The sequence below is a fragment of the Scyliorhinus canicula genome, chromosome 4 (assembly GCF_902713615.1).
Source record: "Scyliorhinus canicula chromosome 4, sScyCan1.1, whole genome shotgun sequence".
Lineage (NCBI taxonomy): Eukaryota > Metazoa > Chordata > Chondrichthyes > Carcharhiniformes > Scyliorhinidae > Scyliorhinus > Scyliorhinus canicula.
This window is the reverse complement of record NC_052149.1, coordinates 155,469,276-155,591,171: the sequence shown is the minus strand read 5'-3', so window position 1 is coordinate 155,591,171 and position 121,896 is coordinate 155,469,276. Positions and strand designations below refer to the sequence as shown.

Sequence of the window (121,896 nt, the reverse complement as noted above, 5' to 3'; positions counted from 1 at the left end):
TATCTTTTAAATTCAGAAACATAGCATTAATGATGCATGCACATATACTTGGTCACATGTAGCTATATACAGAAAAAGTTCCTGTGCTTCTAGCATCTGGCAGTTTATAGCATATTTACATGCAAAAAGCAAACTGTCTCGGTTTTCTTTACAAAAGTGTCACAAGTGAAGAATGGATTGGAAAGGTATGATTATCACACAGGCGGTAAGGTGGACAACTCTTTCTCATCCTATAGACCATTTCTGTACAAACTGTAACACGTGTCTGTCTCCCTTATACTATAAACTCAATGGTTCTATCCATTGCTATGCTTCCTTTATTACGACAATTTTGCAAACCACTAAGAAAAACTGCAGGGAGTATGTATTTAACTGCAGCACAAAATAAGAATCAAAGCTAATCCATGTGGACTCTCTCATTAAGGTGCTCAAGCAACAGCTACCTATAGTTCTTGAGTTAACACCAGCCTGGACAAGTGCCGCTGTTAGGCAGGGACTTGTCCTTTCCATCTGCAACGTGGCATTGGAGATTATGAAAACTAAAAAAAAAGGGGGGGAAAAAATCAATTTCATTTGGGAAATGGACAGCATTCAAGAGATTAGCTTTGAAGCCATTCTCAGATTCCTCGCCTGATTACAAAAGGACATTTCTATTCTTACGAACCACTCTGAGTTCAGTTTGACGCAGGAAGTTCAAATGACACAAGGTGCTGACTTTCACAGGTTCCATTCTCTTTTGCTAATTCTCGACCTACATCTGCTCCTGAAAGTACTAAGATAATGCCTTTTCCAATTCAAAGAAACCCCAAAACATTAGGGGATCTTGGTTAAATAATTGGGAATGAGAAGATTTGCTCGGGAAATGGTTAAAACTTTGAAGCATCAAACCTACCAGTCAGCCTGTTCAACTTGTTCAGTGGTGTTGGCAAGATTTAAAGTGGAGCTTTCATATTCTACCCAATAGTGCTTTTTAGTCAAAACAATTCACCTTATTAATCTGGATTATAGTGCTGAGCCCTTTATTCAGTAAAGAGCTCTAACTTTCTGGATCTCCTTTATGTTGCTTCCACCCTTAAATGGGCTGAAAGAAGAGAGGACAAGAGGGTTGGGGAGGGGGGTGGAGGAGGAGGTGGTTGGATCACAGGAATGACTATGACAAATAAAAACTCGATAGTTTTCAAACTTTAAAAAGAAACTAACGTTCAACCTAAAAGCAAAATCAGTAACTATCCAACAGAAATGATTCCTAAATCAGGTAAGAAAAACTTAACCACTCAACAAAGGATACAGTTTATTTTTTAAAAATAACTCTGAAACAGTTATTGTAAAATAAATATGAAAATGTTAGTGACCATTTCAAAGTGGCTTTCTTTTTCAAAATCTCAGCTCAAGTCCGTAACTGGATAATACACCTAATGAACTCTTAAAGTGTTCATAATTATATACACATGAAACCTTTCATTGAGTGTACAACAGAAATTCTGGGAAAAGAAAGCTGGAGGATTAACGTGATCTCTGACCGCTAACATTTTAGTGAGGAGATTCTAGTGTCATTTGTATATACGAGCATTAAAGTTTATAGTTTAAATTATTAGCTTTGATCCCTCAAGTCTTGAAGCAAGACAAGGTTAATCAAATAAGATCCACACAGTATAGCTGGCTATTTTCAGCTAAACATACAGTACTTGTAACTGGAGATATCTAGGTAGGACAACGGAGGTGTAAATGAGTAGTTTCTTATATCCATAGATGCCTCTTTAGTTTTTTCTTTCCAAGACCTCCAGAGTGCATCCATTTTGCTGGTCTGAAAAAGCTGGACATAACTTCCAGCACATTTACACAGCTTCTTAATCAGCTGTTCCTTACCCAAGAAGCTGAAGGTAAATTAAAATATATTTAGCCAAAGAAGACAACTGTGTTTCAAAATTCTGCTGCTATCTTCTTTTAGGTCACCATAACCATTTGGAAGTACAGTTCTCGAGGCAACTGCCTCAGATACCCCATAGTGCCAGGTAAGCAGGACTTCAGACAATGGAGACGATGATGAACTGCTTTGTTGTATTAATTTCAATAGGTGCAATGAGCTGTAAGTACCTGAGGGAATTATTAATACCTCCATTGCCAGAGTTTACAGGGATTAATTTACACAAAAGTCAGTACTAGAAATAATACAAGCATTTAGAGACTTTAGTTTAAAGTCAGTTATTAAAAGCGACTGCATTGGCTTAAGAAGGAAAATCAATGTGTCAAAACAGTAATTGCACTGGGCCAATTCAGAATGAGGGAGGCAAGTGTCTTATTTCTAATTCTTTGAAGCCATGTTCATAACAATTATAGCTTTAAATAGTCTCAACAGGTGCTATCTGATCACCTTTGTGTAAAAGTATTACTGCTGCCGAAGTAACAAGACTCTGTACTGCGGCTTTGTTCTCATCATCCAAACCGACCCAGTGCACTTTCTGTCTTGCAAGTTAAGTCCTGAGTCTCTTCACAAACAGAAGCAGTATTTCTTTAAAAAATGCTATGGACCTGTCTCATGTTTTATGTCATCAATACATTACAGAACATTCAATATCATATGCGCACAATCTAAAGATATATTCTGGGAAACAAGAGTATTATTTTCAAAAGGACAAGCACATTTAAAAAAACAACTTTTCAACATAGCTCAAAACAAGTCAAAAGAAAGAAACATGTTTTCATTCAGAAACATCCCTACGCTGTTCACTTGTACAATCAATATGTAAAGGAAACTAGACGAGGCAAAGGATGTACAGAATTGGAGGAGTATCCCTGATAAGATCAGTTTCTGGTTAAGGTCAAGTTTTCTTCTTTGGCAAATTGGAGTTAACCTCATCAGAGTTCCACAGTATTTAGTAGTCAAATGTGTGCAATTACAGGCATTCCAACTAAACAGAAAACCCACGTCCTGAATTTCAGTTTAAATTGGACAGAAACAAGGGCAAGAGAAAGGGTAGGAGACTGGCCCATTCTCTCTTGCTGAGTTTTAAGGGGTCCCTCCTATGCTCACAAATCCTCAAGTAGCACCTTGGACTAGAACATCATTACTTCACAGTATCTTTCTGAAGATTTGTCCATTGTTCAGATATGGGTAAGTCCTCCATGGGAGTAGTGACAAATGTGAGCATTTTGCACTCTCCTTTAATGTTTAAGACCATGACAGGTAGAAGTCCAATATCAAAGTTAAGCTACCGTTTCTGATTCCATTGGGATCAGTCTGAATCAGCAGTTTATTCTACAAAATGCCCCCTGAGCACAAATCCCATTATTCGGTGAGAGAGATTCTGAATCTGTATTACAGAGTAGCATCATTCAAGTTCCGAGTGCTTTACTTTCTGTTTTAGATGAAGCACTTCCCTGCTCAAAGAAAATATCGATCAGAATGATAAATGGTAGCCAGAGTAGTCGTTCCTGGAATGGCCACCTGCCCTCCACCTACGACAAGCTTCAATGTAGCTAGGCTTGACTTACATCACCCTGCCACTCTTGGCCATGTTACTGCAGGAGCTGTGAGGACGACAAGTGATCTACCCCTCCCTCCGTCCCTCTTCATACAATGAGAGGAGACAAAAACAAATCAGGACACATCATTGTCCACCAGGTTAGTCTCATGGAGATCATCGCTAATTGCTTGGAGAAGCAAGACAAGGAAATGGAGATAGTTTGAATTCCTCCCTCTTGGCCACAGCTGACGCTATGAAAGTAACTTTAACAGCACATAGTCTCAGAGACACAAAAGGCAAAAAAAAGTGAGTGCAGGTGCAACCTTGCATTTTGTCGAGCTGAACTTCAGCAACAGTAAATCCATGAGAGATAACTTGTTCCACCTTTAACTTAACTGGTAAAGCAATTCACATTCGCTTTTCAGGGTAAACCGTGGCAAGGTGAGAGGGAGAGAATGTTGATGGGCTGGAAGACAGTCTACGCATTACTACCTCATCGTAAGGCAAGTTAGGCAGCATTGAAGTTCGCAGGAGGTGATTATACATTTGCTGGGAATGGGAAGCAAGAAGCTGTCGATGTTGCACAGAGCCAGGAACCATAACAGGTGAAACAGGAAGGCCAGGGGTTAATACTGGCACCATAACTGCATCAGACTTGCCTGTCTTTGCAGAATTTTTATTCAAATCAACCAACTGAAAATGTGCCCCAAATTTTTCTGCCATATTATGAAGTTCTGGATGATAGCCTCCGAGGAGATAGGGGCTAGTCTGTGTTCCTTTCTTATTGTCCACTTGACTCGCTGAGGTTAAGGCCTGATGATTGGATAGGTTCAATTCTTGGTCTCGTTCAGGTTTTTCTTCTTGGCTGACTTTATCCAAGCGAGAGATAAGTGACTTCTTTCCAGATTGCTCTTCTACCTCTTTTCGCGACTCATCTAATCGGTGAGCTGGAAGGCTTTGCTTGCCCGATACCATGCTACTTGATGGAAACGCTCTGTTTACAGAGCTTTTTTGGAACTCCACTTGACAGTTCTTTGTTCCGTCCAAAATTAAGGCTGTTCCAGTAGGTCCAGGAGGCCCACTTTGCACTGGGGACCTTTGGTTTTTGTCTGTTGTAGTAATTGTTTCAGAGGCTGCAGGTAAGGAAGACAACTGTGACAAGTCTGTTGGCTGCTTGTCTGTTGTCTCAGAGCTCAATTTTGTTTTCATGTTTTGAGTGCTCTCGGAACTGGACGAAGTATAGTCAGGCTTTTGGATTTTAGGATATTTTGGTAGGCTTAAGTCCGTGGGTAGATCATCGGACACAACTCCAGAGCTGAAGCTCAGGGGTGATGAACTAAGTGATTCAACACCAGAGCTATGGTCGGAATGAATAGGTTCTCTTCTCCGGTCATTCACCTCTGTGCCGCAACAGGAGTCCAGTCTCAGTTTCTTGGTCGGCTGTTCATTTTTGTGATGGCTTTCCCTGTTCTCACAAATATTTTGCAAAGATTCAGGGAGCAGATGAAGAGGGGCACTCTTTTGTGACAAGCAGACTGGCTCATCCACAAAATCCGCAGTTCTCTTTCCTGGAGAACTCCTACTTGACTTGCTGAGGTTTAATGGAGAGGACTGTTCCTTGTATTTCATTGAAGGCTCAATCTGTAGTGGTGATTGTTTATTGGATAAATTCTGAGGTAAAATTTCACACAGCTGTCCTTTATGATCATACATATAGGCGCTGTCCATTGACTTACTTAAATTCAATCCTTCCTCTGCCAAACCCCTCTTCATCAGGCGACTTAATGAGTCTCCATGGCGACTGTTCACAATTAGTCCCTCAAATGCTATTGGCCTTGGGTTAGCTTTCTGTTCCTCCCTTGAATCTGCAACATGTTTGGCAGAACCCAAGTGACTTAACAGGGGTAGAGGAGACCTGTTCCCTTTCACCAGTCGAATTCCATTCATTTGTCCAAAACCAAGGTTCTTTGCTGTTTGAGGATCACATTCTTCTTGACCAAGTCCAGCAACATTTTGTGTTTCATTCTCGCCCAGAGTTTTGCCATACACATTGCTATCCAGTTTAATGCTCTGTGATTGTTCCATCTTGAATGTCCCATGCAAAGCAGGTCCAGATACATCTTTGGATGTGGTTAAACCCAACCTGCTTTTAAGGATATCAAGAGGTGAGATGCCTTCAGGTAACTGGAAGTTCAGTCTACCAGAGTGAAGGTGCTGGAACATTGCAGACTGAAAGATGGACTTACTACCCCCAGTGCCAATGTGCAGACTTTGTTTAACACTGGGGCCACCGGACAAGTCCTGAGGCTGCAGGGGTGACTTCTGGCTTTTTCCTGCATTGGAGCACTCTCTATTTTTATGGTTTTTTACTTTTTGCTCAGATGATCTCTGTGTTTCAATCTCAGACGTCACAGCCTTTCCTGGTCCTGTAAAAGGGAGAGTCTTGCTTCTGGGATATTCCCTTGTAATTTCCGCACCATCATCATGGGTTTTACAGTTTACAGTATGTGTCCGTTTGTCTTGGGGGTTGCCCTGAGTAGCTGCATATGGAGCAGTGATAGTCCTTTGGCTTTTTTCTTGGCATCTTTCACTTGCCAGATGACCCTGAAAAAGGAGGAGAAAATTTTAACCAATTGAACTCATCACAGTGCAAATTAATCCTGATCTGATCAATTTTCACAACTGTGTATTCTCCAACTGAGGTTAACTCGATAGCCATCCAACGCAGAAATCCACAACTATGGAGGCCAATTCTAGTGCCAGCATCACTGGTGACCAGTTAACATTAATTAACACAGCATAGATGTGCAAATAAACCTGAGACCAATGTTCTGTCAAAGTTGTATGGATGCACAATGATGCAGGGGACAAACAGGCTTGCACAAAAAGCAGTCACTTTAAGACATGCATCTGTGTGGCAATCCTAAAGGGACCGTGCAGTGCAACAAACAGACCATGCACAATGAAGAGAAATTAGAGGGAACTTTACCTTGGCCACTCCTGTTAGATATGGCTCACTGATAGGAATTTGCCTATTGACTTGGTACAACCTTTTTAATGTACGAGGGGAGGGGCTATGATTCTGTAACATTTAAAAAGATAGTTATAAATTTAAATTTAGTTTCCCAAATTTTTAGTATGCGTAACAAACATCTATTTCCTCTGCTGCTTTGTGTATTAGCTCCCTACATGTGCACGTAACTAAAAAGCAGTATGACTTACATTGGGAGCCACAAACCCAATTCCTACTCGATGCTTTCCTTGCAAATTTTGGAAGGATCAAAAAGACTTATTTTTTGCTTTGAAATCAGCTTCACTGCAGGGCAGTTTCTCATACTATGAGTTTTCCTACAAGAATCAGCAATCTGTCAAAGTTCCATTCACATTGTGGAGGAAATCGCTGTATCAGTGCACCGACTGGATCAGTCCAATCACTAATGATGCTTTGACAAGTACCGCTCTTTCTCCCAGCTTGCGAAGGTAGCAAGCAAATACAACAGGTGGCAGTGTGTACTTCAGATTCAAGTCTTAGCAACAAATACTGGTAGAATAGTCATTTATGCCCAATTTTCGTCACAGCGAATTTACAATCTCAGCCATGCCATCATATGGAAAACTAAAGGGAGGCACTACCCTGCAAAGAAGGAAAATGGATAGGGCAATCAGCAGCTTCCTTACCTGGGATTGACGCAGAGACATCAAGAATGTTTAACAGGTTAGACTGGTGGTTGAAGGAAAGGGAACTAAATGGAAGACAGGAACTGGGGGGGGGGGGGGGGGGTTAGGGCTACTGATCGCGTGGAGGATAAGAACCAACAAGCAGTGGTTTCTATACTGTAATTTCTGTCCACCCCTAGTGGTAAATGATACAGCTGCACTTATATGGAACTGGGAGCTTGCTAATTTAGGAGAGTCCAGAAAAGAAATAAAAGGAAACTTACAGTAAATAAACTAGAAATATGACATTGTACAACAGGGGTCGCTCGATGCCAGCTTGAAGGCTGAATACACTTATGATACTGCCTGCACTTCATTGCACCAAGAAGATGGCACACTAAAATGCCTTCAAGTTCACCTGCTGATTTTAAATAACTGGACTGCAATATATCATCTGCATCAATTACAACCCAGCACAATAGTTGCCGGACAACGTTCAATTGTAATACGGAGGCCTCTGTGGGTAGCTCTGGGAAAAATGACTCATAAGCTGCGTAATATTGGAACACGTCAAGCAGAGGCCACAAAAGAGTTTTCCACATTGAGTGAGGGAGGCTTCTCGATCTTGAAGAAGAGCAAGCATTGTCTACCATGACCCCGACTGTAAATTGGTATCCAGTGGAGTCTCACCTCTTTCTGTAATATTGGAGTCGATTCTTGAAGTTTTTTCACGTTCAAGTTCAGCTCCTCATTTTTAGCTTTGACATCTTTCTCAGAGTCCTCAGACGTGCTTGTAGTGTGCTTGCGCGGTTTGACTGGTGGCAGTGGTTTGTGCTCCTCCCCTTTGAGGTAACGTTCATATGGAAGAATCAGCCTGCAAAGAAACAGCATCAGGTGTCACCTCAAACTGTGCTGGATGAGGATAGCTTCAATCATCATTCTCACAGCTTTCCCCAAATCAAACTGCGAAAGTAATTACACAGGTGGCAGGAGTCAAACAATATTGTCAATTCACCCGTGGGTTCTCTATAGAGATACAGGATTCAGGTGAATGGACAAATGTTGATGCTGTCAAATTTATATCCAGGATAACAGGGTCCTTCATGACACTTTGCTCAGTCTCAAAATTCTATTTTATAATTGTGTGGATTCGAACCATAAGTGTTAACATATACCCCTCCACTATCTCTTCTTATCACCTAACACTGAAGCCTGAATGCATTGATAAATCAGTAAATATTCCTGTGAACTATTAGATAGGGAGGGGCTGCCCAGGTTGAGCCCTGTTACTCTGGTCCTCAGTATACAGGCAACGTGATCCTACTTGCAAAGTTGCCTTGTTTCAATTATATAAACCTGGTGACTTGGAAAAGCCTGGGTTTATTGCAGTAACCTCAGCAGCTAATTCAGAATCCTCAAGGACTGCATTCTCCGAGCATTCGTGCCAAAATCGCGTTTGGCGCAGGAACGGAGAATGGGCGTTTACCCGGTGCCGCTGAAGCAATTCTCCAGTCATCCTACCCGTGCGGGTAAGGGGCCATTGACAGAGGCCGCCACCCGCACCAAACAGGCCGAGTTCCTGACGGCGTGGTTCTAACCACTTATTGGCCGTCGAGAACCTTAGGTGGCGGCTGCAAACTCAGTGCGCGGCTGTCCTGGTGGGGGGCGGGGGGATCGATCACCGGGGGGTTCGCATGGACAACCAGGGGAGCGATCGGGAGGCACCGATCCACAGGCATGCGCAATCTCGGGGGGGGGGGGGGGGGGGGGGGGGGGCCTGCATTCTGCATGGTGGCCCGGGTCCGCCATGTCGCACAGCATGGCCGCCGCAGGACGCCAACTTGCGCATGCACGGACTCTCGACCGGAAGTGCAGGGCGCCGTTTCCGCAGCCAGAGCTGCGAGAAGCATTCTGGGGCCCTGCCAGCCCCCTGCAGATAGGAGAATTGCTCAGGACTTTCTTAAGGAAAGTCCAGAGTGAAACGCCAGTGTTTTGACGCTAGCGTGGGGACATAGCCTCATTATTGCCTCATTATTGGAGAATCCCGCCCAAGATCTTTCAGTATCAATGTGTAATATATTTTTTTTAAATGTGAATAGTGGAATTATATCCAGTTTCTGGGTTACATGGATACAACTAAATGGCCAATAGGCAAAAGGGTTGAATATCCCTTAACTAGGTGGTATATTCTGAACTGTTCGCACCTGTGGGGTGTTTGGCAGAAAATAACTATTGTGCAAACCACAACTCCACATCACTGTGGTGTTTGAGCATTTCACAGGCATTCTTAGCAGTCAATAATGAATATATGGAAAGCACCTCCAATTCCTGTCATGTAGCCCTTAATGGCTGCCACACAATTTCGCAATAATGACTCAAAAGCAGATGAAATTCATTGAAGAATAAATTATGGTTCCGAATTTTCTTTAAATCATACAAATCAGGCTGCAACAAAGTTGATTTCTAGTAAACGTCCGACTAACATGCTGAGGGGGAGTTTGAACTTTGGACCAGTATTTGTGCTTTATTGAGCTGGACAAGGTTATCTTTAAAGTAAATCTTTTTACACTTTCACCTGGCCTGCATAAGGCAGGCACTTGCCCATGGTGTGCACAACAGACTCCGCTATCCCCTCATTCACAGGCCAAATACAACACACTCCTCACAGCTTCCCCTCTTCCCTCACAGCCCACAAACAGCTCTCTCTTTCCCTCTCCATCCCTTCCTCAATTCCATGAGGCTCTTCATTCAGAACAGAATAAAATTTCTTCATGACACTGTAATATTCTTATTGGAATGAATACTGAAGCAAGTACAATAATTTTACTGGAGCAATCCTCGAGAAATCAGCTCTTCGGGATGTGCTTCTAAGTACCTGAAGGGTTACAATGATTAACAAGCCCTTTCACCATTTATAGAATCTCAGAATTCAACACAGAAACTGGTCATTCAGCTCAAATCCAGTTAACAGGTTAATGACACAAGACAGCCAAGCTAACCCCTTACACTATTTGCTACTTATCTCATTCAACATGCTGCTTTATGCATGCAGACATTTAATTGCCTTTTAAAATAATTTATTCATCCTGGCTCAGTTGTAATGCTTTTGACTCAAGTGTCAGAAGGTCACGATTTCAAGACTTGCTGCAAGGACTTAAAACCATAATCTAGGGAGGCCCCTCAGTGCAGTTGAGAGAGAGTGCTGCATTGTCAGAGGTGGCATATCTCAGATAAAACATGAAATCTTCACCCTCTTAGGTGGCACTATTGAAGAGCAGAGGAGTCCCCTGCGGAGTTTCGCCAACATTTACCAACATAAATAAAACAGGTAATCTGGTTATTTATTATTTCCTGTTGGTGGGGGCTCTTGCTCTGCACATTTACTTGCATTACAACAGCCGTTACACTTCAAAGTAATTTGGGTGAGATTCTTCATTTGGGAGACTATGGGCTGAAGTCTCAGCTCCGTTTTGCCAGCAGCCCGGGGGTTTCCCGACGGCGTGGGAATGCCCCACAATGAGAAACCCCATTGATCAGCTGGCGAAAAGGAGAATCCCGATGGAGTGCCCGCACCCAGATCATTTGGCCCTCAGGGGTCCTGCCCCCCCTCCCATTCCTCCTCCCCTCCCTCCTCCTCCCCTCACTCCCCCCCCCCTCCCCCCCCCCCTCCCACCTCCATCCCCCCCTTCCCCCCCCCTCCCCCCCCACCACCCATCCTCCCTCCCTCCCCCCCCTCCCCCCCCCCTCCCCCCCCCCTCCCCCCCCCCTCCCTCCCCCCCCTCCCTCCCCCTCCCCCCCCCCTCCTCCCTCCCTCCCTCCCTCCCCCCCCCCTCCCCCCCCCCCCCCCCTCCCTCCCCGAGTGCAAATCGAGAAGCAATGCCATATACCTTGCCATGCAAATTTATGCATGGCGAGGAATACAAGGGATTCCAGAGAAAGTCCTGCTTTCAAGTCGCCATTTTGAGCAGGCAGCCTGATAACTAAGTTCCACGGCAGGCCACCCCCTACACCACAGAACAGCCCCCAAACCCCGGATTGTCCTGGGTGCCCCTTCTTCTCCCTAACTAGGGAGATCTCCCCACCAGGGACCCCCTAACTGAAGGAACCCACCCTCCAAGGACCCCCTAACTGAAGGAACCACCCTCCAGGTATCCTCTAACAGGTTATCAGAGACCATTTGTTACCTGGGAAGTGCCATCCAGGCACCCTGGCAGTGCCAGTTGCCTGCACCATGGATTAGACCTGGGCTGCCCAGCCCTTAAGAGGTGGGATGAGGGGCTTGAGGGCAACCTAACTGGTAAGTTGGGGCAGTGGGGGGATCCGGAAGCCGTAGTGGGGCGTCTAAGGGAGGCCAAGAGATCGGGGGGGCATTTAAAAATGGTGCCCTGATCTCTTCCTGAAGTGAGGCAAGTGCGGTCTCGGTGGGGGGTGTTTCTAGCCGAGACCAGAAAAGACAACCCGTTTGATAGTGAGGTCATTGTCGGCACTCGAGAGGCTGATCTTTATTGTCGCAAGTAGGCACATATTAAGACTGCATTGAAGTTACTGTGAAAAGCCCCTTGTCGCCACTTTTCAGCACCTGTTCGGGTACACTGAGGGAGAATTCAGATTGTCCAGATTACCTAAAAGCACGTCTTTCTGGACTTGTGGGAGGAAACCAGAGTACCTGGAGGAAACCAACACAGACACAGGGAGAACGTGCAGACTCCGCACAGACAATGACCCGAGCCACGAATCGAATCTGGGACCCTGGCGCTGTGAAGCAACAGTGCTATCCACTGTGCTACAGATTCTGTCCATTACTTGAAGAAGTTGGAAGGTTTCCCTGATACCTGGAGCTTTAAGTGTGCAGGCTGACAGTGAGATGCAATGTACTCTACCTCTCGTAGTGTCTCCTGGTGCAAGTGGCAGCGCTAGTGCTCCCTGGGTTACCACCCAGCTCATCATAGATATGTTTCCACAAACGGCGGGCAGTTACCTGCAACAAGAAGTCAGGACCTTTTTAATAAAGGCCACCGCTAGCTTAAAAAAAAAGTGAAAAGCTGCATAACCGAGAACTTTCAAATTTAAATTCCATTTTCCTCAATACAATTGGATACTATTGTATAGATACCATTGGAACCAGCGTTCTGTTGTTAATGTAAACTGAATCCTTAGGATCTTGGAGCAGATTGGATAATTACTCTAAACCCAGTTACGAGCCAGCCAATGAAGAAACAAATTCACCAAACACCACAACTGTGGCAAATTCAAACAATGAAGCAGGTCAGATTATGGAAGGTTGCCGTAAACATCAAAGGAGGCCAAAGAAACAGTACACAGATTGCCTTGGAATGCCCAATACACTGTGGAGGAAGAAGAAAGGGAAAGAGAATTGAGAAGATCCAGTGTGGTTTCATATTAGATCATCAACATGGTCAAAATCATTCAGGAAAGATGTCTTAATGGCGTGGGAACCATGTTTCAGGGAAAAGTCATCTTAGGTAAGGAGAATTGGGAGCGTCAGAGAGATCGTCCAATGTGAACCTGAACGTAGCTACTCTAATGAGTCAGTGGGTTCCAAGAGCCATCTATTTCAAAACAAGTTATAAGAGTATGTCTCAACAATCCTGAGAAAATAAGAGTAAGGATTCTTACCACCTCGTATCCTCCAAGCCGTTGTGTGACCGTGAACATTATGAACAGATCAACTGATGAAAAAGAAAAGAAAGCATGTCAGGGTGGGTGAGAAGGGCATTTTCAAACATGTCAAATTCAATACTGCCTATTCACTGACTACATTAGAGTGTATCCCTTGCCAGATACACTGCTTGAATTTGAACACTCATCTGAAAATGTACTTCGGTGCCAAGGCATTATTTTAAGCGTTTGTTTAAATTTGAACAGCTGTAGTACAGAACTAACCCCAGGTTTGACATAATTAGTACTAATGCAGCTACGTAACTCCAAAAAGAACCACAAAGAGGGTGTTTGGGTGGAAAAAGAGCATCAATCAGGTTATCTTGGCTGGAGGAGGAGGAGGAGAGAATGTGACTCAGCTCCATATTAATTGTACCTGACATAACTCACTAACCAAGTGGAAAAAAGACCCAAGAACCACTTTGAACATTAATCATCATTTTAAAGAACTAAAGGAACACAAAACTGTACAAACGTTGGTTATTCTAATGCACCGCGGCAGTAAATGATTTCACTTCTGAAAATTTCCACACAAATCAAGCTCCTCACATTCCTGACTTGTGTCTGTAGGTGGTGTACAGGCTTTGTGGAGTCAGAAGGTGGATTAGTGGTCTCAGAATTCACAGCCTCTGACCAGCTCTTGTCGCCACAATATTGATACGGCTGATCAATGGTCACCCCCCAGGATGTTGATAGTGAGGGATTCAGTGATGATAATGCCACTGAATATCAAGGAGAGATGGTTAAATTCTCTCTTGTTGGAGATTGCCATAGTCTGGCATTCAGTGGTGTAAATGTTGGGCACGATTCTCCGCTCCCCACGCCGAGTGGGAGAATCGCTGGAGGGCCGGGCGACTCATTTCATGCCCCCCTTGCGCCCCCCGCGATTCTCCCACCCCCCACTCGGAGGAATCGCCGCTTTTCACGGCGACCGGCGATTCTCCGGCCCGAATGGGCTGAGCGGTCTGCCGTTCGCGACCGGTTCACGACGGCGGCAACCACACCTGGTCGCTGCCGTCGTGAACATGGGCGCCAAAAGCCCGTTTGAAGCTTGTGGGGGGCGGAGAGGGGAGTGAGCACCAAGACCGTGCTCGGGAGGGGACTGGCCCGCGATTGGTGCCCACCGATCGTCGGGCTGGCGTTTCAAAGCAACGCACTCTTTCCCCTCCGCCGCCCCGCAAGATCAAGCCGCCATGTCTTGCGGGGCAGCGGAGGGGAAGATGGCCACCGCGCATGCACGGGTTTGAGCCGTCAGCCGTCGTGACGTCAGCCGCGCCTGCGCGGGTTGGAGCCGGCCAACCTGCGCATGCGCGGCTGACGTCACATAGGCGCCGCCTTCGCGTCATTCTCGGCGCGCCGCTCCTTGATGCAAGCATCAAGGCCCGGCGGCCGAAAATAACGGAGCGCCGCTCCTAGGCCCCCTGGGTGGGGGTGAATAAGGTGAGAGGAGCGGCCTCCGAGGCCGTCGTGAAACTCGGCCGAGTTCACGACGGCCTTCCCGATTTTTCCCGGGAGCGGAGAATTCCGCCCGTTATTTGCCACTTATCATACCAAATGTTGTCTAGGTTTTGTTTCATATGGATACGGACTGGTTCATTGTCTGAAGAATCACAAATGGTGCTGAACATTGTGCAATCATCTGCAAACACCCCCATTTCTGATCTAATGATGGAGGGAAGGTGAAGCAGCTGAAGATGTTTGGGTCCAGTGATTAGGCAGCCATGGGTAGCATTGATCATAATAGGATTTTATTTAAATTCTGTTTGTAGGTGAGAAGAGTGGCTCCTGGACTAATATTTTAAATTTAAATAAGAGAATTTATGTGGGAATGAAATCAGAGCTAGCTGAAGTAAATTGGCGGTAGGTCAATAATAGATGCAATGACAGACTTTAAAGCAACATTTCAGAATACACAGGTTACATTCCAACAAGATAGAAATATTCCAAGGGGAGGACCCATCAAACATGGTTAAACAAAAAGGTTATAGATGCTTACAAACTTAAAGAAACAGCATATAATTGTGCAATGTTGGGTAGTAGGTCAGAAGATTGGGCAGAATAAAAAGATCAGCAAAGAATGACAAAATTATTAATCAGTACGGAGAAATTAGGCAAAGCTGGCTGGAAATAAAGACAGAATCATAGAATTTACAGTGCAGAAGGAGGCCATTCGGCCCGTCAAGTCTGCACCGGCTCTTGAAAAGAGCACTACTTAAGCCCACGCCTTCACCCTATCCCCGCAACCCAGTAACCCCACCTAACCGGAGCACCCGGAGGAAACCCACGCACACACGGGGAGAACGTGCAGATTCCGCACAGACAGTGGCCCAAGTCGGGAATTGAACCTGGGACCCTGGAGCTGTGAAGCAACTACACTAACCACTCTGCTACCGTGCTGCCCAAGATAGAATTTCTACAGATACTTAAATAAGAAGTGTTAACAAATTGAGCACTGGTCCTATAGAGAGTGAATTAATAATGGAAAATAAAGCATGGCAGATGAATTGAACTGGTACTTAACACCTGTCTTCACCATAGGAAATCCAAGTAACATTTGGGAAATAGCTGTAAAACAGGATTTGGAAGAGAGTTAGAGGAACTCAGGAAAATTGCAATCACCAAGAAAATGGCACTCAGGAAATTGTTCGGTCTGCGGGCTGACAACTCCCCGGGTCCTAATGGACTGTATCTAGGGCCTTAAAAGTGGCCAGTGAGGGTGGAACGGTGGCACAGAGGTTAGAACTGCTGCCTCATGGCACCAAGGACCTGGGTTCGTTCCCGGCTCTGGGTCACTGTTAGTGTGTACATTATCCCCATGTTTTCATGGGTCTTACTCCCACAACCCAAAGATATGCAGGGTAGGTGAATTGGCCATGCTAAATTGCCCTTTAATTGGAATTGTTTTTTTTTTAAAGTGACTAGTGCTATAGTTGATACATTGGGTTTTAATTTTCCAAAATTCCTAGATTCGGGAAGCTTCCAATGGAATGGAAAATAGAAAATGTAGCTCCTTTATTCAAAAAGGGAGACTAAAAGCAGGATACTACAAGGTCAGTTAGCTGAACCTCTGCCATAGGGAAATCGTTGGAAATTATTATTAAAGATGTTATAGCAGCTTAAAAGGTTCAAGGCAATCTGGCAGGGTTAGCATGGTTTTGTGAAAGGGAAATAACATTAAACCAATTGATTGGAGTTCTAAGAATGACACTATGCTGGGTGCAAGAAGGGGGCATGTAGCAAACTGATCTCGTGATAATTTGCTTTGCACCATTTTCCAATTTTGTTTTGGGTTCAACAGAAAGAATGTTAAAAGGGCTGAAGCAGGCGCAGTGTTTAGCACTGCTGCCTCCTGGCGCCAACAACCCAGGTTTGATCCCGGGCCCAGGTCACTGCCCGTTTGGAGTTTTTACATTCTCCCCATGTCTGCGTGGGTCTCACCCCCACAACCCAAAGATGTGCACGGTAGGTCACATCTAAGTTGCCCCTTAACTGGAACTTTTATTAATAAGTGTTGAAGCATAGCAATGCAATCGTATGTTGTCAGAAACAGCGGCACCACAACCCAATGGTGTGGCTCTGTTTGATCAGTGGCGGAAAGGTGGCAAGGGGCACCTGAATGAGGGGGGTGCCCACAATGCAGAATAAATCTGGCAAACATCTGGGTAGCATAGTGGGAAGTGGTTAGAACTGCTGCCTCACAGCAATGGGTGACTGCATCAAGTTTGCATATTCTCCCCGTGTCTGCGTGGTTTTCCTCTGGGTGCTCCAGCTTCCTTCCACAGTTCAAAGATGTACAGGTTAGGTGGACTGGGCATTAAGTGGGGTTACGGGGATAATTAGGTGGGTAACATGGGGGGAAATGGGCCTGGGTGGGGTGCTGTTTCAGAGGGTTGGTGCAGACTCAATGGGCCAAATGACCTCCTTCTGCACGGTAGGGATTCTATGATTCTATGATAAATTTTAATTTTCTGATCACTCATCGAGTTCCTAAGTGGGCACTGAGATGGCAATGGAACTACAAAATATTGGTAATTTTGTCAAAATGGGGCAGCACGGTGGTGCAGTGGTTAGCACTGCTGCCTCACGGCACCGAGGACCCGGGTTGGATCCCAGCCCCGGGTCACTTTCCATGTGGAGTTTGCAAATTGTCCCTGTGTCTGCGTGGCTCTCACCCCCACAACCCAAAGATGTGTATGGTAGGTGACTTGGCCATGCTAAATTGCTCCTTAATTGGGAAAATAAAGAATTGGGTATTCTAAATTCTTTTTTAAATGTTGTCAAAGTAAGGCAAGAATCCTATTCTGAAGACTTTTCATTATGGCCAAAATCTGTTTCATTGGATATGACTGATTATTTCTTCGTAAGTATGCTGAAAAACATAGGGAACATAGAAAATGTGAGAAAAGAGTTATGAGGATGGATGTCAAAAGCAACTTGGTTAATAAAGCCCGTTTTATGAGGATAAAGAAAACTGGGCCAACAGAAATGAGAATTTGGTTGATTTTTTTGGAAAAACTAAGGCAGTCTACTATTAAATTAACTGAGGAACGATAATTAGACGTGGAAAAAAAAAAAGTTATTTTCCAAAGCACTTTACAATAGTTAGCTACGATGCAAACAACATTTGGAAAGATCCTTACGTGGTCCACCGAGACTCTCAGCAATTTTCAAGTGATTGTGAAAAGTAGTTACACTATAAAAACAATGGGCGCGATTCTCCGCACTCCCGACGGTGCGGAGAATAGCGTGGCTCGTAAAATTTTACGGCCACGCTGTTCCGACGCCCTCCCGCTATTCTCCCCCCCACGCCCGACTCCCGATACGAATCGCTGCCACCGTTTTTTTACGGCCGGCAGCGATTCTCAGCTGATGGATGGGCCGAGTTCCCAGCCCTTTACGGCTGTTTTTACTAACGGCAAACACACCTGGTCTGGCCGTTCGTAAAAACAGCCGTAAACTGTCGATTTTTAAAACCATGGCACCGATTGGCACGGCCGTACCACGGCCGTGCCAAGGGTGCCATGGGCCCGCGATCGGTGGGCACCGATCGCGGGCAGCGGGCCCGATGCCCACGCACTCTTTGTCCTTCCGCTGCCCCGCAGTATCCATTCGCGGGGCGGCTGAGGGGCATCCCGGCCCGCGCATGCGCGGGTTTCGCGCAAATGGGCGATGACGTCATCCGCGCATGCGCGGGTTGGAGTCTTCCAATCCGCGCATGCGCGGCTGACGTCATATGACGCGTCAGCCGGCGCTAACTCTGGCAAGCGGGCTTAACGAAATTCGTTAAGCCCGCGATGCCGGAGTTTACGGCGTCGGGATGCTAGCCCCGACCGGGGACCAGAATCGGTTCCCGGTCGGGAAGGGGGGGGCTGGCGTCAAACCCGCCCGGATTTGACGGCAGCCTTACGATTTCTCCCCATATGGGAGAATCGCGCCCACTCACTTTATATTTTCATTTACTTCCTATTATTGATAATATAGGAGAAAGTTGAAGAAAAAAAGATGAGAAATGGGGTGGCGGGGGGAGGGGCGAGAGAGAGAGATAAGAGAAAATGATCCTTTTCTTTGCTGGACCCCAAGGTGAGGGGGGGGGGGGGCGAAAGTTAAACTGAGCACAGGGCACCACTAACTCTAAATCCACCATTGTGTCTGATTGTAGTCTTACACGTATTGAATTGGCAGAGTGCACAGTTTGGAGCCTCGTTCTGTGACATAGGTCATGCAGAGGCTTCCCTCTACCTTTGAATTCCCAATCTCGGGCATTCCGCTGTTTAGGAGTCACAGTGTGGAGGCTAGGAAGTTCTTGTGTGACAATGGCTTGAACTTTGCAGGGACAACGCTTCAGGCTGCTCTTGAACATGTTCCTGTTACTAGAGGCCGGAGAGTGAATTACCTGTCCAACCGCCAGCAATGGACCAAGTAGGGGAGAAAAAAACAATTACGTTTATAAACCTGGCTGAAAAATGGTAAACTTTCTGTTACCTCATTCCAAAGAAGTGTCATATTGGACTCAAAGCATTTAACTCTGCTTCTCTCTCCACAAATGCTGCCAAGCCTGCTGAGCGTTTCCAGCACTTCACTTTTAATTTCAAACTTAGTTTTCCATTGGATTATGCCAGCAGAGAAAAACTGCAATATTTCTCTCCTCCTCCTCCTCTAATTAATTTTGAGAGCAACTTGATACTATATTGTGAATGTCAATAGCAGCCAAAAGGCACTGGATCAGCAGTTTAACTGCCAAGGCAAGTGTGGACAGGTTTAGTTAAACCAACTGCTCTGACAAACCAACTGCTCTGACTGAACCACATTGCTCCCAATGTGGTAAAACTACTTTGCCAGATGACTAGGGATGAGCACAATGCTCTTGGAGGCTCATAGGAGGAGCCCATTCAGCAGGACTCTCCTCCTCACCAGTCAGACAGCCTGTTCCTGGCCACTCAACAGAATCACAGAAAACCTGATCCATCAGATTAGCTAATATTAGACCTCAGGCTGCATCTGTGGAGACAAAAACAGAGATAATGTCTCGGGTCTCTGTCCTTTCATCGCGCCTGAAATATTCTTTCCACAAATGCTTCCTGACCCCGCTGAGTATTTGCAGCATTTTCTGTTTTTTTCTCTCATATTTCCAGCATCCACAGTATTTTGCTTTTGTAACAGTAGACCTCAATTGACTATTAGTTGCAAATATAAATTACTAGCAAATAACAAATAAATAAATGAGAGGTGGTAATACAAGTTGTGTGTTGACTGTAATATATGGGTGCTCATGGACAGCAAGATTAGCCTGCATTTCCACATCTGCAGTAAACGTCTCTGGTTTGAGGAACTCGGCACAGTTTTTTTTGAGCTGGTTATTTTTTGGATAGCTTTTGCCAGAAAACAATCTTATCTCAGAGAAAAGCACAGGTTCAGGAAGGGGAATGCATGACTGTTAGTAGGTTAACGGGTATATGAAGCGAGAGGGAGAGGGTGCTCCAGACACTAATCTTGTCAAACAGGTACAATGTACTAGCTGCCTGCAAGGATAAGGATGAAGGTCATGGGCTAGACAGCCAGAATGCTAACCATGGCACACAGAGCCAAAGGCTCCTTTTTGGAAAGGGTCCAGAGAGATCCAGTTACCATGGTCCCTGTTGGGACCAATCACATCAAGGGAAAAAAGAACAAGTTCTTGCTGAGGCACTCTCAGGAGATAGGAACCAAATTTTAAAAAAGTAATCTATGGTAATCTTGGAATGACAGCCCAAACCAAATACTAATTAGCATAGGTATACACAGATAAACAATGTATATGTTAGGCTGAAAGCCTGGTATAAGGAGAGTACCACTGGGACAGGTTTCATTTGAACTGGACGAAACCAATATACCAGCAAAAAAGATTTTTAAACTAGTAAGATGAAGGGAGGAACCTGGTAAAAATAACATTAATCTGATGGCAAAAGATATAGATAAGCATTACAATTATTATACAGGAGCATAAATGACCTGCTTAGAAATAAAGTAAAACAAACTACTAAAGATAATTGCAACAATGTGCACTGCCTCCAAAATAAAATATGGTAAACTAGAAGCAATAATCTACAGCGAGGAACTCAATGTAGTAAGAGTAAATAAAACAAAGTTACAAGAAAATGTCAACTAAATATTGCAGGGTATAACTAATCTCAAAGGATAGGGAAGGAAGGGGGATATGGAGTAACTGTACTAATTAGAGGTTGATTAGTTAAAAAAAATGCACATAGCTAACAGTGTTAGAATGCACATAGCTAACAGTGTTAGGGGCTGGTTTAGCACAGGGCTAAATCGCTGGCTTTAAAAGCAGACCAAGGCAGGCCAGTAGCACGGTTCAATTCCCGTACCAGCCTCCCCGAACAGGCGCCGGAATGTGGCGACTAGGGGCTTTTCACAGTAACTTCATTTGAAGCCTACTTCTGACAATAAGCCATTTTCATTTCATTTTCATTTCATTTCATTTCAATAGAATCCATGTGAACTAAAATAAAAGCTAAGGGATTAATCATGTTAACAGGGGTATATTACAGACAAGCTCAAGGGGAAGAGAGGTTATGGAAAAATATGAAATCATTTTGTGAAATGTGTACAGTATTGGACATAGCTGGCAAGAGGCATCAAAAGGTAAACAGGGATTAGAGTTTTATAGTGTGTGGAAGGCTTCTTTCTTTATGTTCTAATAATTGAAAATGAACCAGAAGATAAGAGAAGTAAGCATAGGGGAGCATATAGGCAATAGCTATCACAACATAATAAGGGAGGATAATCAAAGACCAAAGTTAATGAATTGTAAAAAAAACTGATATTAGGGGCATGTGATTGGAACAAGGGAATTAAGCCAGAGTAATTTATTGACCAGGAAAGGGAAGAGCAGTGATAACCATTGAAAAATATCTCACTAAAAGGCAAGAGCAATTTCACCAGAAATGAGATGCTGTGGGTGAATTAAAAAAGGTCAAATTTAAACTAAAATCATAAAAACATAGGAAACAAAGGAGATGATAACAAAAGCACACAGAAAAAGTTTGAAAAGTCAGAAGGATGGAAAAGAGAAACTCCAAAATTGTATTATCGAGGACCAGTAATGGATTCCAGAGGCACAAAGCAACAAAAGAAAAATCAGGATTATAATTGGTCCATGAGGGGATACCTATGATAAACTTAAAGGCATGACAGTGAGGTGGCAATAATATCAGTATATACAAGGGAAACCTACATTGCTGGCAGAACATCAGTAAAAGATATAAATACATTGATAATAGAACAGGGAAGATAATTGATAAATGATTCAAATATGAAAAGGATAAAACCTCTTGTCCATACGATGGAGGAGCAGAAGAAGGCCATTCAACTGATCGAGTCTGCTCTGCCATTCAATGAGATAATGACTGATCTGATGTCATAATCCTCAAATCCACTTTCCCGCCTTATCCCCATAATCCTTGATTCCCTAACTGATGAAAAACCTGTCCATCTCAGTTTGAACATACTTAACCACCCAGTCTCTACATCGCTCTGCGGTAAAGAATTCCACAGATTCACCGTCCTCAGAGAGAAGAAATTCCTCATCATTTCGGTCTTAAATGGATAGCCCCTTACTTGGAGATTATTCCCCCTGGTCCTAGACTTTCCCACAAGGGGAAACAACCTCTCAGCATTCTACCCTGTCAAGCCCCTTGAGAATCCTCTGTGTCTCAATAAGGTCGCTTCTCATTCTTCCAAAACTCCATAGAGTACAGGCCTAACCTACTCAACCTCTCCTCATAAGAAAATCCATTCATACTCGGGATCAACCTAGTGAACCCTCTCTGGACTGCCTCGAATGCCAGTATATCTTTCATTGGATAAGGGAACCAAAGCTGTTCACAGTATTCCAGGTGTGGTATCCAGCTCTGAAAACAAAACTAAAACACACCCTGCAGTTTGCTCAAAAACAAAAGTAAAAGATGACAGACAGTGCAGCTCCACCCACTCTCTGACATCACTGCAGTAGTAAACACACATTTCTTTAAGGTACTCTCACTACAGATATTTATATACATATCCATTTATAAACACCCATTTCTTAAAGGTACTCTCACATGACACAACGAAATTCCGGCACACTCTGGGGAAAATGTTTTCACACAAATGTTAAAATATTTACATTTTTACATTAAATGCCACCAGGGTAGAGCAGAAGAGATGGATGCAGATAACTGGAGCAGTTCAACTGCTCCCACAAAGTACAGAAAGACTACAAGATTAGCCAAAAGAAAACCCGAGAACTTGCAGGGCAATGAGGACATCATAATGATTCTTGACTAATTGAACAACTCAATGGCCACCTACAGAACCAGATTAGCTAGCTGGTTCCCAGTAATTATAGGCAGAATTGAGGTTTTATTTTAGAATGGTGGGTACTGACCAAGTCAAGGATGACTGCAAGTTAAAGTGTAAAACAAATGAAGTGGTTTACCCTCAGAGGTTTATCAAGGTGAAGTTAAGTCCACAGCACTCTACATAATAACTAATATTGACCCAAATGTAATTGCAATCTGATGGAAATAATTTGGAACAGACAGGGGAACAGATGAACACGGTAGCATGGTGGTTAGCATAAATGCTTCACAGCTCCAGGGTCCCAGGTTCGATTCCCGGCTGGGTCACTGCCTGTGCGGAGTCTGCACGTCCTCCCCGTGTGTGCGTGGGTTTCCTCCAGGTGCTCCAGTTTCCGGGTTGGGTTACGGGTATAGGGTGGATACGTGGGTTTGAGTAGGGTGATCATGGCTCGGCACAACATCGAGGGCCGAAGGGCCTGTTCTGCGCTGTACTATTCTATGTTCTATGTTCTAACTCTGAACTTTCTACAATCAGATTGGAAGTGAAAGCACCTGGGATACAGGGCAATGTGGCAACCTGGTTAAAAAGTTGATTTAGTAACAAGAAACAAAGGGTAATGGTAGATCACTGCCCTTGCAATTGGAAAATTGTTTCAAGTGGTGTTCCACAGGGCTCAGTGCTGGGACCCTTATATATTAATGATTTGGACGTGAACGTGGGGAGCATGACTGGGAAATTTACAGACGACAGAAAGACTGGCTGAGTGATAAGACAGTGTAGAGGATGGCTACAATCTCCAGAATGATATAGATGGATTTGTGGGGAGGGTGGTAAAGTGGCAGAAGGAATTTTACACCGGGAAGTATGAGATCATGTATTTAGGGAGGTCAAAGAGTTGTAGCAAGTACACAATAAGTAGGGTAGATGAAGTGAGAAATCTTGGCGTACAGGTAACAGGTCCCTAAAGACAGTAGTTCAAGTAGACAAGGTTTTGAAGAAAGCGCATGGAATGCTATGTGCATTGGTAGAGGTATATGAAATACAAAATGAAATGAAATGAAAATCGCTTATTGTCACAAGTAGACTTCAAATGAAGTTCCTGTGAAAAGCCCCGAGTCATCATATTCCGGTGCCTGTTCAGGGAGGCTGATACGGGAATTGAACCGTGCTGCTGGCCTGCCTTGGTCTGCTTTAAAAGCCAGCTTTTTAGCCCTGTGCTGAATATAAAAGTAAGGATATAATGTTCGAATTGTATACAATACAACTGGAATATTATGTGCAGTTCTGGTCACCACATTACAGGAAGGACGTTATTGCTCTGGAGAGAGTGCAGAGGAGGTTTACAAAAATGTTGCCAGGGCTAGAAAAGTGTAGCTACGAGGAGAGATTGGGTAGGTTGGTGTTATTTTCCTTGAAACAACAAAGTCTGAGGGGTGACATAATTGAGGTGTACAAACCTATGAGGGGGTAGAGATAGGGTGGACAGGATAAAATAGTTTCCCTTAGTGGAGAATTCTAGATCCAGGGAACATAGATTCAAAATAAGTAGAAGATGTAGAGGGGACTTGAGGAAAATCTCTTTTACGCAGAGGGTAGTGGGAGTCTGGAATTCGCTGCCCAAGTTGGTGGTGGAGCCAGAGACCCTAAACACTTTTAAAAGGTACCTGGATCTGCAGCGTAAGTGCTCTAACTACACAGCTATAGACCGGGTGCAGGAAGGTGGGATTAGAAAGGGCACTTGGGTGTCCTCAGGCTGGCGTAGACAAAATGGTCAAATGGCCTCCTACTGTGCTGTAACTTTTCTATGATTTTAACTTCTCAGGAAAGGCCGAGAATACAAATCTTGAGAAAAACCCTGAAGCCACTGAAAAACCTTCAGATTTACTGGCTAACAAAGGAAACACCTTGAAATTAACAATACAGCAACGGTTGAGCAAATTGCCAACAGGGCACATTGGCAGAATACACAAAACCATTCAATACATCTGGCACTATGCGCCATATTTTGCTTTAGAATTATTACAATTCCAGAATGTCCCATGTTACTTTAACTACCGCCCACCATAATTATTTACCCGGGACTGTGGTGGAGTTGTTGACTGCTGCAATGGGACTGGAAGGGAAGAGGAAAAAGTACAAACACTCAGGGAGCAGTCAAAACCTATGCAGGCTCAACATTTATTAACTAAGTACATACATAGGGCATGATCAAGAAGTCCAAATATCTTGTGTATGTAGAGATGTCAAACCTCCCTCTTATTTATGTTTGGATTAGTAGAGGGTCAGGCATAGTTACTTATTGTTGCTGTAGTAGTCAGATTTTACAAAGAGGCAGTCTTGCGATTTGACCTCTACATGTTACCCCAGGGAATTCAATTTGGTTTGGTCACTTATCTGAGTATGGCAAATAATGATCTGGAGCTTAAACCATAGAATCATAGAATGGTTACAGCACAGAAAGGCTCCATTGAGCTCATCATGTCTCTGCTGGCTCTCTGCAAGAGAAACTCTGCTCGCCCCACTCCCCTGTCATTTCCCTGTAGCCCAGCAATTTTATTCCTTCAGGTGCTCCTCCATTTCTCTATCGAAAACCACCATTGAATCTTTCTCCACCACTCTCTCAGACAGTGCTTTCCAGATCCTATCCAACTGAAGCATAGAACGTTTTTCTTCATGTTATTATTTCTTTGTTTGCCAATCATCTTAAATTGGTGCACAATGCTTCTGCCAATAGCAACATTTTCTCACTTTACTCTGTCTGGACTGCTCATGATATTAAACAACCATTTGATTAAAGCCTCTCATCCATGGAACCATTTTCATGAACCTTTTCTATGCCCTCTTTAATGCCCTCACATCCATCCTAAATTGGGCACAATATTCCAGTTGAGGCCAAATCAGTGCGTGCCTCTATTTCGAAAGCCCAGGATTCATACATGACTTATGAACCACTTTCTCGACCTGCCCTGCTTGTACAAGTTGTGTATCTATACTCCCAGGTGTTTCTGTTCCTGCATCCCCATTAGAACTGTACTCTTTAGAAGTTTCTTGAAGTATAAATTGAAAACACTGAGGAAACAGCGATCATGTTATATAGTTCCAATTATTTATGAAAAATTACAAATATAGATTAATTAAGAAAAGCCAACGTGGATTTTTTTTTAAGTGAAATGAAGATAAACTTAGTTGATTTCGGGTAGCAGGGTGGGTTGATGAGTGTATTGCGATGATGTGGTATCCATAGACTTCCAAAGGCATTTGATGAAGTGTGATGTAAGGAATGTTAGCGAAGTTAGAAAATGTTAAATATCTCTGCATTAATTTGATCCATCCATTCCTCAGCCTATGTCCTGCGGAAGTCTATCACTATCTTACTCACGGTTCATAATACAATCTAGGGCGCGATCTACCCGAATGGGATCAGAGTCCCATAACAAGCGTGTTTAGCCGAGTGTTTCCTGGCACTCACAGCACCGAGAAAGCCCATGCTATCGAACGGGGCTCTGTTCCCATTTGGGTAGATGCAGGCCTCAGCGAGGAACTCCCCGACGAGGCCGCACTTAGTCCTCTTTTCCGCACTGAGGAGCTCGAATTGCCGGAACCCCTCAGTGCAGGAACAGATTGGGATGCCATTTTCAAATGTTGTCCCCAATGTCTCAACTCCCCTCCCCGCCCCAAAGCGACTCCCGAACCCCCTACATTAGATCTTGTAAGGAGTGGTGAACAGGGCCGATCCTAGAAGAGGGATCTCCCGCCATCTACTGGCTGCGTCTCGCTGTCTTTCGGGAGTAACGCAGCGGGCAGATCGCACTCCTAGTTTTCCATCATCTGCAAATTTTGAAATTGTGCCCTGTACACCCCGCCAGTCTAAGTCACTTTTATATATCAGGAATAACAGTGGTCCTAGTATAGATCTTTGGAGAACCGTACTGATAACTTCGTCCAGTCTGAGAAACAACCATCCACCATTCTTCCACATTTCCTGTCACTCCGCCAAGTTCATGTCTGTGCTGCCATTGTACTTTTCATTCCACAGACTTCGCTAACATTCCTTACATCACACTTCATCAAATGCCTTTGGAAATCTATGGATACCACATCATCGCAATACACTCATCAACCCTCCCTGCTACCTGAAATCAAGTTAGTTTAACTTCATTTCACTTTTAAAAAAATCCATGTTGGCTTTTCTTAATTAATCTATATTTGTCATTTTCTGTAAATAATTGGAACTGTATAACATGATCGCTGTTTCCTCAGTATTTTCAATTTATACTTCAAGAAACTTTGGCTGAATTCACTTCAGGAACTTTTCACCCTCTCTCTATATATACCATTACTATCCCAGCCCATAATAACAATCTTTATTATTGTCACAAGTAGGCTTACAATAACACTGCAATGAAGCTATTGTGAAAATCCCCTAGTCGCCACATTCCGGCGCCTGTTCAGCTAAACAGAGGGAGAATTCATAATGTCCAATTCATCCAACAGCACATCTTTCGGGACTTGTGGGAGGAAACCGGAGCATCCGGAGGAAGCACATGGGGAGAACATACAGACTCCGCACTGACAATGACCCAAGCGGGAATCCAAATCGGGACACTGGCGCTGTGAAGCAACAGTGCTAACCACTGTGCTACCGTGTTAGAATAATTAAAGCCCTCCATTATAACTGCTTTTGAGTTTTGTCCTTATCTTGAAGGTCTTTGACAATTTGTTCCTCTATACCTTTCCCACTGCTTGATGACCTACAGAATACACCCAGTAGTGCAATGGCACCCCAAATATTTCTCAACTCTAACCAAATAGATTCTGTCCTTGACTCCTCCAGGACATCCTCTCTCGCCAACACTGCAACAGTCTCCTCAATCACCCCTCTTTTTTTCCTTCCCTAGATTTCCTAGACAGCTTGTATCCAGGGGGTGCGTGTCCATCTGGGTCAGGGATGAGAGTCGAGAGTGGGAAAACTGTGAGGGGCGGTTTGTGTTTGGGGCGGGGATTGGTCTGTGTGTTTAAAATAGTTATACAGAAGTTAAAAGAGGTTTTAATTTTAACTTTTTCAGAGAGTAACTATCAGGGAGAACTATCCGAAGTTAGCAATTTAAATTACTTTGTCAGATGGTTCCCAGTACAGTGCAATGCAATTGCCCTGGATAAGTTGGCACTTTAATTGCCGTGCATATGCTTATCTGGGAAGATCAGAGGGGGATTCTCCAGCACATCTTTGGACTACCCCACAAATCTAATTCTGGGGAACACGTAGGCCCCGTCCGACATTATTCCAAGTTGTACATATTAATAGTGCTACCATTTAACTGAGGATATTAAAAGTGAAAACTTTTCGCTTTGTAATTATTTATTATGTACAGATTTACCCAAACCCTTGAATAAAATTTGGTAGTGCAGAACTTGAGTATTGCTGGAAAAAAAAAAGTTGTCAAAGCTTTCATGTTGCACTCATCAGGATGGCTGAGTGCAGCACCAACAACTCTCAAGCAGCTGGACAACATTCAGGACAAAACAGCCTGCTGGATTGGCACCACTTCCACAAACATTCACTCCGTCCACCACCAACGCAAAGTAGCAGCAGTGTGCACCATCAGATGCACTGCCGCAACTCACCTTTGACATCACCTTCCAAACCACAACTACTACTGTCTAGAAGGACAAGGGCAGCAGATATATGGGAACACCACCACTTGGAAGTCCCCTCCAAGCCAATCACCAACTTTCTGACTTGAAAATATATGGCCGTCACTTCACTGTCACTGGGTCAAAATCCTGAAACACCCTTCCTAACAGCACTATGGGTGTACCTATACCACACAGACTGCAGCAGTTCAAGAAGGTTTCTCACCACCACTTTTTCAAAGGAAATTAGGGATGGGCAATACATGCTGGCTTAGACAGCAAAGCCCACATCCTTTGTGTGCATCAGTTCACAAGAATAATAATAGTAAACAAAACGACAATTTATACTGCATGAGATTGGGCAGCACGGTAGCATTGTGGATAGCACAATCGCTTCACAGCTCCAGAGTCCCAGCTTCGATTCCGGCTTGGGTCACTGTCTGTGCGGAGTCTGCACATCCTCCCCGTGTGTGCGTGGGTTTCCTCCCACAGTCCAAAGATGCGCAGGTTAGGTGGTTTGGCCATGATAAATTGCCCTTAGTGTCCAAAATTGCCCTTAGTGTTGGGTGGGGTTACTGGGTTATGGGGATAGGGCGGAGGTGTTAACCTTGGGTAGGGTGCTCTTTCCAGGAGCCGGTGCAGACTCGATGGGCTGAATGGCCTCCTTCTGCACTGTAAATTCTATGAAATCAGATGAGAATGCTGATTGATAGGCAAGTGAGCTGATTGGCAGAAATTGGAAGACAGCCATTTCCTGGTTCATTTCCCATGGCAATGCCTTGACCGATGAAAGTCAACCTGCCTGCTTTGAATTTGAACAACATATTAGCAGTTAAGGGTTCCCTGGTGATTTTTCCATGGCAACACACTACTGCTCAGACTCCAATTGCCAACCAATCAGCACTCTCTTCTCATGCAGAATACATTGCTGTTCGCTGTACTATTGGTATTCTTGTGAACTGACCTGATGAGTGCAAGACAAAAACCTTCAACCGCATGCTTCCTTTTTCAGCAATGCTAAAATTTAAGTTGGACAAATGTAGAAATTCTGATGCATCCAGTGACATTGACCTATTTTTAGGCCACTTTCAGAGAAAAAAAGACCATTGAAAGGAATTCACAAAGATTCAGTTCCTCCATATTTGCGGAAATGGCGAATTTTACAAACCGCCCTTAGAACGTCAGTGGAACAAATAAGGCACATCTTATTCCAATGGACTTACTGATGGTCCTTTCAGATTCTGCTTATGAATTTTGCCTGTTAAGGAGAAAATGTGTTTTACAAGTATTGCAAATCATTTGATTTTATGTTCGGGTTTCTGACAGCAGAGATTCTTTCCTACATCAGTAGGTCTTTATCACTTTACAGTGGTGCCCTTTGTTTTCCGTGGGTCTCAGCCACATTTCAGGGGCTAATGAACTAGGTACTAAGGAGATTAGAAAACCTTTCATTTCCCAATGGTTAAAAGAACTGCTCAATGCAGTTTCACTCGAGTTCAAGTTAAGTTAAACCTCATGGTTCTAAGCCATAGCTTGGATTAGTAAAGCTTTTAATAAGCCAGCAAAAATTATACGGCAGAAATTTGTTATGGTGAACCAGATCACTGGAATTAGTTCACCTTGTTTAGATAATAACATTATCAATGATGCTTTTTGAGACACAGAACCATTTACTCTCAGTGGTCCAAAGGTTACAATAGGGTTTAACTATTAATCAAAGCAAACATGCATTAGGTCAAAAGTAATAGGCTTGGCAATTGACTGGTGAATCCTGCGGTATCTAAGACACAGGAAACAAATAGTGTCCTATCTCCAGAAGCAACTACAAGCTTAGTTCTTGCAGGCCCCTGTAGTGTGTTCACTGCACCCTTTGCAGTGCCCACTGTTACACTTGCTAGATTTTAATACAAAAATTCATCTATTATTCATGCAGATAAGGCAGATCCTGCAGAGAAGGCAGATCCTATGTTCAATGCCTCACCTTGTGTGACATAGTTGGTCTCAGCCATAATAGTAGGGGAATTGCATTTTGAGAGTAATTTTCACTTTAAGTGCAGGCAGAAATTTGGCGCTAGCAGAATTCCCTTATATAATGCACCTTTTCTGATTTTCCTTTTCACTGAACTTAAGTGGGCAGCCAATCCACAGCAGTCACCCACTTTGTCTCAGTGCCCATAGGCTAGGTAGAAAAGAATCAACGAGGTTACTAAATCACCAACTTTCTGTACTGGGAAGGTTTAAACAGTAGCTCTGCATAGAGAAGCACAAGAGATGTATGTTAAAGCCAGAAAGCTTAGTCTGTAGAATGTGACCCATCCTGTGGTTAAAGAATGAGACTCTTCCAGTGAATCATTTAGATTCAATATCATAGATATTATAGATGATATACAATATCATCAATATAATAGATTGAATATTAGATTCAACAGCCCTCCTCATTTTGTAAACAGCAACAGTTGGCAGCCAGGGACTTCCATCCAAGGTTAGCGGTCAGTTTAACTGACAGCTCTACTGGTCATCCCATGTCCTGGAAGGGTCAGAGGTCAAGCCTTCATCTTTTTGGCCATAGAGAGAACAGCAGAACTAGGAAAGACATGTTCTCTGATAGTTGATAAGATTAGATTTTACTCAAGCAGGTAAGAAATATTATTTAGCCAACTATTATGATACAGTTTATTTTCACTTTTACAAGCAATGACCAAAATTATGTCAATACAAGGTAACATTTGTCCTAACTGATTTACGATCTGTTCAAATAAAGTACGTTAAAACAATTTACATCTGCCGGACTTCCGGTGTGCATCATGAAGTGAGTGAGCACACACGAGGCAGCTCCTGCCTAAGGTTGCAGAAAAGAGCTCTTTTTTGGGCAGCATGGGTTGGAATTTCGATGAAAAGGCATGGGTGAATGTTCAAGGAGTATTTTCCCCCAGGAATAGGATGTTTCTTGGTTATCAGACCCTCAGAAACAGTGCAAGATTTGTCTGAACAGCAACAAACAAAAGCCTCTGCAAGCATGCTAGCGGGGGAACGGCCAGCTTATAGGTCTCAAGCTGACCTGAGGTCCTTTATGAAAGCTGAATTCTAGCAGCAGAGGGAAGAACTGTGAAAAGATCTCACCAAGGCCATTGAAGAAGCGGAGACGGACTTCCGGTAGCGGTGATGTGGAGCTAAGCCGCACGTTCAGTGGCTCCCACTATTTTCGGACTTTGGGGTTCTTTTAAGGGCTCGTAGTGGTGCTGTTTGGAATTTTCCCCGTGTGGGAACACTCCTTCTCAGATTTTCCACCGGTGGATGGCCTGGACTAGGAGTGGAGCGATCAGAAAACCGGCTTTGCAGTTGCCGCAGCTCCCGCTACTTAAGGACTTTTGGGCCGATTTGAGGGCCCCAAACGGCGCTGTCTCGACGAATCCCGGTGGGGGAAGGTGTCTAGAGGAGCATTCCCCATAATTTATGGTGCTCACCCGGAGTGGGGCAAAGGAAAAGGCTGCAGCAGCTCCACAAGAAAAGCGGGGGAAGAAGGACAAAATGGCGGCCGGCGGAACACCTGAGGACTGGTGGAAGTGGACTACCAACAAGCTGCTTGGAGCTCAGGCGGCCCAGGAGGTGTCTATCCGGGAATTGCAGCAGCAGGCCGCTGAGCGGGAGGAGGAGGCCGTGGTCCTCGTGGGGAAAGTGGAGTTGCACGAGGCACTTCAAAAAAAGTGGCAAGACCGCTTGGAGGAGCTGGACGTTCGCACGAGGCGAAAGAATTTGAGGATCCTGGGCCTGGCGGAGGGGCTGGAGGGGTCGGATCTCCCGTGGTACGTGACCACGATGTTGAGCTCGTTGATGGGAGCGGGGTCCTTCCATTTGCCCCTGGAGCTTGAGGGAGCTCACAGAGTGCTGGCCAGGAGGCCTAAGGCAAATGAACCCCCGCGGGCGGTGCTGGTGCGATTCCATCGATTAGTGACCGGGAGTGTGTGCTGCGCTGGGCCAAGAAAGAGAGGAGCAGCAAGTGGGAGAGTTCGGTAGTACGAATCTACCAGGACTGGAGTGCGGAGGTGGCAAAGCGGAGGGCCGGGTTCAACCGGACGAAGGCGGTGCTGCATGCCAAGCAGGTCAGATTTGGAATGCTGCAGCCTGCGCGTCTGTGGGTGACATATAAGGACCGGCACCACTACTTCGAGTCCCCGGAGGAGGCGTGGGCCTTTGTACAGGCGGAGAAACTGGACTCGAACTAGGATCTGGGGACACACTATGGCCGTTGCTGTTTTCGCTGTTGCGGGTCTTCAATTTTGACACGTGTTTTTTTTATGCTGCTTTTCTTTTTGCTCTGTTTCCGGGTGGGTTTGTCTGTTGGGTATGGGTGTGGGGTATGTGGGGAACGTTGGGGGTATGCGCTTTATATGTTCTCTTCTGTACGGGGCCGGGGGTTGGGGTGAAACTGGATTTTGAGGAGCTGCGTCGGAAGGGTGGGGTGTGGCAGTGTGAAAGCGCGGGCTTTCCTCTGGTTGTCCGCGCTGCGGGGCGGAGCTGGAGGTGGGGGCGTGGCCTCTACTGGTTCTCTTTCCCGCGCTGAAGCGGTGCCAAGGAGGTGTGGCAAGAGGGGGATGACCCCATGCCGGGAGGAGATGGGTTTTGGCAGGAGCTGCCGGCTCAGCAGAAGTCAGCTGACTCACGGAAGTACCATGGAGGGTGCGTCGCGGCTAGGTGGGGTCCTAGCCTGGGGGGGTGGGGGGGGATACCGGGTTGCTGCTGGAATGGCTAGGAAGGAGCTGGCGTGGGCCGGGGGGGTAGAGGAGAGGCGTTATCGCCATGGGGAACGGGTCAGGCGGGGCGAGCTGGCCTGGGGCGAGCAGTCGATAAGCTATGGCTAGCCGGCGGGGGAGAGGGGGAGGTTGCTCTCTGATTCGGCTGATCACCTGGAACGTGAGGGGGCTGAATGGGCCGGTTAAGAGAACCAGGGTATTTTCTCATCTGAAGGGGCTGAAGGCGGACGTGGCTATGCTCCAGGAGACCCATTTGAAGGTGGCGGACCAGGTTCGCCTGAGGAAGGGGTGGGTGGGGCAGGTTTTTCACTCAGGATTGGACGCGAAGAACCGGGGGGTGGCGATCCTGGTGGGGAAGAGGGTGGCGTTCGAGGCGGCTGAGGTGGTGTCGGACAAGGAGGGCAGATATATTATGGTGAAGGGTAGGCTGCAGGGAGAGAAGGTGGTGCTGGTTAATGTACATGCCCCGAATTGGGATGATGCCGGCTTCATGAGGCGCTTGTTGGGCCGCATTCCCGACCTGGAGGCAGGGGGCCTGATCATGGGGGGAGACTTTAACACAGTGCTGGATCCCCCACTGGACCGGTCCAGTTCAAGGACGGGTAGGAGACCGGCGGCGGCCAGAGTGCTGAGGGGGTTTATGGACCAGATGGGAGGGGTGGATCCCTGGAGGTTTGGGAGGCCGAGAGCGCGGGAGTATTCCCTTTTTCTCCCATGTCCATAGGGTCTATTCCCGAATAGATTTTTTCATCCTGAGCAGGGGATTGATCCCGAAGGTGCAGGATGCAGAGTATTCGGCCATAGCGATCTCAGACCATGCTCCGCACTGGGTTGATCTGGAGATGGGGGAGGCGCGGGACCAGCGCCCGCTCTGGCGCCTGGATGTGGAGATGCTGGCTGATGAGGAGGTGGGTAGGAGGGTCCGGGGAAGTATTGAGGGGTATCTTGATACCAATGATACGGGGGAGGTCCGGGTGGGGATGGTCTGGGAGGCTCTGAAAGCAGTGATCCGGGGAGAGCTGATCTCCATCTGGGCCCATAGGGAAAGGAGGGAGAGGAAGGAGAGGGAGAGACTGATGGGAGAGCTCCTAGATGTGGACAGGAGATACACGGAGGCACGGGAGGAGGGGTTGCTGGGGGAACGGCGCAGTTTTGCAGGCCAAATTTGACTTGTTGACCACCAGAAAGGCGGAGACACAGTGGAGGAGGTCGCAGGGCACGGTATATGAGTATGGGGAGAAGGCGAGCAGGATGTTGGCGCATCAGCTCCGCAGGCGAGATGCAGCTAGGGAAATTGGTGGAGTGACGGATAGGGGTGGGAATGTAGTGCAGAAGGGGACAGAAGTAAATGGGGTCTTTAGGGACTTCTACGAGGAACTGTACCGGTCAGAACCTCCAATGGGGAGAGGGGGGATGGAGAGCTTCATGAACAGGCTACGGTTCCCAAGGGTTCAAGAGGAGCTGGTAGAGGGGCTGGGGGCGCCGATAGAGTTGGAGGAGCTAGTCAGGGGGATTGGACAAATGCAGTCAGGTAAGGCGCCGGGGCCGGACGGGTTCCCGGTGGAATTTTATAAAAAGTATGCGGATCTGGTGGGCCCCCTGTTGGTGCGAGCTTTCAATGAGGCATGGGAGGGGGGGGCTTTGCCCCCGACGATGTCGCGGGCACTGATCTCTCTGATCCTAAAGCGGGATAAGGACCCCTTGCAGTGTGGATCATACAGGCCTATCTCGCTCCTCAATGTTGACGCTAAGTTGCTGGCGAAGATCCTGGCCACCAGGATAGAGGACTGTGTGCCAGGGGTGATACATGAGGATCAGACAGGATTTGTCAAGGGACGGCAGCTCAACACGAATGTGCGGAGACTGCTAAATGTTATTATGATGCCGGCAGCGGAGGGGGAGGCGGAGATAGTGGTGCCGCTGGATGCGGAGAAAGCGTTTGATAGAGTTGAGTGGGGGTACCTGTGGGAGGTGCTGGAGCGGTTCGGATTCGGGGAGGGATTCATCAAATGGGTGAGGCTGCTCTACGCGGCTCCGATGGCGAGTGTAGTTACAAATGGAAGGAGATCGGAGTACTTTAGGCTCTACCGTGGGACCAGGCGGGGTGCCCCCTGTCCCCCTTGCTCTTTGCACTGGTGATTGAACCTTTGGCTATGGCGTTGAGGGAGTCAGGGAGATGGAGGGGTCTGGTGCGGGGTGGGGAGGAACATCGTGTATCGCTGTATGCGGACGACCTGCTGTTGTATGTGGCGGATCCAGAAGGGGGAATGTCGGGGGTGATGGAGCTGTTAGCGGAATTTGGGGGCTTGTCGGGCTATAAGTTAAATTTAGGCAAGAGTGAGGTATTTGTCGTACACCCGGGTGATCAGGAGGAGGGAATTGGGAGACTCCCATTTAAGAGGGCAGTGAAGAGTTTCAGATACCTGGGGGTGCAGGTGGCCAGGAGTTGGGGGCTGTCCATAAGCTTAATTTTACCAGGCTGGTGGCGCAGATGGAAGAGGAATTTAAAAGGTGGGACATGGTGCCGCTATCGATGGCGGGTAGAGTGCAGTCCGTCAAAATGACGGTTCTCCCGAGGTTCTTGTTCCTTTTTCAGTGTTTGCCCATCTTTATCCCTAGGGCCTTATTTAGAAGGGTTACGAGCAGCATCATGAGCTTTGTTTGGGCGCATGGGAACCCGAGGGTGAAGAGGGTCTTCTTGGAGCGGGGTAGAGATGGGGGGGGCTGGCGTTACCCAATCTCTCGGGGTATTATTGGGCAGCTAATGTGTCGATGGTGCGCAAGTGGGTAATGGAGGGGGAGGGGGCAGCATGCAAACGGATGGAGAGGGCGTCCTGTGGAGATACAAGCCTGGGGGCCCTGGTAACGGCGCCGTGGCCGCTCCCTCCTACGAGGTATACCACGAGTCTGGTGGTGGCGGCTACCATCAAGGTTTGAGGGCAGTGGAGGCGACATAGGGGAGAAGTGGGGGGCTCGATGGAGGCTCCGTTAAGGGGGAACCATAGATTCGTCCCCGGGAACATTGATGGGGGATTTCAGGGTTGGTACAGAGCAGGCATCAGACAGCTGAGGGACCAGTTTATTGATGGGAGGTTTGCGAGCCTGGGGGAGTTGGAGGAGAAATTTGGGCTCCCCCGGGGAACATGTTCAGGTATCTGCAGGTAAAGGCATTTGCTAGGCGGCAGGTGGAGGGATTCCCTTCGCTTCCCGCGAGGGGGGTGAGCGACAGGGTGCTTTCGGGGGTCTGGGTCGGAGAGGGGAAGATATCTGATATCTACAAGGTTATGCAGGAGGCGGAGGAGGCGTCAGTAGAGGAGCTGAAAGCTAAGTGGGAGGGGGAACTGGGGGAACAGATCGAAGACGGGACATGGGCTGATGCCCTGGAGAGGGTTAATTCTTCCTCCTCGTGTGCGCGGCTTAGCCTCATCCAATTCAAGGTGCTGCACCAGGCCCACATGACTGGGACAAGGATGAGTAGGTTCTTTGGGGGTGAAGACAGGTGTGTCAGGTGCTCGGGGAGTCCAGCGAACCATGCCCATATGTTCTGGGCATGCCCGGCGCTGGAGGAGTTCTGGAAGGGGGTGGCGAGGACAGTGTCGAGGGTGGTAGGATCCAGGGTAAAGCCAGGCTGGGGACTCGCGATTTTTGGGGTTGGGGTGGAGCCGGGAGTGCAGGAGGCGAAAGAGGCCGGTGTGCTGGCCTTTGCATCCCTAGTAGCCCGGCGAAGGATCTTGCTACAATGGAAGGATGCGAGGCCCCCAAGCGTGGAGACCTGGATCAATGACATGGCGGGTTTCATTAAGCTAGAGAAGGTCAAATTCGCCCTGAGAGGGTCGGTACAAGGGTTCTTTAGGCGGTGGCAACCTTTTCTCGACTTTCTGGCTCAACGATAGGGTACGGGGACAGTAGCAGCAGCAACCCGGGGGGGGGGGGGGGGGGGAAGGGGGAGGGAAAAGGTGGGGCGGGGGGCGGACGATGACTATATTTGTTTATTTAATTTAAATTTATTTTGAAGTTCTTTTGTTGTTCATTGGGGTTGGGGGAGTGGGGGGGGATGTGATACATGCGTTGATACGGTCTGGGGGTGGTATGGTTATTATGGGTTATTTTGTTGCATTTCATTGTTTGTCGTTATGTTTTATATTTTCTGTAAAAAATTCCAATAAAAATTATATTTTAAAAAAAAAACAACTTACATCTGGAAGTGTCTCATTAATGTGCTAATTAATCTTTTTCTAGGGAAACTGCAGGACAAATATCATATAACAAGGTGGCTACATCATGGATCACATTATGGTATAATTATACATTGGACGTTACAGGCAAAATCCTGATCTTAAAGAATGACAGATTAATTTACTGGAAACCCGTGATGCTGAACCCAATACCGAGAGCAGGCCCACGATTTAAACAACATCATATCCCCCATTAGAGACTCCTGTAGTGCAAAAAATAAAAATATCCATTACCAGTACACCAGTAGAGTGACCAGTACAGTGGATGTTGTGTATCTGGACTTTCAAAAGGCTTTTGACAAGGTCCCACACAAGAGATTAGTGAGCAACATTAAAGTTCATGGTATTGGGGGTAATGTACTGACATGGATAAAGGACTGGTTGGCAGACAGGAAGCAGAGAGTGGGAATAAATGGGCCCTTCTCAGAGTGGCAGGCAGTGACTGGTAGGGTACTGCAGGGTTCATTGCTGGGACCCCAGCTGTTCACAATGTACATTAATGATTTGGACAAATAAATTTCATGCAGTATTTCCAAATTTGCCGATGACACTAAGCTTTGTGGCAACGTGTTCTGTGAGGAGGATGCAAAGAGGTTACAGGGTGACTTAGATAGGTTGGCTGAGTGGGCAAATGAAATATAATGTGGGTAACTGTGAGGTTATCCACTTTGATGGCAAAAACGGGAAGGCAGATTCTTATCTGAATGGTGGCAGTTTAGGAAAAGGGGAAGTGCAACGAGTCCTGGATGTCATGGTGGGACAGTCGCTGAAGGTTGGCATTCAGGTATAGCAGGCGGTGAGGAAAGCTAATGGCATGCTGACCTTCATAGCGAGAGGATTTGAGTGTAAGAGTAGGGATGTCTTGCTGCAGTTATACAGGGCCTTGGTGAGGCCACACCTTAAGTATTGTGTGCAGTTTTGGTCTTATAGTTTGAGGAATAGCATTCTTGCCATTGAGGGTGTTCTGCAAAGGTTCACCAGACTAATTGCCCAGATGGCTGGACTGATGTATGAAGGAAGACTGGATCGGCTGCGCTTGTACTCATTGGAGGTTAGAAGAATGAGAGGGGATCTCATAGAAACATATACAATCCTGGCAGAACTGGACAGGCTAGATGCGGGAAGAACGTTCCCAATATTGGAGAAGTCCAGACTAGGGGTCACAGTCTAAGAATAAGGGGTAAGCTATTCAAGACGGAGATGAGGAAGAACTTCTCTTAGAGAGTTGCGAACTTGTGGAATTCTCTGCCACAGAAAGCTATTGGGGCCAGTTCGTTGGATATATTCAAGAGGGAGCTGGACGTGGTCCTTACGGCTAAAGGGATCAAGGGGTATGGAGAGAAAGCAGGAGCGGGATACTGAATTTGCATGATCAACCATGATCATATTGAACGGCGGTGCAGACTCGAAGGGCCGAATGGCCTTTTCCTGCCCCTATTTTCTATGTTCCTGTGTTTCATTGCTAAAACCTGCAACTCTGGCCAACGTTTGAATCAAAGCTGGAAGGGTGAGGGAGCATATATATCATGGCAATCCAATGATATGCAGATCTTATAGGTGCTGGTTTCATACACCAAAATCTAATTAGAAACGCTCACGACAACAGGCAGGCAATCTGACATTTCCTTGGGTTTTTGTTTGCAGCATTGGTTTACTTCCTCCTTTTTATTATATAACCTATTGCTGTCTAGTGCAACCTGTTTGTGGTTTGACTAGGCAGCGACTATGATCGCAAAATGTTTCATGATGGGCTGCCTTCCCGAATAGAGGAACTGTGGAGCAGTTAATATACCCGTTAATATGTAAATTGCCATTAAATCCTAAAAACCAGTAGAAGTGGACAATCTCTCAATGGAGTACCATTCAATATTGGCTGAGGTTATTCATGAAGACTGTGCCTTCTCAACCTTGCCCCTCACATGATGTGTGGTAACCTTCAGGTTAAATCAATCACCACCAGTCAGCTCTCCCCCTCAAAGGGGAAAGCAGCCCATGGTCACCTGGTACTATGGCAAATATATACTGTAAAGTATACTCAATCCATGAAAAGAAACAAAGTATGCAGTTTTTTTATCAACACAATTGCAGCATGGTGGCACAGTGGTTAGCACGGTGGCACTGCTGCCTCACGATGTTAGCGACCCAGGTCCGATTCCGGAACTTTGGTGTCTATGTGGAATTTGTACATTCTCCCCGTGTCTGCCTGGGTTTCCTCCGGGTGCTCTGTTCCCTCCCATAGTCCAAAGATGTGCAGGTTTGGTGGGGTTAAAGGGATAGGGATGGGGAGTGGGCCAAGGTAGTTTGCCCTTTCGGAGGGTTCTTGCAGACGTAATGGGCTGAATGGCTCCTTCTGCACTGTAGGAACTCTAAATAAAATTTAATAAATTTGCAGGCATTTCTGACTGAATGTCTGCACCTTATAATTTTGTCATCAGTCACAAGTAGTGCAATTCTTTTATCATGGTGCAACATCCTGCAATTCGCAACCATTGTGTGTAACACTTCCTCTGAGTCTCTTCATTCACCTGCACTTTAACTGTAATCTGTCACATGTTTTAAAGTGCCAATCTCTGTTTCTCAGCCTACGGAAGAGTGAAATGTGTCCACCTGATTACTGTAATACACTGATCAATTTCCTTTACCAGCACTGTTTAGAATCAGTGAAGTATCACTGAATGCAACATGTACTGACTGCACAAACAGTTGTTATGGCAACCGGTCAGGCTTACAGACTCACGATATGTTTTGCTCTGAACACTGGCATTCGCTCGTAGTATTAATTTAAAAAATTACCACAGCTTACAGCTGAGTGAATGCCAACTTCGCTGTTGCAGTGATCACCTGGAAAATTATTTAACTCTTGGGTGAAGCAAGAGAAGCGGAACACCGACACTTCAAAACATGCTGCAAATTTCCCATTTGTCTTGCAATTGTTCTATAATGTGCATCTTGTCGAATTCATTGTACTATACTGGAGGTCAAACATTTCACTGGACAGAAAGCAATAAAATTCAATGGTCAGATTAATGCCAAGCCATGACTGATGACCAAATCAGCATAGTTATGTGCTATGGACCAGAATAGCTGGTTATCCTTTGGGTTAAGGGTGGCATCCGGCTGAGTAAGATAAAGACGTCAGTGTGGTAGATAAAATAAAATAGTGGAATGCTCCACTCAAACACAAAATTAATTAAATTGAATTCCAGTCAACTCATTTCTAAATAGATCTGCCAAACTACAATAGTTTGAATGTCTAGCCTTTCTTACTTTTCTTGAAGCCCAGGTGAGGTATTCTGGCAATGGGAGTGTTGCGATCACACATGAAGTTATGCAAAGCCTTCAGGAAATGTTGTTCTGCAGAAAGAAGGTCATTTGAATTGGCTGGTTGATTCGCTTGTGCACTTCCAGCTGCCATACTTTCTGATTCAACTTTGTTCTGGAAGGAAGGAAATCTTACATTGAAATTCAAGAAGTAAAAAGACAGAACCCATCTTGTGACAAGAATACCATGGTAACAGATGAGGGCTTTACACTCTATAGTATGTCACCATCTGACGGAAACCTGCCTAACAGCAGGGCAACCCACTTAGCAAATAAAAGGGCATTTAGCTGTGAAGGGAATGGACAATCTACATTATGGCAGGTGAAGAGGTCCATGCAAACCTACCACGTAACTCTATAGATCTTACGACTGCAATTTGTTAACTTTATTTAGTTTATCTAGCTGTCTTATGTTAAGAGAATGAAAAAGAAACACCAATTCTGCACAGGCTCAGTCAGGGTTTGACAATGTATGACAAATTACATATAATAACACTACTTATAATGGCGTCACTGGAGTCGGCCGCAATATTTATAAAAGTCAATCAACAGGTAGGAGCTGAAGGAATGTACAAAACAAGATCTTAACTGCTTATAGAGCCACTGTACAGTTAGTCATGTCAACACATGAATTAGAGCCAATATTAGGGAGACCATTATTTTCTGTAAAGTTCAAAATGGAAATGTACATGGCGCCATCCCAGCAGATCTCAACTTTGGGCACATGGAGGTACATGTGAATGATTTAAGGATTGCAGGAGGCATCGTAGTTAACCTATTCCTTCCCAACTAAAATCTTTTGCCCAAACTGAATTAAAAAGGAAAAAAGGTAACTAGCGCAGCACGCAAATGCAACCTACAAATAAGTGGCACCATTGCAAAACAAAGATCACCAACAGTGGAGTGGGAGGATGCCCTGATCTTAGCCGACAGGTATGGGGGGAATGCCGAGATTGTCAACAGTACAAAAGGGAAATAAATAAATGCAAGGAAAACCAAATAAGATTTGTGCGCTTACAAACAGCTGGTTTTCAAACCAGTCCAACAAAGTCTTGGAACAAAGATGAACCTGTTTTACAGACAATAAACCATTTATTTTCCTACAAGGACAAATGAACAACATTTACCCAAGCAATGTGGAAGAACAGGAAATGTAAACTGTTGAATTCAACTTTTTATTTTCCCAACCAATCAACGTTCAATATTTTGTCACTTATCCACCTGCACAATGCAACATTTAATATCTGAGGCATAGTTGGAGCTATGGTCTATGGTCGGAATTTTCCAGCCCCCCCCCCCCCCCCCCCCCCCCCCCCCCCCCCCCCCCCCCCCCCCGGACCGGTCATGGATTTTCCCACAGCTGGACCAGTGGGCCACATGTAGGGCTGAAATATTCCAGCCTATGTGACTGCGGGAGGTGCCATTGTCTCGTCCAGTCCTGCTCCAACATTCACATTAACTGCAGGGGTTGTAAGAGCACTCACTTCAGTAATGCAGTGAATTTTTTGAAGGCCACTATGTTGCCCTACTTCACTTGCTTTCTCAAATCTCGGATTCAGTCTCTTCCTCAACTTAACTCAAGTTTCCAACTAGCTTATGGCCCCTCCCTTTTTGTTTAAAATTTGTGAATGGGATATGGACATTCCTGTCAAGACCAGCATTTATTGCCCACCTCTCACTACTGTCCTCAAGGAAGTGGAAGCGAGTTGCCTTTTTGAATCACTGCAGACCGTTTGGTGTATGCACAGCCACAGTGTTGTTAGGTGGGGAGTTCCTAGATTTTGTCCCAGTGATAATAAAGAAATGTGGGCACACTTCACGTCAGGATGGTGCGGGACTTGAAGGAGAAAGTGCAGATGGTCGTATTTCCATATGCCAAATGGTCTTTCAGGCACTAGGCCACATGCTTAGAAGGAGCTGTCAAAGAGGACTTAGGACGCAGTGCATCTTGTAGATGGTACAACCCTGTCACAGTGCTCTGTGAGGGAGTGAATATTTAAAGGTGGTGGATGGGGTGCCAATCCATCAGGCTGATTTCTCCTGGATAGTGTCAAGCTTCTTGAGTGTTGCCTTGAGAACAATAATGCCAACAAGTGGAGAGTATTCCATCACACTCTTGGTCTGTGGCTTGTAGATGGTGGGTAGGTTTTGGGGAGTCAGGTGGTGGGTTGCTTTCTGCAGAAAATCCAGCCACTGACCTGCTCTGCTAGTCACAGATAAATAATAGTAAGACAAATCCACAGAGGAGAAATTTACCCTTGATTAGGAAAGGCAACCTCTAATAATCCACAGAAACCCTTCCACTTCTGAAGAAGTCATATTTGTCTCAAAATGTTTAACACTGGGCGAAAAGTTCTGTGCAACCCTCCGCATGTTTGTCAGCGGCGGAAGCAGCCCGCCATTGGCTTGTGGTAGGATCTTCTGGTTCCGCCATTGCCAATGGGGTTTCTTTGAATGCATCCCTCGCCGCCAGGAAACCCGTGGCAGGGTGTCCGTTGGACGCCCGAAGATCATGCTGACATGAAAGGCTGGAAAGCCCCAGCCTCTGTTTCTCTCTCTACAGATGCGGCCCAACCTGCTGAAAACTTCCAGCACTTTCTGTTTCTATTGCAGATTTCCAGCATCCACAGTATTTTGCTTTTACTCTATTTTTCTACACTGGTTGTAAAATACTGTACTTACTTCTAGGCAACAATATAGTCAGATAGTGAGCGTGTGAAGATTCACCACTTGCATCCTGCGCTGATCTTTCCAAGTTATCCACAGTAATGGAAGATATAAATGGCAGCATCATCACCAAGCTTTCATACTGTATTCTACGCTTCTAACAACCTCAGTTCATGACTAACAGCTATGGACGTCACCTTCATGCCATTAAGCCCGAAATGCTCTCTTTGGCATAATTTAAACTTGGAAAGACAAAGTGGAGAAATGTACACCTGTGTATTTTTCATACTTTAAGTAGATATGACATGAAAATGTCATGCACTCGGTATAATGCCTTATGTAAAATGGTAACGCATTCAGTGATCATTGTTCTGCTCAGCGCTGGGACAAGAACCTCAAACAATGCAACCTTCTCATCAAGACTTCGAACTTGCACCTCCAAAATACTACCTTGAAGCATCCATGAACAATCAGGTGCCCCATTTGAAAAGGGGCACTACCTATTGTAACAAAAAATACTCTAGTTAATAGAACAATTCAAATTAAAATGATGTTCCTGGGATTGATGATGCACTCCAGCAGGCCAGGCCCAGGAGCAGTCCAACAAAGAGGTTTTCCAATGTGCCCATTCTCCTCTGTTCCTCTAAAACATCATTCATCTCTGCTGTTACCCCATCTTACTGCTGCTGAAATTCTCTCTCGCCTTCTTCACATCAATTTTCAATTTTTCCAGTCCAGCTTGCTGGCTTTCCAAGCTTTGTGCCTCATTGATAAACTATCCAGTCACCCCTGGCCGCTGTGGCTCCCTATTCTCTAATTTTTCAAAGCTGGTCAATAACAGCCTCCCTCCCAGTCATCAATGTTGATGTTTTCAGCCACCTTGCTTCTAAACTCCAGGATTCCCGTTTCAAAAATCTAATCTGCTATTTCCCTCTAATACCCATCTCTTTTACAGAATCTTTGGCCACTACATCTCTCCGCCTCCTATTCCTACTCAAGTCCGACACGTTTACAGTAATGGGGAGTACTGTCACGAGATGAACCCGGTAGTTTCTAAACTAGTTCTGGGAATGGAGTTTGACATTGGATTTTCTTATGGAGAAGTGGCCTGGGCAACCAAGGAAGGCAAATGGAAGCTAACTCGGGAGCTTGGTTTTTGGCCTGTTGTGCTGCAGAAGAACGGACACAGAACACCTAGTACCCAGGGGAAGTAAGCTGAGCTCTTTACCCGCTGATAATAACTGCACCCTGGGACCTTGGGTGAAGTGCTGCAATGTCAGAGATGCAGCCTTTCAAAGGTGATATTAAACCTATGTCGTCTCAGATGGCTGCAAAAAGTTCCATGACAGGTTTCAAAGAAGAGCAGACTGATGTTGCAGTCAATAATTATCTCTCAGTTAACATAGAACATAGAGTACAGAAAGAGGCCATTCAGCACCTTGAGTCCGCACCGACCCACTTAAGCCCTCACTTCCACCCTATCCCCGTAACCCAATAACCCCTCCTAAACTTTTTGGACACTAAGGGCAATTTAGCATGGCCAATCCACCTAACCTGCACGTCTTTGGACTGTGGGAGGAAACCGGAGCACCCGGAGGAAACCCACGCAGACACGGGGAGAACGTGTAGATTCCACACAGACAGTGACCCAGCGGGGAATCGAACCTGGGACCCTAGCGCTGTGAAGCTATCCACGTGTGCTACCATGCCGTTAATACAACAGATTACTGACCATCATATTGTTGTGTGTGGGCTTTGCTGTGCATGAATTGGCTGCTGCAGTTCCTGCATTCCAACAGTGACTATACTTCAATTGGCGTAAAGTACTTTGAGACATCCTGAAGTTGTAAAAGGCAACTGCGGAAACTAAGATATTTCTTTCTTTACGTAATTGGTTTCGGTCCTTATCATGGCACCCAGCCACCCCCATTTTGTGGCCTTTTTAAAATATGGCAATCCAATGTAAAATATAAAAGACATGACATCAGACAGGATCAAAAAAGATTGTTCAGCTAAGATGGCCAGGCGCTGAGTGAACAGTTTCGTCACAAACAAATAGTGAAACTTCCATTACCAGAGATTGTGGTCTCAAAATCTCAGTGAGCAAATGAGACAAAATATCACTAAACCAAGCCTCAGCGGAGGGCAAGTTCTCCAAAGCCCATTCTCACCGCTACAAATGACCACACATTTACAAACCTTTTCTTCCTTGACATCCGACTGGCTGGGCCGCCGGTTCTCCTGCGATGGGCTCTCGTCGTTCTTTCTGCTCGTCAATTTCTTCTTTTTTCGAAATTGTCCTTTGAGATGAGTTGCTGCACGGAAGAACAAGGCGAGAAAAAAGTATCAGTGGCAAGTAGATGCTGTATCGTTAGATCATTGCCTGAGGGGAAGCATACTTTTTTTTTCTGTTTCCCCAAATATGGACTTGTACTTGGCTCCAGCTAAATTTATTCAATAACAGCTGAAATTTGCATTCTGTTCCCTTGGTGCTGTTTTTCTCTCCCTTCTGTGGTTTTCTTCTGGTATGCAGAGTAGTTTCAATAAATGAATACCATACCCGTAAAAATACAGTTTAAGCAATCGCCCTCAGGCAATTTACATGGCATTTCTGGGATATAGAATCATAAGCAGCAAATAATGTAAACAGTGCCAACAAGCTGAGCGATCCCCATACACATTACTAATCAAGAGCCAGGCCACGTGACAACGTTAAAGTTATAAGCAGTCGTTCCCAGAGAACTCAAATAGAGACCACCTTGCCACCCGCCCACAACAATAAACACCATGAAAGTGATGAAGAACGGGAAACTAAAGCCTTGGTGTTGAGATTACTTACTGTGGTTACAACATTGAAATGTAAAAACGAGAACATGCAATGGTTGGCCCTTATCTACACTCCCGTCAATATCAGCCTGTCGACACATGCACTCTGTCCATGACTCAACCCCAACTGGCTTTGTTACACAAGGCTGAATGACTGACTGCAAGCCATAAGGGTCTGCTTGTGCAACAAAACTAATTCAATTCAAATGACAAATCCAACATGACAGTCGCAAATCCTCACTCACACAAAACCTGTGTCTCTTCATTAAATATGCTAAAAGGCTGAGGAGAAAAAGTAAACAAATTACACAATGCTAGCAATAAATCTGCATCAATGTCATTAAACAAATCAAACAGTTTAGTTCTATATTTCCAAACACCGTCACAAATACCAACTACCCAACTACTCATCATTCCAATACCATTAAAAGCAAGCTTGTGAGTCATATCACTTCCACATTAATGTAATTATAAAAGTGTCATATTCTTTCATGTGAACTGGAATTTGTAATTAGTCTTGCATCGCTTCCTGTCTATTTACAACAATATTGTTTAATAATGACAAAATTACAGATAGAAGCGTTAAAAGTATTTTACACCCTTTCCTGCTGGATTTATAATCATAAAAATTTTACAAAAAACCTTTCTCTTTATTTGGAAATATATTATTTTAACTATTCCTTCACGCAAGTTTTTTTTGTCATGCTTCTTTCTCTGCAGATTTGTTGCAAGAGTTTTATGTTGTCCCTTTGACATTTGGAATTGTAAACAGGTATTTCACATTCCTTCATTTATAACTAACAACTATGATACTCACAATTTTACATTTTATCAGCCAACACTGATCTTCCAGAGTCCACTCTGTGGCAGATCAACAGTACAAATTCCATTTAGTCCCCTGGAGCATTTATTGCTGCTGCTACAAGCAATGTTGTGCTAGTACGGTTAAATAAAAGCGGCTCCTGATAGTTCCCTGTTCCTTGATCTGCTCTTAATCATCTCAAACAAATTAGCCCTACCTTAGACATGCTCACTAATATCCTCTCAAGTTACATATTAAAGCAGCCAATTGAAATCACCGCTGAAGCAGCAACAGATTGAACAAGTCATTTACAGAGCACATTGAATCAGTAGCTTCCTGCATACCTAACCAATGAGAACAATTGACTGTTTATTGCATCTTGTCCAAATATGTGCAACTATTCAAATTTGCATTAACCCATCCAGCAGCTTTACATTGTGCCTTACAGCGTGATGTCATCTTTCCCATTATGTGACCTTCAGAAAAGAAAAGGTGCTTTCAGAAATATTTAACTGAACTTTGGAACTTCCCCCAGTTACCCATTTTAAATCACGCATTGGCTCTTACAGGGGATCCAGATTGCAGTCCTGGCATTGTTAGCATCATGCTCTAACCAGGTTAGGTAACCATACTCAGTGCCAATTCATATCAGTTTAGTTCTTATCTAAATAAACCATTATAATATCAAAAGGAGTTGAGGGTGACAAGAACACTTTCATATTCTCAGTGTTCTAAACATTCAAGAGGCCAGTCCGATCTTTGGGCACCAACCACCCAGTTATTCATTTTAATCATACTATCTGTGGATAAGTCCCCCACAATACTTTCAAGAAAATGATCATTTTGAAGAAGTCATATTGCACTTGAAGTGTTTACTCTGTTTCCCTCTGTGGGGCACAGTGGTTAGGTCTGTGTGGGTTTCCTCCGGGTGCTCCGGTTTCTTCCCGCAGTCCACAGATGTGCAGGTTAGGTGGATTGGCCATGATAAATTGCCCTTAATGACCAAAAAGGTTAGGAGGGGTTATTGGGTTACAGGGATAGGGCGGGGGAATGGGCCCAGGTAGGGTGCTCTTTAGGAGGGTCTATGCAGACCCGATGGGCCGAATGGCCTCCTTCTGCACTGTAGGGATTCTAAGATTCTCTTTCCACAAATGCTGCCAGACCAGCTGAGTTTTTAGATCAGCATTTTCTGTTTTTACGCCAGATTTCCAGCATGCATTCATTCAAGAAAATTATGATTATATCCATAAAAACAAAATTATTTAATCGAGTTCTACTGGCCACTATGTTCATGGATTCCACAAAGACACTACACTCGGGGGGGGGGGGGGGGAGGAGAAACCATCCTTCTGCACTGGCTGATTCACCTTAATGAGAATGATTGACCAAAATGCCCGAGGAGGAAACTGGTGCATAAATGTTGAGGCACTGTGAGTACAGTAGTTTTGTTTGCACTGATTATAAATGAAATTCTTAATCATATTTTAATCCAATAGTGAAAGGTTGGGTTTCTGTCCTGTTTCTGTTGCACTGCCATGACATTCCGGTGGACAGATCTGTTATAGGGGCATCAGAGAAAGAAAGTAATTGAAAGGTCCGTTCCATTCCTCTCTATTGAAAGCCACATAGCACAATTTCAGAGCATGAGTTGTGGCCTGCATAGCAATCTGGAAATTACAGAAATTTGAATAACGCTATGGTCTTCATCCAGGTCTTTCTTGTCTCCAAAGCAAAAGATGCTCTTCAATTTAAGCATGAGCCTCTCAATGGACCCTGGAACCAAGGGGGATCCCAAGCATGGATTTTTGTTCATTTGCCACTCGATCAGACTTCTATATATTGGTATTGGTTGACCTCAGACACTTTAGTTCTAATGCAATGCACTGAAGAAATAGTCTTCAATAATGTTCTTCATGGACTTCCAGTGATGACATTTGAAAACGACAAGGGAAGGAGAGTCATTCAGAGCCACCATCGAGGTGGTGTTGGGCCCGATACGGGAGCGTGGGCAAGACTAGCAAAGCTGGAGAGCAGCACAGGTTGTCACTCAAGGGCCTGCAGGAGGCCTTGTCGAGGCACAGGAACCAGCTTACATCATTGGAAACTGAGATGCTCTCATGTCAGACAGGAATAAGGGCTTGAAGGCCAAAGTGGAGGGTTTGGAGAACAGGTTGACGTGCATGAATCGGATGTGGTGGGTTTTCCGGAAAAGGGGAAGGGCACGAGGCCAACCAAGTATTTCTCAGAAGTTCTCTTGGTTACCTGGCAGGGGTGAAGTATTTGCTGCGCCAGAATTGGACAGGGTGTCTCGGCCTTGCAGTAGAAATCGAGCCCGAATGAACCACCGTGGGCGGCGTTCGTGAGTGCGTCATGGGTAAGCCAAGAAGAGCCAGAACATTGATTGGGACGGGCACATGGTGTGCATCACGGTAGCACAGTGGGTAGCACTGTTGCTTCAGAGCTCCAGGGTCCCAGGTTTGACTCCCGGCTTGCGTCACTGTCTGTGCTGATTCTGCATGTTCTCCCCAGGTCGCGGAGGTTTCCTCCGACAAGTCCCGAAAGAGGTGCTTGTTAGGTGATTTGGACATTCTGAATTCTCCCTCTTTGTACCCGAACTGGTGCCAGAATGTGGCGACTAGGGGCTTTTCACAGTAACTTCACTGCAGTGTTAATGTAAGCCTACTTGTGACAATAATAAAGATTATTATTATTAGGACATTAGTACCGCGCTGGCGAAGTGACAGGTGACCGTTGTTTTTTATTAAGGAGCAATTTAGTGTGGCCAATTCACCTATCCTGCACATCTTTGGGTTGTGGGGGCGAAACCCATGCAAACACGGGGAGAATGTGCAAACTCCACACGGACAGTGACCCAGAGCCGGGATCGAACCTGGGACCTCGGCGCCGTGAGACAGCAGGGCTAACCCACTGCGCCACCATGCTGCCCGTGACAGGTGACCTTTAACAAAGCAAAGGCGGTGCTGCATTATAAGGGAGTGAGGTTCGGGGTAGTGTATCCAGTGAGGCGGAGAGTCACGTTGGACTCGAAGGAACAGTATTCTGACATACTGGAGCAGGCTGAGATCATCATCAAAGACAAAGGACTGGAACTGGCTTGAGGAGGATGGTTGGGATGGGTGACTAAATATTGCAATATGGTGTGTTATGATTTTGCTCTTCTTTTTTCTTGGGAGGGTGGTGGGGGTTTCCTTTCTTTCCTGGAGACCGGGGTTATGGTGGATGGGAGAGCGGTGGGGGGGGGTTTGATATGGCAATTGGAGGGAAAGGGAAACATGGTGAGTCTTCTGGGATTGGGACACGGAGACAGGGAGCATGGGACTGGGGGATGGGGTTGTAGGTCTTTGTTTTGGTTGTTTTTTGAGCTGGACGTTGGAGTGGGGGTGGGGAACACCTTGCTAGCACTAAGAGGTAGGCTAGTTAATGGGGGTGGTGTGGGGGAGGGGCTGCAAATTGTTGGGCCAGTTTGGTGAGGTCTGATGAGTCTAGAGGGGCTGTGTGGAAAGGGCATGGGTCCAGTTGAGGTGGCAGGCAGTGTGCCGGCTTGGAGAGAGGGGTGGAGAGCTAGCAGTGGCCAGGATTTGTTGTCTCACCCAGTGGGTGGGGCAGGTGGCCATCTTAGGTGGGCCTGGGGCCTAGAAATTGGTGGCGAAGGTATGATGCATCACGGTGGAAATGGCTGACTCAAGGGCGAGGGAGGGTGAAAGGCCCTCGACAAGGTTAGTCACCTGGAACATGCGTGACCTGGTAGGACTGGTAAAGAGGGCGAGGGATGTGGGTCGTATCGTCTGATCTCGCTGTTAAACATGGATGTCAAGTTGTGGGCGTTAACATTGGAGCTTTGCCTCCTGGAGGTAGCGTGGGAGGATCAGACGGGGATCGTGAAGGGGCGGAGGTTGTCATTGAAAGTACATCAGTTGCTGAATGTGGTGCTGACCACTGAGGCCGGGCTGGTACTGGAGATGATTGTACCATTGGACACGGAGGAGGCATTCGACCGTGTTGAGTGGGGGTACATTTTGTGGTGTTGGAGAAGTTTGGGTTTGGTCCTGGCTTTGTGACAGGAGTGTGGTTGCTGTATGCGGCTCTGTTCACTAGTATTTGTACCAACGCAATGAGCTCCAGGCCTTTTGGTTGTATCGGGATACGAGGCAGGGGTGTCCGATGTTTCCCTTATTGTTTACATTGGCAATCGAGCCATTGGCCATTGCACTGTGGGCCTCTAAGGTGTCAGTGGGATAGTTACAGGTGGGACAGACACCTGGTGTCATTATACGCTGATGACATACTACTGTATGTTAGGGACCTGGGGTCATCCAAGGGGAACATTATGGGCATTTTGCATTGGTTTGGGGCCGTCTCCAGTTACCAGTTGAATAGACGAAAGAGTGAATATTTTGTGGCGGGTGCATCAAGGTGGGGTGCTGGATTGTGGAGGTTGCCGTTTTGGTTGACAGAGACTAGTTTTCGATACCTAGAGATCCAGGTGGCGGCGAATTGGGGGCAGCTTCGGAGGTTGAACTACACTAATCTTGTGGGTGGAGTTAAGGTGGACTTGCAGAGGTGGGATAGTCTCCCGCTATTGTTGGTGGGCCACGTCCAATTGGTTAAGGTGAACATCTTGCCGTAATTTCTATTCTTATTTCCATGTCTCCTGGTGTTTCTGCTGAATTTCCTGTTATATTTGGGTGGGTAACGCCCCGAAGATTCGGAGAGGAGTGCTTCAGAAGAAGAGACAGGCAGGGGGCTTAGTGTTGCTAAAGTTGCTGTATTATTATTGGTCAGCTAACGCAGAGGAGGTACTGGGATGGTGCGAGGTTCCGATGGTTCTCTGGGTTCAGATGGAGTCGGAGTCATGTAGGGGGACAGGTTTGGGGGCACTTGTGAAGGCGCCACTTCCATTGGAGCCAGCAAAATACCCAGCGAATTCAATGGTGGCGGCCACATTAAAAATACGGAGGCAACTCCTCCCAGCATTTTAAGCTTGGGGCAGATCCAAGGCTGGCTCCCTTTTGTGCGAACCATCGTTACAGCCAGCAAGGCTGGATGCTTCATTTTGTGTGTGGAGGGAGAGAGGGTTGAGTGAATATGGGATGTATTGTTGGACGGGCAGTTTGTCAGTTTGGAAGAGCTGAAGGAGAAGATTGGGCTGGTGGACTCCAGGTGCGGAGTTTTGTGAAACGTTTTTTTCCGGCTTTTCCAGTGGTGCAGCCATCTTCCTTATTGGAGCGGATTCTCTCCTGTTGGTGGTTGGAGGCGGGCAGTACATCCAGCATCTATATGAGGATAGTGGGGGAAGAGTTGAGTTCGGTGAAAGGGGTGAAGACGAAATGGATAGAGGAACTTGGGCCACTACTGGAGATGGGGGTATGGAGCGAGGTACTGTGGAGGGTGAATGCTACATCTTCACGTGCAAGATTGAGACTTATTCAGTTAAAGCTAGTGATTCGGGCGCACTTGACTAAGGCGAGGATGAGCTCCTTTGAGGGGGTGGAGGATAGGTGCGACCGCAGTTCAAGGGGGCCCGCACACCACAAACACATGTTCTGGTCCTGTTCTAAACTGGTGGGTCTTTGGAGGTCCTTTTTTTGATACCACGTCGGTCATCCTAAATATTGAGCTAGAGTCCTGCCCCCTGGCGGCTATTTTTGGGGTTTCGGTCTTACCGGGGCTGCAGATGGGTGCGATGGCAAATGCCTTGCCCTTCGCCTCGTTGGTGGCGTGAAGGCGGATTCTGTTGGGTTGGAGGTTAGCAACACAGTCAAGTGTCTCGGCATGGTTGGGGGATTTTGAACCTCGAGAAGGTCAAGTACACCATGGGGGGGAACAATTGAAGGGTTCTATCGGAGCTGACAGCCTTTTATATTGTATTTCAGAGAGTTGGTCACTGTTATTTGTTTGTGGGGGGGGGGGGGGGGAAGAGGGATAGGTGACTGTTGGGGGGGGGGGGAGGTGGGTGTGGAGGTTTCTGGCTTTTTTTTGGTTTTGTTTTCCTTGTTTTTTTTTTTAAAAAAGGTATTCGTTTGTCTGCTTGGTAATTTTGTATATAATGTTGAAATTTTAATAAAAATATTTTTTTAAACGCTCATTTGGAGGCTGAAAATTCACTTTCAGCAAGAGGTCCCTGGGTACTGTATACATGAACACCTATATACTGTTCCTCCTGCAGATAAGTTTTAAGGCTACTCAAGTTTCTGCTCTCAGCACAAGTGGACTGAACGCTTAACCTCATTTCAGTGAATATCTATATGCACAAATTTCAGCTCAGCAAAAGAGAACAAATTCCAACCCCTTTTATCTTTGCCCATTGTATGCAGTCCTGTTAAAAGATTCAGCAGAGCTCTGGGGCGGCATTCTCCCCTACCCGGCGTGACGGAGGGTGCTGGAGTAGGGGAGTGGCACCAACCACTCAGGGGTCGCGCCTCCCCAAAGGTGGGGAATTCTCCCCACCTTTGGGGGCCAGCCCCGCGCCAGAGCGGTTTGCACCAGAAGACTGGCGCAAACAACCGGCGCCATCGGCAGCGGGGCTGGCCGAAAGGCTTTCGCCGGTCAGCGGCAGCTGCCCGCTGACGTCACTGCCGGCGCATGAGCGATGTGGTGTTCCCTTCCGCTTCCGCCATGGTGGAGGCCGTGGCAAGCGCGGAAGAACATAGTGCACCCAGGGCACTGGCCCGGCCCCTGATCGGGGGGCCCCGATCACGGGCCAGGCCACCGTGGGGGCACCCCCCAGGACCCCGGGGGCCTGCTCGCGCCGCTGAGCCCGCCGTTCCAGAGGTGGTTTAAACCTCGGCGGCGGGAGAGGCCTCCCAGCGGCGGGACCTCGGCCCATCCGGGCCGGAGAATCACCGCAGGGGCCTCTCCGATCGCCGGGGCGAGATTTCCTGCCCCCGCCACTTCCCGGGAGGCGGAGAATCTCTGCCACGGCGGGGGCGGGATTTTAGGCGCCCCCAGGCGATTCTCCAACCCTGCTGGGGGTCGGAGAATTTCGCCCCAGATAAGTGGAAAGAAACTGAAAATCCAAATCAATTTGTCTAATTCTGCTCATGGCTAATGACACCCAGGTTCGCTCAGGCTGTACAGTCCATATTCCAGTCACCTTCCATGCAATTCATGAGACTCCAGACCAGCTAAAACACGTCAGAAATTTCACCAAGACCGGGGCAGTATGGTGGCGCAGTGGATTAGCCCTGCAACCTCACAGCACCGAGGTCCCAGGTTTGATCCCGGCTCTGGGTCACTGTCCATGTGGAGTTTGCACATTCTCCCCGTACTCGCATGGGTTACGCCACTACAACCCAAAGATGTGTGCACGGTAGGTGGACTGGCCATGCTAAATTGCTCCTTAATTGGAAAAAATTAATCGGGTACACTAAATTTAAAAAAAAAAGAAATTTCACCAAGACCACTTCCCAAGTACGAAATACGACTGGCTGTCTTAATTCAATACGACTTCCGGTGGCAGCGATGAAGGAGTAAGTCGCACATTTGGTGGCTCCCGCCCGGGTCGGACTTTTGGACCTTTTTCCCTGATTTTTTACCGGACCTGATTTGAAAAATCGATGACAGAGGCAATTGTGTACTGAATTCCCACATCGGTGTATGGAAAGGCGGACGAGAAGTGCTCACAAAGTGCTCACAGATGGACAGAGAAGGCTTGGGGTTAGACGTGGGTCCTTTAGCTGACGAAGAGGTGTGCGGGCGGCTGAGGAAATGTATTCAGAACTATCTGAAAGTTAACGACACGGGGGAAATTTCGGTAGCGGTGGTCTGGGAAGCATTGAAGGCGGTGGTTAGAGGGGAGCTGATCTCGATACGGGCCCACAGGGAGAAGGTAGACAGGTAAAGAAGATACTACAGGTCGACAGGAGGTATGCGGAGACACCAGAGGCAGGACTTTTAAGGGAATGGTGGAGGCTGCAGGTGGAGTTCAGCTTGTTAACCACATGGAGGGCAGTGGAACAGCTGAAGAAGGCGAGGGGGGCGATTTATGAGCATGGATAGAAGGTCAGCAGAATGCTTGCACAGCAGCTTAGAAAGAAAGAGGCAGCCAGGGACATTGGGAAAGTAAAGGATGGGGACAGGAACCTGGTTGGAGACTCAGCAGGGGTGAATAAGGCGTTTTACAGTAGGCTGTATGGGTCGGAAACCCAAACGGGGCCGGAGGGGATGAGGCACTTTCTAGGGGGGCTGAATTTCCCAAAGGTGGATGGGGAGCTGGTAAAAGGGCTGCGGGGCCTGATCGGATTGGAAGAGATAGCGGAGGGTCCAAAGGTCATTCTGTCGGGTAAAGCTCCGGGGCTGGATGGGTACCCAGTGGAATTCAATAAAAATGTCTCTGGAATATTGGGGCCGTTGTTGATGAGGATGTTCAATGAGACTAGGGAGAGAGGGGTGCTTCCCCCGACAATGTCACAGGCCACGATTACGTTGATCCTGAAGCGGGGCAAGAACCCGGAGCTGTGGGGGTCCTACAGGCTGATATCCCTATTGAATGTGGACGCCAAACTGCTGGCCAAAATTTTGGCCTCTGGGATTGAGGATTGTGTTCCGGACGTTATTGGGGAGGGCCAGGCGGGGTTTGTTAAGGGAAGGCAGTTGGTGGCCAATGTAAGAAGGCTATTAAACGTGATCATGATGCCCCTGGAAGGTAGGGAGGTGGAGATAGTGGTCGCAATGGATGCAGAGAAGGCCTTTGATCGAGTAGAATGGGAATTTCTGTCGGATGTACTGGGACAGTTCTGATTTGGGCGGGGCTTTATTGACTGGGTCAGGTTGCTGTATCAGGCTCCTGTGGTGAGCCTACGGACAAACAGGACAACATTGGACTATTTTAGGCTGCATTGGGGGACGAGTCGGGGTGCCCCCTCTCCACACTGTTGTTCGCATTAGCCGGAGAGCTGCTGACAAATGCACGGAGAGCCTCAAGGGGCTGGAGGGAGTTGGTCCGGGGGAGGGGGGTGAGGCACAGATTCTCGCTGTACGCAGATGACCTGCTCCGGCATGATTCGGACCCAGCAGAGGGGATGGAAGAAATCATGAGTATTCTGGGAGAATTTGGCCGGTTTTTGGGGTATAAACTAAATATAGGGAAAAGTGAGATGTTTGCGGTCTAGGCGAGGGACAGGAGAGGCGACTGGGGGAGCTGCCGTTTAGAGTGGTAGGGGGAAGCTTTAGGTATCTAGGCATCCAAGTGGCGTGGAAATGGGAACAGTTACACAAACTAAATCTGGCCCGACTAGTAGGATGAATGAAGGATGATTGTCGGAGGTGGAACCCGCTCCCACTGTCACTAGCCGGGACAATGGTAGCCATGATGTGGAGATGCCGGCGTTGGACTGGGGTGAGCACAGTAAGAAGTCTTACAACACCAGGTTAAAGTCCAACAGGTTTGTTTCAAACACGAGCTTTCGGAGCACGGCTCCTTCTTCAGGTGAATGAAGAAGGAGCCGTGCTCCGAAAGCTCGTGTTTGAAACAAACCTGTTGGACTTTAACCTGGTGTTGTAAGACTTCTTACTAGCCGGGAGGGTGCAGATGGTGAAGCTGACGGTCCTCCCGAGATTCCTGTTTGTGTTCCAGTGTCTCCCCATCTTTATTCGGGGTCCTTTTTTAAACAGGTCAACAAAGTGATCACTGGCTTTGTATGGGCAGGCAAGACCCCGCGAGTAAAGAGGGGGATGCTTGAGCGGAGCTGGGGAGAGGGCGGACTGGCGCTACCAAACTACTACTGGGCGGCGAATATAGCCATGATCAGGAAGTGGGTGGTGGGGGAGGGTTGTCATGGGAACGTATGGAGGCGGCTTCATGTAACGGCACCAGTTTAGGGGTGTTAATAATGGCGCCTCTGCTGTTCCCGCCGGCACGGTACTCCACCAGCCCCGTGGTGGTGGCGGCCCTGAGAGCCTGCGGGCAATGGAGGAGGCATGTGGGAGCATCGGTTTGGTCTCCAATCTGTAATAATCACCGGTTTGCCCCGGGAAAGATGGACGGGGGATTCCGGAGATGGTAGAGAGCAGGGATTGAGAGGATGGGGGATATATTTATAGAGGGGAGCTTTCCTAGCATGAGGGAATTGGAGGAGAAATTTGGATTGGCGAGGGGAAACAAATTCAGGTACCTGCAGGTGCGGGACTTCCTACGCAGGCAGGTTTCAATCTTCCTACTCCTACCACCAAGGGGGATACAGGACAGGGTAGTTACAGAGGGTGGGTGGGAGAAGGGAGGTTCTCTGACATTTACAAGGAACTTATGGGGTCAGGGGAGATGCAGACTGGGGAGCTGAAATGCAAGTGGGAAGAGGAGTTGGGAGGAGAGATAGAGGATGGCTATGGGCGGACGCATTGAGTAGAGTCAGCACGTCCACAACTAGTGCCAGGCTCAGCCTGATACAATGCAAGGTTGTTCATCGGGCTCACATGATAGTGGCCCAAATGAGCAGGTTCTTTGGGGTAGAAGACAGGAGTGCAAAGTGTGCGGGAGGGTCAGAGAACCATGTCCACATGTTCTGGACATGTCCATGTCCACAGTGTTAAAAACAAGAGTGGCAATGAGTCCAGAGGTGGCGATTTTCGGAGTGTCAGAAGATCCGTGAATCCAGGAGGAGAAAGAGGCAGACATTCCAGCCTTTGCTTCCCTGGTAGCCCGAAGCCGGATATTATTTGTTTGGTGGGACTCAAAGCCCCCGAAGTCGGAGACCTGGCTCTCGAACATGGCTAGCTTTCTTTGTTTGGAGAAAATCACGTTTGCCTTGAGAGGGTCAATGTTAGGGTTCGCCCTTTGGTGACAGCCATCCGTCGACTTCTTTGCGGAAAATTAATCGTCAGCAGAAGTGGGGGGGGGGGGGGGTTTAGTTTAGCTTAGAGTAAGGGGTTAATAAAGGTGGAACCTGTAAGGCAGCTTTTGCACTACATTTATAGATTCATGTATATTGTTTATTTTGTTATCGCTGTAAAACCAAACTATACCTCAATAAAATGTTTATTGAAAAAAAAATTCAACACTTATATACACCAATCAACATCTGACCAACAAACATTGGTCACATGACACAAGACCATGTAGAATCTGCAAGGTACATGAGAAACAATTAAAACAGTGTAATCTGGTAGCTCTGAAGCAAGCTGTGTCTAGAGGAAAGAGCCGGCCATAACAGCACCTCATAAAACTATCCAAAGCCTCACTGATGGTCGAGTGGGTTATGACAAGCTAGGGTGCAGCAAGCCACACAGACCAAGAAGACACAGGTCTAAATTTTTGATCATGCTGAATCTCTGCTGGGAAAACACTTGATTGCAACACGTCTGGGCTAGACAGGTAAAAACTTTCCGCTTTCAATTACTCAATAGAACATTGCTGTTCCATAGGCAAGACGGAACGTCTTCCTGAGGTATCCTTTTTTTCAAACTTCTTGCTGCACACCACTGCCTGACAGTAGGGTGTCATTCTTCAAAGGTCTGGCTGTCTTTTTGGTGGCTGCATCAAGGAACCAAAATGGTGGATATCGGACAAATAGAGATGAACACTCAAAAGTGGCATCACAGTCAGCACAGTGGGAAGAACGGAAGGGGTAAGTTACAGATAAGTATTTAGTTCATTGGTCGGTGAAAATGACCGGATAATCAGTTTTTGAGAGATTACTGAGATATAGATATTGGCTAGGAGACTTGCGCTAATTCCCAACTGCCCTTCAAAATAGTCTTTTGGGATCTCGTGGATTAATTGTAGAGCATCAACGTCGGCTTAATGCCCAATCCAAAAGATGGAACCTCCAATAGTGCAGGACTCTCTCAGCACTGCACTGGGGAAAAGACCTACGTTTTTAATCATGAGTATCTGAAGTCACAACCCTCTAATACACATAAGTAGGCCATTTGGTCCCTCAAGCCTGCTTCCCCAATTATTAACACCATGACTGGTCTGATTGTCACCTCAACTCTACTTTCCTGTCTATACTCCCGGAGCATTTGACATCCTTATCAATCAAAAAATCTAATTCAACCTTAAAAATATTCAACTTCCACTGCCTATGGGAACAGTATCCCTCGACAAAATAACCTTCTGAGAAACAAAATTTTCCTCATCTGTCTTAAATGGGAGTCCCCTTACTTTTATACTGTCATCTGATTCTAGTCTCTCCCACCAGGGAAGACAATGCTGTCAACATCTACCTGTCAAGTTCCCTCAGAGTCTTATCAGATCACCGCTCATTTCATCTAAACTCCAATCGATACATGCCCAACCTATCCAACCTTTTCTCATAAGTTAACCCCTTCGTCAGGAAGCATTCATGGGAACCTTCTCTGTACTGCTACATGCTTCTGTAAGCATGAAGATCAAAACTATCCTGATGTGGTCTCACCAATGCCCTGTATACTGCAGCAACATTTTCCCACTTTAATATTTATTCCCCTTGCACTAAATGGCAACATGCCATTTGCCTTCCTAATCACTTACTGCAACTACATACTAATAATGATTGTGATTTGTGCACCAGGAAACCCCAGTCGCTCTGTACCACAGAGTTCTGCAATATCTCTCTATTCAAATAATACACTGCTTTTCTCATCTCCCTGTCAAAGTGGACAAGTTCACATTTTCCTACATTCCATTTGATGAGGTAATCTATTCCTTATGCAATCAATGCAGAAGCAATGATCAAAGAAGCAGCTGGAGATGGCAGAGCACTTGTAGCAAGTAGCTAAGGATTACAAGAACTAATGGATGGACAAGTAACAGCATACATGAACTTTGAAATGAAAGTGAACATTGGGAAAACCAAAGTGATGCATATCTCAAGATCACCAAGAAATATTCATACACTCATAGAAGGAAAAGAACTGAAACAACTGCAAGAATTCAAGTGTTGAGCAAAGCATATTTGCAGACGGAAGATGCACCATAGAAACAAGGGCTGGGATTCTCCCCTACCCGGCGGGGCAGGGGGGTCCCAGCGTGATGGAGTGGTGTGAACCACTCCGGCGTCGGGCTGCCCCAAAGGAAGTTTCCGCACCTTTAGGGGCCAAGCCCTAACATTGAGGGGCTAGGCCCGCGCCGGAGTGGTTGGCGCTCCGCCGGCCGGTGGGAACGGCCTTTGGCGCCTCGCCAGTTGGGGCCAATGGGACTTTGCATGCCGGTGGAAGAGGCTTGACAGCGGCGGGACTTCAGCCCATTGCGGGCCAGAGAATCGCCAGGGGTGCCCGCCGACCGGCGCAGAGCGATTCCCACCCCCACCGAATCTCCGGTGCCGGAGAATTCGGGACACGGAGGGGGCGGGATTGACGCCGGCCCCCGGCGATTCTCCGACCCGGCGTGGGGTCGGAGAATCCCGCCCCAGAACAGGAATGTCGATGGGAAAGGCCGTATTCGATCAGAAGAAATAGTTGCTAATTGGAATGCTGAATGAACAACTCAAGAAACAACTTGTAGAGAGCCTGCTTTGGAGTGTTGTTTTGCCTGGATGTGAAACTTGGACCTTATGGGAAGAGGATACCAATTTGCGAAATGCTTTAAAATGAGGAGAAAGAAAAGATGAGTTGGACAGAGAAAGTACCAAATCATGCAAGTGCCGAGGGGAAGGAACAAACAAAGAAACTCGTTGAGCGTAATTAGGAAAAAGCAGAGTCTGAGTAGGGAACATCTTAAAGAGGAAATAGGCTTGTCAGAGACATAAAAAGGGAAGACCTTTAGAATCATTGCAATTAGGCTGGGAAAGAGAGTTTATCCAACTGTCTGGCCGAAAGGATGTATGAAGTCAATGGAGTAAAAATCCAATGGCAAGATCCAGAGATCTTTATAACTCAGCCATTTACCGAACCAAGATTTGGAAAAAGTGATTTCACTATGAATTATTTCACATGAGGCCCACCGGACCTACCACTGAACTTTGGCAGCACGATCACATATATTTATATTTAGTATGGATATTGGCATTAATATACTTCTGGGGAGGGGGGGGACACACACACTTAAACCAATACAGCTCTTTAGTCATCACATGGAGGGAAATTCCAGCGGTCGGCACAAACAAAGATGCAGTTGGTGGACACAGAACTGCTGTATGATCTACAGAAATGAAACCTTGTTCACTGCAAGATTCAGTTTCACAAAACAATACTGGCCACCTCCTTAATACTGTATTTTACTTCACTCAGATCCAATCAGGAAACCAAATCTCTCTGTTTCATTTGCACGCGCCCACAGTTCTGCTTTTTATAATCCACAGTGAAAATCTATGAATCCATGGTACAGTTGCCAGTTGTGTTTAAAGCAAGCAGTCAGCAATATGGGCACAGCTGGCACCAGTCACATGGGGCCGACTTGTTTCTGAATTCCCAGTCATCTCCTCTCTGCCAATATTTACCTGCACACACCTGCAGGAGAGGCAAGCTGATATTCTTTTGAAAAATCAGTGAGCTTGCTGGGTCCTCGGTAAAAATATACATGTTCAGCATTGCAAAAAGCTTAAACTTTGCCTCCCCCCTCCCCAGTTTTTTAACCTGCATATTGCCAAGTCATACGCAAGGCTTTCAATAGATAAAGGAAACAATTGCAGAATTTGATCCCAAAATGACAAACAATTCTGGAATCTACTGTAATAAAGCTGTTCAACTTGAAGAAGTGGTCTTGACCACAGGTCCCTATTCAGCTGAAACTTCTTTTTAAACTGTTGAGTTTTTTTAAAGCCGTTTGTCAGATTTTCCAAGTATTGTTGGTTCCATGTGCATGTTTCAGCATTACAGCCAGCTAAGCAGGTCTAGAATTTGCTGGGATTTATAGCACAGAAATGGGCCCTTTGGCCCAGCGGGTCTGTGTGAATGTTTGTGCCTTCTCTCGGTCTATTTCATTTTCCCCCAATTAGAAACCTCAGATATTCTTGCGGTTTGTCCTTCTGTCCACTTTAAAATTTTGGCGGGATTCTCCGTTGGGAGCCCAGCTCGCTACCGCTGCCAGCGAGGACGGAGAATTTGGTGCTCAGCCAAATCTCCATTCACTGCAGCCGGACCAGAGAATCCCGCCGGCGTGAAGAAAAGGAGAATCAAAGTCTATAACTGCCCAAATGGTCTTCTGTGAAGAAATGAATCTGATTGTTTCTAACTGGGAGCTACTCAAGAGCAGAGAAAAAAAAATGGGGTTGATTTTCTGGCCTCGTTGCACCCAGCGCAGATCTCTCTCTGCCGGGGGCATACTGGAAGAGCCCCTAAATGGGTTCCCAACAGGTAACCTAACAGAGTACAAACTCCCAGTCCACTGCAGCAGATATAATCTGGTTCAAGCCTGGCAAAGGCATGAATCAGATTAACGTGTTTAAATAAGCACTTAAATATGCTTTTGGTCCGCGGTATTCTCCACCACCCCCTCCCACCAGCGCAGCTTGGGGCCAGCAGGAATTATTACTGTTCTCCAGATGACCACGACCAGGGGCTCAAAGGCCAGGGACATGGCAGGGGCAATGTGGGATGTGGGTGGCAGTTTGACACTGCCAAGTGTAGGGTATTTGGCTATGCCATAGCTGGGTGTCTGGTACCAGCGATCGGAGTTGGGACCTGATGCCAGCTGGAATGGGTGGGGTCTGAAAGGAGTCCCTTTGGGAGGACCTCGGTCAGTGATCCTTTGGGAGCGAGGGCGGGGGGGCGGAGGGGGGGGGGGGGGGGGGGGAAAGAGTAGGGGTTAACGCCAGCAGGGATGGTTGGTCAGGTATGGGGCCACTGAAGCCCAAATTCCTGTGAAGTTGTGGGGAGGAGTAGAGCTGCACTGTCACTTTGAAGTCCTTTCTAAAAGACACGCCGACCTCTGCGGAACAGGGCTTGCCTGCCTCTGCGGGTCCCACACTCACTTTTTCGGCATATTCACCCCTGGCTCTAAAGAAATGGCTAAGTGTGGGAAGACCGCGATGGAAATCACGCTGGAATAGCCACCGGTTTTCATGCCCAAATTTACACTTAGCCATTTTTTGAGAAAATTCACAAATTTCCTCCACATTCAGGATCAAAGCAAATCTTTGGACACAAATAGACAATCAACCTGCGAGTACCACTCAGACTCCCTTAGAATGCACTTGTGTAAAGACAGTTTCTCCTTGTTCAAAGTGGGCAAAGAAAGGACCCCTGTTTTACTGGTCTACTGTCGATCAAATGAAGAATGCAGAAACCTACGTAGATAAAGAAAAATACAGTTTTTGAGGGCTTCAGCCAAACATTTCCAAATCAAGTGCTGCATGAAAATAGTCACAAGCCAGCTGGTATCAGGTTGAAGGCCTTTCAGTATGACTCCACTTCCTCTTAGCAAGTGCACAGATGGTGCCCCCTGCTGTTTAATTTCTGTACAATCACAGGGATAGGTAGGGAACAAAGAAGCAACAAGTGATTGGATTGGGAAATGTGAATGAGACAAGAAAGAGTTCGCTTCGCCAGCACCAAAATAGTTTCAGTTTTATTCTACTCCCACTCGTCTGCTTCGGAAATCCTTTTTCTTATCCAAAATCGGACCATCCTAATGCACTTCTAGCTGGCATCTCACCTTCCAACCTCCAGAAATTCCAGCTTGTCCAAAGCTCTGCTGCCTGTATCCTAACTTGCACCTAGTCCCATTCATTGTCCTCCTACCCTCACATGCCTACAGTAGCTCCTTGTTGAGCAACGCCTCGATTTAAAAATTCTCATCCTTGTTTTGAAATTCCCCCATGATCTCACCTTTTCCATCTCTAAACTCTTTTACCCCTCCCCTTGTTCTCTGACCTATACAGGAGCAATATGTCAAGGAGCGTTGTCAATGGTAACTGCACAGAAAAGAGACCATTTGGACTGTGGAGCCATGCTCGCTTTCTCTGCAACAGCAAATTAGTTAGTCCCCAGTCCTCTCTGATCTTTTCCCACAGCCTTGTAAACATAATCAGGTGCCCATCCAATTCTCTTTAGAAAATCACAGTTGCACCTGCTTCCACCACACTCTCGGGCAGTGTGGGCGCGATTCTCCGCAAATGCGGCGAGTCGTAAAGGCTGCCGTGAAACTGGCCGTGTTTCACGGCAGCCTCCGCGCCCCCTCCCGGGACCCGATTCTCCCCCCCGGGCAGGGCTAGCAGCGCGGCCCCGTGAAGCACGGCATCGCGGGCTTAGCGACCGTCGCTAAGCCCGCGCGCCAAGCGTCACGGCGGCTGACGCGCACGATGACGTCAGCCGCGCATGCGCGAGTTGGACGGCTCCAACCCGCGCATGCGCGGATGATGTCATCACGCAGCTGCGTCGAAACCCGCGCATGCGCGGGCCGTCATGCCCCTCAGCCGCCCCGCGGACTGATCCTGCGGGGCGGCGGAGGAACAAATAGTGCGCGGGTATCGGACCTGCTGCCCGCGATCGGTGCCCACCGATCGCAGGCCCATGCCACCTTTGGCACAGCCGTGCCAAGGTTGTCCGGGACGGCACTTTGCGGCCGTTTTCACGAACGGTGAGAGGTGTGATTGCGTTTGTGAAAACGGCCGTAAAGGCCTGGGAACTCGTCCCATCGGCCTGCGGAGAATCGCTGTTCGCTGTAAAAAACGGCGAGCAGCGATTCGTGTCGTGGGGCGGCCGTGGGCGGGGGGGGGGTTTCCTCATGCCCAATTTGGTTCTTTTACCATTCACTTCAAATCTACATCCTCTGCTTCTCCATCCATCTGGAGAACTGCTTATCTTTTCTACTCTCGCTAGAGCTCTCATGAGTTTAAGCACCTCTATTAAATCTCCTCTCAACCTTCCCAAAGGACAACCCATTTCACCAGCCTGCCTATGTCCTCCTGAAGTCTATAACAAGCATTAGCAGTCTCCTGCAATGAGATACAAGACAGGATGGAGGATGCAACTTAACAATGACAAGAAATATGGTACAGGTTAAGAATGATACAAGGAGCAAAAGCCCGTATGATAACTGAGCGATCTTAGTGGCTTCCAACAAATTAACGATAATTATGCAAAACAGCAAGTACTGCAAAATTGGAAAGAATTTTGGGTGTACACGGAGGTGCCAGACAGGGGACAATGAGTTCTATCTCATAGATGGATATGCATAGAAAAGGTGCTTCCTGATGCAACTCATAAGGCCAAGGTTCGGCTGGAGGCACGAGTTTTTGAAGAAAACCTGGCTGACCAAGATATAAGGGTTCATTCACCGATGGCAGGAAAGGCTAATTTGAATTCTTGGCTCTGTTAGCTGCAAATGCAAGTCGTAGAGTTAAAAGCTGCTTTCTTACAGGGACATCAGCTTCAAAAGATAATTTTTCTTTGTCCTCCGAAAGAGATGGAAAACACAGAAAAGATACTCTGGAAGTTAAATAAATATGTACATGGATTGAATGACACCTCCAGAGTTTGGTATTTCTCAGTGAGGTTGGTTGTGTTAAAGTTGGGCTGTCTTCAGTTGGAAGCAGATCCTGAAATGTTTTATTGGCAGCACGGTGGGAAACCTTTGGGCATCTTCATGGTGCATATAGATGATTTTTTGTTGTGTGGTAGTAGCGAATTTGAAAATACTGTTATTAACAAGCTTAGAATGGAATTCAAGATTGGAAGTCAGGCCTCGGGTGCATTCAAATACATTGGGTTAGAAATCAGGTAGAGTGCGTTAGATGTCACTCTTCATGAGCAGCCTTGGAGAATATTAACCCAGTAGCAAATACCCTTGGTAAGGCTTCACAAAAGGATAGAGTAGCTTCTGGAATGGAAAATGAGGAACCCCGAAGTTTAATTGGGCAGCTGAATTGGTTAGCTAGACAAACAAGTCAGGTTGCCAGTTTTGATGTTTTAGAGCCAAGTACTAAAATGAACAGTCCCAAAGTTGAAGAAATTGTTCAAGCAAACAAAATATTGGCAAAATTAAAATTGGGGAATTGTGTTTTGAAAATCCCATACAACTGAAACTGATTGTTTACGGTGACGCATTTTATGCTAATAGTTGTGGTGGCTTTTTGAGTGCGGGAGCATTTGAAATTTTTCTCCTGGGGAAGAAAGGTAAATGTTGCACTTTGGTATGGGAAATTAAAAAGATACGAAGAGTGATTAAAAACTACATTGGTAGCGGAGACACTTGCCCTAGCGGAGGCAGTAGATATGGCACTTTTTATATCCGGGTTCCTGACTGAAATTTTAAATGGAACAGGGTATCCGGGAACACTACCTACAGAATGTCACATAGACAATACGTCCCTTTGAGAGAATGTCCACTATATGAAAAGTGGCAATGAAAAGACTACAAATTGACATAACAAACAAAAAACAAATGCTAGATAACAGGGAGATCGACTAGATGAAGTGGGCTGAAAGCAGTTGCCAATTATCTGACTGTCTGATGCAAACAGGGCTAGCTTGAACAAATTATCTGAAATTGTTAAAGAGGGGCATCTTTTCCTAGAAGGAAGGGAATGTTAGGGTGGTTTAAAAAAAAAATAAGGGGAAGTAGGGTGCATTTATTTTCGAAAAGAAAATATATACATTTGTATTATGTAAATTTTACATCAAACTTAAAGATTTTTTCTTTAAGAAGGGGAATCTGTTGAGACAGCATAGGTAAGACAGCATAGGTAAGACAGCATAGGTAAGACAGCATAGGTAAGACAGCATAGGTAAGACAGCATAGGTAAGACAGCATAGGTAAGACAGCATAGGTAAGACAGCATAGGTAAGACAGCATAGGCAGACAGAGAAGACAGGTAGACAGACAGAGATACAGGTGGCACTGTGGAGTTGGAAAAGTGATAGTAGAACACAATAAAATCGAGTGTTGAAGTCAAGACTTGCTTTTTAGTTCTTATTACAGAGACACCATCAGAGCTTAACATCAATATTCATGTTGCATTTGGACTCTCAGAGGCATTTATAAGGTGCCAGACAGAGGTTGTTAAACACTAGGAATTAAGAGTAATATATCAGCATAGACAGAGGATTGGTTAACAGACAGAAATCAAAGTAGGAATAGATGAATTATATTTTGTGACCGGTCTCACTTTGTGTCACATCACAATGATTGATACTTGGCCCTCAACTCTTTGTAACCTGTATCAATGACTTAAGATGAAAGGTCTGAGAGTTATAAGTCCAAGTTTTCTGACAATACAAAGCTAGGTGGAAAAGTAAGCTTTGAGGAGTACATAAAGAGGGAGTATTATGACATAGATTGGCTAAGTGATGGAGTATGAAGGTGGCAGATGAGTGCAATGTGAGGAGGTGGGAAATTATCCACTTTGACAGAAAAAATAGAAAGTAGATTTCCCCCCCAAATGAGTGATTAGTGAATGTTGGTATGTACAGGAATTTGCGTGTACTCGGACGCAAATCACAAAGTTAACATGCACATGCAGCAAATAATTAGGAAGGCAAATTGTACGTTAGTTTTGTGGAGTTTGCAGACAAAGATAAGGAGGTTTTGCTGCAATTATACAGTTTTGGTGAGACTGGAGCTATGTATACAGTTTGTCTCCTTACCCAAAGAAGGATAATTGGATTGCTCCAGAGTTTGGTGTTTCTCCGTGGGGTCAGTTTTGGGTGCCACAAAGGTTCAATAGATTGATTCCTGGAGATGAGAGGGCTGTCCTATGAGGAGAGGTTGCGAAAAATGAACTTGTATTCTCTATTGTTCAGAAGAATGGAAAGTAATCTCATAGAGCACCTGATAGGGTAGTTGCTGAGAGGATGTTTCCCACGTTCAGAAAGTCTGGAACTCGGGGTCATCTCGGAATAAAGTGTTGGCCTTCAGGATTGAGACAAGCAGGAATTTATTCATTCAGAGTGTTGTGAGGTTTTAAGCTCACCGTTACAGAAACTAACCTTTTAATTCCAGATTTTATTAAATTAGTGTCAAATTCTCCAACTGCCATGGCGGGATTTGACCTCACATCTCTAGACACTCCAGACCTCTGGATTACTAGTCCAGTACAATAAACACTATGTTACCTTATCCTGTATAACCTCCTCCTGCTGCTATTTTTTTTATTTCCATTGTCTCCCAGTCGAGCAACACTTTGAAAATTCTCATCCCCATTTTCAAATCCCTCCATGCTCTTAACCCTATTTCCTCAAACATTGCACAAAAGCGTTAATCTGTTTGAAAGCTTGGTGATATCAGGTATACGTAACTAATATAGTGAGCTGCTCCTGTAATACAGCAGAGTCAGCAAACTGCATCCTGTCACTGAAGTGGAACAGCCCTCCGTTACAATGCTAGGAAGACCGGACATGGTCAGAAATCTGATTGAATAGACTGCGTGTACAGTGTACAGTGGTGACATGATTAAGAACAGGGACATTGAGCTGGCCAAGGGAAGTAAGCGTAGTATGTGCTGACCAGTTCAGGGCTGCCTGTGTGCTGTTTTGTTTCTGGTATGAAAAGGACAAGCACTCGGGTTGTTTAATGTGGGCACATTTGGAGGAAAGAGGGAGGGGGAACACCAGGAGGAAGGGACCAGTCCTAGTGTACATTTCAAATTGCTTCCCCACCACTCTTGTAGACAAGTGGATGGTGATTAAGAATCATTCTCTCTCTAAGACGATGTGAAGTGATGAGGTCAACTTCCATCTCTCGACCCCCATCACTCTGACTGCAAACCACCATCTCAGCAAAGACTAGGAACTGAATAATGGAGCGTTCTGGCCTGTACAACGTCACTCTCCATTTTACCAAACTATTTAGTGTATGTTAATTTGACCAGATCACCCAAGAAATTGAACCGCCCTCCTTAAAGCTCAAAATTAAATTTTATCTGATCGCACGCCTGTGAAGCGGCTTGGGGGCATTTGACTACATTGAAGTTGCGATACAAAATGTTGTTGTAGAATAGATCCTGACTCTTCCTAATAGCATCTCTTCACTTACTCTGACTAGAAAGAAGACTGCGAATGGGAATAGAGTTGATTCCTGAGTCTAGTAATATCTCACCGTAAGGCAGCAAATAGTGCCTCCAGAATCTAAACGGAGCCACACCTGTTGAGGGTCATAAGTGAAATGGATTTCATGTGATCCCGAGGTCACATTATGAGCATCAGTGGGAGAATATCCCTTGGCTACTGGTTGAAGTGCCTGCACATATTGGACACACTTTGAATTAATTAGCTAATTCCTACTTTAGATTGCTAGACAGAATGCCGCAGGTAAATAAATGGTGCATCACACTTTAGAATAGAAAAGCAATGTTACATTGTCAACCTGACTATAATGCCAAATTTACCTCCTGTCAGTTGAAGGTGCAGCAACGTCAGTGATCGTGGTTGTGTAGTAATTTGCAGTCTTGTCCGCACCACTCTCCCGGCTGAAGTACGCGTCAAGACACGAGGTGCTAAAAGAGGACAGAAAAATCATACACTTTTCCCCAAGTTCAGTCACACAAATGCACTCCCCCATTTATGTCATCACAGTTACATTTGGGTTTAGCTTAATACAGAGGGAAAAATTTCCTGCAACGGTTTTCCTGCTCATCCTCCACAACTTCAGTTAAAAAATGTGAAAAGAAGTTACAGTGGATGAATGGAAAACCCCCACCTCACTCCAAAGCCCGAATGTTTAAAGCACAACAAAATTAATTTCAGGGTCAAGTGCCCTCTATATTCATCTCATTCAGCAATCTTTGGGAAGGTAGAAACAAGGAAGTCAAAAGGAAGTCATTGTGTCTGGGCTGTCTGCCATTTTCAACTGGCAATGGCATCAGGCATTCAATATAGCCACAAAATCTGTGGAGGCACTTTTAATAGTTGCACCAAATCGTCACATGTTTGCCATCAATAGCTGCGCAGCAACGGCGGCCATAAGAAATGTTCCCTATAATTCGCATAACCGTGCAAAAACCTAAAAGTTCATGGGCAGTGCTTGCACAAAATTGATTCTTTTAAGTTACCACAGCCTTGCAATAAACATTAAAGGGATCGGGCACTTAACTGAATCACTCAGACTGCAAAATGAAAATAGAGGAAAACAGGTCACAAGAGATCCCTGCCGTTTGCTACGGGTGAAAATTAAAGGGTCAGAAAGCAAGTCGATCCTTGAAAGACTAGAACAGTCATAGATCACAGAATTTACAGTGCAGAAGGAGGCCATTCAGTCCATCAAGTCTGCACCAGCTCTTGGAAAGAGCACTCCACTTAAGCCCACACCTCCACCCTATCCCCGTAACCAGTTACCCCACCTAACCTAAGGGCAATGTAGCATGGCCAATCCACCTAACCCTGCACATCTTTGGGCTGTGGGAGGAAACTGGAGCATCCGGAGGAAATCCACGCAGACACGGGGAAAGTATAGACTCCGCGCTGACAGTGACCCAAGCCAGGAATCGAACCTGGGACCCTGGCGCTGTGAAGCAACTATGCTAACCACTATGCTATTGTGCTGCTCCCTATGCTACCATGCTGTCCCTCAAAGTCTTGATCAAATGTTTTTTTCAATTATTCTCTCTATCGTTGTGGTCAGTGCTTCCTTCAATACCTGGCAGTGATTGGAATTGTGGGCTCATGGCCCCATTTCAAGACACAAGATTTCATTTTAACATGGACAATTTCACATCGGACAGTGAGACTACAATTCACATTGTGGAACAAACGTGCTGAACTGTCGATTTAAATCAAAGCAAGGAAATAAACTCATACAGGAAAGGGAATGACAAACCTTCCAAACTCACCAAACTCATCACATATGGATTTGTTATCCCCTAGCGTTGGGTGTTCAAATGTTTCACGACAGTAAAGAATCTTGGTGTTCCGGTTAACCAAAAGGACCCCTCCAAGAGCCAATAGCTGTGCTTCACTGACACTGTCAGCAGACGCTTTCTGAATTCTTTTCCGTATGGCCCGATAGCGACAGTACTGGGGGTAGCTTAATATTTTAACTCGTGGTCGATCATCTTTAAATCCTAAAACACAAATAAGTTACTCTGATGATATCAAAGGCTTGCCTGCACCAATTCATCACAAGTAGTTGACCTGAGCTTTAACCTGACTACGTATGGACAGTGGTTACCTCATGGGTGACGTCACCATAGCAGATGTGAAAAATGATCCAACTTACAAGACATAAAGTTCCCATGCGTATCTCTACCATTGCAGTGGTCTGTCCAGGAGTCAGTTCTGTGAAGCACAGGGTGGGAAACAATCTTTGCTATCTGAATTGATTCATTTCAAGCAACCACGGTCCATACCTTCCATTGCTTAAACGCACATTGGGGATGGGGAGCAGAGCAATCTGATAAGAGTGGATCATCAGCCCATAGTATAACTGGTCCAATTTTCATCTCCATGATTTCAACGGGACAAAATCAAGTGGACTCAACAATAAGCATGTAATCTGTTCCAACAGATAATTGCCTGGGCAGTAAACAATGACAATTGGCCCAAGGTGTTGCATTCTTACCAAATACAACTTCTGAAAGCAAATAACTCCACCCCAACACAAGCACAGGTCCTCACACACCTGATGCACACATCTCTATTCCAAACCTGCTCTATTAAATACATGCACATGACCAAGTCCTACTTGCCAACCTCAGCATTCGCACATCTTTCTGATATAGAGTACTGCCCCTCGCATGTTGCCTACTTGGTCCGATAATATTGCTGTTCAGTAGCTTTGAGAATAGTCTCAACTTGACCTACCAGATTTCATCTAAAACACCAACCCAAATTGTGGGGCACTGGCAATCATCAACATAGAAACATTCAGCCAAGGAAACCTGGGGAACAATTTATTGAATCTCTATGAGATTATATAATGTCTCTTTCCCCATTGTTGCCTGCCACTGATGCCACCTACTTGCAGGGAGTAAGGCTGGTGCGTCTACCTTTGTGTTTCCCTGAAGCATCTACTAGTTTGGCATGAGAACAGACAACAAACCCCCACTGAGAGATGGAATTGTGGTAAAACACAGCAATAGTAATCCAAAAGCGAAATACAAATGATAATTTGGATACACATCAACCATATTCTGGTGGGGGAGGGAATGAGAGGAGAATCCATAGAATTCCTACAATGTAGGAGGAGGTGATTTGACCCATCGAGTCTGCATCGATCCTCTTAAAGAGCACCCTACGTAGGCCCACTCCCCTGTCCTAACCCCGTAACCCCACCTAAGCTGCACATCTTTGGACTAAGGGGCATGGCCAATCCAGCTAACTTGCAAACCTTTGAACTGTGGGAGGAAACGGAGCACCCAGAGGAAACCCACGCACAGTGAGAATGTGCAAACTCCACACAGATAATCACTCAAAGCCAGAATCGAATCCGGATACTTGATGCCGTGAGGCAGCAGTGCTAATCACTGTGTCACCATGCCACCAAGACATTAAGAACATGCAGGAGCAAGGCCTTAGTGCTGCCAGGAATTGAGAGCAATAAAATGATCTGGATAAACAGATGAATGCAAATTAATAAACTGGTTCTATAAAGGTTAAGTTGTTGAAGTATACTCTTAAAACGTACTGCGGTTACCTAGCTCCTGGTGCTTGGAGTCTATCGAATAGGCATTGAAAATTAAAGTAACAAAAAGATTCACCGGGCCACAGGACAATGTAATTTTCTAATGAGAGTATTCTGCCATTTCCCAAACTTACAACTTAAAAAAAAGTGTGACCCAGAAAACAGAGAATTGACAAATAAAATAATTAGTTCATTAAAGGCAAAAATGGTGATAGAACAGACAAAACAGGTTTTATATACACAAAACATTGGATCATTATCCCAATGTCAAACTGTCAGATTTCCTAGATTACAACAGTGACCACACTTCAAAATAAAAAGAATGTCCTTACTTTAACATTGGGATGAATGTAAAAAATTGATATATATTATATTCTGTTGCAGTAATGTTATTTCAAAACCCCAATTTAAAATACAGACAGACAATATGTCTGCTAAAGCTGTAAGAAAAGAGTTGTAAATGGTGAGATAATTATTCATTCCAACCACTTACTTGGTTATAGATAAAGGGCTAATGGAGTCATGTTTTGATTGCTGGAGATTCCCTGGAGTGTAGAAAATTTATGAGAGGTTGTATTTAGTCCTAGCTAAGCAGATCACAGAACGTAGTGAAATACAGATCATGTAATTAATGGGAGGAGTCAGGTTTGTCTATAGTTTTGCAGTCTGTTATAAGATTTTAAGTTCAACAGCAGTTTTATCAAATGTTGTTAGATTGAGCAGAGGTGTACTGGATCTGCTCTTGAAAAGAACTCGCCCCAAAAGTCATCGACACAGCTAAGCAAGTAACCTGTTTGTTAACTTTATTTGTAAGTGACATTTGAACTAAATTGGGTTGCTTAATTGGAGTTAGTAGCAAGTATAGATAGTAAGGTCAAGTTTTTCCTTTTGGCTAAGAACTGTTCAACTGGTAATTATAAAGTTATTTCTCTGATATTAATGTGGTTAATTTGGTGTTTAAATTAAAGTTTATTTTCACATAAAAGATACCTATTGGTCAGAGTCATCGCTCCAGAGGTGAAATATCCTCTCCTCACAGTTTTATAATTACAAATTATTTGGTGTTCTTGTCCAGCATCCTCGCAAATGTTGGGATCTGGTCCAGTATCCTAACAACCGGTTTTGGGACGCCTAGGTTGTGAAAGGCATTATATAAAGGCAATAAATAAATAAATTGGATGCAAATAATTTTTTAAAACCAAAATAACGCTAATTAGTCAGCTGGTTTAAGCAGTGAGTAGTAGTTGGACTGTACGGAGCAAAAAGGTACAACATTCCATCCCTGTTCTGAGGTTAGTTTATCTCAAGACAGGATAAACGATATTGGTGTATCACTCAGTTTTAGTGTCCCAGCATCAAAGAGCAGAAAGTGTCAGGTTTGGTATTCCTGACTGCTGTCCAGCATTGCCTGCAAAAAAAGCATGAAATTTGAACCTCTGGCAGGGACAGTAATGGACAACAGCACATGTCTCCCTTGACCAAATAACCAGCTGGCACTCAAAATGGTTGAAGTGAACGTCCATTTGAACAAAGTGGAGAAGAAATACCTCAAGTACCATTCTCAGAAAGAGTGGAGAAAATCAACAGGATTAGAAAGGATGAAGAATTGGGCATTCCACCCACCCGTTTGTGTGAAGTATCTATTCCTAATTTCCACCTCGTTTAACTTTTCCTGACTATCTTGAGGAACTGGAACCAGAAAACAAGGTGATATAAATTTCCTTTGTTCTCTCAGAATTCAGTTTGACCTCCACTTGCAAATGATTATATCCAGCTGAATGAGGGTATTATTCTGAAGAAAGAGCACTTTTTTTCTTTGGTGAAAAAATGCCTTGCTTTTACTCTTTGTGGACAACCAAGTTCCCTACGCACAAGGAATACCATCACCATATTTAAAAGACTTCAAGGCAAGCAGCTGATAAATTTACAGTTTGCCAATATTAATCACCCCTTTTCTCCATGTGGGGATTCACCTTTTTTCTCCCATGTCAAGAGATCCCAGGCACAAACTAGTAACAGAAAATATTCAGGGCCAACAGTTTGATAGGGATACTGCTGATGTTTAGGCGTTGCAGCTTCACAGTTTATCAGCATAGATGACCCGTCAATCATCAGTGCATCAGAATTTGCCACAGAGGATTTGACTTGGGGTTCCAACCTGCTATGTGGTATTTCATAGAATCATAGAAATCTATAACATGGAAGAGACCATTTAACCCACTGTGTCCACGTCAGCCAATAAGTAGAGATCCAGCCTAATGAAACTAGTCTGCAGCTCTGGAGGTTACTGCAAGTGCATGTCCAAGTGCATTTCCAAGCAGTGAGCTCCACTGTTAGGAGACTAAGATCTTACACTGTATATCAGTGTTTTTCAAACTTTTTTTGCTGGGACCCACTTTTGTCCAACAGGCTAATCTTTGGGACCCACGCTAGTCGACGTTCGTGACCCAGGCCAGTCGATCTTCGCAACCTACAACAGCCGTCGTTCGAGACCAACCATTATTTCTTGCCTTTAATGCAACAGATGAGCCTGTTTGATACTCACTATTTCATCTGCTTTGTCATTCAATGTTACATTTCTGCTAAGGACTTCAACTGACGATTTACGTTCTTGCTGACTCCTTTTTAAGAGGTTTGTCTTCGAACTCACCATGCCTTTGACGTTTTGAGGGTTGTTAAGCTTTAATTTACCAGTAACTCCCTGCATACAGCACACATGGGCTTTACATCCTGATTTACATTGGCACAATTAAGAAAGTCACAACTCAATAAATTATTTTTATACTGCTTTGTTCCTGACTTCAGTTTTTTCTTTGTTGGGTTTTCACGAGAAGCCTTGGAGCTCAGCGTACAGCTCACACCAGCGCCGCTTTGTTCTTCCGTGGACTCTCCTGTGAAGGTCTCTCCAGCAGATTCAGTTGTGGGATCCTGGCCTGTTTGTGTCACTGATCCTCTCTTCCTTATTACAAAATGACCCATCTTCAGTTCTTCACACAATCCCGTTGCTTTCTTGCAGGCAGCTATAAATGGAGGATCTTTCCTGGATAGTTTTGCACCCAAAGCATGGATGTACAGGGCACGTGATGTCAGTGTACATGCCATGCTCATGACTTCTGCCGGGAAGAGTCCATCGTTTGCATTTAAAGAACAGTCGCAGCCAGCATTCTGAAAAGCCTATTGTGGCTGTTGGACGCTTCTCCTGCGATCTGGAATGCCACAACTGATCGCTCTGCGACCATCCCGACACCCACTGCGATCCTGAGTTTGAAAAGCCATACTGTATATGATAAAATATGTATATAGGTCTGCTGATCGCTATTCCTGAAATTTAAAAAATTGAACAAAGACCTGTAAAATGGCTGAAACTGTGTCTGCTTGAAACTCCTGAACAAAAGAAACCACACGGCAGTTTCAGTGAAACTCACCCCTTGTTATATCCGACGAGCTACTAACAACCACTTGCAGACTGTGCTGCCCAACTTCAATAAGGAACTAATACAAAGGTCATTTGTATTTGATAACCCAGACTGGCCAGTAGAGACGAAACTTCGATGAAGACAACGGTCTCTGCAACATTCCCTTTGACCATAATGGCTGAGATGTTATCAACCTGGAACACAAAGCCAATTTCCAGACACTGGATAAACATCCCTTGTTGAAGACATCGTGGAGGTAAAGTCACGTGACATGGGCCTCTGGCTTGTGGAACAAGCAATATTGCCTTGTTGAACTAGATAGTCTGCTGTGTAACATCGGCAGAGCAGGTCACACCAAAGGAGTTCTGTCCCAGGTTGGACACGTGGCCCCATCTACCCTGCCTCTACTGGAAGTCTGCCTTGGCGTACAGGACAGATTCAAAACAGAAAGTGTTGGTTTATAGACCCCCGACATCCGTGAAGGAATGCCATTCCACAAACACTTCGATTCCAGACTCTGGAACCCACATTAAACAGTATTACTTTTCTGGATCATCACTGGACCATAAATCCTCAATTTCCTCAAATCTCCTCTGCATCTTTTCTAGTATAATTTCAAATTTCCTATGGTGTGATGCCAGAATTGCATACAGTACACCAGCTGTGGTCTAACTAGTGTTTTATTCAGTTCTAGCATAACCTCTTACTGTTTATATTTTAGTATGATATAGGCAAATGTCTGGGGATTCTCCAGTCCATCAGCCACGTTTTCCTGAACGGCGCACCTCTGCTAAGAGTGGGATTGTCCATTCCCTCAGCCATTGGCACCATCACATGCCATCTGGAAACCTGCGGGAGAGGGTACGCTGTTGGCAGACCGGAGATCCAGCCAACAAAGAATTCTGCTTCCTGTGTGCCTTTGTAATCACCTTATCTGCTTGTCCAGCCACCTTCAGGGACCTTCATCTCACTTCTTAGTAACCTATCATTTATTGTGAGTTGCCTTGCCTTTTTAGCCTTCTCAAAATGAATTGCCTCACATTTCTCCAGAATAAACTCCATTTTCCACTGTTCTGCCCACCTGACTAGCCCACCGTTGTCTTTCTGCAGTCTGCAGCTTTCCTCTTCATCAGCTACCATATGAGCAATTTTTGTATTGTCACCTTGGAGCCATTTCGACTACTTACCTCACTCTTTCTGCTTCCGGAGAATGGTAATTAGATGATTGACAACTGTTAAGCACTTAAGGAAACAGATAACGGGCCCATCACAAGAGATGTTACATACAGTGTAACCCATTGGGTGCTCATACGCATTAAGGAAGGTGCTTCGGCCTATCAAGATTCAAGAAATACGAAAAGCCAACAAGTTCAGAAACCTCATCTATCCAGCCTCTGTACATAAACAACATGTACTAAAATAGCAGAGAAAGCCAAAGAAACAATTCTCTCTGGGAATGATGGGAAAGATTCAAACATCAGCTACTTCAACCTCAAAAGCAGAAACATGAACCCAGGTACAATGTGATTTTAAAATAAAATAATTGGAATGCCATACATAATAGGATTCTATTGATCCTGATCAGCTGGCAAACCACTTCCATTTACTATGATAGGTGTTCAATTGGAGACACATTCTTAAAGCTAAAGTATACATCACTGATGGAAGAACATTTGTTTACCTTCCGTACTCTGATCTCATGGGATGTCAACATTACTTATACCTCCAGAGTTCCGATCACCTGTGCTGAATGAGTTGGAGGGATATTTTATAGTCTCGCAATGTGCTCAACAGAACGCTGAGGCTTTTTAAAAAATAATCACTACATGACAGCAAGGCACAGGTCAAGACAAAGTCCATCCTTCTTGGTGAGTCGTCAATGTGATGCAGACTTATTCCTTAAACATCAGAAAGACTATTCAAACTGCGCAATTTTTGAATCCTTCTATATACCACTGGAGGGACCAGTTAGTGCAGTTGGCTGGATGGCAAGCGCGTGCATCAGATTAACACCAATAGTATGCCATTCAGTCCCTTTTCCAGTCGAGATAGACTTGGGGCTGGTCTCCCCACTCTACTGGTGGTACAATTACAGAACTTTGGGGTGGTTCAGCAAATTATTGTCTTTGGGTAGAGGTCTCAAGAAGATGTGTCGGGTTGGTATACATTTTGGTCTATGGTGCTTCGACCCTGGACGACAGTGACAACCAATGAGGCAATTACAGGACCGAGAATCACAATCACAATATTACAGCTCTATTCCTGACCTGTAGCCCTTTCAAGCTCTCACTAAATATGCAGAATACGTTTTACAGCACTGAACCAAAATTTAGTCCACCTACTCGCTGAAGAAGCAGTCCGGCTGTCTGCACAAGGCTAGGGTTATTCGAATTCAGAGTCCTATAAATGTCAGTTCCAGTGCTCACCATTATTAGAAGTCACTTTATTTCATGACAAGGCTGAGCTCCACTTTAAAACTTAGCAATTGCTGGATTTGTATCTATGCAGTGTCCTGCTGAGCTAATTATAGAGGTAAAGCTACAACTAAGTAATAAACACGTGATTAACCTTGGCTGCTGTCACAGAGCCAAACAAGAGCACTCTGTTCAGTTAATGGGACCCCACTACGTCAAATCTCAAGTACATATCTGTAGGACTTGATTATTCCAGATGAAAATGCATGCCCACGATGGTCAAAGTTACCAGCCAGTTCCCTGAACATACACTGAAGTCCACTCTGTGCATGGGACGAGGCAAAATCTTTCAATAAACTAGCAATTTTCATGTTGACACCAGAAGAGGTTAATCCATTGTCTGCTACACAGCACCACTTTGTCCCCCACAGTTACTTGATTTTGTTGGGTTTTTTTAAAACACTGTATTTTAAATAGCGAAAGGCCCTTATGACAAAGTTATCTGGAGCTTAGTAGGTTTTACTGGGAAGCCACGTTGGCTGGGCTGGAGGCAGCTTCAGTGAAGGAATTCATTCAGCGAGTAAACATCATGGGTGTCTAGGATGGACAATTGTGATCAACAGTGTTACCGCAGAAAAAGTAAGCATGCTCGGTTCCCCCTTTCTAATTGAGAAAAGTCAGCATCACATGGTTCACAAGCGCAAGAGAGGAAAAAGGGAGACGCAGGTCCCAAGTGACTGATTTAGCCCTTCATTAAGTTCCTTCATAAATTTAGCTCACACGCTGACTAGAAGACACTCACCTGAATTTTCAGATTCATTTTCCACATTGTTTGAAGTGTGGCAGCAGTGTGCAGGTGGTCTGACGTTCAGTTTAGGATTCTCCTCACGGACACTGCTGTCCAAATGGATAGTGCTGGATTTGGCTTCCTCGGTGTTTGTGGTCCATTGTGAACTTTCAGTGCACACCCATTTCGCCAAATCTTGTAGCCGGATAATTATCCTTTTTGAAACTGCAATGACCTCATCCTATCACAAGAAAAAATAAAACACACTCAAGATTTAGTAAGCTTTAACCGGCTAATTATTTAAAAGATTTGCAGAATTTCTGAAACATTATAAAACACTTCATGTGTAAGTTAATTACACCTGACGTACAAAATATGTGAACAAAATCACATTACTGAAAAGAAGATGAATGGTAGTAGGTTCTGGTTAGAATGGTACTGACTGAGGGAATATGTTGGCCAGAAATCTGGAAAAGCCAGACAGGACCCAGGTCCAGCATCTCGGTCGAAAGCTGAAACCTTCAACAATGAAGATGCTTTCAATACTGTACTGGAAATGCCAAATAGATTGGGAGCTCAAATTTCCAACCTTCTGGTTCAGATGTTAACAGTTGTAATAAATCAGAACAGATTTCAATAACTTTTTTTTATTATACTCAACAATGTTTCATGAAGAAGTCTTATTTAACTAAACATCATAAATGCAAATCACTCATCCATACACACCCCAAATTGGAAATTTTGTCTATGAAAAACCACTTGTTCTGAACAGTTGAACAGCAGCCTAGGGAAGAGAGGGATGTTCTGGGCAGATTTTCTTTGCTTCTGACCACTGTCCAGAGAATCCTGTCACACAAGCGTTTCTATGTTAACAACTGTGCAAATGAGTAAGTACAGTATGCTTGTTCACATTCAATATCCAAATGTACACAACTAAAACGGCTACTTGGGTGAGGCAGTAGAGGATTTGGGATGACTATACATGTTGGCATACAAGCCAACCTCTGAATCCTCAAAATATTCCTCCAGAAAAATGGGGGTTAACTTGTGCGCCATGTACAAAAGTGAGTGGTCACTATTTTGAAGTGTCACCTGTTTCTGATGCAAGAATGGGCAAGTCTTAAACACCTGCTCTCCTTCACAACACAGCCCATCATCTGTTTGAACTCACTCACGCTCAATCATAAGGGATCAAGGTATAAAACATGCATTTGTGGGGGACAAAATTGAAGCTGACTACCCCAACTTATACACTAACTATATTCAAAAACATGATTTGGGGGAAACGAAAGATCTTGTACGTCACGATCTACGGCACTGTTTGAAAATGTATATTTCTCCATATTGTTCGAATAGAGCACTTTTTCCTAAATAAATAAGGCACCTCCATTACTGAGCTTGCTGCACACGTTGCATGAGGAACCAACCTCAATGGAAAGAGACCTTTCTTTTAAATTTGTTCATGGGAGTGGGTGCCATTGGCTGTGTAGCCATCTGGGATGGCCACTTATGTCAAGAAACATGGACGTTCGCAAAGCCCAAAGGGAAATATGGCCAATGTAAGATTCAGGCGGGTACAGAGCCTGAATGTATATTCGTGAGCAGATAATCCAGACAGCATCGAAAACCCCCAACCGATTAGCATTTTAATGGCCCATCTCCGTAAGACAAAGGACTGATACTCAGGTAACTGATACAATTCCAGACACATAGGCGCCCCTCCCTTTACGCAGGTAGCATAAACAGCAAGGTCAATGACCGCTTAGGAAACGTCCAGACATCAAGGCACCCGCCCCTTTATTGGCTCAGATCGAAAGCAGTGATCGAGAACTGCCCAATTAATTGGGTCCAAACCTAAGGACTCCCCGAAAGAGCGCAAAACCCCCAAAGATAAAGAGAGACACTGCCATGTGTTCGTTCTCTTTTGGACCTGGCGCTCCGGCAACGTCCATCTCTAACTGCAGCACCACGACCAGAAGCAAGTCCAAGTTCAACGCTCGCTACCAGACAGATGAGCCCAGCTGAACAGCAGTTACTTCTCCAGACCCGATAGATCCAGATTCGAACAAAGGCCACTGTTTCTCTGACCTAAGCCGGGTGCCTGAAGTTAAGTACAGGTTGTCATAGTTGTTAGGTGTAGTTTAACTCGAAGTGTTTATGTTGCATGTATAAGTAATCTTGTGTGTAAATAAAGTATCATTGAACTTGAACTAACTAACTGGTTGTTAGGTCTTTGCTTGATATCCAGTTGAACCTTGTGGTGGTATCATTTGATACCTGCCGACTGAAAGCAATATAATATCAATATCTAGACAAAGGAAGGGCAACCTTATCGATTGCCATATTTATAGCGAGTAAAAAGAACAACAGCTGGGCCAGCATTTATTGGCCATCCCTAATTACAATTTAGAGGACATTTTAGAGTCATCACATCGCTGTGGATCTGGAGTCACATGTAGGCCTGAACAGATAAAGAGGGCAGATTTATTTCCCTAAAGGAATTTAGCGAATCGATGGATTTTTACTACAATAGACAATAGACTTTAAATTCCAGATTTTTATTGAATTCAAATTTCACCACCTGCCGAGGTGGGTTTCGAGCCAGGTTCCACAGAGCATTACCCTTGGCCTCTGGATTATTAGTCCAATGACATACATAGAAAATAAAGGAAGAGGCCATTTGGTCCTCCAAGCCTGCTCCGCCATTCATTATGATTATGGATGATCATTAAGTTCAATACCCTGATCCTGCCTTCCCCCATGTCCCTTGATCCCTTTAGCCCCAAGAGCTATATCGAATTCTTTCTTAAAATCCCACAACATTTTGGCCTCAACTACTTTGTTGTTGTGAATTCCACGGGTTCACCACTCTCTGGGTGAAGAAATTTCTCCTCATCTCAGTCCTAAAGGTTTACCTCTTATCCTCAAACGTTAATTCCTAGTTCTGGACTCCCCCACCAGCGGACACTATCTTTCTGAATCTACACTGTCTAACCCTGTTAGAATTTTATAAGTTTCTATGAGGTTCCCTCACTCTCCTAAACGCCAAATGAATATAATCCTAAACAACTTGGTCTCTCCTCATACGACAGTCCTGCCATCCCAGGAATCAGCTTGGTAAAACTTTGTTGCACTCCCTCCATAGCAAGAACATCCTTCCTCAGATAAGGACACCAAAACTTCACACAATACTCCAGGTGTGGCCTCACCAATGCCCTAGACAATTGCAGTAAAACATCTCTATTCCAAAACCCAAATCCTCTTGCTATGAAAGCCAACATACCATTTGCCTTCTTTACTGCCTGCTGTACCTGCGCACTTATTTTCAACGACTGATGCACAACAGCACCAAGGTGTCCCTGAGTATCCATCTCTCTCAATTTACACCCATTCAAATAATAATCTGCCTTCCTGTTTTTTCCACCAAAATGGATAAACTCACATCTATCCACATTATACTGCATCTGCCATGCATTTGTCCATTCACACAGCCTGTCCAACTCACGCTGAAGCATCTCTGCATTCTCCTCAACTCTGCATCATCCTCACAGCCGACCCTCCCACCCAACTTTGTATCGTCTGTAAATCTGAAGATAATACATTTAGTTCCCGCGCCCAAATTGTTAATATATAATGTGAACAGTTGGGGTCCTGGCACAGATACCTGCGGTACCCACTTGGTCACTGCCTGCCAGTCGGGAAAATACCCATTTATCCAATTCTTAGCTTCTTGTCTGCTAGCCAGCTTTCTATCCATCTCAAGATACTACCTGTAATCTCATGCACTTTAACTTTACATAATAATCTGCAATGTGAGACAATACCACTACGCCACCACCTTCCCAAAGAGATACTCTGTGTGTTTATTGATCTACACAAGACACATGCGAAGGTCAGTTTGGTGCTAATTTTTAAACAAAACGTCATTGGCAATGTCCCTGCCTGGCAGGATAGCTTTGGATCAGGAAAGCCTGCAGAATGACCATTTTCCTTTCCATCGTTTTATCACTTCGACACTCTGAAGTGCGAAATACTCTATCAGAAGCATTTATTTAAATGATGGGCTACCCTCGTTTCAACCATCTTCATGATTTTTGAGCTACAAACATACCCTGACAGAGAGGCAAAGGTCTGCTGGTTCATAAAGCCTACCCCACACAACAGCTAAACCGTTGTACATCACACTATACAGATCTTGCATCACACCCTGTTCCAAACTGCTTCCTTTCCTGTCGTTTTCTTCCTCTGTTAATGCTGAGCAGGTATCGTTGCTATCTTGTCTGGGGTCGGCTTAGTAGGAGCTATCTCCCATCTGCTTTTAGAATCTTCACAGTAAAGAAAGTATCTATCTTCCTTTGCTTCTGGACAATGCTGTCTTTTCAGAACACATAGGCACAGAAGAGGCTCAGGGAGATAAAAGAGCGCAGTGAAGAGCGAGAGTGAGAGCGGAGATGGACAAATGAAAGAGACGTGCCGTGGAGATAAAAGAATGCAAGAAAAAGAGAGACTGAGAGCAGAGAAAGGAGAATAAACGAGCATGCAAAAGAGCAAGATTGAGATTGGAGCCAGGAGGTTAAAAGAGCATTAGAAAGAGTGAGACTGGAGCGGATCCAGGAGGATAAAAGAGCGCCATAAAGACGGAGATCGAGAATGGAGCCATGAGGATGAGAGAGAGCAAGAAAGAGCGAGACTGGGAATAGAACATAGAACATTACAGCGCAGTACAGACTCTTCGGCCTTCGATGTTGCGCCAACCTGTGAAACCACTCTAAAGCCCATCTACACTATTCCCTTATCATCCATACGTTTATCCAATGACAATTTAAATTCCCTTAATGTTGGCTAGTCCACAACTGTTGCAGGCAGGGCATTCCACGCCCTTACTATTCTCTGAGTTAAGAACCTACCTCTGACATCTGTCCGATATCTATCTCCCCTCAATTTAAAGCTATGCCCCCTCGTGCTAGCCATCACCATCTGAGGAAAAAGGCTCTCACTGTCCACCCTATCTAATCCTCTGATCATCTTGTATGCCTCAATTAAGTCACTTCTTAACCTTCTTCTCTCTACCGAAAACAGCCTCAAGTCCCTCATAAGATCTTCCCTCCATACCAGGCAACATCCTGGTAAATCTCCTCTGCACCTTTTCCAATGCTTCCACATCCTTCCTGTAATGTGGCGACCAGAGCTGCACGCAATACTCCCAAATGCAGCGGCACCAGAGTTTTGTACAGCTGCAACATGACCTCATGGCTCCGAAACTCAATCCCTCTGCCAAAAAAAAGCTAACACACCATACGTCTTCTTAACAACCCTATCAACCTGGGTGGCAACTTTCAGGGATCTATGTACATGGGCACCGAGATCTTTCTGCTCATCCACACTAATAAGAATCTTACCATTAGCCCAGTACTCTGAATTGGGTACTCTGAATTTATAAAAAAAACACTGCTACCTCACAGTGGCAGGGACCTGGGATCGATTCCTGCCTCGGGTGACTGTGTGGAGTTTGCACGATCTCCCCATGTATGCATGGGTTTCCTCCCCTAGTCCAAATATGTGCAGTTAGGCAGATTGGCTATGCTAAATTGCCCTTTATGTCCAAAGGTGTGCGGGTTAGATGGGGTTACAGGGATAGAGATGGAGATTGGGTCTACATAGAGTGTTCTTTTGGAGAGTCGGTGCAGACTCGATTGGCTGAATGGCATTCTTGTGCACTGTAAGGATTCAATAAAAGTGTAACACCATACAGAACAAGGCAAGTCATTGATTGGTGGTGAGTGTTTTGATCCTTTATCTTTAAATACTGCTATAATCTTTGGTATCGAAGGTTTTCTTCATAAGGTTTTGTAATAGCAGTGGTAAAGGTTACTGGGAGCAGTAGGATTTATTCATTAAGATAAATATAAACAAGTAAAACAGAATTAATACCTAAAGCACATATCTGTGAAATTAAGAAACATATAACTTTTAGTTTAGGTGGTACTTAGCTTTAATAAGCACAGTAAATTGTAATATACATAGGGAGTAATCTAAGTTAATTAAGAAAGTAATTAAACTAAACAACTAGGCAACAATGGTAGGACAGGTGTTATGTTGCAAGTGTGGAATGTGTGCGCTTCTAGGCACCAAGGAGATCCAGGACAAATATGTCTGCAACAAGTCCCCGCTGGGTCACTGTCTGTGCGGAGTCTGCAAATTCTCCCAGTGTCTGCGTGGGTTTCGTCTGGGTGCTCCGGTTTCCTCCCACAGTCCAAAGACATGCAGGTTAGTTGGATTGGCCATGATAAATTGCCCTTAGTGTCATAAGGTTAGGAGGGGTTATTGGGTTACGGGGATACGGTGAAAGTGAGCACTTAAGTGGGTCGGTGCAGACTCGATGGGTCGAATGGCCTCCTTCTACACTGTATGTATGTTCTATGTAAGTGTCAGCGGCTAAAGGATTTCTGAATCAGAATTATTGACCAGGAAACTGAACTGCAGACACTGCGCAAAGAATGGTGTGGGAGAAGTGGGTTCCAGTTTGGGACTATGGTGATTTTATGGGCCGAATGGCCTCCTTCTGCACTGTATGTTCTATGTTCTTACCATACCGTTACCTGTTAGCTTTTAAACTACTTAACTCACAGTTCACAATGCATTTTAATAAAACACAATTCATTAATTATCTTTCCTGTTTTGCAATTATTTTTCACCTTTGAACAGGATACAGCTTTATAATAACATTTCTGCACGTTTTGTGACCACTGAGCGTTTACATTTTCTTCAATAGTTAAGAATGCGTTGTTTCACATATCTATTTTTTTGGGTATATAATGGGCAAAATGAAAACAATTGTCTTGATCCAGAATTTGCGAGGGCTTCAGCAGGGGACTGTCAGAATTGCCTGTCATTACTCCTCAAAACCTGACCACAATTTCAGGATTTAGCACAAGCACAGCTTAAATGTGGAAATCTTGAAGCTGCTGTCTCTCACTCACTGCTTCACCACAGGCTGTGCTGTTGACATCCTGCCCACCCTCCTAGAGCCAGCAATCAGCAAACTCAATACATCTGCCAGAAACTTCACCTTTCTTGCTCTCAAATCATTGTAAAAAATTCCACGAAAAAGATAAACCTTGCTCAATGAGGAGCAATGGGGTTATTTACAGTAATGAGTAATAGCCACAGGTCCAGCCCTGAAAAAATAATTTTATATTGTGTAATGTTAAAAAATCCAGTAACTCATCATAGTGGAGACATGTATAATAATTACATTTTTTAAAAACAGTTTGTTCATGATATTTCAGCTTCTACCTTCAACCATGTGTACGTGTCAATCTCTTTTTCACCCTTTAAAATTAATAAAACCTGATTTGACATTAGCGCTTTCCATTTCCTGGTTGGTTGCCTGTGAGAATTCTTTAATGCAGTTGGCTGCTTGGACAGCTTGATGACACCATCGCAACTCAATGCTGGGAATCCCATTAAACAATGTTCCAATCCACTGCACATCAAGAGAGTTAAAGTTCTCACCGCTATAACACCCTAGTACAATGTTCTTCAAAGGTCAGCAGCAGGTGTCCTTGTTTCACTGCTAACCATAGAGACTCTGCCATTATGCGGAGCCTTTCACCCAAACTTACGCTCAATCACATCTCACCATTAAAAAATCCACCCAATTACAGAAAAAGAGAGCTGTTTTCTGTATTTAACAGTCAAGTAGCAAATACCACATTCTCCAACTCACTGAACAAACCAAGAGATCCAACAGTAACAGATACGCAGAAATACTTACATATTCCTTTAATAGTTATCAAACACAGATTTATGATGATTCAATACTTTAGTCTTATAAGAAAGATTTTAAATGCCTCGTCTATCTTTTCCTCTATTTGTACCTTAGACTGCTTACCTATTATTCACATCAATGCCTTGTTCTTGTTTCTACTGTCTTCCTGCAAGCAATCAGTGCTGTCTAGTTTTGCAGATGTCAATATTACTTTTCTTCATTCAGCATTTTTTAAATTTCTGTTTCTTCAGATTCCTAACTTTTTGTATTTTTGTTTCAAAGTGAGACACCGACCATCTGAATTTCAGTTTGTGATTTCACTTATCATAGCATTTACAGTGCAGAAGGAGGCCATTCAGTCCATCGAGTCTGTCCGTACAATTTACCCCAAATGCATAGTACTGTGCACTCTGATCCACCACTGCACGTCTCCCACTAAAACTGGAGTTCCAGTATGCAGACAAGCAACCTGCAGGCAGTAACACTCCCCACAAACTGTAAAGCCGAGCCATCTCAAGGAATTGAGCTATGTTTCGAAGGGGAGCTTGCACAAAGGCCAAGTGATTCGTGACAGGAAGGCAGAACCATTGCTGGGTCACATTCACAAGTCTCTCAATGGCAGACTTTAGAGAACAGTACTTCCAGATGCCCAGTTCACTCAAGCTTTGGCAAGAGTGGGATTGATAAGACCCAAAAGAAAGGGAAAAGAATGAAGGTAATGAAATTAAACCGTACAGACAAACAGCATACGCAATTGAAATGAAACACATCAATCCAGCTTCAGCAGTGGCTCAGTTAATTTGGATCACTCACATTGTCAGGATCAGTAATCATTTTAATTCCGTTTTCCCCAATGATGCCACGAGTGATCACAGTTCAAAATACAGCCATCCAAAGGACAAAAACAAATAGCCCTTTCAAGCACTAATGTCTTTCAAAAACCTGGCTGCTTAAAAGACAGCAGACAGGAAGAGTTCCTCTTATAAATCCATCACGCTTTCAAAACCAGTACTTCCAAAACAAAATCAATTCTCAAAAGCCTTCTCTAGTTTGAAGCTTTATGAAGTGCCTGCCACAACGCTGGATTCACAGGGATATTTTTTATTTAAATCTATTATAAATAGTTCTATTAATTTGTAAGTAACTCTATATGGAACAAAAGAATTGCATTATTAAGCTCAGCTCCTCACACAAGTAATCTTTCACTCAATATCTTTAGAAATGTTCCCACTGGGCAACTCCTGTCAGATCAGCGGATTATGGCTATTGTTAATAGCTCCCACTGCCATGGAAACACACTGGTCTTAACATTAAAACTGGGACAAGTATGCAATGCAATTCTGTGCATGAGATAAGCCTGATCTGTTAGTGGGATTTGGTACACTCCACAAAGCTCTCTTCTCTGACCTGCAAGTGGCATTTGATAGATTCTTTACAGCACCTTTTCCCATCACACCACCTGCCATCTTCCTGCATACAGGTCGTCATGTTTAGCCTTGGCTACGTTAATTCAACTAAAAGTAATAGAACATACAGTGCAGAAGGAGGCCATTCGGCCCATCGAGTCTATACCGACCCACTTAAGCCCTGACTTCCACCCTATCCCCATAACCCCTCCTAACCTTTTTTGGACACAAAGGGCAATTTAGCATGGCCAATCCACCTAACCTGCACGTCTTTGGATTGTGGGGGAAAACCGGAGCACCCGGGGAGAACGTGCAGACTCTGCACAGACAGTGTGGGACAGTTAATATCCAATAAGGTCTGTGGACAGTTCCACCCCTGTACTCCCCCCTACCCCACTGGTGATTGGCATTTTGACAGCATCAACATTTAGAACCTAATATTCCAGACTGCATCTCCAGGAGACCGAATGATTTAACTAAAACAGAAGCAGGAAATATGGAGTAAATTATTCACGCCATTATTTACCCTCCTCCATAATTTCCTGGGACTTTTTTTGCCGCTTCTTCATTACTCTTGCTGTAAAACAGGTGCGGCTTGCAATGTTTGACTAAGCAGTGCCCACTGATGGCAATGCAAGCAATCGACTCACACAGTGGCCAATCGTGCTCCCTGGGAACAGCCAGCTGCATTTGTAAATCAGTAGCGGTTTTCACTCCCTCACGTCCAGGTTGCCTGTGTCCACCGAAAACGAATTGTGCAGGCGCGTGCTTGCTTCCCAGGCAGCTCTCCTCATACATGCATCTTGCGGAACCTCCAGCTGCCACATCTATTTACTGTTTCTACCAAAGTGCAAGGCTGAATGACAAGGCTCAAAGCACCAATGTATCATCCTCAAAGTCCTACAGAGGAGTATTACAATGCAGCACACTGCTCAACAGGGCAATCATTGAGCACACCACAGGATCGCTCAAAGGTGCTGCTGATGCCTGGTGGTGCTCTACAATACACTCCACAGAGGATATCCAGGGTTACTGTGGTCTGCTGTTCCATGCGCAAAGTGGCACTGCAAAGGGGAGGAGAATTGCCAATCGAAAACTTGGAGAGCTGCTAACCTCCTCAGAGGAGGGTGACAGGGAGGAATACGAGGAGGAGGACAGAGATCCAGTGGCAACTTTCCCAGATGGGGCAATCATTCATCTTCAATCATTTTGACCATGAGCGATGTACCTACCTGACCATTATTTCTTCACCTGCAAACCTTTGCCTGCTCGGATTGTGCACCCATCTCTGTGAACTTCCATCCGGAGCTACCTCATTACACATGTCCTCTACCCCCTAGATGATCAATGCGAGTGGACCATTTTCACAGAGGTTAAAAAGAGGTGGCTGCCCCTCAGGGTACTGGCTTGACACTGCCACTCACATCAACGAAACCTGCACAATTTGCCCCACAAGTGTGCAGTCACGTCACAGATGACATTTTGGAGCTGTAAGGACATTTGTGGCATCAAAAACACAGGTGCGAACTAGCCCAATTTCTCACTCTGTAAATTACATTCCTCCATTAAAACAGTCGATGGCATCACTATTTTCCTGTAATTACACGCTTTCATGGTAATGCCACTTCGGACATAAAAACTGTAACACTAGAGGTCTGGCAGTGGTGAATTTAAGGACTTTTAGTTAAAGAAGCCTATTTGAGTAAAATCAAATTATTTTGTCTCCCAAGTTTTGGGCATACAGAGGACACAAACTCAATGACTGACCCAAATTAGCATGTAATGAATATTACTGGAAATTACCCAAGTAATCCGGCAGTTTATCTCAATCAATAGAAAGCTGTCAACATGTGAAGTATCTGATCCCCTTTCTGAGGTGTATTCAGGTCTTCTGACTCATTGAATGCAAGCAAAGCCCTGATCACAGGCAGTCATACTTATTACTAACAGCCAGTTAAAACCCTGTCCTGAAAGAGATCAGAGCCTTTTGTTACATGACCTGGCATACAGATGGAGTTGGCAGAACTTAAACATCTGCATCTATGTTCAGTTGTTTCATTATACTTTTAAATAACTTGATGAATAATTTACGTCCTGGTGTGCAAGAAAACAACAAAAGCAATTATCCAAAAAAAAAATGAATATAAGCAACAACATTTAATTCATTATCCCTTTAAAAGTTTATCCTAAGAATGAAGTATAAGCAGAGTACTTAACTTCTGTAGTTGAAGATGTGAGGCTGGAACATAATTAGCAGTAATTACTAGTCTTCTAGTTGTAGGGGCCTTTTGATGGAGGGTGTGTTGCAAGACTGCTGTGAGTCGAAAATAAGGCTGGTCAACTTCCCTTTAGATTCTTGGATAAAAAGGGAATTAAGGGATATGGGGTTAGTATGACAAGGTGCAGCTGACGTTGAACCATCAGGATTTATTGAACCATGGAGGAAGGTGGAGGGGCAAAACAACCTGGTCATGCTCTTATTTCTTATGTTAACACCTATTCTGTTATCAATCAATCATAGTGTTGAAGTTCATCCCTAAATTAACATTTAACTGCAAAATTTTGCACTTTTTAAAAAAATATATGAAAAATTCCTATTACAGAAGTGTCAAAAAACCCAGTTGGTTTCTGAATCAATATCAGATGAGATTGCATTTTAATAACTCTCTCCTTTTCAACAACAACTTGCATTCATATAGCACTTCTGACATCGCAAAATATTGCAAGGTGCCTTACAGGAGTGTAATCAGACCACAACGAATTGGCCACACTGGCCTGCTGATACAATATTTGAAAACCAGCTTGATAACTAATTCGCTACTTCAATCTCACTCCAATGTGTTTCAGAAATTGATGCTTTGTAACATCACCAGAGTCGCTGGGAAATGTGATTTAAAAGGAATTTGCCTTTGTGCTGAAATGGTTCAAAACAAAGCAACGACTGAAGACTCAAATATTACTTCGACAGGTGCCCTGCACATTTTCACAACAGAAAGAAATTAATTTCTGATGTAAATGTGCTCACAAAAAGCTCCCCAGGATCTACAGAGGAAGACGAAACCACTGAAACATTAGACATTGCACCCTTATAAACTTTATTAAATTATTCAATTCCTTTCCTTGGTTTCCCCTCCTCCTCTGCAGGAAATAATTACAGGGATCTGACTTCATTCAATGACACAGCCACTAGAAACCCACAAGTGAAGTCAGAACAACTTTCCCTTTGACTCTTGCCCTCCTTGACATTGTTGCTCTCCTTCTTCTTTGGCACTCTCTCAGCATCAAGGATCCCTTGCTTCCACTCTGATGGGGTAGGTTCTGCGGATGGCTCAATGATCCAATCCTGAAGCCATAGACTGTCACAGGTGGGGCACATAGTAATCAATGAGGCATGTGAGTGGGACACTGGATTCTGTGTGCTCTTTCCGTTGCTTAAGCTTGGCCTCCGTGTGCTCCACTCAATGATGCTCGAGGTGGCTGGCACCTTCACAAATGCTTCTTCTCCAGTTTGTGCGTTCCTCGGCAAGCAATTCCCATGTGTCAGTGGGGATTTTGCGTTTATTTAGGGAGGCTTTTACAGTGCCTTCTGCAGCCCTATTGATGGCTTACCATTGTGGAGCTCTCTACAGTAGGCCTGTATCATCATGGTCAAGCTTAGATGCTCACAGAATATTTCATAGAATTCCTACAGTGCAGAAGGATGTCAGTCGGCCCATCATGTCTGTACCGATCCTCTAGATGAGCACCCCACATAGGTCCAATCCCCCGCCCTATCCCCTTAACCCCACCTAACCTTTGGACACCAAGGGGCAATTTATCATGGCCGATCCACCTAATCTGCACGTCTTTGGACGGTGGGAGGAAACCGGAGCACCCGGAGGAAACCCACGCAGACACGGGGAGAACGTGAAAACTCCACACAGACAGTCACCCGAGGTCGCAATCAAACCCGGGTCCCTGGCGCTGTGAGGTTGCAGTGCTAACCACTGTGCCACCATGCCGTCCTTTATTTCTGTATGCAGAATCTCATCTAGAGAATTCACTTTATACCCACTAAGTGACCCCGAGTTGCCAATCATCCATAGATCCCTTTTCACACATCAAAACTCAGTCTTCAGTCCAAGAAATGACAAAAGGATCCCACCCCGTCAGCATCTGGAGTCAACAATGACAAAACACCCTTGAAATTCCAAGGAACACTGCTGCACAAATAACATTTTGGAAAATCTTCTCTAAAGATATCACATGCTTATAGCTACTATGCATGAGGAAGACAGTTTAGGTTCCAGGCAGCCCAGGCAAAAAGAACATTGTAACCCCTTCCAACAAAAGCACTCCCTTCGGTCTCCGGGGCGGAAGGGATTTGGAAAGCAGAAATTATCACAATAGTTAGGAACTTAAAAATAGGTTCCTAGATTTTACTTATCGAGTAAACAATTTTGCTATGCAGGAACATTTTCACATTCTTCATGTTCTAGATTATGGTTCATATGAAACACTCAAAGGCAGCATTATTCTCATGTTTCAAAACTGGTCTTTTCCAGACACTTATTTTCAAGAAACGTTTTTCCTTTTGCTCTCCAGACTGGGATCCATTGTTAGGCTTGCAAAGCACTGTTAAGATTTTTATTCTTACTTCTTCCTTCTCGTCTCTCAATTAAAATTTTCCTGGACTAGCTGTGGCCCTGAACATGTCTGTACCACAGCTCTTAACAAACGAACAGGAAACAGCAATTTTAGGAATGAAAAGTATGTAAAACAGTATACATTCATGAGACTTGGCCGGGTATTCTATGCAATGTGTGGGAGGAAACTACAATGAATTCTATATCTATAAATATTTCTGTATACAAAGTCGGGCCGGACTAAACCTCAGCCTTTAACCTATATCCGTAATATAAAGTAACACGCCACTTCCAGTGCGATATTTATGCTTTCGAATCAAACTCCAGCAAATTGGAATGTTCCACGCAAAACTTTCTGAAATTAAGAAGCCTGTGAGAAATTGCACAACATGCAGTTCATACTGTTAGCTCTCAGTCAATTTTCTGGCAAATGAAGATTACACCTTAAAGTGCTGTCATTGCTGTGCCAACAAGGGCATACATGATATACAATGGTCCGGATTCTGCAGTCAGTGGTGAAACAGAGGTATACACCACGTCATTGACTGCCGGAAAAACTATGATCCAATATTGGTGGTAGTCTGCAATTGGCTCACCCAACTGCAAACCAGTGGCAAGGTGGCGGGGTGGGGGGCTAGTGATGTGGCACATTCCCAGTAAAGATGAAAACACGTTCCTCGCAGTCTGTTTTTAGCTCAATGAGTTAATTGCCATCTGCAAAGCTTTGGTATGTGTTTATTAAATGATTCTTGTATCTTGTATTTCATGTACTTCTAAATGGCAGCTTCAGTGCACCACATGCCCCCAGGCTCAACTTGCCCCTGCTCCATATCCACCATTCCAGCTCTTCTCTGACACTGGTGGGACTGAGGAGCCAGGGTGGAAAGGAGTTTGGGGAGGGTGCCGATGTTCACCATATCAGAGGTTGTGGCACTGCAAACATTGCCTGTCACAAGGATTGTAAAGCATTTCTAGCGCCATGTAAGAAAACATTATACATTACAATAACAAAACGTGATGATGTCAGCATGTGCTCCAGTTACCAATCCAGCAAAGGGAGTAACAAACCATTTTAAAATCAAACAAAATCGCATCTGCAAAGTACTGAATATCTTGGACAACATTTGCTCGCTATATATTGCACATTCTTTTCACTGGCAGCTGTGTTTGTAACCAGAGGACACAGATTTTAGATCAATGGCAAAGGAACCAAAGAACAGCAGAGGTGTTTTTTTTATAAACTAGTGAGTTACGATGATCTGCAAGGCACAGCTTGAAGGGTGATGAAAACAGAATCAACAGTAACTTTCAAAGTGAAGGTATACTTGAAAAGGAAACATTTACAGGGCCATGAGGAAAGAGCAAAGAAGAGGACTAATTAGGTAGCTCAAAGACCGGTCAAATGGCTACTTTCTGTGCTGTAAGGTTCTATGATTAGCAAATACTATAATTCTGTGAATAGTATAGTTGTTTTGGGTGAATTCTGTTCTCGTTAAACTGAGGTGTCAACAACGGGGAACAAAAAACTTTCCATTATGAACACCAAGTGTAAGCAATAAGTGGTCTCCGGTCATCTCTGGTTAGGTACAAACAAAGATCACCCCATTCTGCAGCAGTAAAGTCCTATTGTACAACTGTAAGATTTTTTTTGCAACTGCCACAGATTCTTGCAGTGGTCTCTGAGTGAGATTGTCAATATAATGTCAACTTAGGGCTGCGAAGAACTGAACTGGCCAGCCATCACATAGAACCTGCTGACACCACGAGGAATAAAGATCCTATCCATCAGTTAATAATGTCCGAGGTGAAGGAAACAACTAGCTCAATTTGTAAAGGGACAATTCCCCAAAAAAAGCTGCTCAATTAATTTAAATAAATGCAGAAAGTGAATAGCAGGCCCATCATCATATGGGGAAATCAATGTACCACTTCAAATAGAGATCCTACAGTCAATTTCATACTCCCAATTGTCATGCTCAAACAGCACAGACCTGATAAAGGATTAGGACAATGTACCAATTCCCAGGTGTTCAGTCCCCAAGTGCAGGCTACAGGAATCGGTTCTCTTTTGCCACGCTATTTTTAATGAAGGGGACCCACCCAAGATGGTTAATTGATCTGTTGTATTTTCAAATTCTGACAATACTGTTCTACGTGCTCAGCATTCTTGCTATCATTGTAGATTTCCAGCATTTACAACATATTCATACAAACATACAAATTCAAAGGAGTTGGACATTTGGGCCCTCCAGCCTGCTCTGCCATTCAAGTAAGATCATGGCTGATAAGGCTGTGGCTCCAACTCCACATTCTGCCTTATTTTTAAATTGTATCCCCTAGTTCTAGTCTGTCCCACAAGAGAAAACATCCTTTCAGCATTCACCCCGTCAAGTGCCCTCAGGACTTTATGTTTCACCAAGTTCATCTCTCATCCCTCTTAACTCAAATGGATACAGGCCCAGCCTCTCCAACCATTCCACACAAGATAGCTTCCAAATCCTGGAATCAGTCTGGTGAACCTTCTCTTCATAGAATCATAGAATTTACACAATGCAGGAGGAGGCCATTTGGCCCATCGAGTCTGCACCGGTTCTTGGAAATAGTACCCTAATCTCACACCTCCACCCTATCCCCACACCTCCACCCTATCCCCATAGCCCAACCTAATCTTAACTGCTTCTAAAGCATTTACATCCTTTCTTAAATCAGATCAAAACTGTACACAGTACTCCAGATGTGATCTTACCAATTGTAGCAAAACATCCCTACTTTTAAATGAAATGAAATGAAATGAAAATCATGTATTGTCACGAGTAGGCTTCAAATGAAGTTACTGTGAAAAGCCCCTAGTCGCCACATTCCGGCGCCTGTTCGGGGAGGCTGCTACGGGAATTGAACCGTGCTGCTGGCCTGCTTGGTCTGCTTGCAAAGCCAGCGATTTAGCCCTGTGCTAAACAGCCCCTAGTGTGCTAAACAGCCCCTAGTTTATAATTTTATATTTTATAATTTAATGCAAGGGGAATATTCCATTCCCCTTGCATTAAATTATAAAATCCCAGCAGCCTTCTAATAATTTGCTGTACATGCATATTAACTCGTCAAGTGTGTGCCAGGACACCAAGATGATCCCTTTGTACCAAGAGTTTTCCAATCCCTCAATTTGAATAACTTACTGCTTTCCTATTCTTTCCGCGGTAAAATTGTACGGCAATATTCATTTCTTCCGGTACACCCAGTACTAGTCTGGTTACTATCAGAGGGTCAATAAACCACATCTGCAAGTGACTTCTTACACTTACTATTTCCGCTCTCGAACCAAACTGATTATACATCTTGACTTCCAGGTCATTTCTCTCTCTGTTGTACCAATGTCATCCTTAATTAACAGAGCTACCCCTCCACCTTTTCCTAGATTCTTGTCAAGCACCCTTGAATTTTCAGGTCCCAGTCTTTGTAATCTCGCAGCAATGTCTCTGTTATGGCCATTTGATCACACATATTTCGATTAGTGCTAGCAATTCATCTGTTTTGTTTCGAATGCTGCATGCATTCAGATACAGAGCCTTTAGCTCTGTCTTTTTACCATTTTTATAACCTTTAGACAACGTGCTGGTGAACTCTTGGGTTTGTACACTGTCCATTCCTGCCTTCACTTCCCTTACGCCTACCTTGCTATCTTGCCTTGTGTCTTCTTTATTTATCACATCTTCCCAAACTTGATTCCTCACCCCTACTATTTCATTTAAAGCTCTGTGTATCACCCTAGCTATACAACTCTCTGCAACCAGCATGGTTCAGGTGAAGATCCCCAACGACACAGCTCCTACATTCCCCAGTACAGCTGCCAATGTTCCATTAATCAAAATCCATTTCACCCACCAATCTATGAGCCATGCAGTTAACTCTCCAATCTGATTTATCCTTCACCGAAATGCTCGTGGCTCAGGTAGTTATCCAGAGATGATTCTATCTTTACCTTATTAAAATAAAAATTCTGGAGTCAGAGTCATTCCTGCTTTGCTATTAAATCACAAACAAAAGGATTTACATTATTCTGCCCACTGCTGCCCAAAGAAAAGTGTGCAATACAAATTCACCAGAGTTATACCAGGACGTTGAAGGATTAATTATGTGGCCAGGCTACACCAATTTGCCTTATAATCGGAGCTTAAAAAGTTGAGAAGTGATCTAACTGAGGTGCTTAAAATGAAAAAAGATTCAATAGGGTAGATACAAATCAACTACCGTATATACTCGCGTAACATGCGACTTTTGAGCACCTAATTTGAAGCCTAAATTTCGGGGGTCGCATGATACGCGTGGTACAAAAATCGCGGGTGTGAAATGCTGGCCAAGATAAGTCACATAGCATCCAGCTGGCTTTACTAGCGTCGTTCAGCCACTTGCCGTTTCCATTCATAAAAACATGAATGGAAACGTCAAGTGGCTGAACATCTTCCCATCAGAATGCTGTGGTCAAAATCTGAAGAGTAGTATTCTGATGGGAAGATGGGAAGAGTGGATTCTGCTGTGAAAGCTGTTCGCGATTCGAACAGCTTTCCAGCTGGCTTTACTAGCGTCGTTCAGCCACTTGCCGTTTCCATTCATAAAAACATGAATGGAAACGTCAAGTGGCTGAACATCTTCCCATCAGAATACTACTCTTCAGATTTTGACCACAGCATTCTGCTGGGAAGATGTTCAGCCACTTGACGTTTCCATTCATGTTTTTATGAATTAAACATTAATTAATTTCCAAAAAAGTGACTCGCATGATACATGAGGTATACCATAAAATCATGTTTTGGGGACAAAAATTTAGGGGTCGCATGATACGCGAGATCGAATGATACGCGAGTATATACGGTATATCCTCTGCTAGGGATCCAGCATAAAGGGGTAAGACTACAGAATTAAAGCTAGAGCATTTGAAAGCAATATTCGGAAGCACAATACCCAGAAATGTTGGGTCAATTGAAATTTTGAACTGATTGTCAGGTTAAGCGTAACAGGCGATATTGAGTTATGGTGGGTAAGTAGAGTGCAGGGAGAGATCAGCCATGGTATGAATGTATGGTAGAACAGGATCAAGGGGCTGAATAAACTGGATCTGGGCCCAAGGGAGGCCATATTCGGGGTGTTGGACCAGCCGGGGTTAGAAACAAGTGCGGAGGCAGATGTTGTAGCCTTCGCCTCGTTGATCGCCCGAAGGCGGATTCTGTTGGGGTGGAGATCAACCTCTCCACCTTGTGCCCTGGCATGGTGGGAGGGATCTGCTGGAATTCTGGACTCTTGAGAAGGTCAAATTTGAACTAAAGGGAAGGATGGAGGGGTACTACAATTCATGGGCGTTATTCATTATGCACTTTTGAGAATTGGATTACATCGAACATTAGGTGGGGACTGTATGTGTCAATGGTGACTATGGGTGATTCCTGATTCCTTTTTGTTATTTGTTTATGTTAATCTGCAGTCTAATGTTTGGGAGTTGGTGGGAGGATGGGATTGTTGTTATTGATATGGAGATTGACACTGCATTCGTTACTGATTGTTGTTTATTGTTGGGTGAAAATTTGGGAGAAAATGTGAAAAAGGAGAATAAAAATATATATTTTTTTAAAAAGGGGTCAAATGGTCCATACCATCTTATACATCTCTACCTCTAACAGTGCCAGGGACCCAGGTTCGATTCCTGGCTAGGGTCACTGTGCAGTCTGCACGTTCTTCCAGTGTCTGCGTGGGTTTCCTCCGGGTGCTCCGGTTTCCTCCCACAAGTCCTAGAAGACGTGCTGTTAGGTGAATTGGACATTCTGAATTCTCCCGCAATGTACCCGAACAGGCGCCGGGATGTGGCGACTGGGGGATTTTCACTATAACTTTATTGCAGTATTAATGTAAGCCTACTAGTGACACTAATAAAGATTATCAATGATGATAGTTTGGCTCTCTTATTCCTCTATTCTTTAGTTCTATAAAGATAACTTCTTTAATTTTAACCTGTAAACAAGCACGCAAAGTCAGTGTTACTGTCTTCTCCAATCTAGTAAACAATGAAGTAATAATTAATCCTTATTTTTACTTTTATATAGTTGTTTTCTTTCCTGTCTGAAAGTCTTTTTAACAATTTCCTCATTTTATCCATTCCCAGTCACTTAAGTGCTGTTTCTTCAATTGTTTCCTTTCAATTTTCTTGTTCTCAAATCTTTTCCTGACCCCTTACTCTGGTTTCCTTTGCCTAGTTCTTGGCTTCTTTGCGTATCCTGAATTAGATTTCACATGAACTTATCCTTCACACTTTCCCGATTTATTTTTATCTTATCAGATTCCAATTTATCTCGGACTTGTAACTTTCTTTTGTCCCTTTTCTGAATTGGCCTTCTTTCTCTGAAGGTTAGAACCCAAAACACCACACCCTTATTTCAAAGGAGCAAGAGAGAATGAACATATGCTAAATTTTACATTCCCAAGCAGAACTATGTTTAACAGTTATCAGGCACTTCCTTTTCCCACTTTCTGAAACCACTTTCAGTTTTGTCACATTACTTTCCATCAATGTATGCAATAACACATGCAACAAAATGGGAGTCCTGACTACAAGCAAAAATCAGCAAATCTGAAACATCAGTCATAAAATTATCCCTATTTTAGTTGAGGGTAACAGAAAGTATTATGAATATTTATTGTATGCACAGTTTATACCCCATCATTTTTAGTACTTGCTAAAATATTTTGTTTTTTTATATCACTATTGAATTTAATTATATTTGTTGTAGTTTGTAAAACCTATTCAGCAGGATTCTCCGTCAGCAGAATCTCCCGCCCCGCCGGCAGCGCACCCATGCCTGCATGTTTCCCAGACGGTGTGGGGTGGGCAAATAATGGGAAACTTCATTGGCCGACTGTGGGAACGGAAAATCCTCTTGCCGGTGGGGGCACACCGCGCTGGAATACGGGGTTCGCAGGACGGAGAATGCCGCCCATTATCTCTTAAACAGTATGCAGCCAGACTTGAATAATCCATATGCATTGGGGAAACTCAAGATAGTCATGGAGTAAAGGCTAATGCAATGTATTAATATTTTGTTAAAATCAACTGCAAATATAATTAAATTGAGTGAGGAGTGTCCTTTGTGTGAACAGACCAGGGATCCAGGCTGGTTTCTGCCCAGTCTCAGTAAATAGGTAGAGAATCTAGTTCTCACTAGAATCCAGCATTAATTTTCTACAATTTGGATTTGGAAAGTGAGAGATCCCCAAGCAGACTAAATAATGATAAACAAGCAGATCATTTATTTATTTACACTTTGCTTCCTCCCCCAGAGTCTCAATGTTGTAAAGCACTTTTTCCATCATACAGCCAGAACTACAATGGGGAAACACAACCATAGCAATGAGGGCAACACCAAAGGACATACACTGACAAATTGATTTCAGACCAAAAACTAAACTTGTGGTTACCACAAGATGAATATGGAGGGAGAAGGTAATTTAGCACATCTCAGCCCCATCTATCCATTAGAATTTAAGAGTACATCCTGTACCACTAACTCTTGTAATTAATTCAGTATGCAAGAGGAATAACATTAAAGTTTGCTAATTGAGGAAGAACACAGAGGAACAAATAATTGGCAGCTGCAGTTCAATGCAGCAAAATATGAAGCAGTCACATTGCGGGGAAAGAACAATGAAAGGAAGTATAGTCTAAATGCATAGACTCTTAACACAGTGAAGCAGCATAAAGATCTGTGGTTTGGCTACATAATAATTAATGGTGAGAGCGCAAGGGAAAAAAGGTTTAAAAAAAGATACATATATTAACATTGAATTTAAAAACAAGGGAGTGATATAATTGGTTAAGTGACTGCTTGAATATTGTGTCTGTGCAGTTCCTTGCATCACAATACAGGAAATATATTAGTGCTGTGTAAGTTCTATAGTGGAGATTGACCATAATGAAGATTCACCATAATGAAAACTGGAATGGTTACATTTAATGGTGACAGGAAATCTGATATGGAGCTTTACAATTATGAAAAGCATTAAGGGGGATAAAGTGAAAAATTGTTTTCACTGAAGTTGGTACAGTAAATCAATAATAGGGCATCAAATACTGTTTCAAGAAGACTGGGGGAGGGGGGAGGGGGGTGGTTAGAATAATTTTTAAATCACCCAGAAGAGCATAGGACGTTTTACTGGAAGTGGCTATTGAGGCAGACTAACACAATTTAAAAATGAAATGAATTGAATAAATTATTTCAGAAGGTAATACAAGATTCTTGGAAAGGGAAGAAAACTGGATTAAAATAGGTAGCTCAGGTGAGAAGCAAGCACCAGCACAGGAACACATAGACCAAATTGTGTCCTGATTTGCTGTAACCTCTTCTCAGATCACAACACAAATCTGGCAATCAGAACTGTTTTTTCACTAAGTATGCCTTTTCATCCAAACATTCCCTCCATTGATACATCTCATTCACAAATCAAAATGAAACTCACAAATCAAAATGAAACTCAAAAAATACTTCCTCCCGACATCAGAAGACGTCATCCCTGTCCCATATTTAAACAGTGGTTCGCCACATACACAAATACAACTTCCAAAAATGGTCAATTTCAAGAAGCTCAATTTAAATTAAAAACACTCTTTTTGGAATTTTTCCAGCAGTCAGAGTTGCAACTTATGGGCTCATATCTATAGCATTAAATGACAGCCCAAAATCGACACAGCCACACCAGCTCAAATCCAAATGTACCCTCATCTCACTTTGATGACATGGAGGTAGAAAGTCTCCGTCCAACCAACAATATGTATTGATAAAGTGTCATTAATTTGGAAATACATACCAAGTGCTTTACAGGGAGCAGAATAAAATAAAAGGATGCAAAAAAGGAGTTACTAGGAGGAATGACAAAAGTGTGATCAGACTTTAAGGAAAGCACTAAAGGAGCAGGAGATAGAAGGGTGTATGAGCATTCCAGATCATGAACCCTAAACAATAGAAAGCATGACGGCAAACGATAGGGCACAAAAGGAATGGGATGTATACAAAGCAAGAATCAAAAGAACAGAATACTCCGATGGATGGAGTGGTAAAGTTGTTGAGTTGCAGGAGGTTACAAAGATTGGCTGGGGTGAGGTCAAGAGAGGGGATGTAAAAATCAACTTGAGAATTTTAGAGGTTTTTGGGAATCAAGCCAAGTAGGTTCGTGACAACAAGGGTAACACGTATGTAAGACTTGACACGGAACAAGACGCAAGTAGTGGGGATGAGCTCAAGTATATGAAAAGCAAAGCAGGCCAGGAGATCTCAGCGGTACTTGAGTTTAGAGGTGGCAAAGACATGGATAAAGGTTTCGGCAGCAGATGGGTTGAGGTAGGGCTGAAGATGTGCAATGTTGCTGATTGATGTTGAAGGTTATGTTGGATAAGATGAAATAACTAAGGAAAAGCTCAAGGAGAATCAGACTGCAGAGTTCTTGCCAATTCTGTACATTCTTCTCCTGATAATCGAACTAATTCTTAATTCTTTGAACTAAAAACAGTTTGAATTGGTCAACTATTTGAACAAAGTGACAAATAGCACAAAGTAGAAATTCAATGCAAGACGATATTGATTCAGGAAAGAGACCATATCCTAAATTAAAAACAAAATTGCTAGGAGGTCTGATAGCATCTGTCAAGAGAGAGACAGAATTAACGGTTGGAATTCTCCGGCCATTCGCAGAGAATCCCGCTGGCAATGCACCACATCCGCGGGTTTCCTGGTAGTGTGGGTGGCTTCAATGGAATTCCCTTTGACAGCGATGGAGGCAGAGAATCCCACCACCAGCGAACGGCTGAGAAACACACGGCTGGCAGGCCGGAGAATCTCACCCAACGTTTCGAGTCCACATGACACAGAACTGAAGCTGGATAGAGGTGCAATGGGTTATATAGTTGGAAAGGGGGCGGAAGAGGTGGGGCAGAATAGAAGGTAATTCTAGATCTGTTGGCATACTGAAATATTGCATCCGTTGCTACATTATAACAAAAAATAGATTCTGCAAGAATATCACTGCTTTCCTCTGCGCAGTTGGTACATACTTTCTGAACATTGACAGTGACCACATGTCCTATGTGTTATCATCCCCACACAAGAAAATCCAAAAACCACTTCTCTCTTCCGAGACGTGTACAGCAGCAGGGGATCCCATCAAGATGTGAATCCAACAGCTAATTGTAATATGATATAAACACATGCTTTAGAATTAACGGTTGTCAGTAGATTCTGGTTTTGTGACTTTTTAAAAAGAAAATCCTTCCCAAAAATGCCATCATTGGAATCTATTGCTAGTGTCAACGCCTCAACAAGACAGCACTGTAATTAACGGATGTTAAAAATTCTATAGCATATTGTTTGATTTACTGTAAAACACTGAGCCAAAAAACAAAAAGTGCAGTGAGAATAAATTGAAAAATAATAAAAGGGCATTTGCATCAAAGAGGCAGTCTCTGGGAAGAAAAAAAAGTCGAACTAGTTTGTCAGGAAATGCTTGGCTTGAATCCGGAACAGTTTATTCCATTGAATCCCAAATTACAGAGTGCACAAGAAAAAACAAATGAAAAACGATATGTAAAATCATACTTTCTTCAACCGAGATGGCCTGTCTTCATGCAAATACCTTGCTGAAAGTGAAGGTTGTGGGGACCCTTCTGAATCCAACCAAACTCCCCCAGGTGCTGATTCACAAAAATATTGGCATAATGCTGCAATTCTGGCCAGAGATTCTGGGGTAAACCGATTCAGTGAAGCGGAATAATCTTTCTCGAGATGATTTACAACTATGATATTTGCTACTCATCATCAGAACTAAATCTAGACCACACTGAGGAAACAGTGGGGATCCACGCCCTTTGCAGTGAGAGGACAAACTGCAGCGAGTCTTTAATCTCTTTTATTATTTTAAATCACAGTAATACACACCAATCGTTTAAAAGCCATTTGCAGTTTTGAACTGGTGCCAATAGCATTGCTATGTGCATTGTTCAAAATATTTTCTTTTTTAAAAAGCCTACCAATTTTCAGTTGGAACATTCCTGGAAATAACTCGCTAATTTATCCGCCCAGCCACGGGGATGATGTTTTAAAAATAAAACTTCGAAGGCTTTGAAAAGTTTGGGAATTGTATTTTTTTTAAAAACTTTTGTTGCTCAACGAAAGTGACACGACGCTCTGAGCAATTCAGATCTGTAATCCCAATCGCTGGTTTAATGTTGCCAATCTGCCTGAAACTTTCTTTAGAGTGTGAAAATGTAGTGGCTGGGTTACATGCAGCGTTCGCCAGAACAGTTGGAATCATGTTTGGGCAGCGATCATCTGACCTTGAAACAACTGGAAAGTATCGAAAAGGGGGTCCGGAAGAGTCCCGGGAAGGAATGTTCATCCTGGGCTGGGAGCCTACCTCTCCTCCACAAACACACCACACACACCAGCTCTCCGAAGGGGTCAAGCAAGCTGCTGCCCTCTTTACCTGGCCGTGGTGCAGGCTCCGTCCCTGCGGGGTATCCTCGGGGCTGAAGTAGAGCCTGGTGCTGGCCAGGAGCTGCTGGTGGCTGCGATCCTCCCACAGGAGTTGCAGCTCGGCGATGCATTCGGGCTCGTGGGGCTGGCATCTGACAAAGAAGAAGTGGCCGAGCCTGGCCGTCAGCGCCTTCCCCTTGCCGGAGGAGCCAGGCTCGGACAGGCTGAAAGCCCGGTAGAAAGTGTAGGGTCCGTGGGAGCCGCAGGGAGAGCCGATCCACTGGGGAGGAGAGGGGAAGAAACAAAGAAGCGGCAAAGTCATTAATAACAGAAGTATCAAACGCAGCCAAACACATTGTATCAAACTTCACTGCATTCGCCTGCAAACAAGTAGCCAAGATAACCCCCCCACCGGCAACCTCCCAACCCTGACTTCACCCCCCGCCCCCCTGCAAGCTCTGCTCCAACTTCTTCCATCCCCCTCCCCAACTCCAAAGTTTTTTCTTAAAAGATCTCCAAACTTTTTACTATTGTTTTTTTTACCTCGATTTTCCGCGGCTCCATATCTCCTCCGGCTCTCTGCAAAGCGGCAAGGTCCTGGCAGCTACACGCCTCTCACATTTACCTCACAAACAAGGACATTACTGGAGGGAGAGACATACAGCAATAACTTCCCAACAGCAAGGAGCGAGAGAGGAAAAAAATCAAAGTCAAAGCACAGACAGACCAATAACCCATCCTCGTCAAACACCAGGCTGCAGATCATATTTTATTCTTCTTCATTCAGTTTCCTGCCAACTTTCTGCTCACCCGCATCTTCTTTGCAGGTTGGGATATTTCTTACCACCGTTATCCCCCCCTCCCCGCCTTTCATAAATCTAAACATCCCTTTATTTTTCCGCGGGGGTGGGGGAAATAAACTTTATTTCTTTTTACCCAGCTGCGAGGACGCTGTGACGTCACGGGGATATTGGAATGGGAAGGAGCTTCAGGCAGAGAGAGGCTGGGAACCTGGGATTGGGAACTCAATCTCCACAGAGAAAAACGATGGGATTTGTACATTTGGGAGTAAAGGCATGGTCGAGAGGAGTGCTAATATTGGGAATTCGATCCCTGTGGACGGTGCGGCTACAGATTTGGGATTGGGAATATCATAATCCCTACAGAGAGAGGGATATTGAGAGGGTATAGGAGATTAAGAATACACACTGCAGAGAGAGCTGCTGGAAGTCTGGGACAGAAAACAATATTCCAGTTTCATACATCATTTACGGCAGAATGGTTAGCACTGTTGCCCCACAACGCCAGGGATCTGGGTTCAATTCCAGTTTTGGGTGACTGTGAAGTTTGCATGTTCTCCCAGTGCTCTGGTTTCCTCCCACAGTCAAAAAATGTGCAGGCTAGGTGATTGGCCTGGCTAAATTGCTCCTTAGTATTTCCAATATGCTAATTATGACAATGCTGTGATTTGTGCCGGAGTGGTGCGAATCTGTAATTTCACCAGCTTTAATTAAGGAAATTCCATGTTTTCAGCAAGAGTGTGTGAATTTAAAGATAAAGTTACAATTCGTGATTTGAGATGGTCGGCAACTTCAAAGGATATCAAACAGTAGTCTTGGTTCAGCCGGTACATCGGTCCGGGGCCCGGAGAGCCAAGAAGTTTCATAGAATTTACAGTGCAGAAGGAGGCCATTCGGCCCATCGAGTCTGCACCGGCTCTTAGCAGCCTACCCAAGCCCATACCTCCACCCTATCCCCATAACCCAACCTAACACTAAGGGCAATTTGGACCCTGTGGGCAATTTAGCCTGGCCAATTCACCTAACCTGCACATCTTTGGACTGTGGGAGGAAACCGGAGCACCCGGAGGAAACCCACACACACACGGGGAGAACGTGCATACTCCACACAGACAGTGACCCAAGCCGGGATTCGAACCTGGGACCCTGGAGCTGTGAAGCATTTGTTTTTTTAAATAGTTTTTATTGGAATTTTTTACAGAAAATATAAAAATATAACAACAAGTATAGCAACAAGCAGTAATATGCAACTAACAGCCCCATAACACCCACAATTCCCCCCATACCGTAACATCACATGTATCACACTCCCCCCACCGCCCCCCCCCCCCAACAAGAGAACTTAACCAGAAATTAAAATTAAATAAATCAAATTTAAATTAAATAAAATAAGCCAACATAATCAACGTTCCCCCCCCACCCCCCACACCCCCCCCCACCCCCCACACCCCCCCCACCCCCCCACCCCACACACCCCCCCCACCCCACACCCCACCCCCACCCCACCCCCACCCCACACCCCCCCACCCACCCCACCCACCCACCCCCCCACACCCCCACCACCCCACCCCCACCCCCACCACCCCACCCCACCCCCCCCCCCACCCCACCCCCCCCCACCCCCCCCCCCCACCCCCCTAAGGTCAGCTTATAGCCCGAGAAGCCCCCAAATTCCGCCAACAGCTCCATCACCCCCGGCATTCCCCCCTCTGGGTCCGCCACATATAACAGCAGGTCGTCCGCATACAGCGATACCCGGTGCTCCTCCCCACCCCGCACCAGACCCCTCCACTTCCCTGACTCCCTCAACGCCATGGCCAGCGGTTCAATCGCCAGTGCAAAGAGCAGGGGGGCCAGGGGACACCCCTGCCTGGTGCTGTGAAGCATTTGTGCTAACCACTATGCTACCATGCTGCACTAAAAGGGGCCCGTGAATCTCTGAAGGGCCCTTAAAAATTATAATTAATTAGATAAATAAATCTCCAACTTCTTTCCTGAGATTTGTATTCTAACTTAATAAAATATAATTGTTTTTAAAAAGAGCAATACCAAATAAAAATGCAATAAAGAAACAAACAAATAATCACTCAGTGTATGAAGGAACGAAGTAGTGTTCAACGGATGTGAAAAGGAGTGGAGGGGGAGGGGTGGCTGGTTCACCCGGGTCGGACATAGTTGGAAATCCACGTTTTCAGCAAGAGTGTGTGAATTTAAAGATAAAGTTACAGTTCGTGATTTGAGATGGTCGGCAACTTGAAAGGATATCAAGCAGTACATAGGGTCGTGAGGTCACCGAAAAGGAGAAGCGGTACCTTTGACCGTGAATCAAAGATATTGAAGTGATAAGCAATGATCGGTAAACTCAAAGGGTTGCGACTTGTAACACTACACTGGTATCAAACTGGACATGTTAACTTTGGTCATGGGACCATTCTTAATGTCTTACTATAGTCGGACCAAACTTCTAAGTTTCAACAGTTGTCTTAGTTGCTTGCAGGTGTGAACACTGGACAGTGGATTGTCTCCTCTTCTGAAGCTGCATAGGCCACAGTAGTATTGACTAATGAACATAGCCTATTGAAGTGTAAGTAAGTTATTTTATATTTTTTATCAAGTAGGGGTTTATCTGGCGTTCCTTCAAGTTATTCTTGCAATCATCAATATTCATTTTTCCCAATGTGGGCTATTTTTAATTAAGTTTTGATTTCAGGAATATTACCCCTACCAGCATGGAAAAGAAAAAGCATAAATCTGGGTCACTAAAACGCAAAGAACAAAAAGAAGCAGAAAGGAAGGAATCAGCCAAGCGATGCAGGCCTATTACAGAGTTTATAATACTACAAGCACAATCCACATCACTATCCAGTTCTGCAACAAATAATCAAGAAGCAAGAAACAATGCTCATGGTGATGATGCAATGACATGCGAGTTACAAGAACAGAGAAGAGCTACTTTGAATGTAGAGACAAATACAAGTGCATCCATTACTAATCAACCCAGGCCCAATATTTCTTCTGGCTTCCTTGTTCCGGTATCTGTACTGCCTGTAGTTGCAACATCTGAACACATAGCTTCAACTAGTGACAGGGAATCAGAATATTCCTTCAAGCATAAATGACTTGGTTTCTGAAGCACATCCTGTAAATGAACCTACGCAAGAAAATGAAAGATCAATTACTGGAATCTTCCACTATCCATCACGAGCAAAGCTAAAACAGTTTTTTGCTGAACATCCACTTCAGCCACTTGATGATCTGCCATTTGATGCTCGTTTGTATGAGAGGAAAATTATGAATGACTCAGTCCCAAGAAAATGGCTAACATAACAAAGAAAATAGATGCTTATATGGTTTATACTGCTTAGCCTTTGAGTTTCCCAACACTTGTAATCCATCACCCTTTGTACGTGGCTTTAGTGACTACAGGCGTATTAGCCAGAGCTTGACTTTACATGAATCGACAACAACACATGTCAGAAATGCTCAGCAATATATCACTGTGGTTAATGATGGCACCTTAGATAAATTTTTTGCAGCATCACTAATTAAAAGGAAAGAATAAGTATTGAAGCAGAGAAGTATTGTCATGTAAGTATGGTCAGGAAAATCCAATGCAGCAACAACTATATTTGTACGTTTTGATGATGCCGCTGCCAGTACTTTCGTAAATCTATTGACATGCTTATCAATGATACAAGATTCAGAAAAGTTTGATGCAAAAACAAAACATGAAGCAAATGTTTTACTTCAAAGTCTTCTAAAGTTTGAAACCATATTGACAGCATTTACTTACTTGTATATATTTGAAACTACAACCCCGTTATCAAGTTATCTACAGACAAGTGGTTTAGATATGTTTACTGCATGGAGTTTGGTAGATTCAGCTACAACAAAGTTGAAGGAACAGACAGGAACATTTGATAACGTTCACAGCAAGGCTTTGGAATTTGTAAATAAATGTAATGACAGGATTTCACAGATGAATATTGATGAAAATCAAACATTGGAAATTGATGCGTTGGAAACAGCATTGCCAGTTAAGAGGCAGAGGAAGAAGAAAAGAATGGCAGATGAGCTTATTGATGGTGAAAGAAATTCCTCAGATTCTCTAGCTGATTTTCGAGTAAATGCCTTAACCTAATAATGGATCGCATTGTCCAGTCACTAGAATCACGCGTTGTACAACACAAACAGTTGTATAAAGATTTGTCCTGCTTGGACCCAGCAAAGTTTACAACTATTGCAGAGAAGGGCCTTGAAGATGAAGCATTGGAAGGTATTATTAAGCTGTTTCCACAAATCAGCAAAGATCAAGTAATATTGGAATTGTTTTCTTTTGCTTCAAACTTTGATGTATTAAAGCTATTGCTTAATGATGGTGAGAATATGGATTCCAGTTGCAACAATTGTAAAATTTGCAGCACTTGCCCATCGTGTGTACTAAAAATTCTGGCATCCAACAGACTTCATGACAAGGCATATGGATAACCTTTATGAACTTTATAAAGTCATCTGCACACTATCAGTGACTCAAGTCTAATGTGAGAGGACATTTTCAAAGCTAAAGATCAGAAAGACAAGGTTAAGAAATTCGCTGTCTGAGGAGAATTTGGAATCATACATGTTGCTATCCATTGAAAAGGAATTGTTAGATGAATTGGATGCAGAAGCAATTATTGGCAGATTCGCACAATCATCTAGCGAACACAAACGATTGCTCTTAATATAGTGGACTGCATGCAATGCTCTATTGTGCTTTTGAACTATCTGTCAATGTGTAAATTGTGCAGTCAACTATTTAAAAATATCAACCAATTACTTTAAAAAAAATTTAAAATTAAAAATTCCATTATAACATTCTGTATTTACATTTGGTATCTACTGCCAGTAATATGTACAGTACATGTACACTGTAATTACTAAGAAATACACATTTTTTCCACAAAAATTTTAATTGTACCCTTTTTTCCATATGTATTTTTTGAAAATTTTATTTATTCATTATGAAAATTAAATGATAGCATTGTAGTTGTGGGTGTGCCCCCTTTGTCTCCTGGCAACCAATATTTTTAGACCCAGTCCGCCACTGCACAGGCCAACTAATGTTTGATATTGCCAGCAGCCAGTTGCTGGAAAGTTCCAATGTGGAACAATTCAGACATGCCATGACATCTTTCTATGGAATTTAATACCTGGAGATGTCAAGAACTACCTCAAAGGGATTTACTTGAAAACGTACTGGACATAAATTTACATTTCTATGACTTCCTCTCCAGTGGATACAGAAAGTCTGCTGGAACAATAATTGTATTAAAGATGTTTTCCTATCTCATTGAGATGGCTAATAATCCTCATTCGGGAGTTAATTGCTGTCATATTACAGAATCTACCATTCAGAGAGTTCACGGCTGGCACATTACAGAATCTGCTCACACTCTCCCCACCACCTCTCCTGACGATGAACTAAAAGCACTGCCAGTTTAGACATCAGATAAACAAACATCTCCTGAAATTATTATGGGAAAGGAGAGGTCATGTGACTGAAGTGACAATTTTGAAATCCCTTTAATACGGCATGCAAGTTGCGAAAGTGTTGATTATTCTGGAAAAGCTGCCACGTTGTGACCCTGTCCCCTACAGTTTAAACATCCAGCATGGATACAGTGAATATTCCATCGAATCGAACCTTAGGGGGAAGTGGTGGCGCATCGGTATTACTGAACTAGTAATCCAGGCACCCGGGGTCCCGAGTTCAAATCCCACCATGGCAGATGGTGCAATTTGAATTTAATAAAAATCTGGAATTGAAAGTCTAATGATAACCATGAAAGCGTGTCGTTAAAAATCCATCTGGTTTACTAATGTATTTCAGAGAAGGAAATCTGTCATCCTTACCTGGTCTGGCCTACATGTGACTCCAGACCCACAGAGATGTGGTTGACTCTTAACTGTCCCCCACTGAAATGGTCTCGCAAACCACTCAATTCAAAGGTAATTAAGGATGGGCAACAAATGCTGGCCCAGACAGTGATGCCCACATCCCAAGAATGAATAAAATAAAAACTCATCTGATGAATTAGACTAAAAATAATTTGTCTCCAGCAATTGCAGTGACATGAGCTTCAACTCCTGAAATCTAAAGGAACTTGAAAAAAAATTCTGCCAGTCAGGGACGCAGCCAGGGATTCATAAACAATGAACTCTCAATTTCTTTACCTGTCATCATTGAACTGTAATTTGGAGAAGAAAGTAACTACCTGTAGTAGATCATGTAAATCTTGCATGTTTGTCTTTGTGAGAATGAAAGTTCGAGAAGTATGGGCTTATCTTTTTAAATGCTTTGATATCTTTACCAGAGTGGGTTTTTAACTCAATAAAAATTAACCCATTTTTGTTTTGAAACCACAAGAAAGCCCATCAGGTTTGTTTCTCAGTCAGAACGTAAATGGTTAAACACAGACATCGAATAAAATTGCTTTATCCTTCTAAACTCACAACAAAGCCTGTTATAGTCAGACCTGGAGTGGTAGGACAGAGGAATCATTTGTACCCTATCTCCCCTGGGTGTAACATAATATAATTGCAATTTTGTTCACCTGCTTGCTTTATACTGAAATTATTTAAAGTAATAATTCAGCCAATGAAAAAAATTTGCGTGGGCATTCCAGGTGTTTCAGGCAGTTAAATTTGATGACAAGAAGGAAATCGTTTTGAGTCTGTGACAGCCGTGGATATGTTTCCATGGCAGCAATTAACTAACCATTTTAAATTCTGCTGCTGCCTGTTTTCATATTTCTTTGATTTTCTTTATCTCTATTTGAACTTCAAAAGGGCAGAGGGTATATTTCAGTCCAAGGTGGGGAGATCTTTACCTCTTCCTGTTTTACTGTACTAGAACCTAAATAGGTGAGTGTACACACACAGATCTTGGGGGAGACAATTCCTCAAGTGCAGGTTTGTTATGGGTTTCTTGGTCCAGGTTCAGTATTACCAGCAGGCTTGTCAGAAGCTGCATCGTGCATTCTCTTTGTGTCAAAGGAGGTGTATATTAAAAGTTCAGTTTTGCTTTTCTGCTAGTTTAACATTTGTGCTTTTAATAAACCTGTTCTATGGATTATAGTTTAAATCAAATAGTTTATAAATTGTTTATCTTATGCAGTCTGAAGACTCGGAGAATATGGTAGGGTTTTGTGTCAATCACAGTGAGCAAATTACAGTAACCAGGTTGGTCTTGACCCCCTAGTCAATACTTCAAAAGCAAACATTGGGCATGTAAGATCATGTATCATTTTATCGGTGGGAGACCTCCATAATGGGAGCGATCCTTGATGCTGAGAAGGAGAAAGCTACTTTGGTCACACTCTAAATTTGTAATGGGAACGTCAAGCTGATAATATCGTATTAGTGATATATTTGATGTTCCAACATAATTTTTCAATAATAAAGCGCTATGTATCTTTCTGGTAACAACTTTCCTCTAATCTGTTCATAAATTATTAAGAATATGTTCTGCATCCTTTCTTGAGAAAAAGCAAATTATGATAAACCATCCAATGGAATAGAAGTTAGGCAACAAACTATTTACAACAACCTATATTGTAGAGCAACCTTCACAACATCACAGGCCAGATCAGTCAGTTGAAGGCAGAGACCTACATTTTGAGGGTTTTTTGAATGTTGAGGAGAGAGAATAGTGATGTTGTGGAAGTGAATCAGAGCGCAAGAGATTAATGGTGAGAAACTTTATCTTCTATATTGGAATAAAAGGAGAGGAAAGACACCCAGTGGAACAGAGTCAGAAGGCGTGTGTTGGGATATGGGTGGTGAGTATTGCAGACATAACTTTTGAGTCAGGCCAAAACGTGATTTGGTTTTGGGAATGTACCAATATGGTCCTCAAGGGTAATTTCTTATTTCTCATCTACATCTTGCCCCTTGACAAAAAGACAATGTCAAGTTCCAAGTGTAGGCTGGTAACACCCTCAACACAATTTTTCTCATCCCTCAATTGCTCCCAGGCTACAATACTGGTTATCATCAAATCCTAGATAAATCATAATTTCCTTGAATTAACCATTGGGAAAACTAAAACCATTGTCTTCAGTCCCCATCACAAACTGCCTTCTCATGCCACTAACTCCACCCCCCTCAGGCTAAGCCAGACTGCTTGCAGCCTTGGTATCCTATTTGGACATAAGCTGAGGGTTCCAATTCCATATCCTCTAACACAAAACTCACCTACTTTCATCACCATAATATCATCGCTCTTTGCTTATCTGTTGCTGAAACCTCAATTCACAATTTGCTTACCTCAGGCTCAAATCACTGTTGCGGGCCATGCTCACATCTTTCATCTTCCATTAAAACTGCAAATATCAGAACCTTTGCCAAATCACCGTCACCCAGAATTCCCATGCTTGTTGACCTACATTGGTTTCACATCTGTGAATGCCTTGGATTTAAAATTCTCATCCATGCTTTCAAAGTCCCCCATGTCCTCAGTTCATTCTCTATAACCTCCTCCAGATCTATGACCCTCCAAAAATGCTGTATTCCTCCAACTTTGGCCTCTTACATCTCCTCCACTCCCTCTAACTTACCATTTGTTGCCTTGGCTTCAGCTACCTGAACCCTAAACTCTGGATTTCCTGCCGAAACACTCTGCCTCACTCTCCTAATTTGACGTTCCTGAAACCAACAACACCTTTTACCATGCTTTCAGTCATCCTTAATCTTTCTTTATTCAAACACTGGATGTGAGCATCTCTGGCAAGGCCAGCATTCATTATCCATCTTTTGTTCTACGCATGATTCCGACCAGTGAAAAGCATTCTCCCCGATTCCCATACATTTCAATTTTGCACGATCTCCTTGATGCCACATGTTGTATTCATGTCAAGGGCGGTCACTGTCACTTCACCTCTTGAGTTCAGCTCTCATGTCCATATTTGGACCAAGATTGTAATGAGATCTGAAGCTGAGCAGTGCCAGTGGAACCCAAAGTGGGCAGTGATGAGCGGTTTGTTGCTAAGTGCTGCTGACAGTGTCAACAACACCTTCCATCACATTGCTGATGATCAAGAGAATACTGATGGGATATTAACTGGTTGAATTTGAGTTTTTCTGCTCTACGTGGAAAGGACATATCTAGCGAAGGATGTGATTCGTTTGGAATATTTTTGCTCCAGCTGGGTTGTAAGCAGGACTCATGGCCTTTGTAGTATCCAGCGCATTCAGCTATTTCTTAATATTTTGTGGAGTCAGTCAAATTGTCTGAAGACTGGCATCTGTGATGCTGGGACCTCAGAAGGTCAAGCTGGATCATCTACTGGGCACTTCTGAGTGAAAGTGTGTGTTTTCCACTGACCATTAAAGGAGATATTTGTGGAACCTCCTCTTCCGGTTAGTTAATTGTTCACCACCATTCATGACTGAATGTGGCAGGACTGAAGAGCTTAGATCTGATCCAATGGTAGCATGATTATGTAGCTGTCTGTGTGTGTTGGTTCCACTGTTTAGTGGATGCAGTCTTGTGTTGTAGTTTTACCTAGTTGGCAGCTCATTTTTAGGTATGCCTGGTGCTGCTCCTGGCGTGCCATCCTATTCTGCTCAATAAACCAGGGTCAGCCTCCTGGCTTGATGGTAATGAGAAAGTGGGTTATGTCAGGCCGTCAGGTTACAGGTTGAGATTGAATTCAATTCTCCTGCTGTTGATGGCCCATGTTACGTTATGGATGTGCAGTTTTGAACATAAGAACTAGGAGCAGGAGTAGGCCATCTGGTCCCTCAAGCCTGCGCTGCCATTCAATGAGATCATGGCTGATCTTTTGTGGACACAGATCCACTTTCCAGCCTGAACACCGTAACCCTTAATTCTTCAAAAAACTATCTATCTTTATCTTAAAAACACTTAATGAAGGAGCCTCAACTGCTTCACTGGCCAGAGAATTCCATAGATTCACAACCCTTTGGGTGAAGACGTTCCTCCTAAGCTCAGTCCTAAATCTACTTCCCCTTATTTTGAGGCTATGCCCCCTAGTTCTGCTTTCACCCACCAGTGGAAACAACCTGCCCGCATCTATCCTATCTATTTGCTTCATAATTTTATATGTTTTTATAAGATCCCCCCACCGCATCCTTCTAAATTCCGAGTACAGTCCCAGTCTACTCAACCTTTTCTCGTAATCCAACCCCTTCAGCTCTGGGATCAACCTAGTGAATCTCCTCTGCCACCCTCCAGCGCTAGTATATCCTTTCTCAGGTAAGGAGACCAAAACTGAGCACAATACTCTAGGTGTGGCCTCACTAACACCTTATACAATTGCAGCATAACCTCCCCAGTGTTGTTGAAAACTCACCACTATTCTTAGAAATCCCCCTATACCAAAAAGGGTCGAAAACTCTAAATGGTGAACAGGGATTCTCACTCCCTGACTTCAATGCAGGCTTCGGTAGCTGCTATTCAAACTTTATTTTCAAGTTATCCCCCGGTATAAACCATACCTTCACCGAAGAATTTTACCTACTTACCCCTTAGTAGCATTGATATCCTGGGTCCTGCGTTGCTAAGTATGTAAAGTAGGCTAATAACCACTGTTTCAGGTTAAAACTTTTAAGTTATTTTATTATTATATATTTTTTCTTTTTAAAAGATGCAATCACTGTCTTTACAGAAAAGTAAAAAGATCTTGCTTCTGGATCCTTCTGGTTGGTTTAAGGGACCTTCAGGCCCACCTTGACAATCAATCTTCTTCAAATCTGGTCTTCTTTAGACGTATTCGCTGGTTAGCTCGGTTGCTATGTCCTATCTTTCCCATGTACCGAGCTGTGAGAGCTGACTCTGCTGGCTATCTCTGAGCTGACTCTGCCTCCTCTTTAAATTCTAGTCTTCCTTAGAGGTATTAGCTGTTTTAGCTCGGCTGCTATGTCTTATCTTTCCCATGACCGAGCTGACTGTAAGCTGACTCTGCTTGCTTCTCTTGTTCCTTCTCCGCTTCTCTCCTCTCTTTGAGTTCTGGTAGTTCCTGCTCTGGTCTCTGGGTTTATGTTCTCTTTCTAACAGTTATTAAGTTTTTATGACTTTATTGTAAAGTAACTTTTATTTCACTTTGATTGTAAAACGTATCTTTGATCTAAACATTCTAATACAATTAAGTATTCATTTTGACATGACCTCATCTCTCAGATTACATTGTTTCCTTTGTGATGTTCAAAGTTCCTTTGTGATATTCAAAAATGCTTTGGTTTCATTCGAGGTGTGAATTTTGGTTTGATTCCTGTCATTTCTAAGTTATTTTTTCGAATTGTGTCCCTAGCTCATAATTTTGACTTTGATTTTGGCTTAAAATTATGTTTCTCGTAGACTGATAGTCTCCAAATTTCTTTTAAATTACCTGGTGTTAGCAGAATTTCACACCTAGAATTGTCACCAAATTCAACTGAACCTCATCCTTTCCTTTCCAGCTGCTTACTAAGATAGTTAATTTCAATGAAGGTGTGAAACATTGCTTTTAGCTGTATGCTAAAATCCACTTGGTTATAACTTGAAAGGTTTACATTTATCACCTAACTCAAGTGAAACCCTCATCCATGCTTTTCCAGATGCTTACTAAGATGGTTCATTTCAATGAAGGTGTGAACCATTGTTTTTAGCTTCATACAAAAATCCTGTTTGGGAGAAGGAATCTGCATTTTATAATCCTGCTCTTTGCAGCTGCTGTTAACCCTTCGTGGGATATTTCCCTGTATCCTCCCATGTTTCTCTCAGACCAGCTGTTGCCAGACTTCCATGTTTCAAATGACACATCTTTCCATATTTTCAATAACACCAGTCTTAATCTCCATCCCTCTAGCAATGAAGGAGAAAACTCCATTTGCACCTGTAAACCAACTTTTTGTGGCTCATGCACTAGCACACCCAGGTCTCTCTGCACAGCAGCATGTTTTAATATTTTATCATTTAAATAATAATCCCTTTTGCTGTTATTCCTACCAAAATGGATAACCTTACATTTGTCAATATTGTATTCCATCTGCCAGACCCTAGCCCATTCACTTAACCTATCCAAATCCCTCTGCAGGCTTCCGGTATCCTCTGCACTTTTTGCTTTACCGCTCATCTTAGTGTCGTCTGCAAACTTGGACACATTGCACTTGATCCCCAACTCCAAATCATCTATGTAACTGCTAAGTTTGTTCTGAATCTATCCCATTTAGCACGGTGACAATGCAATACAACATGATGGGCAGCATCTTCAGTATGAAGATGGGACTTAGTCTCCACAAGGACCATGCAATGGTCATTTCTACCAATACTGTCATGGACAGATGCATCTGCAACAGGTAGATTGGTGAGAAGGTCAAGTAGGTTTTTCCCTTCTGTTAGTTTTCTTACCATGTGCCTCAGGACCAGTCTGGCAGTATGTCCTTCAGGACTATGTCAGATCTGCCAGTAGTATTCCTCTTCTGATTGACATTAAGTCCCCCCAATCAATGAGTCCCGTTACTGACTTGTTTCAGTTTATCCTTCACCCATTTGTATTTGTTACTGTGGTGCTCAACATGGAAGGGTGCTTATTCATTAGCTGAGGGAAGGGCTTATGTGGTAATCAGCAGGAGGTTTCCTTGTCCATGTATGACTTAATGCCATGAGAACCAATAGGAACTGGAATCAATGTTGAAGATGCTCAGGGCAACCCCTCCCAATTGTACACTGTGCCGCTGCATCTGCTGGGTCTGTTCTCTCTGTGTAACAGGGGATACCCAGGGAGGGTGATGCTGGTGACAGGAACATTAACAGCAAGGTATGATCCAGCGAGTATGTCAGGTTGTTGCTAGACTTGTGGGACAGCTCTCCCAATTTTGGCAGAAGCCCCCAGCTGTTAGCAAGGAGGATTTTGCAGGATCAACTGGGCTAGGGATGACTTTGTTGTTTCTGATGCTGATTGGTCTGTCCGGTTTAACTCTTATTCAATTCTTCTGTAGCCAGTTAGTACAACTAAATGGCTTGCTCTGCCATTTCAGAGGGCAGTTAAGAGTCAACCACATTGCTGTGGATGTGGTTAGACTGGGTGAAGGCAGATGTTTCCTCACCTAAAGGACATCTGGTGGTTTTTTGATATTATTAATGAGACTAGCCTTTTTTTCAGAATGATTAATTAATTGAATTTGAATTCCCCTAGGTGCTATAGTGGGATTTGAACTCATAGCTACGGAGCATTAGCCTGGGCAATAATATTACCAATATGCTACTGTAACCATCTTCTTCTTTGCGTTGGTGGCAATTTATTTTTGGCCTATTAGTCTGCAGTAAAGCACACATTTTCCTGCATTAAATGTGCTATGCAAATGCCAGTTATGGTGGTTGGATGTGATTTATTGTACACTGGTACTAAATAGAGGAGAGTGATAGCCAAAAACACACCATCATGCAAGCCATACTAAGGGAGGAAGCTTCATAATATGTTGCAATAATGCATGATTAACAGTAAACAAAAATGAAATGGTAGGTCTGTACATAAACTTACTTACATCGACTTATCAATTGCCTGGGCTAATATTAACAATCCTTTAATAATCCACAATGCAGAAAACACAATGACAATAAAAGATTGGTATGTTGGAATTTGTCCCATAATAACAGCATGACAGAAATTGGCAAGAATAGATATGTTCCTCTGAAACTGACAATTACTGAACATGTCTATATGATCTATCTTTGTGAGTGAAAAGGACACAATCAATTCCTTGGGCTGCTTTAGTGACATATTCACTTGAGCCGTGTTCACTGTATGAAAATATCAATCCCATGCAGTGCAGACTAACATGATTTGGATGCCAATGCCACATTCCATAGGATATCAAAACACATATTTGACGTCAGTTGCCTATTTTTATCTGCATTCCAGACTTTGAACATTTAATTTTATGTTGCAATCTGGTTAAAAACTCTTCAAATCGCGCAGTAAAAATTATGTACTCAAAATGCATTTATATCTACCCAGATAATTCTTCCACATTAATTCTGCAGATGGTATTACTGTCCCTTAAGAGGCAGAAGTGAAAAGATTAGGCACTGGGTTTCCCCAATCTAACAGTCATCATGAATAGGAAAATATATAGTCACAAACACGTCCAAATTTTCAGGTCAGTCTTTGCAGAAAGCAGGAGGGGAGAAACATCAGCCACAGAAATCAAGAGTTACCATCTCAAACCTCCTCATCCATCCTGAGACAGCATTAGAAACAGCATGCCTGCGACTTCGGGTCACTGACAATGTTAAGAATGATGTCTTTACCAGCAGCAGGGTGAAATAACATCCTCACATTGCCCTGCCACTTCTGCTGCATAGTTCAAGGATATTGCCAGAGTTCCTAGCAGTCTTGCCGGACTGGAAGAATTGTAGGTGTTGCCTTGGGTGGCATAGTGAAATGCCACCTCACTCAGGATAGATTCATAAGGGTGAAATTTACCACCCTTACCTCCTCCCCTCCCCTGGCATATGTTGAGGCAGATGCTTGTCACATGTAATGCCTGCCCCCTTCCTGGCCAACCCCGACCTGTCTGCCATATTACAGTGGGCAGGTAAAGCGACTGTCAGCTCACCTGCCCTGTTCCACCTTCGTCGCTTTAATACTTGCAGCATGGAAAGGTGGAGGCAAGTCAGGCAGCCCAGCTGCACATGCTGCAGGCAGGCAAGGAACAGCAAAACATCGCTGCGGGACAGCTGGGTTTCCAGTTGGTGTGGTGCCCGGATGTTCCTGTTGGGGGGTCACAAACAGGTAACCTGTCAGTCCCCTTAAATTCTACAAATAGTATTATTGACAAAACTAGATTAAGACCTAGAAATTACCATTGGCAAAAGTAAAACAAAACTTCTTTGCCAGCAGTGGTGTCAAGCTATTTAATTTAAATAGGTTAACACTTTCATTAAATAGGACACAAAGGAATTTCAAACAAATGCATTAAATACCTCTTTTTGCTTTATATAGGCTGTTTTGATTGGTCAGTTTAAGGGGTGTGTCTAAAGTTTATTTGGTGAGTGTATGCGGAAGCACATGGGATACACAGCTGACAAGTGGGTGGCGGTGGCAAGGTGAGTGAAGGTTTGTTGGAAAGCAAAAACAGTGGAAGGTAAGGGGAGCCCAACACCTGGCTGGAGAGTGTGTTTCTACGAGGGACGTAATGGTACTGGTGGTATAGTAGCACAGTGGTTTGCACTGTTGCTTCACAGCGCCAGGGCCCCAGGCTCGTTTCCCGGCTTGGGTCACTCTCAATGTGGAGACTAGGGGCTTTTCACAGTAACTTCATTGCAGTGTTAATGTAAGCCTACTTGTGGCAATAAAGATTATTATTATGAGTGGTGGAATAGACAATGAATTGGTTAAATATGACAAACCCAGAGGGTTTGATCCCATTTATTTTTCGGAAAGCTAGTTTTTGTGTTAAAAATGAAGTTTCACGAAATTTGAATGTAACCGGTTTAGAAAAGCGGTCCAGGGAATTAAAATACAGCAGTATTGGTTCTATAGATGTAGAAAATAACAGTCCATGTCCATGAGGGCAGCAATGTGGCGGTGGTTAGCACTGCTGCCACATGGTGCTGAGGTCCCAGGTTCGATCCTGGCTCTGGATCACTGTCCGTGTGAAGTTTGCACATTCTCCCCTTGTTTGCGCAGAGGTGTGCAGGGTGGGTGGATTGGCCGCGCTAAATTGACCCTTAATTGCAAAAAAAATGAATTGGGTAATCAAAATTTTACAGACAGTACGGTAGCACAGTGGTTAGCACAGTTGCTTCACAGCGCAAGGGTCCCAGGTTCGATTCCCGGCTTGGAGCACTGTCTGTGCAGAGTCTGCACGTTCACCCCGTGTCTGTGTGGGTTTCTTCCGGGTGCTCCAATTTCCTCCCACAGTCTAAAGATGTGCAGGTTAGTTGGATTGGCCATGCTAAATTTCCCTTTGTGTCCAAAAAGATTAGGTGGGGTTACTAGGTTACGGGAATAGGGTGGAGCCTTTAGTGGGGTTATCTTTACAAGGGCTGGTGTAGACTCGATGGGCCGAATGGCCTCCTTCTACACTTTAAATTCAATGTTCTATGTTCACGTCCTCCGAAATTTCTACACAATCTACACAATAGATATGCCACCCCTGAAACTTCCACTCAGGGAAAGAGAAATTATAATGTTGCTACAAAACTTAAACCTAAATAAGTACTTTGGCATAGGACAAAATTGGCATTTAGAAAGCTGTTTTCTTTAATGATAGATTCTGAAAATTATAACACGCAAATTTCAAGGAAATAATGTTCATTTATCAGATGTAAACCGGCCTTTGGAACTCAGTAGAAAAAAGTTCCCAGTTAGATGACAATTCACAAGACGACTCTTGACACAATTTGTACTTGTGTTCCTAGGCCTGCTTTTACACATGGACAGCTTTATGCAACTTGTTCCAGAGCAAGAAGTTTTGATTCTGTTTAAAGTCTTTGGTGAAGGAATAATCAGAAATTCTGTATTTGATGGTGAAGGAATAATCAGAAATTCTGTATTTGAAGAAAGTACTATTGCAAAAAAAGGTGCCAATTTGACTGCAAATGTTTTGGAAATGTCTGTCAGTTTGTACTGTTACAGTGTTAGCAATACTAGAGTTTGAACAAAGGCCTAAAAGGTGTGAAACTTGTAAATGTTGATGTTCAAAGAGACTTGTGTCTGCTTGTACAAAGAATGCAGAAAGTTAGCATGCAGATACAGCTAACAATTAGGAAAGCAAATGGCATGTTGGCCTTTCTTCCTGTACTCCAATTCCCTTGCAACAGAGAAATCTTGCTACAATTGTACAGGGTTTTGGTAAAACATCTGGAATACGGTGCAGTT

The 121,896-nt window shown here is 44.3% G+C and overlaps 1 protein-coding gene across 2 annotated transcripts; it reads right to left on the bottom strand.

Moving 5' to 3' along the window:
* Nucleotides 1-329: 329 nt before the first annotated feature.
* Nucleotides 330-105,541, bottom strand: LOC119965105 (AT-rich interactive domain-containing protein 5B-like). 2 transcript variants are annotated; one of them, XM_038795404.1, is made up of 11 exons: nucleotides 104,769-105,541; nucleotides 104,236-104,505; nucleotides 78,938-79,163; nucleotides 70,516-70,746; nucleotides 69,076-69,183; nucleotides 45,445-45,560; nucleotides 40,525-40,693; nucleotides 12,759-12,811; nucleotides 12,002-12,099; nucleotides 7,812-7,995; nucleotides 330-6,068 (listed from the first exon to the last, which is right to left on the bottom strand). In XM_038795404.1, the coding sequence occupies exons 1-11, from the start codon at nucleotides 104,787-104,789 to the stop codon at nucleotides 3,873-3,875; spliced, it is 3,672 nt and encodes a 1,223-aa protein (XP_038651332.1). In that variant the 5' UTR covers nucleotides 104,790-105,541; the 3' UTR covers nucleotides 330-3,872. The 2 variants fall into 2 exon arrangements, with proteins under 2 accessions (XP_038651332.1, XP_038651333.1); XM_038795405.1 differs by lacking the exons at nucleotides 104,236-104,505; nucleotides 104,769-105,541 and adding an exon at nucleotides 87,507-87,634.
* Between the last annotated feature and the right edge of the window lie 16,355 nt (nucleotides 105,542-121,896).

Excerpts from the sequence above, each read along its gene's own strand:
- LOC119965105 (XM_038795404.1), bottom strand. The coding sequence starts at position 104,789 with ATGGAGCCGCGGAAAATCGAG. Across the intron at positions 40,694-45,444 it reads CGGATGTCAAGGAAGAAAAG|AACAAAGTTGAATCAGAAAG; the intron begins GTTTGTAAATGT and ends CCTTCCTTCCAG. Across the intron at positions 7,996-12,001 it reads ACCAGGAGACACTACGAGAG|GCTGATTCTTCCATATGAAC; the intron begins GTAGAGTACATT and ends GTTTCTTTGCAG.